The sequence below is a fragment of the Mesoplodon densirostris genome, chromosome 19 (genome assembly GCF_025265405.1).
Source record: "Mesoplodon densirostris isolate mMesDen1 chromosome 19, mMesDen1 primary haplotype, whole genome shotgun sequence".
In the NCBI taxonomy this organism is placed as follows: domain Eukaryota; kingdom Metazoa; phylum Chordata; class Mammalia; order Artiodactyla; family Ziphiidae; genus Mesoplodon; species Mesoplodon densirostris.
The window spans coordinates 11321767-11450353 of NC_082679.1; the positions used below are offsets into that span (position 1 = coordinate 11321767).

General features: G+C 48.0%; 5 protein-coding genes, 1 long non-coding RNA gene and 2 pseudogenes across 8 annotated transcripts; 4 read left to right on the top strand and 4 right to left on the bottom strand.

Annotated features, from left to right (window-relative positions):
* Positions 1 to 4462: 4462 nt before the first annotated feature.
* ZNF283 (zinc finger protein 283) lies at positions 4463 to 24781 on the bottom strand. The gene is made up of 5 exons (XM_060083983.1): positions 24655 to 24781; positions 21516 to 21582; positions 21119 to 21206; positions 18770 to 18896; positions 4463 to 8027 (listed from the first exon to the last, which is right to left on the bottom strand). Exons 2-5 carry the CDS (start codon positions 21527 to 21529, stop codon positions 6325 to 6327), a joined length of 1932 nt encoding a protein of 643 aa, XP_059939966.1. The 5' UTR covers positions 21530 to 21582; positions 24655 to 24781; the 3' UTR covers positions 4463 to 6324.
* A 2285-nt stretch (positions 24782 to 27066) lies between these two features.
* On the top strand, positions 27067 to 27947 carry LOC132480732 (proteasome maturation protein-like). Its single transcript, XM_060085117.1, has 3 exons — positions 27067 to 27139; positions 27368 to 27652; positions 27868 to 27947. Exons 1-3 carry the CDS (start codon positions 27076 to 27078, stop codon positions 27945 to 27947), a joined length of 429 nt encoding a protein of 142 aa, XP_059941100.1. The 5' UTR covers positions 27067 to 27075.
* Positions 27948 to 46775: 18828 nt separating this feature from the next.
* LYPD5 (LY6/PLAUR domain containing 5) lies at positions 46776 to 49006 on the top strand. Its single transcript, XM_060084545.1, has 4 exons — positions 46776 to 46854; positions 47399 to 47575; positions 47805 to 47951; positions 48203 to 49006. The coding sequence occupies exons 1-4, from the start codon at positions 46791 to 46793 to the stop codon at positions 48391 to 48393; spliced, it is 579 nt and encodes a 192-aa protein (XP_059940528.1). The 5' UTR covers positions 46776 to 46790; the 3' UTR covers positions 48394 to 49006.
* An 11777-nt stretch (positions 49007 to 60783) lies between these two features.
* KCNN4 (potassium calcium-activated channel subfamily N member 4) lies at positions 60784 to 73763 on the top strand. 2 transcript variants are annotated; one of them, XM_060083652.1, is made up of 9 exons: positions 60784 to 61090; positions 63986 to 64081; positions 65328 to 65758; positions 67758 to 67893; positions 70502 to 70612; positions 71059 to 71177; positions 71485 to 71554; positions 72774 to 72941; positions 73253 to 73335. In XM_060083652.1, the coding sequence occupies exons 1-8, from the start codon at positions 60932 to 60934 to the stop codon at positions 72936 to 72938; spliced, it is 1287 nt and encodes a 428-aa protein (XP_059939635.1). In that variant the 5' UTR covers positions 60784 to 60931; the 3' UTR covers positions 72939 to 72941; positions 73253 to 73335. The 2 variants fall into 2 exon arrangements, with proteins under 2 accessions (XP_059939635.1, XP_059939636.1); XM_060083653.1 differs by lacking the exon at positions 72774 to 72941 and having other exon boundaries at positions 73253 to 73763.
* On the bottom strand, positions 71800 to 90731 carry LOC132479927 (uncharacterized). Of its 2 annotated transcripts, none has more exons than XR_009530586.1 (4): positions 90451 to 90731; positions 88559 to 88701; positions 87752 to 87803; positions 71800 to 72376 (listed from the first exon to the last, which is right to left on the bottom strand). It is a non-coding gene; the product is annotated as an uncharacterized LOC132479927 (long non-coding RNA). The 2 variants fall into 2 exon arrangements; XR_009530587.1 differs by lacking the exon at positions 90451 to 90731 and adding an exon at positions 89656 to 90227.
* On the top strand, positions 90453 to 110041 carry SMG9 (SMG9 nonsense mediated mRNA decay factor). Its single transcript, XM_060083651.1, has 14 exons — positions 90453 to 90792; positions 93453 to 93608; positions 95844 to 95918; positions 96007 to 96271; positions 96349 to 96446; positions 97958 to 98070; positions 100303 to 100414; positions 102993 to 103088; positions 103492 to 103577; positions 106235 to 106341; positions 107076 to 107183; positions 107355 to 107483; positions 107793 to 107937; positions 108936 to 110041. Exons 2-14 carry the CDS (start codon positions 93459 to 93461, stop codon positions 109012 to 109014), a joined length of 1563 nt encoding a protein of 520 aa, XP_059939634.1. The 5' UTR covers positions 90453 to 90792; positions 93453 to 93458; the 3' UTR covers positions 109015 to 110041.
* Positions 110042 to 111475: 1434 nt separating this feature from the next.
* Positions 111476 to 116690, bottom strand: LOC132479568 (interferon-inducible GTPase 5-like; annotated as a pseudogene).
* Positions 116691 to 117336: 646 nt separating this feature from the next.
* On the bottom strand, positions 117337 to 118704 carry LOC132480437 (interferon-inducible GTPase 5-like; annotated as a pseudogene).
* Between the last annotated feature and the right edge of the window lie 9883 nt (positions 118705 to 128587).

Consider the following 128587-nt stretch of genomic DNA (forward strand, 5'->3'; position numbering starts at 1 on the left):
GCTAGATTTCTTATTTAAATAAAACATTCAAGAATCTGTGACCAATTTAAACTAACATTAGTGATTATGTCAGAAACTACCCATGACCCATTTTAGCAATTAAGAGCAGACGTACATTGTTGGCTACTGGGAAATGTTTCCTTGCTCCTAAGAGAGAGAATGGAAAATGATCTCTCCTATTTTTACCTCTGGATGTTGTCATGGCTGTGTAGAATGTCCAAAAACCTGTCAGCCATCATGGTAGCAGCCAACACTGGGGAATACAGAGTGGAAAACGAAAAAGAATCTGAGTCTCTGAATATTTCATTTTGCTAATGAATCAAAAATCTCTGGAGCTGGTTCTCCCTTTTAAAGCCTGTTATATGACTCAACATACTTCCTCATTGCTTCAGCCAGGCTGGTATTTTAATTTCTGATGAGTATATCCTAACTGTAAAAAACAAGTAAAGGACATGGTTCATACTGGGAGCTGGAGATGCAGAGACAAAGCTGATTCCATCACAGCCATCAACCAGCTCACTGTCTGGTGGGGGATGAACACACACACAGAATGGCCTAGGTGTTAAATGCTGTCCTACAAATTGTACAGATACTTTGTGAAACTAGACAAACCTATTGCATCCAATGATGTATGAGCAAGGAGGAAGAGATTGCAAAAATATTCAAATAGCCAATAAACAATCAGAAAATTGGAAATGTGAACCACAATCATCACAATCAGATGCCACTATATACCTACCAGAGTAGCAGAAAAAAAATATATATCTTAAACTGACGATGCCAAGTATTGTCAAGGATACAAACACACTGCTGGTGGGAGTGCCAGTTGGTATATCTGTTTGGAAATCTATTTAGGAGAACTAAACTTACTAAAGCTGAACACAGGCATACTCATAACCAAACCCAATCAATTTCACTTCCAGTATATAGAGAAAGAAATGTGTACATGTATGCTCTGAAAGACATGGACAAGTCTGGTCATAACAGTCCTATAAGGAGCTCTGACTTCCCAACACAGCATACCCAAGAACATATAATGAAGGATTTTCAATGAGAGGCAGTGTTGGAATGCTTTTATGTGGATCTCGGCTATGAAGGTTCCTTAGAGGAACTGTGCTGGGCACTCAGAGAAATTGTTGTGTCCTAAGTAGAAATTTGAAAACAAGCAAATAAACAGATGAAATAGAAGAGCGATTAAGGGTCTCCAATTCAAAACAAAACAACCCAATACAGTCCTGCAATTTTAAGGAACAGGTAATCACAATACAAAACATACAAAAATACATTTTAAAAGACAATTATCAGTCTCACTCATGAGATGTAAAAATTCTAAATAAAATAGTAGCAAATGAAATCAAGCAGTGCATATAAAACAGACACGTGTGCGCACGCACACACACACATCAGTGGCTAACCTGGGTATATCCAGGGATGGGAAGAAGTCAAAGGGTCTGCCAGTATAAATTATAACATTAACAAATTAAATACTACACCACTGCAGAAAGGGATACTGAAATGGCATTTGATAAAACTCAGGAGCCATGCCTACTTAGATACAAAAATATTTTTACTCACAAATGAGAGAAAACGTTAGAAGGCAACTGTTTGAGAGCATGATGCTAACTGTCATCCTGTCAGCTAACAATCAGACTTGGTGACTGAAATTTCCAACTTTACAGACTCTCTTTTAGTTATGGCAGCATTTCCCAATGCAGCTTCACATCCCTAAGATGTTAATAAGTCATGAGAAATGGTATTTCCATAGTACAGTTTGAGATATACCAATTTAAACAAAGTTGAACAATTTTCACTACTCTTTTGTCTTTTGATAAGCTGATAAGGTGCTTTTGGTCATTCCCTAAGGGGGATTTAGAAGATGCTGCTTCATAAGCTTCTTTCACCAGAGAATTCCCCTTGTTTTTCAAGTATTTTTAAGTACTGGTGATCTTTTTTTTTTTTTTTTTTTTTTTTGCAGTACGCGGGCCTCTCACTGTTGTGGCCTCTCCCGTTGCGGAGCACAGGCTCCGGACGCGCAGGCTCAGCGGCCATGGCTCACGGGCCCAGCCGCTCCACGGCATGTGGGATCTTCCCGGACCGGGGCACGAACCCGTGTCCCCTGCATCGGCAGGCGGACTCTCAACCACTGCGCCACCAGGGAAACCCAGTACTGGTGATCTTTGAGACAATTTCAGAAATGCTTGGTGGGACGAGGCACGATCTCCACATCTCCTAGTTAACATGCAACTATGGCACCCAGGAGGAGTAAAATACTGACTGGTAATGCTTTACTCTATTATAAACACTCAAAAGTATTCTGCTTTGTGTTACACTGGATGATTAAAATTGCAATTATGTGGAATAATGCTGTCAACCACTAGCCGGTAAACGACTGTACAGTGATATCACGGATGGCCTACCTGCACAAAATGGACATAGAGGTAGGGTGCAGATTAAAACAATGACCAAGATGAACCACAGACATTTGCCAATGCAGTTTTGATGTAACTGATATTTGGAAATAAGTAATTTTTAAAGGGTTGAATTCTGTGAGTATATAAACACACTTCTATTTCATCATAACTAATATGCTTTGATGCTAGCACTAAATCATGACAGCCACCCAGATGAAAGTGAATGTGAGAAGCCACCAACTTTGAGATGCATTCTGATTTCCAAATATTAAAATTCATCTTAGAATTAAGTCGCTGTGTGTGATTTCCTACTCTAAAAGTCATACAGGTCTAAGATAAACTATCAGAATGAATTACACTTGTGCTGATTCAATTTTTTGTCAGTTAGCTTATATTTCCATTTAAACCAGAAAATTTTGGGTCTGGATATCCCATATATTTTCTATTGCACAATCTTACATCTTACATTTGGATTCTGCTTGCTGATATTTTAATTAGAATTTTTACATTTACCTAAGTTCAGTTAATCTAGCTTTTGCTTTTTAGAGGGTATCTCCATTTAGTTTTGTTACTAGATTTATGTTATCCAGGTAAGATGAGTTAGTAAAATTTTTAGCTATTTTCATCTTGAAATTTTTACCTAAGGAGATGACAATTTCCAAGTGTTGTTTCTAAAAGGGAGATCCTGGACCAATTTTTTCAGCCTTTTCCTTTGTTTATTGGTCCACATAGGTTTAAATACATTGTATTGCCTTAAAAAAAAAACTCCATATCTATAATTATATCTCCTTTATTCATGATTCTACAATGTTGCCAATTTTCTTGATTTTTCCTTGTTCAGATTTATCAAAGTCTAGTTGAGGTTAGTGGACTTTTCACAGAGGAATAATGATCGAAGACTACTGCTTTAATTCCTAATCATTAATCTCAAATTTTAGCTATATTGATTGCTTCTGTATTTTGGTTTAGGATTTGTTTTTTTTCTGGCTTCTTAGTTCAGTGTGACAGGAATCATGTAGATACTGGGGGAAACAAGGTATAGTTCTGGCCCTCCATCTGGGCCAGATGCATCTTGGTTCCTCCAAGACATATTAACAGTGGTATTACTTTTCCACTGAGTAGAGCTTCAGGGACATCCTACAAGCTCCAATATACAATCATTTCATTATCATTGTTTTCTGCAAAATCTCTAATTGTTTCAATTTGCTCTTTGATTCAGAACTTATACATACATATGATTATACATTCCCAAAAGTAGCTGACCAAGGTTCACTAATCCTACTAGATGTATAATGGATCTTTATAATGGAGAACTCTAGCAGTCACCATCTTTTTTAAAAATTATTATTTATTTTATTTTTGGCTGCGTTGGGTCTTTGTTGCTTTGCGCGGGCTTTCTTTAGTTGCAGTGAACAAGGGCTACTCTTCATTGCAGTGTGCAGGCTTCTCATTGCGGTGGCTTCTCTTGTTGCAAAGCACGGGCTCTAGAGCGCAGGCTCAGTAGTTGTGGCGCATGGGCTTAGTTGCTTTGTGGCATGTGGGATCTTCCTGGACCAGGGATTGAACCCATGTCCCCTGCATTGGCAAGCAGATTCTTAACCACTGCGCCACTAGGGAAGTCCAGCGATCACCATCTTAATGATCAAACATAGCACTGGTGATAGTGGGGAAAATGGATATTAATTGCTTATGATGTCTTTCAATAAAAAGTACATGTCACCTCCTATGAATTTTTCTGGTGGAAAATGTTTAATCCTCTAACTTGATTTTATGAGAGATATGAAGGATAGAGACACAAATTAAATTTCACTATGAGAGAACAAAATCTAGAATGTATGGCATTCTATAAAACAGCTTTCCTGAAATCTTCAAAAAGTCTGTTCAAGACTAAAATCTAGAGACATGACAACCAAATGCCATGCGTGAATATATATTCAAAAAGCAAAAATGGCCAGATGTTTAGAATTCTTGATTCCGTATAGAGAGTAGATGGATGTTCATTATATTGTCCTTTAAATTTTTCTGAATGTCTAAAAAATGATCATAATAAACTTTTGGTAAAGAATTCCAAAATGGACAGTTTTCTTTTTGTTCTCTTTAATTTCTAATATACCTTGAAAAGTGAGTGGAGAATTTTACTTACCACTTGTCTCTTGGGATTCATTACAGCAAATTGCTTCACATTTCTCTCTGATTCTTCTCCAGGTATAATCCCAACATCTTAACACTTACTAAATCCAAAATGTTTCTTTTTAGTCTTAATTTTTGATGCAGCTTAAGGGATAAATTATTAATAAAAATCCTCTCAAATTCTTTACATTTTACTAGATCTTTTATCCAGAATGCACTATCTGAAATTCAAATGGATGAGTGGTTATGGGTACTTTTCTAAATTCATTATACAAAACGGGCATTCCTCTCCTAAGACCTCACCAGTAGTAATATTTATGATGATAATAATAAGAATAGTATGTATTGAGCACAGGCTACATACTACTCTTCCAATGATTTGACCCATACTACATCCATCCAATCTCTACAACAGCACTATTACAGAGCTACCATCACCAGCATTTTAAACATGATACCCAGAGGGCATAAGCAGTTTGCCCAACATCCCATGAGTAATAAGGAGGTAGAATGGTGATAAAAATAAGTATGGTTGGGCTTCCCTCGTGGCACAGTGGTTGAGTCCGCCTGCCGATGCAGGGGACACGGGTTCGTGCCCCAGTCCAGGAAGATCCCACATGCCGCGGAGCGGCTAGGCCCGTGAGCCACGGCCGCTGAGCCTGCGCGTCCGGAGCCTGTGCTCCGCGACGGGGGGCCACGACAGTGAGAGGCCTGTGTACCGAAAAAATAAAAAAAATAAGTATGGTTTCTGCCATGGATAAGGTGTTTCCTACATTTGTGATATTAACAGGGTTATTCTCTAGGAAGAGTTTGCTGAAGTTTAACAAAGATTGAATAGTGTTGGAAAGCTTCTATACATTCACTAAATTAACATATCTGGTATAAATTCTCTATGCTCTTATGGGCAGAAGGAAATTGTGATTCCCCCATTAGCCAAACCTTCCCATGGAATGAATATTCTGCTACTTTAATCAGGGAGGTAACAAGGGACAGATTTCTTGTTCTAATTCACATTGTGACCTGTATCATGTTTTAAAAAGTGTGAATGCTGTCTCTCAAATTATCTATGAAAGGACAAACTTTTTGTTTTTAATTTCCAATCATTCATCGACTGATACTTTTGTAAAATATAATGTTATGGCAATATCAAATTGCTATAAAAGTTTCCAGACACTTACTCTCACTTTCTGCATTTATCTCATGTTTGACAGGTAACAATTCTGTGGACTGACAAAAAGTCTCTGGCCAATAGTTTGAGTAGCACTTGTCTAAAATCCTTCCTACAATTCTAATTCAAAGGATTTCTCATTTGCATTAATTCCCTGATGTATTCTAAGATGTTTACCATGTCTACAAGTCTTCCCACATTCCTTAAATTCACAGGATTTCACAGCAGTATGAATTCTCTGATATGCAGGGCAAGAACCAAATTAAATTTAGATCCTTCCCTTAAAGAGTAATGAGCATAATTTTTCCAATGTTTATGAGACTTTGTACCATGAATTAAATATAGATCTTTACACATTCCCTACATTTAAATGGCTTCACATCAGTACAGATGTTCAATAAGATCATACAGAAGTCAAAAGGCCTTTTCATATTCCTCATTTTCAAAATATTTCTCACTAGTATGAATTTTCTGGTATCAAGTGAATTGTCCATACACAGGTGAGGCTTTTGCACATTCCCTACATTCATAACGTTTCTCAAGAGTAAGACTTCTCCTCCTGTTAAGTAAGTTGTCTGTACACATACAAAAACATGTTCTTTCACATCTCTTCAATCATAAAGTTTCACAAGCATCAACTGTCTTATTTGAGTAAGCTGTCCATATAAAGGCTTCCCCACATTCTTTATATTTGTAGGGTTTATCATTATTATTAGTTCTTTCATGTTGAACATGGCTTGAGCCACAAGTAAATGTCTTTCCAAATTCCTTACACTGATAAGGTTTCTTGCCAGTATGAAATCTCTGATGAACACGAAGTTGACAGCCACTACCAAAGGCCTTCCCACAGTCTTTACAGTCATAGGATTTCTCACCAGTATGAACCCTCTCATGTTTAACAAGGCTTGAACCCCAACTAAAGGCCTTCCCACATTCCTTACATTTAAAAGGTTTCTCACCAGTATGGATTTTCTGATGTTGAGTAAGGTGATAGCCACGACTAAAGGCCTTTCCACATTCTTTACATTCATAGGGTTTCTCACCAGTATGGATTCTCTCATGTTGAACCAGACTTGAGCCACAATTAAAAGTCTTCCCACATTCCTTACATTCATAGGGTTTCTTGCCAGTATGAAATATCTGATGTCGAGTAAGTTGATAGCCACTACCAAAGGCTTTTCCACATTCTTTACATTCATAGGATTTCTCACCAGTATGGATTCTCTCATGTTTAACAAGGCTTGAACCCCAACTAAAGGCCTTCCCACATTCTTTACATTCAAAGGGTTTCTCACCAGTATGGATTTTCTGATGTTGAGTAAGGTGATAGCCACGACTAAAGGCCTTTCCACATTCTTTACATTCATAGGGTTTCTCACCAGTATGGATTCTCTCATGTTGAACCAGACTTGAGCCACAATTAAAAGTCTTCCCACATTCTTTACATTCATAGGGTTTCTTGCCAGTATGAAATAACTGATGTCGAGTAAGTTGATAGCCCCAACAAAAAGCCTTTCCACATATTTTACATACATAAGGTTTCTTCCCAGTGTGGATTTTATGATGCTGAGTAAGTTGATAGCCACGACTGAAGGCCTTCCCACATTCTTTACATTTATAAGGTTTCTCACCTGTATGAATTATCTCATGTTTAGCAAGGCTTGAGCCCCAAAAAAAGGCCTTTCCACATTCTTTACATTCATAAGATTTCACACCAATATGAATTTTCTGATGTTGAGTAAGGTGATAGCCACGACTGAAGGCCTTCCCACATTCTTTACATTCATAGGGCTTCTCGCCAGTGTGAATTCTCTCATGTTTAACAAGGCTTGATCCCCAACAAAAGGTCTTCCCACATTCCTTACATTCATAAGGTTTCTCACCAGTATGAAATCTCTGATGCACAGTGAGTTGATAGGCACTTAAAAAGTCTTTCCCACATTCTTTACATTCAAAATGTTTTTCAGCCATATGAATTCTCTCATGTTGAACAAGTTTTGAGCCATGACTACAAGCCTTCCCACATTCCTTACAAACGTAGGGTTTCTCTTGATTATGAATTTTTTGATGTGCAGTAAGAGATTTACGTTTTCTGTAAGTGGGCACTTTTTCATAGCTGATTATCATTTGACTGAAGTATCCCTCTTGTTGTCCCTGGAGGCCCTCAAATCTTCTCTTACACTTCCAATTATTTTTGAAAAGGAATGCCTCAAAGCCAGGGGTTTTACTTCTTTCCTTTATCTCCTGTTGGGGAAAATTTATTTCAAAAATGTCCTTTTTTGCAAATGTATTTTTGGTCTCATATGTTGACTCCAAGTCTGAAAGAAAACAAGAAAACCACACATTTTATTGCCTTTACCAGAAAAAAAGCCCTTCATAGTAGAAATAAAGACAAATTGAAAAGAATATCCATAAGTGAACTCAATCAGGAGACTTACTGAATTCCTAAGCACAAGCCTCTCCCCTGTCCAACAACAAACTCAGCTTTGATTTTTCAGTTCTTGTGATATTAATGTTCTGATATGACAGTTTACTGGAGGATTCCACAAAGATCACTTTAACAAGTCCCTCATCTTCCTGTGTAAATGATCTCTTAAACCAAAATGTGCCCTTCCACTAGTCAAGTCACTGGGCAAAGGATATTAGGATCTGAGTTCAGGGCTGCTAAGGTGACTGGAATTTGTGGTTCAAGATTTATCAGAGAAAGAAGTCATGCAAAGAAGTTCCAGGAATCTATACAGGGATTCTCCCTTGGATCTGTAACTGAATGTCATTATGCATCCACAAGGTGCCTCCCCACGATGTGACTGGGGTACTCTCAGAGATTCTAGAGGTTGTACACTGGAGTGCCAACCCAACCTGAATGGGAAGACCTCAGTGAACATCCCCAAGCATTTATTTGAAGCCTCTCAAAGACCATATACTGAAAGTAAGAACCATACCCTGGAGCAGCAGGGTATGGTTTGGTCAAGTTTTTTGGTCTCAGTATTTCTTATACTCTTAAATATTGGTAAATCCCTTGCTTGCACATGCATAAGTATATTTGAAATACAAAATATACAAATCTAGTATTTTTGCCTATTGGTGATTGTATAATATTTTGGTTGAGCTATTTAATGGTGGATGAGTACTGTGGATGTGATTGTGGGAAGTAATTTTAACCATGAATTAAACTGCATTATTGCTATTTTAATTAACAATGTCTTATTGCTTTGTATACATTTACATTTGGGTGTAAAGACTGTGTGTATATCCAAAAGGAAGCCACAGTATTTAAATTGACTAACCTAATAGTACAACTACTTTGAGATGACCAAATGTCAACTAAAAGGAGTACAGTTTTGTACAACTTAGCATCAACAAACAGTTCAATAAATTTGAATTGGGCTTGTATTATAGTTACTTGGACTTCAATGTTTCTGTGTAATGCTTAACAGTATTAGTAAATGAATACAGGTTTAACTTCTTTTTAGATGTTTAAAAAAAAAAGCACTGAGGACCCAAAAGAGGTTTTGTTTATGTGGGTTATATCTTTTGATATTTACCATATTAGAAATTAAAATAGAAATTTAAAGATTAATTCATTTTAAAGTGACAATAAATCATTAAATGTTAACAAATAACATTAAATAATTAAATTTTCCCAAACAAAAAAATTAATGAATTATAGTTTTAATCTTCTGAAAATATCTGGTTTAACAGAAGACAACTGGATTCTCACATCTGCTTTTGCATTCAATTTGTAGCAATGCTATTTTGGTTGAAGGATATGAAGAAAATTCAGCCTCCCACAGATGTGTAATTGTAAAATGGCAGAATAGTCTATGAACCTGTTCAGGTAATTGTGGGTGTTATTCTTTGATACTACAGTAAAAATTGAGACGCGGTGGTTTCTTAAAAGATTAGTTCCAATGTGGAATATGCAACCATACTGGTGAACTTTTCATACTATGTTACATTAAAATCCATTGCACTTTGGATGATTTTTTATCCATGCATAATTTTGTACTATGTACTGGTTATCTGAAAAACAGTGGTTCACTGAGTTATGCAGATCTTTGAAATGTTGACATATTTCATTACATGATTTCAAAAAATCACATTAATAATATCACCTCACCAGAAATTTTTTTATTTATTGGGAAGCTGTAAAGCTCAAAATAATAGATATAAGCTTCACACAATTCTAATTTTTACTTAAAAGTTTGAATTTTATCATTGGCAACAAATACTTTTAGTTGTTCTTAAAGTGACAGGCTCATTTACAAGAAAATGTTTTCCAAATACCCAAGACTAAAGAACCATAGTTTGCCTCATTCTTCCAAGGGAAAAACAAAAACAAAAAACAAAAACAAAACTGTGTTCCATGAAAAAAGCAGCTAGTTTAACTCACAATTCAAACATCGGCACAGGTGGTTTCCCTCAAGGCAACCACTGCACCTTAGTATACGGCAAAAGAGCTTAATGGAGACTTCCCATTTCATCACACAGAATATTCTAAAAATGCATCCTCACAGGTCAAGATTTAACAAAATGAAGCCCCAGAGCGGGGTACTAAAGGTCAACCAGCATGAGGAGGGTTTCAGTATAAAAGGGTTGTCCTACGTCAGGAGTCAGAATGCAAGCAGGGTAAGGACAAGTGTCTGTGTGTGAGTGACCTGGCATGGGTTGTCACAGCCCAAGTGGGATGAGACAGGCAATCACATAATCAAGGTGGTGGTGGTGGTGGTGATAATAGAAGACTGGTTACACATAGAGAGTTTGATCAAATAAGTATAGTTGTCCCTTGGGATCCTTGGGGGATTGGTTCCAGAACCCACCTCAGAACCCATACCTGAGGATGCTAAGTCCCATAATCGACCCTCCTTTTCCACAGATGCAGAACACATGGAAATGAAGGGTCAACTGTATATTTATTGAAAAATAATCTGCATATAAGTGGACCTGCATAGTTCAAACCCATGTTGTTCAAGGCTTGACAATAAATACATTAAGGATAATGGAACCCAGGTTTTTCACTGTCAGAAAAGGGAGTTAGAAATATGGAAAGTGAATAAGCTGAAATGAAACCTGTAGTGTTGAAATGGAGATATCTGTATGAACTCATGGTTTCAATCTATAGATGTAAACATGTGTGCATGTATACATATGTATGCATATAAACATATTCCCTACTCTGTCCACTGAGAGGGCCTAGGGACAGCCATCCCCCAGCAGCAATGAGCAAATCTAGTACCCAGATTCTGGCTTCTAAATAGCATTCTCAACTAAAAGGAACCAGGGCACCTTGAAGAAATGGCTGACTTGAGGGCTGGAGCAGGGAAAGTGCAAGATGAGCCTGGAACATGATGTTGGGAAGAAAATAAGGAGGTGCTCTAAGTGTGATGGAGACATGCCAAAGGACACAGAAACCACTGTTGAGAGAATTCCCACTGGTCAAATCCAGGACCAGCTTCAAAATAAATAATGGGAAGAACAGATTACAACCCACTGACTAGAAATCCAACATATGAATAAGTTGAAAGTTTGAAGCGTAATACAATACTTAATAGTTTCAAAGTTCCTCCTCACAAAAGGCTCATTAAAGGAAAAAAGATTAACTTTACAGGGAGGAGGCCGGTGGACACTACCATAATCACCTGCTCAAAGTAAACATCATCGGTAATGACAAATCATTTGCTCCACCTGACAGAATGCAAGGAGAACACACCATCAGTTCTGTGATACTCCTGCCAAAGATGCATAATCCAAATCTAATCATGCGGAAAGAGCAGACAAACCCAAACTGAAGAACACTGTACAAAATAACAGGGCTGGGGGCTTCCCTGGTGGCGCAGTGGTTGAGAGTCCGCCTGCCGATGCAGGGGACATGGGTTTGTGCCCCAGTCCGGGAAGATCCCACATGCTGCAGAGCAGCTGGGCCTGTGAGCCATAGTTGCTGAGCCTGCGTGTCCGGAGCCTGTGCTCCGCAACAGGAGAGGCCACAGCAGTGCAAGGCCCACGTACTGCAAATAAATAAATAAATAAATAAATAAATAAAAATAACAGGCCTGGAATCTTCAGAAGTAACAAGAAATGGGTATTTTGATAGGGAATGCATTAAATCTGTAGATTGCTTTGGGTAGTATGGTCATGTTAACAATATTAATTCTTATAATCCAAGAGCATGGGATATCTTTCCATTTCTTTGAATCATTTTTAATTTCCTTTATCAATGTTTTATAGTTTTCAGCATATAGGTCTTTCACCTCCTTGGTTAAGTTATTCCTAGGTACTTTTTTTTGGACATGATTTTAAATGGAATTTTTTTTTTTTTTTTTTTTTTACTTTCTGGTATTTCACTGTTAGTACAAAGAAACGCAACAGATTTCTGTACACTAATCTTGCATCCTGCTACCTTGCTGAATTTATTTTTTAGTTCTGATAGTTTTTGTGTGAAGTCTTTATGATTCTTTATATGGAGTATCATGTCATTTGCAAATAGTGACTATTTTACCTCTTCCCTGCCAATTTGGATACCTTTTATTTCTTTTTCTTGTCTGAATTCTGTGGCTAGGACCTCCAATACTTTGTTGAATAGAAGTGGTGGGAGTGGGCATCCTTGTCTTGTTCCTGAAGTTAGTGAGAAGGCTTTCAGCTTTTCACCACTGAATACTATTGATACGTTGGCTGTGGGTCTGTTGTAAATGGCTTTTATTATGTTAAGATATGTTCCCTCTATACCCACTTTAGTGAGAGTTTTTATCACGAATGGATGTTGAATTTTATGAAATGCTTTTTCTGTGTCTATTGAGATGATCATGGAGTTTTTCTCTTTTCTTTTGTTAATGTGGTGTATGTATCACAGTGATTGATTTGCATATGTTGAACCAGGCTTGTGACCCTGGAACGAATCCAACTGACCATGGAGTATGATTCTTTTTATGTATTGTTGGATTCGGTTTGCTAATATTTTGTTGAGAATTTTTGCATCTATATTCATCAATGATATTGGCCTGTAATCTTCTTTTTTTGTAGTGTCTTTGTCTGGTTTTGGTATCAGGGTGATGATGGCTTTATAGAATGAATTTGGAAGCGTTCCCTCTTCAATCTTTTGGAGTAGTTTGAGAAGGATAGGTAGAAGTTCTTCTTTGTATGTTTGGTATAATCTCCCAGAGAAGCCATCCAGTCCTGGAATTTTTGTTTGCATGGAGTTTTTTTTTTGTGGTATGCGGGCCTCTCACTGTTGTGGCCTCTCCCATTGTGGAGCACAGGCTCCAGACGCGCAGGCTCAGCGGCCATGGGTCACGGGCCCAGCCGCTCCGTGGCATGTGGGATCTTCCCGGACCGGGGCACGAACCCGTGTCCCCTGCATCGGCAGGCAGACTCTCAACCACTGCGCCACCAGGGAAGCCCTGCATGGAGTTTTTTAAAATTACAGATCCTATTTCATTTCTAGTGATCAGTCTCTTCAAATTATCTGTTTCTTCTTCTTTTTTTTTTTTTTACATCTTTATTGGAGTATAATTGCTTTATATCTGTTTCTTCTTGATTCAGTTTTGGCAGGCTGTATGTTTCTAGAAATTTGTCCATTTCTTCTAGGTTGTCCAATTTGTCAGCATATAACTGTTCGTAGTATTCCCTTATTATTTTTTGTATTTTCATGGTATTGGTTGTTATTTCTCCTCTTTCATTTCTTATTTCATTTATTTGGGTTGTATCTCTTTTCTTCTTGGTGAGCCTGGCTAGAGGTTTGTCGATTTTGTTTATCTTTTCAAAAAACCAGCTCCTGGTTTTATTGACCTTTTCTATTGTTGTTTTGATCTCTTTTTTATTTATTTCCTCTCTGATCTTTATTGTGTCCTTTCTCCTGCTGACTTTGGGTTTTGTTTGTTCTTCTTTTTGTAATTCTTTTAGGTGGTGGGTTAGGTTGTTTATTTGAAATTTTTCTTATATCTTGAGGAAGGCCTGTATCACTGTGAACTTCTTAGAACTGCTTTGGTGCATCCCATTCATTTGTAAGTTGTGTTTTCATTGTTGTTTGTCTCATTTTTCACAGAACTAGAACAAATAATCCTAAAATTTATACAGAACCACAAAAGACCCAGAATTGAAAAAGTAAGCCTGAGAGGAAAAAAAGCTGGAGGCATAACTCTTCCAGACTTCAGACAATATTACAAAGCTACAATAATCAAAACAGCATGGTATTAGCACAAAAACAGACATATTGATCAATGCAACAGAATAGAGAGCCCAGAAATAAACCCATACATCTATGGTCAATTAATCTACAACAAAGGAGACAAGACATACAATGAAAAAAAGACAGTCTCTTCAACAAGTGGTGTTGGGAAAGCTGAACAGCTACATGTAAATCAATGAAATCAGAACACTCCCTCACACCATATACAAAATGGTTTAAAGACGTAAATATTAAGACATGACACCATAAAACTCCTAGAAGAGAAACAGGCAAAACATTCTTGGACATAAATCGTAGAAATATTTTCTTAGACCAGTCTCCCAAGGCAAGAGAAATAAAAGCAAAAATAAACAAATGGGACCTAATCAAACTTAAAAGCTTTTGCATAACAAAAGAAATCATCAACAAAATGAAAAGACAACATACAGAGTGGGAGAAAATATTTGCAAATGATGCGACCAACAGGGGTTAATTTCCAAAATTAACAAACAGCTCATACAGATCAGTATCAAAAAAACAAACAACCCAATCAAAAAATAGGCAGAATACCTAAACAGACATTTTTCCAAAGAAGACATACAGATGGCCAACAGGCACTTGAAAGGATGGTCAACATCAGTAAGTACTAGAGAAATGCAAATCAAAAAACTGCAATGAGGTATCACCTCACACCGGTCAAAATGGCCACCATCAAAAAGTCTACAAATAATAAATGCTGGAGACGGTGTGGAGAAAAGGGAACCCTCATACAGTGTTGGTAGGAATATAAATTGGTGCACTCACTATGGAAAACAGTATGGAGGTTTCTTAAAAAACTAAGAATAGAGCTACCATATGATCCAGCAATCCCATTCCTGGGCATATATTCCAAAAAGATGAAAACTCCAATTCAGAAAGATACATGCACCCCAATGTTTATAGTGGCACTATTTACAATAGCCAAGGCATGGAAACAACCCAAGTGCCCATCAATAGACAATTCGTTTTAAAAGATATGGTATATATACACAATGGAATATTACTCAGCCATAAAAAAGAAAGAAATATTGCCATTTGCAGCAACATGGATGGACCTAGAGAGTATCATACTAAGTCAAGTAAGTCAGAGGAAGACAAATATTATATGATATCACTTATATGTGGAATCTAAGAAATAGTACAAATGCATCTATATGCAAAACAGAAGCAGACTCACAGACATAGAAAACAAACTTATGGTTACCAAAGGGGAAAGTTGGGGGGGGGGGATAAATTAGGAATATAGGATTAACAGATACAAACTACTATACATAGAATAAACAATAAGGATTTACTGTACAGCATAAGGAACAATATTCAATATCTTGTAATAACCTATAATGGAATATAATCTAAAAATATATATATTCTTAAGACAAAAACCCCAAAACTGTATACTGTCTAGCCCTTGCTTATCTCCGTGACCCAAATTCTTAGTACATGCTCCTTTACTAACTCTACCCTGGCCTTCTTAGAGTTCCTCCAATAAAGTTCCTTACCAACCTTAGGGCCTTTGCTGTCCACTGTGATTGATATATTCTTCCCCCAGGTATTCATATAACTTGATCCCAGGCTTCATGTCTCTGTTCAAGAAAGCTTTCCCTGACCATCTTATCTGAATTGGCCCTATCAATTCTCATCATTTTCTATTCTCTTATGCTGTTTGCCTCTTCTGAACAACATGTTTCATTACATGATACTATTTATCTACTTGTTTACTTATTTTATGTTTCTCCTCAACCACATAAAGTGCATGAGAATGAGCAAGTTATCAATCTTGTTCCTGATTGTATTAATAGTGCCCAGTACAATGCCTGGCTAGGAGCAGGCACTCCAAATGTTTGACTAATTTATGAATGAATATGTACATTCATTCACATACACACACAAATGCAAAAGAGCTGGAAAGCAGCTGCATACAACATGTAAGTAAAATGGTTCCATTGGGAACAACAAAGAACATTTTCCTCACTGAAATGGGAGGGAATAATAAGAAGAAAAACAAGGAGCCTGGGAAATGAGATGAAGATGAAGTTCCTTTTGTAGCTCAAACTGAGATCTCTTATCTCCTCCCAGGCCTTGGTCCTTCATAAGGAGTTTCCAAACACCATCCCAGCTGTTCCCCCTTCTCCTCCTCCACGACCTGTGAGGTTGTTCCTGCACTGATGGTTCCCTCCTGCCTTTGCCTTCCTGGGATCCGACTTCTTGTACCCCATCCACCCCTCAACTACCCAGGGCTCTTCTCCTTGCTCCAATAATGTCATCATATCTGGCTTAGAAATGGAGTGTCTGCTTGCAAGAAAAGTAATGCCAAATGGTGTAAGGGTTCTGTTGTTGTTGTTGTTTTTAATTATAAGGGCAAAACATTTGGTTAAATTTGCAATAAAGTAAAGGTAAAAATAGTATTGATGAAGACTTCAGAGAAGAGAAGGATGGTGGGAATGAAGAACATGAGATCATATAAGTAGGAAAATGATCTTGTTTTAGACTCATTCAGGTTCTATCTCTTTAGAGCAAACAGAACACAGTGGTTAAGAACACAGATTCTGGAGCCAGACTTCCTAGGTTCAGTTGTTGCCACTGCATCCCCACCAGCTCTGTGACCTTGGGAAGGCACTTAAACTGTATGTGCCTCAGTAATCTCATCTATAAAATGGGTTAAAAATAGTACCTACCTCATGGGGATGCTGTAAAAGTTAAATAAGTTCATGTATTTGCTCTGCTTAGAACAGGGCCTGGTTTATAGTAAGCACAATGTTAACTATTAGCATTATTATTATTACTGTTGTTATTTTGCTTAAGTGGAAACAAGTTTTGTGAGACATTTCTAGGATTTAACTTAGTGTAGGATTTAACTTTGTAAAGTGCAAAGTTCACAGACTGTAACTTTCAACTTCAAATATGTTGGAAGTAAAGGAACATATTCACTTAGTATGAATTTCTGTTCATTCAATCCACTGCTACATAAAGTGGAGAGGCTCTTTTGAAAGCCAGAGTATGTCAGGATCCTATTTCTAGCTGTACTCCCCATACATGGGTCAGAATATAACAAAGGGCAGCAATTCTTTAGTATGCATAAAAATCACCTGGGGATCTTGTGTAAATGTAGATTCTGTTCTGCAGCTCTGGGGTAGGACTCAACGAGCTGCATTTCTAACAAGCCCCGGGGACTTCCCTGCTGGTGCGGTGGTTAAGAATCCACCTGCCGAATAAAGACGCAGACTTAGAGAACAGACTTGAGGACACGGGTCCAGGGTGGGAATAGGGGGCTGGGGGCTGGGACGAAGTGATAGAGGAGCACTGACATATATACACTACCAAATGTAAAATGGATGGCTAGTGGGAAGCTGCTGCATAGCACAGGGAGATCAGCTCCATGCTTTGTGATGACCTAGAGGGGTGGGACAGGGAGGATGGGAGGGAGGCTCAAGAGGGAGGGGATATGTATACTTATAGCTGATTCACTTTGTTGTACAACAGAAACTAATGCAACATTGTAAGGCAATCATACTCCAATAAAGATATGAAAAAAAAAAAAGAATCCGCCTGCCAGTGCAGGGGCATGGGTTCGATCTCTGGTCCAGGAAGATCCCACATGCTGCAGAGCAACTAAGCCCATGCGCCACAACTACTGAGCCTGTGCTCTAGAGCCCGCAAGCCACAACTACCGAGTCCGCATGCCACAACTACTGAAACCCACACGCCTAGAGCCCGTGCTCCACAACAAGAGAAGCCACTGCAAGGAGAAGCCCACGCACCGCAACAAAGAGTAGCCCCCTCTTGACGCAACTAGAGAAAGCCCATGCACAGCAACGAAGACCCAATGCAGCCAAAAATAAATAAATAAATAAATAAATTTAAAAAAAAAGTTCCTCTAACAAGCCCCGGAAGAAGCTGATGATAAGTATTTGTGTAATACTTAACAATAAAAAAATTATAACCCCACATAAAGCAAATCATGGCTTCTAACCACTAAGAGAACAATCCACATTCTTCCCCAAAACCAACAATGCTGCCTGTCACCTGGGCCCTGCCTGTCTCCCTGACTCACTTCTTGGTACCCTCTCCTTCACTAACTCTGCTCTGGCCTTTCTATGGTTCCTAATACAAAAGAACCACACTTCCGGGACTTCCCTGGTGGCGCAGTGGCTAAGAATCTGCCTGCCAACGCAGGGGACATGGGTTCGATCCGTGGTCCAGGAAGATCCCACATGCTGCAGAGCGACTAAGCCCATGCGCCACAACTACTGAGCCTGTGCTCTAGAGCCTGCGAGCCACAACTACTGAGCCCCTGTGCCACAACTACTGAAGCCCACGTGCCTAGAGCCCCTGCTCCACAACAAGAGAAGCCACCGCAATGAGAAGCCCCTGCACCACAATGAAGAGTAACCCTCTCTGGCCGCAGCTAGAGGAAGCCCACGTGCAGCAATGAAGACCCAAAGCAGCCAAAAAATAAGTAAATAGAAAATAAATAAATTTATAAAAAAAAAAAAAACCACACTTTGAGTAGCAAAGACACAGAGCATCTATAGAAATGTTGAAGCTAAACACAGTATGAAATCTGGTTTCTTTGACAGTGGTTATGAAATAAACACCCCATAATGCAAATCCAGCTCCATGGACATTAAAGAAGAGAGGCCATTACAGGAAGGGCCAGAGGAAGGTTGAAGCTCACTGAGGGATGGGACGATCGAGGTGCTCAATGAACCCATTTCTAAGCCAACAAATACCAAAACATTCATTTGAGAACACGGAGGAGAAATTCACCTGGTTTCTTCAAAGACAGCCCTGTAATGCCTAGTGCAGAAAGCTGATGTTCCAGAGAGGAGATTCTAAACTATGTCAGGCAGATGAACTTACCCAGTGAGACCAAGTTGCTATAGTTCTCCAACATCACATCCACGTACAAGTCCCTCTGAGCAGGGTCCAGGAATTCCCACTCCTCCTGAGAGAAGTCGATGGCCACATCCCTGAATGTCACCAAGCCCTAAAACCAAAAACCCACACATTACTTGTGAAATTAAAGAAATTTAGAAACTATTTCCAAGAGGAAAAAAGAGGAGTATGAAGCATAAACTATAAGAAGGGGAAAATATAACAATCAAGTCGGCTGGAAGCCTGTGAGACGTATGGGTAGGGAAAAGTAAAGAAATTAGTGTGACTAAAGCAGAGTGTCTACATGTTCTAGAAGAAACCTATTACAGCAGAAAGAACTTCCTGGATACTGTGAGGTAACTCAGCTATCCAGACCTGTCTGATAATGCATAAAATAATGTTTCTCTTCTATTAAATAAAAATAGTGTTGGGGGAAGGGGATGGGGGCGTTTACGGGTGTGTATACATACAAACAACCTGCTAAGTGCCTGCTTCACAAATTCTTATTTATTTATTTTATTTATCTATTTATTTATTTATTTATGGCTGCATCTTCGTTGCTGCGTGGGCTTTCTCTAGTTGCGGCGAGCGGGGGCTACTCTTCATTGTGGTGCATGGGCTTCTCATTGCGGTGACTTCTCCTGTTGCGAAGCATGGGCTCTAGGCGTGCGGGCTTCAGCAGTTGTGGCTCACGGGCTCTAGAGTGCAGGCTCAGTAGTTGTGGCGCACAGTCTTAGTTGCTTCGCGGCACGTGGGATCTTCCTGGACCAGGGCTCGAACCCATGTCCCCTGCATTGGCAGGCAGGTTCTTAACCAGTGCGTCACCAGGGAAGTCTCATAAATTCTTTATAAATGTGAACTGCTACACCATCTTTTCCCTTTAAGAAATACCAAAAAAACATGAAAACTTTTTTCCAAATGTCCTACAAAATCTCGTTTTAGAAAAATGATTTCAATTAAGGATTATCATTAAGCCTCAAGTGAACCATGTTGTGAGATTAGATCATCAGCATTTTTTCTTATTATGATGAATCGAATATGTAAAATGTTTCTATTCACTGCAATTCAGTTCATCATATGGATATATGAGATTAATAACTATTATACATTTAGGCTGAACAAAACTTCCAAGATTTTCTTAATTCCAGGAGTCTATTATCAGCCAGTACTTAAGAATCTGGATTATCTTAAGAATCTGGATTATCTTTTTAGATAGTAACATCAACCACCTGTTGCTTAACACATTCCTTGTTCCTGAGTTGGAGGATATTGATAGAGGATATCAGACACAACACAGATGTCACATCCTGGTCAATAACTAAACAAACTTTGACACTGGTGTTTACTGATAAGGGAGTCCCTGGAAAGAACCACTCACTCCCTGCTCTAATCCTAAAAGATTGCAAAGCATGTGATCTCATACAAACTGAGGCTAAGATGACGAAATCCCAAATTCCATCTTGTCTTTCTGGAAAACTCAAGTCTGTGAAGAAGTTCCATGTTTTCCTGTGTGATCCAAAGGGACCCTCATCACTAACTCATCACACCGCAGACCTGTCTTGGGATGAGAAATTCTGATAAGGGAAATGGGGCAGCCCTGGCTGAACAAAGATGGAAGTGATAACAAAAGGCAAGACCCAAGACAGCCTGCCATGGATATGTCCTAGTTAAACACCAAAGCTCTTCCAGATAATACACAGACTACTGAAACTGTTCTCGTGGGTGGCCATCCAGCTGGCTAAGGGCAGAGTATCCTGACTGACTTCTTTGCTAGCTGTATCTTAGCCTGAAAAAGAAAAACAATTGGGGGAACTTCAGCCATTTTTTTCTAGATAGGACATGAACTAATCAGCATCTTAGCTTGCAAAAGGGAAACTGTTGCTTTCCAAATGTCTGCAGTCTTTCATTCTCTCCTCTTTCCTTCTTCTATGAATCCTCTTTGTGCCTTTGAAAGATGAACTCAATCTACTGTTGGTTTTCCTTGTATACAAATAAAAGCGAGCTGATTGTTCTCTATATTTCTTTACATTATTCTCTGACAGACACTCAAATATTTCCCTTCAAGGACTCCATTCCTTCACTGCTCTTGATGGAAGACTGAACCGCAGGAAGATGTTGAGTAATGTGCTCAATGAATATGATGGCATTGATTGGAAAAGGCACAGAGGGAGGATGCTGGGCTATTTGGCATCATCCTTTACTGGAACAGAAGGAACCGAGAAGCAGGTTCAGGGATGGGGTTCTGTTAAGTAGAAAGCTTTAGGGTTAATTCAGGAAAAGATTCACATGACCTAAAAATTACAACACTTCAAGGAGACAGAAATACTAACGTACGTCAGTCATGGTTCTAGAATTGCAGGAACTAATTAATGCTCCATAGGGTTCCTCTACTGGTGAAGCACAGAGTCCAGAAAAGCCAGAGCTGCAGAAGGAAAAAGAAGCTTTAGATCAGGTGTGCTTAAGTGATCCTGTCCTGCCTTAAGCAACTGAGTAAAAATACATCAAAATATTAGAGATGATTAACTCTACAGGATATAATTTTAACTTCCTTCTCTATACATTCCCTGGATTGTTAAATTTATTGCAACAAACCTGCATTAACTCCATAATCAGAAAAATAAAGATATTTCCAAATGTAAAAAACTGAGTGACAGGGAATTCAGTCATTAGGAAAACTGAATAAATAGGCCCAACACTGAAAATCGGTGGGTCTGAAACAAATGACACCTACCAGCTCTTCAACATCTTGTAGCTGTAGCTCGTCACTACAGTGAGACACTTTCACTGTCAAGATTCTCCTGTGAATGAACACAAATTACGTAAGTCCCCTTCAAAGTCACAGCAAGGAAATATATGCATATAAACAGAACAATATTTGGTACAGAGTAGATACCTAACAGGTGTGGCTACACCTCTCTAATTCTTCACTGAATGGTCAATTTAAAACATTTGGATACAATCCTTGAAAAATGTCTCTCAAAACTCTCTCTCATTGGATGGGATCCATATATAACTCATAATATTCTTAAGTACTTTTGTTCATAACTATAACTATTGCTTGATACTTTATCATTTACATTTTCCCTTCTTTTGATTCTTTATAAACATAATGTTTATTAGGTGCATATTATTTCATCAAATGGTATACTGCATTTACTTAACTGTTTCCATGTCATTGGATGCTAAATTTGTAAAAGCTCCTTCCAAGCTATTATAATTTTATTCCAGACAAATGGAGCTAGATCTTTTTGGGGTCACGCGTACTCGGTAATCTCATGAAATTAGAGACACTCTGCCCACTTGGAAAATTAATTTACAAATATGTACAAAAATTCTGTCTCTATTTCAAGGGATCTGTGATCACCTGGATGCTTATAAATGGAATAAGAAGACCTCAGGTTAAGATTTCCTGTTCTAGACCATTTGAGCCCCTGGTAACTTTTTCAAACTTGCAAGCACCCACCACAATCATTTTATTTCTCTTCATATTTTGATCTATAAAAAGTTGATGTGGCATGATCCAGAATCACCACATAACAGCAAATCTTAATATTTACTAAGCCTGTATCATGGGGCAGGCACTGTTCTATGGAGCTTTACACATATGAACTCAACTTACATCATTATAACTCCATTAGGTAGGTATTACTTTGTTCCAATTTTGTAGACATGGCACAGAGAGCCTGAGTCGTTTATCTACACTCACACAGCAAGTAACAGGTAGAGCTGGATCCAGATGCTCTAGATCCAGAGCCTTACTCTTAACCACAGCACAGTACTACCTCTCACAATCCACACAGAATTGGACCTGAAATAACTCATGTTTAGCAATGCTACAGATTTCTACCTAAAAACTATCTGAAGGTCTCTGCCCTTGTGGGTACAAACTGCAAACCACTACTGTAAAAGGGAAGAACCTTTATGTTCTATTACAAGTTAATCACTAAAGAGATGTTGCCTATAAGTTTAATTATACATAATGGCCCATCTCTGGGAACACTGCCTAAACCCCCCAGGTAATGAGCATTAAGCTAAAATACCTTTGTTTAGCTCACAGGAAACATCCTGACCAGATCCACCTATGATTACCTACAGGGAGGAAAAAATTAACACATCCCCTCCAGAGGCTGACAGGAACCAGGAAATGTTTGACTTCACTCCCTCACCTTTCAGTATAAAAGAAGCCTGAATTCTAATTCAGGCCAGATGCTTCTCTGGGACATGAACCCACCGTCTTCTCGGTCTGCTGGCTTTCTGCATAAAGTCGCTATTCCTTGCCCCAACAACTCATCTCTCGATTTATCGGCCTGTCCTGGGGCAAGTAGTTTGAGCTTGGACTCGGCAACACCATGCTCAAAGCTCAATCACATTCCCACCCCTGAAAGCCTCACAACATTGTAATTTACTACCTGAAATAACCAATCCCCTCCTACCTTGCCTTGCTTTGAAAACCATGACTGTGGAGCAGATAAAAACTAATTTGTATTCGATACCACCTAAATGCTAATCTCCTCAAGTAATCATAGTCTAAAATAAAGCCCTAACATCCCACCTCCAGCCCACCTCCTGGAGGAGGTGTGCTTCTATACCATCAGAATGCTTAGGGACTTCCCTGGAGGTCCAGAGTTAAGACTCCGCCCTTCCACTGCACGGGGGAGGGGCGGGTTCCATCCCTAGACGGCAAACTAGGATCCTGCGTGCCACGCGGTAGGGCCAAAAAAAAAAAAAAAAAAATTGCTTAGAAAGGGAAAATGTACTGGAGGATTTGAACAATTTGCCATATGAACGGATGGCTACTGACTGAGGAAAAGGACAATAGGGGGCCTCTGGGAAGGGGGAGGCGCCAGCATGATGGGTCATTCACCAGAAGGAAGACCCAAGATAGACACTACTAGTCAAGTGTCTTGACAAACAGTCAAGATATTTCTGGTCAAGGAAAGCAAATAGCATCATGATCTAAAAACAAAAGTAACTATGATTAAAAAAGAAACACAAATTCACCTGAACCTTGATTTCTAAATATGCAACAATTCTGTCCTTCTCAGGGTCCTTCTTAGAAACCCAGTAGCAACTAGGGTTGGGGGGCGGTGGGCGTTAGGGGCAGCAGGAGGGGGTGGGGAGATATCACGAGACACCAGTATTTCTTGGAACACAGACAAACCTAACTAAAAGCAAAACAAAACAAAACACCCTCCAGGGCCACATCTGCCTTCATCCACACATACACAAACGGAATTTAAAGGGAAACTGGAGTTGAGTTGACAGCAATTCTTGGGGACAGAGGTCTGTTTGTAGTGGAGCTGAAACAGGTAGCTGGTCCCCCAAGGAGGTGACTTTTCTAGGAATCCTACCTGTGGGACGTCCCCAATCATGTCTTTCCAGGAGCCTGTCACGAGGACACGTCCAGATGTCAAATTTTCATCCCAAGACTAGATCTGTACCTTCTTACTGGAAACGTACATTCTAGGGCTTGGTCCTGGAATTCTTTTCTTGCGGTCACTTAACTCTGGCAGCCCCTAAGAGAGTCTAGAAGGAACCTAGAGCATCCCTCCCAAGCAAACTACACCTACAAACAAGGTCACGCACTTCACGACCCCGTCACATTCCCAATCGCACACACCGTCAGGGAGACACACCCCGGCCCTGTCACGCCGTCTGTCACACACCATCCTTCTCAGCCTCTCGTTCACACACAGGCTTGAGGCTCCGGACATGACTCGCCCTGTCCGCTGCCCGGGCCTTCTCACCTCGAGCACCTCCCAGTGTCACCCCCACACGCACTGCTGGTTCCGACAAGGCTCTGGCGAAGTCCGCTGAGCCCTCCCACCCTCACCCGGCGCTGATCACTTCCTCGGACGCGACCAACTCACCGCGCAAAGTCCAAAAATCTCGAAGACACCGGAGAGGGACCCAGAAACGGAGGTTAGTTTGGGCCCAGTGGCTCATGGGAAGTAAGAGCCGGAACATCCTCTGAAGCTCGGAGCCCGGCGCTTCCAGGCGCTCTCCGCAGGCAATCTCGCCCTGCCCCGAGAGGTCCTGTGCCCTGAGACTTCTGGGAAATGTAGTCCGCGGCAGACGAAGCCCCAGAAGCTGGGAACCTGGACCTTCAGAATGCTTCCAGCATGCAACTCGGCTCCGCCTATCAGAGGCGCCTTTTCCAAAGCCCACCCGAATCTCCGGTCTTAGCTGGAAGGAGTAGTTCGAGTCTTGGTCGAGCCTAGTGGCCCAGTAGTCTTTAGCATGGCTGTGGGCGAATTAAGAGGATCTCAGCGAAGGCTGAGGAACGCATTCTGGAGTCCAGGGTTGGGGGAGAGGGAGGGGGCGCGTGACCAGGGCACTGCCCTCTGTGAGCGAGGGCATCCTGGGTAAAGTCCGTGAGAATGATCCTGAGCGGGGTCACGAGCTTACCTGGGCACGAGAGACTGGAGCAGGGTCTGGCAGTCGAAAAGATGAATGTATCTTGCTTTGGGTGCGCTTGTGGGTCCGATTTGGTGTCTGGAACCCTATGTAGACTTTTTTTATTTTCATGGGATAGTTTCTGCAAATGTGAATCTGTTTCCTTAGGTGTAAGGCGGTTTGTATCAGAGGTTATATGCTACTGTTGGAAAGCAACATAAGTGGTCGTGAATGGATATTGTGACCCTGGAGACTTGTGAGAAGGTCTCTGTAGGACTGAGAGACTTGAGGAGGTCTGTGTCTTTGTGTATTTCTGTTAATGTCAGAAACCGAAGGTGACAATATTTGTAAGATGTTTTTTCTGATAGGCTTTTCTTTTGTGTGCATACCATGGTAATTGTGAAAGTGGAACACTGTCCAGCTGGGATTGAAAAACAGTACAGTGTTATCTAGCTTTGCATGTTAGTTTGATTATCTGACTACCAACCTCTATATGTGCCTGGAAATTGTGACTGTGTGTTTTGATAGTGAGTGACAATAAACCAGTTTCGTTACCTATGACATAGAATAGTGTTATTACATCTTCGTGGAGAATCAAATTTAATATGCAGAAAAAGACTTGCAATTTATCTGCCAAAAGATTTGGATGTTTCATGATGAATCAAAGATGTTTTCTGGGAAAGACTGCAAATAGCATAACTTTGAAAAAGAAAGAAGAAATCAAAGTAACAGCCAGTCTTGGAGTGGCTGAGGTAGGCTTCCAATCTTCATGACGTTAAGAGAACTTGAGCAAATAACTTTGAAAACCCTGGATTAAAGAAATAACTTCCCACGGGTAGAGGCAGATAGATTAGAGCAGAGCCCAGAATTAGGTAATCAGACATCCTAGCTTAGGTCAGACAAGGCAAGGAACCTGTTTGAGACTACATAATTATAGTCAATCAGAAAACTACTTGTTTTATTTTTAAGAGTGATAATTGCGTTTTAAAATATTCTAAATATACAAAACCAGGTTTCCATTTTCTAGGCAGGGCCTGTTGCAGTTGGCAGTTTTGAACCAAAATATCTGTAGTTTCTTCTGACAGACTTTTTTACTGATCTGAAATGGTAGGTAAAAATAGATGAACAGTTAATGGATATAGTATTAGGGAAGAAGATAAAATTCCTTTCCTATTACAAGTTCAGAATAAAGTCCCAAGTGTTCCTGAAAAAAGAGCATTTTTTTAATATCTTTATTGGAGTATAATTACTTTACAATGTTGTGTTAGTTTCTGTTGTACAACAAAGTGAATCAGCTATAAGGATACATATATCCCCATATCCCCTCCCTCTCGAGCCTCCCTCCCATCCTCCTTATCCCACCCCTCTAGGTGGTCACAAAGCACCGAGCTGATCTCCCTGTGCTATGCAGCAGCTTCCCACTAGCCATCCATTTTACATTTGGTAGTGTATATATGTCAGTGCTACTCTCTCATTTCATCCCAGCTTCCCCTTCCCCCTACTGTGTCCTCAAGTCTATTCTCTACGTCTGTGTCTTTATCCCTGCCCTGCCACTAGGTTCATCAGTACTGCTTTTTTAGATTCCATATATGTGCATTAGCATATGGTATTTGTTTTTCTCTTTTTGACTTACTTCACTCTGTATGACAGACTCTAGGTCCATCCACCTAACTACAAATAACTCAATCTCGTTTCTTTTTATGGCTGAGTAATATTCCACTGTATATATGTGCCAAAAAAGGATTTTCTTTTCTAACCTTTTTTCCAAAAGTCTCTCTTTTGCTTCACCCTAATTGGCTTCATCACAGCTAAAAATCCTTAAAACAATTTCTCTGTCGTCAAAATCAATAGCATTGGGTAACATGCTGAGAGGCTGTTTGCAGAGCTAGTTGAAGATGAATGTCAGAGGACTTGGATCTCAGGTAAAGGACAGTATCCCATTTACTGAACTTTCAGCAAGTGGACCTTTTTTTTTTTTTTTTTTTTTTTTTTGTGGTATGTGGGCCTCTCACTGTTGTGGCCTCTCCCGTTGCGGAGCACAGCCTCCAGACGCGCAGGCCCAGCGGCCATGGCTCACGGGCCCAGCCGCTCCGCGGCATGCGGGACCCTCCCAGACCGGGATACGAACCTGTGTCCCCTGCATCGGCAGGCGGACTCTCAACCACTGCGCCACCAGGAAAGCCCCAGCAAGTGGACCTTTTGAAAGTCACGATCGTCTTCAAAAAGTTTTTTCTTGTGTGAAAAATGAACTTTTGCCCAGTCATCCTCTTGAATTATCAGGCAAAAAATTCCAGCTCGACCAAGATAAAATGAACTTTTCCACACTGAGAAACATCCAGGGTCTATTTGCTCCACTAAAACTACAAATGGAATTCAAGGCAGTGCAGCAGGTTCAGCATCTTCCATTTCTTCCCAGCTCAAACCTTTCATTGGATATTTTGAGGGTTAATGATGAAACTACTGGATTTGAAGGTATTCTTTTTGTGTGTGTGGTACGCGGGCCTCTCACTGTTGTCGCCTCTCCTGTTGCGGAGCACAGGCTCCGGACGCGCAGGCTCAGCGGCCATGGCTCACGGGCCTAGCTGCTCCGCGGCATGTGGGATCTTCCTGGACCGGGGCATGAACCCGTGTCCCCTGCATCGGCAGGTGGACTCTCAACCACTGTGCCACCAGGGAAGCCCCTGAAGGTATTCTTAATGACCCATCACAAAATGAATTAATGGGAGAACCACATTTGATGGTTGAATATAAACTCGGTTTACTGTAATACAGTGTGCTGTTCATGGAAATAGATGGGTTGCATCTTGTTTAGAGTTGTCTTTTTACTATAATTTGACGTGCACAACATTAGAAGTACTGACACATGAGAAAAATCAATAGCATTGCTTTCACTAATATCACTGCAGTAACAAATCTGGAAATGAAACATGCCCATCAGAAGTAGGATGTTTAATTAGGTGTGGAGTACCTATACAGTGGGATAGTGCACAGCAGTGAAAATGACTGAATTTAACAAATATGATAAACAAAGATATAGATATATACATACAGTATAATTCCATTCATAAAACTTTAAAAAGAGGCAAAACAAATGATATTTTGTGTGTAAGTGGTACATAATAAAAAACAAGGGGACTTCCTTGGTGGCTCAGTGGTTAAGCATCCACCTGCCAATGCAGGGGACACAGGTTCGAGCCCTGGTCCAGGAAGATCCTACATGCTGCGGAGCAACTAAGCCTGTGCACCACAACTACTGAGCCTGCACTCTAGAGCCCACGAGCCACAACTACTGAAGCCTGTGTGCCTAGAGCCCATGCTCTGCAACAAGAGAAGCCACCACTGCCTGCGCACTACAACAAAGAGTAGCCCCCGCTTGCCGCAACTAGAGAAAGCCCATGTGCAGCAACGAAGACCCAATGCAGCCAAAAATTAATTAATTAATTTTTAAAAAAGGATATGATAAAATTCAGGAATGTGGTAGCTACAGGAAGGCAGGAAGATGAAGAGATAAGTTGGCAAAAGGATTCAAGGTTATTTTGTGTTTGTTTCTTAAGCTGGATTGTATTTACACAATTGTATACTTTTAAAATATATTTATTATAAAGAATTTATCTGTGATGAAATTTTAAAGTTTTTTATATAGAAATTGAAGGCAACTGTGTGTATTTGTGTATGTATGACTATGAACATGAAGAAAGTTATGGGATATGTATGCCATATTTTAAACAATGCTCTACACAAGGGGAGTGTGGGAGCTTGTGAAGGTATGTGCAGAGGAGAAACAGGTAAGTGATGTGAAAAAAAATGCCTGTTAAAAGTGTAAAATACATACATACATCTCTGTTATTTACATGTATATGTGTTAGAAGATACTAAGAAATACTAAGAATCATTATAACAAGGTAGTAAACTTTCAGGTGTTTTCACTTGGTATTTTTATGCCTTGCTTGAACTTTTGACAAAGTCTATTTTGTATAATATAAGTATGGCCACCCTTGTTTTCATTTACAGTTTGCATGGTATGTCTTTTTCCACACTTTCACTTTCAGCCTCTGTGTGTCTTTAAATCTGAAGTGAGTCTCTTGTAGACAAAATATAGCTGGATCTTGTTTTTTTTTCATTCATTCAGCCATTCTGTCTTTTGATGGAGAAGTTTAATCCATTTACATCTAAAGTAATAATTAACAGGGAAGGACTTACTATTTTCATTTGTTAATTGTTTTCTGTTTGTCTTATAGCTTTTTTGTCACTCTTTTCCCTTCTTGCTGTCTTCCTTTCTGTTTCATTGATTTTTTTTTCTGTGTGTGTGTGTGGAGATGTGCTTTGATTCCTTTCCATTTTCTTTTGTGTACCTTCTATAGGCATTTTCTTTGTGGTTAACATGGGACTTAAACAAAACATCTTAAAACAAGCTATATTAACTGATAACAACTTCAATCATATACAATTGCTCAACACTTTTATTTCTCCCCTCACACATATTTTATGTTATTGATGTCACAAATTATGTCTTCATATTGTGTATCTACTAACATATTTTTGTAGTTATAATTATTTTACTTCTGTATTTTAATCTGTATTCCAGAATTAAACATGATTTATGCACCACCATTATGATATCACAGAATTCTGTATTTGTCTATACATTTACCTTTTCCAGTGAGCTTTTTCCATTCATATTCTTTCATGTTGCTGTTTAGCATCATTTCCACTTGAAGAACTTCCTTTAGCATTTCTTGTAAGGCAGGTCTAGTGGTGATGAACTCCCTCAGCATATTATCTCACTCCCTCTGGCCTGCAAGACATCTGCTGAGAAATCTGCTGAGAGTCTTATAGGGGTCCCCTTGTACATGACGAATTGCTTTTCTCTTGTTGCTTTCAAAATTCTCTGTCTTTGACTTTTGACAATTTGATTACAATGTGTCTCACTGTGGATTACTTTGGATTCATCCTATTTTGATCTATACGGCTTCCTTTTTTAATATAAATTTATTTATTTATTTTTGACTGTGTTGGGTCTTCATTGCAGTGTGCAGACTTCTCATTGCAGTGGTTTCTCTTGTTGTGGAGCAGGGCTCTAGGCATGCGGGCTTCAGTAGTTGTGGCGCAGGGGCTTAGTTGCTCTGCAGCATGTGGGATCCTCCCGGACCAGGGCTCAAACCCATGTCCCCTGCATTGGCAGGCAGATTCTTAACGACTGCCCCACCAGGGAAGCCCCTATATGGCTTCTTGAATCTGGATGTCATACATTTTCCCAGATTTGGGAAGTTTGGGGCCATTATTTCCTTTCTTTCTTTCTTTCTTTCTTTCTTTCTTTTATAAATCGAGGTAACATTGGTTTATAACATTATATGTTTCATGTGTACAGCATTATATTTCTACTTCTGTATACACTAAGGCATGCCTACCACCAAAAATTTAGCTTCCATCCATGACTCTACAGTTGACCCCCTGTTGGGAAGCCAAGATATCGAGTAATATTCTCTGAACTGAGAAGGAACTTTGAGACTGAAATATGAAGGAGGCCACTCCATAAAGTGCAATTATGAAGTTTATTATGGGTAACTTACATACAGGCGGGAAAGATCTGCTGGATGGATGATCCAGAAGCATTCGCAGCTGCACTCCATGTCATCGAAAAGGGTACAGGGGAGTTTAAAGGGGCCAAAGCTAAAAATAGAATCTGACTACCAAGTAAGAAGCATACCCACACTGACAAGAACTGGGGATTTTTCCTCTCTCTGGGGGTCTCATGACCATTGACCATCTGCACCAGCAAAGGCATTCTTCCAGTTTTCGTATCAGATGAAGGCAAGGATAAAAATTGATAGGGAACTTATCTGGCTTGGGTGCATTGCTTGTGAGTAGGCTAAAGTTCAGTCACTCAGAAAAGGGAGAAGGTAGGACTGTGGGCCTGAGATGGAGTTGATAAAATGGAGTCAGTGTGGTGAAGCCACACACTCCCTTTAACCATTTCACCTTCCCGCACCCACCCCCTATTCCTTCCCCTCTGGCAACCACCACTCTATTCTCTATACCTACACATTTGGTTTGATTTGGTTTGTTCATTTATTTTGTTTTTTGTTTCTTTTTCTATATCCCCCATATGAGCAAAACCATATATTATTTGTTTTTCTCTGATTTATTTCATTTAGCATAATACCCTCAAGTTCCATCCATGTTGTTGCAAATGGCAGGATTTCACCTTTTATGGCTGAATAATATTCCTGTGTGTTTGTGTGTGTATCTCCCACATGTTCTTTATCCATTCATCTGTTGATGGGCACTTAGGTTGTTTCCATATCCTGGCTATTAATAATAATACTAAGATGAACATAGGGGTGCATATATCATCTACAATTAGTGTTTTTATGTTCTTTGGATAAATACCCAGAAGTGGAATAGCTAGATCATAGAGCTGGTAGCTCTATTCTTAATTTTTTGAGGAATCTCCCAGCCTTTTTTCCAAAGTGGCTGTACCAATTTACATTCCCACCAACAGTGTAGGAGGGTTCCCTTTTCTCCAACACTTGTTATTTCTTGTCTTTTTGATAATAGCCTTTCTAACAGGTGTGAGATGATGTCTCATTGTGGTTTTCATTTGCATTTCCCTAATAATTAGTGATGTTGAACATCTTTTCATGTGCCTATTGGCCATCTGTATGTCTTCTTTGGAAAAATGTCTATTCAGCTCCTCTGCCCATTTTTAAATTGGATTGTTTAGGGGTTTTTTTGTTGTTGTTGAGTTGTATTAGCTTTAATTATTGGCCATGTGATTGAACTTGATCTGTAGCCTCCCCACCCCCGCCAAGGTAGAACCAATATCGCATGGTTCAAATCCCCAACCCTGTAATCACACAGTTGGTCTTTCCAGCATGACCAGCCCCTATTCCGAAGCTATTGAGGGGTTCCCTGTGAATCACCTTATTAGCATAAACTCCAGTGTGATCTAAGGGGCTTATGAATAACAAAGACATTCTTATTACTCAGGAAATTCCAAGGATTTGGAGTCTCCCTCCCAGGAACCAGGCACAAAGGCCAGTCTACTTCTTTATCATTCAACACTGCTGCAAAGAAGACACTAATAGGTTGAAATTAAGAGGACAGAAAAAGGTATACCATACAAAAGGCAACCAAAATAGAGCTGAAGAGTTTAACAAATTAATAGATCTATCAAAGGATCAAAATAAATCATTAAGTGAAAGGCCCAAATATAATGGAAAACTAATATCTGGGAAGTACATTATTTAATATAGTAGGAGAAAGATGGTTTATTCAATAAACAGAGTTAAGTAAATGGACTAACAGTATGTGTGTGGGAGTAATTATATACCAATTTTATCATATATATATATATACACACACATGTACACACACATTTACAACACATGGAATAATTAAATGACTCAGTGAAAATCAGGTAAATATATACTCAAATTCTGATATAGGCATGGATTTTTCTAAGCATAACACCAAAGATAAAAACACTAAAATACTGAGAGGTTTGACTTGATAATAATTTGTAAATATCCAAAAAAAATTCCTGAATGGCAATAGTTACATTTTTAAAAATTGAATTGGGACAGAAAGTTTAATGTATACGATTGACAAACAGATGATAATTTTAACACAATGTGCCTGCTTCACTCAGTATTGTTTTTTGTGTTTTTTTGTGTTTTTTGTTGTTGTTTTGTTTTGTTTTTAATAAATTTATTGAGCTTCCCTGGTGGCGCAGTGGTTGAGAGTCCGCCTGCTGATGCAGGGGACACGGGTTCGTGCCCCAGTCCGGGAAGATCCCACATGCCGCAGAGCGGCTAGGCCCATGAGCCATGGCCGCTGAGCCTGCGCGTCCGGAGCCTGTGCTCCGCAACAGGAGAGGCCACAACAGTGAGGGGCCTGCGTACCGCAAAATAAATAAATAATTTATTTATTTATTCTTGGCTGTGTTGGGTCTTCATTGCTGCGCACAGGCTTTCTCTAGTTGCGGCGAGCAGGGGCTGCTCTTCATTGCAGTGCGCGGGCTTCTCATTGCGGTGGATTCTCTTGTTGTGGAGCAGAGGCTCTAGGCGCACAGACTTCAGTAGTTGTGGTACACGGGCTCAGTAGTTGTGGCTCGTGGGCTCTAGAGTGCAGGCTCAGTAGTTGTGGCGCACGTGCTTAGTTGCTCCACGGCATGTGGGATCTTCCCAGACCAGGGCTTGAACCCGTGTCCCCTGTATTGGCAGGCGGATTCTTAACCACTGTGACACCAGGGAAGCCCCAAGATCATCTATTTTGTAAAGAAATGGGATCATGCTATACATATTGTTCTGCTATTTCCCCTTTTCACTTGAACACAATTCCTCTACTTCATTTTATGTCAGCTATAGAGATTTAACTCCTTCTTTTTAATGTTGAATTATTATCTAACTGTTCACTAGTCACACTGGCTAACAAGCATTTGAAATGTGACTAGTTTGACTAAGGAACTACATATTAAAATTTTATTTAATTGTAATGATTTTAAATAGCCACAAATAGCTACCATGTTGTTCAGCATAGACTAACAATTCCTCAAAGGATAAACATTGAGGTTAATTTCAGTTCTTCAGTATTATAGACATGGCTTCAGTAAGCATTACTGTATCCACATCTTTTTCTTTCAAGTCAGCATCTTTGAAAGCTAGCATCTTAATACGTAAAAATGTTGGTTGATTAAGGGTTTGCTTTCAGACATTGTGATAGATACTACCCAACTCAACTGTAAAAAGACTGTAGTCATTACCAACAGCTACCTATGAGTGTTCTCATCTCCCCACATTCTCAACAATACTGTATACTATCAACATTTGTTCTTGATATTTGTTAAGTGAAAACATGGTAAGTCATAAGTTTCCATTATCAATTAATTGCCTCAGCTCACAATGATAAGCTTAACCAAAAGATGGTGCTGGAGGGACATTGCAGGAGGAGGAGGTAGGATTTTGGGAAGCTTCCATTATCAATTAATTGCCTCAGCTCACAATGATAAGCTTAACCAAAAGATGATGCTGGAGGGACATTGCAGGAGGAGGAGGTAGGACTTTGGGAAGCTTCCCCATCCCCAGATCAACAAAACAATAAATCAGGCCCTCATTTGTAGTAACTGCCAATTCCCATGGTATAAACAATCCTGTCACCACCAGTTTCTAGCTGCCAATGTGGTCTCACTGAAGGTAGAGTTGGGAAGAGATGTACAGTGATACACCATGATATAATTATTTCTGCCCTACACACACAATTGACATAATCTCAATAGCATAGATAATAGTTAGGAAGTGATGTCTTGGGTATTTATTACCTTAGTTTTCTAAATGCATTTATCATAAGTCTACATAACTTTTAAATACAATCAACCCTCCATATCATGGGTTCAGCATCCATGGATTCAACCATTAATCAAAAATATTTTTTAAAAAATCCCAAAAAGTTCCAAAAAGCAAAACTTGAATTTGCTGCATGACAGCAACTATTTACATAGTATTAGGTACGTAATACCTAATACAAGTAATCTACAGATGACTTAATATATAGAGAAGGATATGCACAGGTCACATGCAAATACTATGGCATTTTATAAAAGGGACTCCGGCATCCTCAGCACTATCCACAGTGAGTCCTGGAAGCAAACACCAGCAGATACTGGGGGACTACTGTAATGGTTGTGTCAACACGTCTCAATTTTTCTGAGAATCTAACCGTAGGGACCGGCTCCGGAACACTGCTACATCCATCTACAGCCATTCAGTCTGTCCCACGACTGTCACAGTAACACAGAGTCACACACACACTCACACAGACCGCACCTGCTGTGTCCCCAGTGCGGCTCCAGGAGCTGGCGCACCTCAGGGACCATCAACCTATACTGGGCCTTCCGGAGCGCAAAGGTGTTCAGGTACAAATGTGGTCAGGCACGTGCTACCGCTGGGGACTCATCCTAGAATCCCACGCCCAAGATATCACTCACACACGGCAGGCGCGAACCGGCGCCTGCGCACTGCGAGTACCGACTACAACTCCCAGAAACCTCCGAGGCGGAGACGCCCCCAGGCCCTTGGGTTTCCGATGTCTCCTGCTTTTCCGGCTCTGGACTACATTTCCCACAGGCCACTGGGCCCCAATGACCGTGGGTCTCGGAAGTCCACCTGGTACTTGGGCTCCGCGTGTGAGCAGGTTCGGTGTAAAGAGAAATCATTGCGGGGCGTGGAGGGGAGGGCTTTGAGAAGTCCGACCCCAGCCGGCGGTGGGGATGGACAGAGGGAAACTCTCCAGGTAAACGCGAGCTGTGACGTAGGTGATGGTGTGACAGACAAGAGGGGAGGGGTCGTCAAAACAGGTGAGGATGTCTCCAGGCTGCGCGTGATGGAGAGTCAAGTATGCGACAGCGCTGGAGTGTGCTTCAGTGACGGTGAGGGACAGACGTGGTGTAGGGGTTGTGTGTGAACACTGTGCGAGTGGTAGAGCCAAGGATACGTCATGCTGTGTAAAAGGTGATATTGCATTTGCATGACTGCACATGACGGGGCTGAGATATCCTGACAGATGGAATGGTGTGTGTGGGGGGGGCATCTGTGCACACGAAATGGCCAGTGTATGTCTCTGTGACTGCATGTAAAATACGTTGTATGCGTTTATCTGGTGACCATGACGGAGCTGGAGTGTTTCTTCGCGGCCGTGTGACAGACTATACGTGTGTGTGCACCAGAGAGAAGCGAGATTGCAGTTTGTGTATGACAGGATCAGGATGAATCTGTGACTGTGGTGGAAGTGTGTTTTTGTGTGTATCATGACAGGGCGAGGGTGTGAATGTGTTGTGTGGTTGTGACAGGTCTGGGGTGTATCAGTGATTGTGTGATACGTGCGTAGGTATGACCATCTAAGCGTGTGACACGTCAGCATATATTTCTGTCACTATGTGTGACAGGCATTGTGTATGTTTGTTGGGTGGGTTGTTTTTTGAGTGGGTTCTTTAGTAACACGTTTGCTCTTTCTTTTTAAAAAAAACACACACTCTTAATCCAAAGAAATAAGTTCAATTATTAGTTTGCTATGAGTTTTCATTATTATTATGAATTTCTGTTGATTGTTTATAAAATGTCTTTTCTGTATCTACAAATATGACCATAAATTTTTTCCTCTTTATTTTGATAACATGGTAGAATACATCTTTTTGGTACATGGTAGAATACATAGATTTTTTAAAATGTTAAACCAACCTTACATTTTTGGAAGAAACCAACTAGGGCATGACATAAGATCTTTTTTGTAAGTTGCTGTCTACCTCTTTTAATATTTTGTTAGTACCTTGATTTATACTGCCAGCATGTTCTGGGAAACTCAGGCTGAGAAATGAGTATAAAATTGATCCTGGGCTTGGAGTACCAGGGTGCTTGGAGAAATCATCAAGGAAATTCTCTGGAGGATCATAATTTCCATTCATGCCTTGAAGAGTTTTTACAGATAAACCCAAAGTTAACATAAGGAAACAAACCACCATGTATTACAGTAGCAAAAACAACAAACAACATAAATAGAACACCAAGAAATTAAGGTATGAAATTTATTGGGCACAGATAAAGGTATGAACTCTATTGGGTACTTACGACATAAGTTCAAAGGAAGAGGAAACTAAAAAGGATGAAAATTATAGGCTTTGTCTGTCTTGGGAAGTTAGAAAACAAAGAACAACAGCATGAATAATAGAAAATGGGTCAAAGCAAATTATAAGCATAAATTAATGAAGTAGAAAACACTGATGCAACAGAGAGGCTAAACACCAATCACTGTTTATTTAAAGTGAGTATTTGAAGTGATGCACTTCTGAGATGATTAATTAATAAAACAGAGAAAAGGCACAAATAAATAATATTAAGAAGGGAAATGACTACACAAAAATAGAAGACTTTTTAATTAGAATAAATTTGAAAACAGATGGGAATTCCCTGGTGGTCCAGTGGTTAGGACTCAGCACTCTCACTGCTAGGAGTCAGGGTTCCATCCCTGATTGGGAACTAAGATCCCTCAAGCTGCACAGCATGGCCAACAACAACAACAACAACAAAACAGATGACATAACCAATTTCCTAGAAAGATACAACTTAAAGAATTGACAAGAAGAAATAGAGGGATTTCCCTGGTGGTCCAGTGGCTAAGACTCTGCGCTCCCAATGCAGGGGGCCAGGTTCAATCCCTGATCAAGGAACTAGATCCCGCATGCATGCTGCAACTAAGACCTGGTGCAGCCAAATAAATAAATATTTTAAAAAAGAAGAAGAAGAAGAAATAGAAACTTTTAATAGGCAATTAACCATTAATGATATAGTTTCAGTAGTTTAGGCTCTAAACTCTAATCATAACTAGGCTCAGATAATTGTGTAGAAGAATTTAATTAGGGAAGGGTTCAGACACATCTTATGTGCTATCTCATTCATATCCTCACAGCCTCACCTGTGCCTGGGGCCTTGGGAAAATTGTTTCTCTTGATTCACTGGTGCGGCAACCATCCCTGCATGAACTCTGGCCAATTCCACATGGGCACAACCCAGTGCCTGACCTCATGCCTGACCTCATGCCGGCACTGGGCACCTCTTGCCTCAAGCCACCTAGGCCCATCTGGTTGTGCTTTTGTCTTGATCACACAAATAAAATAGATTCTCCAAAGGGTTTTAATAGATGTTGTGGCTCAAACCTGTAACTTCTTTGTGGGTAAAAGTTCATGTTTGTAAATATTTCTCTTAGTTGGCCCTGTGGGTCTTCCCATGTTCTTCATTATTGTTGCAGTTATTGTGTGAATGGGAGATGAATGACCACGTTTCAAATCATTTAGCCCTTTAAAAATAGCCTGCAGAACCTAAGTGTCCATCAACAGATGAAGATGGATAAAGAAGATGTGGTATATATACAAGGGAATATTAGTCATAAAAAAAGAATGAAATAATGCCATTTGTAGCAATGTGGATGGACCTAGAGATTATCATACTAAATGAAATGTCAGAGGAAGACAAATATCATATGACATCACTTATATGTGGAATCTAAAAAAATGATGCAAATGAACTTATTTACAAAACAGAAATAGACTCACATAGAACACAAACTTATGGTTACCAAGGGGAAAAGGCAGGGGGAGGGAGGGGTAAATTAGGAGATTGGGATTAACAGATATACACTACTATGCATAAAATAGATAGACAGCAAGGACTTACTGTATAGCATGGGGAACTATATTCAGTATCTTGTAATAACCTATAATGGAAAAGAATCCGTAAAAGAATATATATATTTGAGTCACTTTAATGTATACCTGAAACTAACACAACATTGTAAATCAACTCTACTTCTATTTTTTTTAAAATAGCCTGCCGAGAGGGAAGAGGAGAGTCACATTAGGGAAAGATCCTTTGCTTACTACATGATTTATATTTATAAGTGAATCAAAATGATATCTTCCACTTGCTTTTATTGGTTCAGCAGTGATAGTTAAATAGAACAAAAGTAACCACAAATTATTCCCCTCCTTCTATCCACACAGTTAATGCCCTTCCACACTGATTCTGGGAAAGCCTTGTGACTTGCTGGCCAGTGACATTAGCAAACATAACTTGAGCAGAGGCATGAAAAGCACTTCCTTATTGGAGGTTGCCTTTTCTCTCTGCCCTTTGGAAACATGTCATTTCCATGTGAAAAATGTCCAGTCTAGCCTGCTGGAAGATGAGAGGCCATATGGAGGAGAACTGAGGCCTGACGGATAGCAGGCCGACTACCAGTCTTGTGAGTGAGACCATCCTAGATCATCCAGCCCATCAGCTGACCATAGAAACATAAGAGAGCCCAACAGATTGGTCAAGTCAGCCCATACCAGAAGAACAACCCAGGAGACACAGAGAATCAGGAGATAAATAAAGGGCTTGTTGTTAACCCTTTTTGTTTGTTGTTTGTTACACAGCAGAAGCTAACTGATGCAGAAACATAGATAGAGTAAGCAAATGTTAATATAGTTGACCCTTGAACGATGCAGGGGTTGGGATGCCAACCCCACACACAGTCGAAAATCCATGTATAACTTTTGACTCCCCCCCAAACTTAACTACTAATAACCTACTGTTGACCAGATGCCTTACCAATAACAAACATTCAATTAACAGGTATTTTGTATGTTATATGTATTATACTGTATTCTTACAATAAAGTACACTGGAGAAAAGAAAATGTTATTAAGAAAATCATAAGGAAGAGAAAATACATTACAGTATTGTACTATATTTATTGGTACCATAAGTTTACTTGTCAGTTTACAAGATGAATGGTCTGTCAGTACCTACATCAATATCATCTTATATGATACAAAGCACTGTAGATGTTATATGTATTACTAACACTAGACATCAAAAATTAAAAGGTAATGTGAAAAAGCAATTCATATTTATTTACAGGTATAACATCATGCATTGATCACAAAGAAGCAGCAACATTATTGCTTTATGGTAGCCTAGAGTAATTGATACAATTGCTTTATGGTAGCCTAGCCTATATACTAATGAATGAATCATTATAAAATTTTTATGGCATACAGTATTACAGTCATATTCATAACACAGTATTGAGAACATTGTTACTTAAAAAAAAAACACTTACCTATGATGATAGGCTGATACACAATTTCCCCAGTTGTAAGAGAGACAGGCATACTGTACAATACTATAATTCTTTGAAAGCAAAGTTATAAAACAGTGAGAAAACTAACACATTATTGATTTTATAATATCACTCACCTTATGCCTATGTAAGGATAGACTAGTATCTACATATATTTGTGCATCCATGACACACCTAACTTTAAATTTTTTTTCAATATTTCTAGGCTACATGGTTCATCTGTGAGTTTTTTCAAACTGTTGCAAATCTCCAAAATTTTTTCCAATAAATTTTGAAAAAAATCCAAGTATAAGTGGACCTGCACAGTTCAAATCCATGTTGTTCAAGGGTCAACTGTACTTTTGATCTAGATGATAGGTATATGCATCATCTTTGAACTAATTTTCAACACTTTTGCACCTGAAATTTCTCACAATAAAATTTAAGAAAATACTCTTTATTTTCATGATATTATGATTTTCTACCATTTCATATCATCTTTTATTTCAAAGCTAATCAACTAAGCATTGCTTATATTAAGTTGATTCAAAATATTTACCTCTTGCCTCTAACTTAGAGCTTTGTTCCTCAAAAAAGAGAATATTTAATAGTTTGTTATGAACGTATTTTAGAAACTACACAGGGACTTCCCTGGTGGTGCAGTGGTTTAAAATCCACCTGCCAATGCAGGGGACACAGGTTCTATCCCTGGTCCGGGAGGATCCCACATGCCGCAAAGCAACTAAGCCTGTGTGCCACAACTACTGAGCCTGCACTCTAGAGCCCACAAGCCACAACTACTGAGCCCACATGCCACAACTACTGAAGCTTGCATGCCTAGAGCCTGCGCTCCGCAACAAGAGAAGCCACCGTGGTGAGAAGCCCACGCACCATGATGAATAGCCCCATTCACCGCAACTAGAGAAAGCCCACATGCAGCAACAAAGACCCAACGCAACCAAAAATAAATAAAATTTAATTAATTAATTAAAAAGAAAACAATTATTGCTGGATGGACAGAGTCCCAGACGGCACTGATTCTTACATGTGAGCACTTTGGAGAATTTTGTCCAGTAGATGATATATACTAAGATAGGTGATGCACACATTTAGTAAACTGCTTAAACAAACCAAATCAGGGGGAAAAATTATTTAAGAGGCCAGGTATTTGTAAATGTGCATGGAAATGGAAAAGTGCATGGGAGCTTACAGAATACAACAAAAGATCCTTGAAAAACTTCCAAGACATTCTGTAATAGGGAAGAACATATCTGACTCCATATTGGATGTGTTTCTTTTCCTTTAACCTTTGTATTCTATTGCTTTTGCTTCAAAGTAATCACTGAAGGGATGTAGCCTGTAGCTTAAAGTATACATAATGGCCCATCTCCTGGAACCCTGCCTCCCACGTCTGAGTGTTAAGCTAAAATACCTTTGTTTAAGCTCACAGGAAACATCCTGACCAGGCCCTGACCTGTGAATGGCTGCAGGAAAGAAGAACCAGGAACTGTTTGCAACACCTTATCACCTTTTTTACTTTACCTCCTCACCTCCCGCTCTTTGTTCTATAAAAGAAACTAGCATCCAAACCTGGGCAAGATGGTTCTTTAGGACGCTAGTCCACCACCTACTCAGTCTGCTGGCTTTCTGAAAAAAGTCGCTATTCCTGGCCCCAGCAACTTGTCTCTCCATTTATTGGTCTGTCCTGCGGCAAGCGTTACGAGCTTGGACTTGGTAACAATTGGACTGACCCATGTAGATGCTCAAACACTGGGCAGTTGAGGACATCCACACGGATGCTCCTGTAGGTGGATGGGGCTGGTCAGAGACTCTAGGTAACACCCCCGATCTGCCTCCTTTCTCTCTTCTTGCAGGAGCAAATCCTTGTGCTGCCCATCCTTTAAACTGGATAGTGAATAATGCGGCAAAAATTTCTATACCACTGAATTTTAAAATATCATTCAAGCACTCTACAGCTACTCTTCAGCTTCTAATAAATGTTGGAATATATTGAAAATACATGTATCGCAAATAAATTTGAAACTATTCAATATGCAAAGAGAAAGTTGATTTGGTGACATCATAGGACTAAGAATTCAACTCGAGGTAGTGGGCAAACACCCTTTTAGAAATTGTACGTTACATTCCTAAAGATTTCATCTTAGAACATAAGCCAAAGTTACACTTTGAAAATCACCCACTTTTAAATGGTGTTTTAAGGAAAATTAATATTTTGAGAAAATAATGAAGGCATCCAATTCAATGCCCTTAAGAGCACCAAAGGGGGTAAGAATAACATAGGATTAGTAGATATGCTAAAAATTGTTGAGTCTGGGTGGTGGGTATGCTATTCTCTGTACACTTGTGTGTGTTTGAAAATTTCTACAGTAAAAAGTTTTAAAAATAGCTCTTTAATGGTTACCACAGAGCATCCTCCATTTTCTCCAATCTCTCAAATAATTAATCACTTAATTACTAAAACGTGATTACAAAAAAAAAAGAATTTCTGGGTTCATAGGGAGCTTGGAGCTCATGCTCTGTGGATGCAAGAGCCCTGCCAGAATCTCTAGACCTAGATCACTGGGTCTCCATTGGATTACCTGGATGAAATAAAATTTATATTTTATGGCAAGACAAGAAAAATTTAAACATAAAATTATTTTCTACCAGTTTGGGCCTCTGCCTTTCCCTTTAGTGTGTATTGTACATCTGCACTGACCAGACTTCCTTAGGAGATAATGTTTCTTCTTAATCTTGTAAGGGATCACAATAACCCACTACTTGCTTTGTACATACAGATCTGGATTGTGTAAACTGTCAATACATCATTTGTTGGATAACTCTTTGCCTCAAAAGCTTATATAACTGTGCTTTGACCTCTAATGGGCAGAACAGTCCTCAGAGCTTTCTGAAAGACTGTCTCCCAGATTATAATCCTCAGGTTGGCTCGAATAAAATTTTCCATTTCTTTCTTAGATCGACCATTGATTTTTTTTTCATCGACAGCCTCCTGCAGTGGGAGCTTCCCACCTGATACCTCACAGCCTCCAAAGGTACCTGAAGGCTACCAGAGTTAAAGTCACACGGGCACAGCCGCACGCTCACAGTCACTTACACTCACACACACACACACACACACACACATGCTCACACACTAAATGGGCTGGTCAGCCAACTCTTCAAGCCTCAGTCTCTGAAACTGAACCACTGTGGATACCTCCAATGCCCCCACCTTCCACAGGGGCCTCAGAAAACCCAGCCTCCTTTCCTGGCCAGTCTCTACTCTTAGCTCCACCCTCTCCCTGAAGGGCCAGCCCCTGACAGAGAGGCAGAAACAGGAGAAACAGGAAGAATAATTTGGATAAAAACAGGTTCAGGGAAGTGAGGCCTGTTGGGAGGAGCAGGCCTTTGGCAAAACGAGGGTGAGTCCAGAACCCTAGTGAGTGTCCGCAGTTCCTGGGTGTTTGCTGTCAAAGAAAAATTGCACCGAACAAAGTTAAAGAGGCACAGGAGACTTTATTCAAGACTATGGCAATAAGAGAGAGAGACTGAACTCAACTCCACTGAAACAAAAGGTGGGAGGGGTTTTCACCTGGATGAGCTAGTGGGAAAATGCCAGAGACAGAGGGGAGGTTGGTGCATGGGATGGTCCAGCACTCTGACTTACTCCTGAGTTTACAAGTGTTTTTCTCTGTGACTAGGCATCTGTGTTTGCTAACTGCCACTTATTCAAGTTCGGCTCCTACCCTCCCACAGAGCCTGAGGGTCAGGGGTGCTATCTTCCTTGATGATGACATTTTGGAGGGGTGGCTCCCAGGTCCCCTGAGAAAGACATTCCTGGGCTGTAAAACTAGCAAGAGGCTGGGAGAAAATTTACCTACATTTCAAAGGGACAGAGAAAGAATCGGCAATGACAAGTTTTCTAAAGTAAATGCTCTAAGGAAAGGGAGATTGGGGGCCTGAAGTCAGGAGGAAGTCCGTGTCAAGTTTAGTCAAGCTCAGGAGACCACTAAGGCTGTCCTGGTCACCGCTATTGTGTCCCCTCTTCCCATTCATCTGTGGGTTCGTGACCCTAGGTCTCTGCACATGCCTGGTACCCACCCTGCATGGCACGGTGAATAGGTGTGATCCCAGCAGGCAGTGCCTCCAAGCGCAAGAAGCAAGGCAGATCAGGAGATGCCAACTTGGCATCAGCTCCCACCACCCTTGGGAGCATCCATCTGGAAGTCCCCATCTGCCTGGTGTCTGAGTGTCCACATGGGTTTGTCTGAATCCTCAGGGGAGAGTGTATCCCTCCAGTTGTCTGCCTGTGTCTCTAGCTCCTCTGATGTTTTAAAATTCATTCATTTAAAAGTCTAATTTAAAAAACGTATTAAACACCTTCTGTGGGCATGTCCTGTTCATCAAGTCTGCGTTTGTCCGTGTGTCTACATTTGCATCTGTCCACACCGGATGTGTCTGTCTTTTTGCATCCCATGTGTAACTGCCTCTCTGGGAGTCTCTATCTCCCTGTCAGTTTGTTTATAAGTTCCTTGATTCACTCATTCCTACAACATCACAAACATCCCCTGAGGCCTCTGAGGAGTTCACAGCCTGATGCGGTGACACACACCAGCCCAACCCAGGGTGACCAAGGCTGGGAGACGGAGGTATTTGAGGCTGAAGGTGGGTGGATGATTGTAGGGGGGCGTGGCAGGTCAGAGAAGTCTTCAAGGAGGAGGTGATGTTTGTCTCTGGGTCTGGAGACGTGGGCCCATATAGGTGGTATGTGTTGGGATAGAGGAAGAGAAGAGAAATCAAGAGGCCATGTGTGCCAACCTCAGACTAGAACACAGTGTTGGGGAACAGGGTAGAAAGAGAGCCTGCAAAGCACAAATTCCCCCAAAGTTAAGGGTCACAGGCCCCTAGCTCCCTCCTCCCTCAGATCCAGGAGTCCAGGCCCCATCATGATTATCTAGGAGGAAACCAGCCCAAGCAAGGGAGGGCAGGGGGTGGAGGAATCCCTGCCGGGCTGGGTATAGCCAGGATGCCTGGGTCTTTGCTGGGAGAACCAGCCAGTCAGAAATCAGAGCAGGAGCTGTCCTCGGTGTCTCCACTCAGGTCCACAACCTGCCAATGGGAGGCCCCAGAGCCGTCCTGCTGTGCCTCTTTGGGGCTGTCCTCTGCCTCACAGGTATTCAGACTTTTGAGTCCAGTGGTAAGAGGGCAGTTGGGTGGGAGATAGCTGGACTCTCCTGGGCCTGAGGGAGCAGAGAGTGGGGGCCGGATTCCAGGGACTCAGGGAGGAGCAAACTAGGGGCCCTGATTCCTGGGTCTGAGGGAGGAGGGGCTGGGGGCCCGGACTCCTGGGTCTTGGTTGGGAGAGGCCTGTGTCCTCTCCAGTTCTCTTCCCCTGCTCTGTTCTTCCCATATCACTCATTTCCTCCAGTGTCTCTGTGCCACTACTCCAGCCTTTCTCATCCTCTTTGCCCATGTCCTCATTCAAAGGTACCTCTGGGGAGCCATGGGGGCTCTTTCCAGAGCTGGCAGGAAACCTTGGCCTCATCCTCAGGCAACCCCTTCCCCTAGTTTGGGTAAGGACAGGGACATAGTCATATCAGGACTGAAGTGGCTACAAAGGCAGGGAATTTGAGAGGTGGGAAGGAGGTTATGCCTGCATATAACAACTTTGTGTGTGTGTGTGTGTGTGCGTGTGCATGTGCACACATTCATCCACGGAAGAGAGTTCGATTTCTCTGTGTGTCCATGTGTCAGGGTGTCCTGTGGGTCTCTGTGCTTGTGTGTGTTTATCTGTACCAGGTTTTGATGTCTGGATGTTTGAACAAATGCTTTTATGGGTCTGTTTATCTCTGAGCCTCACTTTCTTTTTAAAAGAGATGTGTGTATAATTTTGCACCTCTGTTTCTCTTTGTGTTTGTGCATCTCTATGACTGGTGGGCCTGTATTTCTCTCTGTGTATGTGTATTTGGGTATTTTGATGTGTATCTGTCTCTCTGTGTATCTGTTGTGTGTCTCTATGTATCTTGCATCTGAATATGATTTTAAATTGTTTGTTTTTGTAGGCCTCTTTTTTGTGTATCTCTAACTTTGCCTAATTTCAGGGTCCCATTTTATTTGTATGTCTGTGATTCTTGGGTCTGTATTTGTCTCTCTCTGGGTATGGCTTCCTGTGTTCCTGGGTCTGTGTGTTGTGATTATTTCCGTATCCACACAGTTTTCTGTCTGTGAGTGTGATTTTGCATGTGTGAGATCCTGTGCCTTGCTTTGGGGGGTTTCTATTGGCGGGTCTGGGTGCTACTCATTTTGCTTGTAAATGTAGAACTCAATGTGAACGCATTCAGGATACTCTGTGTATATTTGTGAGATTTGCATGAGCCTGTGTCAATTTTGTTATTTTGTGTTTACGTCAGTGTTTAAGTGTTCTGTGCGTGTGTGTATCTGTATTGCTGGGGGCTGGCTGTGTGTGCATTTGTAGCATGAGATTGTACATCCCAGTGCCTGTACTGGAGTGTTTGTTTTCCATCAGTGACCTTTTAGTGCTACTGGATATCATGAGTATAGTTGGGAAAGGGATAGGCAGAACAGAAGTGAATCACTTCCTCCTTTATCAAAATCTTGGAGGGCTTCCTGGAAGAGGATGGAGATTTGGAAGAGCCTGGGGGGAAAAAAACCTGGACTGGCAGGTGCAGATGTCATTGCTGTGCCAAGAGGTAGACACAGTCATGAGCAGCCACAGCAGCAGCCCCTGCTTCTTTCAAGGCAACAAGGCCTGTCTCCCCTCAGAGCAGAAGAGCCTGGCCCATGTGGCTGTCATCTGCAGGGTGGAGCCTGATTCCTTGCACAGGCTCATCCTTGGCCTGTTCCTCTCACCCCACCCCTGCTCCTCTCCCCAGGGTCCCAAGCCCTGCAATGCTACAGCTTTCAACACATCTACTTCGGGCCCTTTGACCTCAGTGGCATGAAATTCCTCAATGTCTCCTGTCTCCTCGGATGCTCTGAGGCTGTCTTATCCCTGAACACTGGTGAGGGGCAGGAAACACACACAAAAAGGGGCGGGAGCGGGAGACAAGGACAAGGATGAAAGATTAGATGGGGTGCGGGGGGGTGGAGGTGGAGGAGGAGACAAGGGGTTGGGAAGGAACTGGGTAGAAGAGGGGAGGGAAGGTCAGGATAGAGATGCGGAGGTGGAGGTTAGAGGAGAAGGGAGAGAAAGGAGGGGATGCGGGGGCAGGAGGTGGGAGGAGGAGACAGTGGGGGGCCAGGAAGAGGAGGTGGGAGGGGGCAGAAAAGAGGAAGAGGGGAAGGAGAGAAAAGGAGGAGGAGGAAAGGGTTGGTGACGAGAGGAGAGGGGGAGGCGGTGTAGAGGGAAGCAGAGTTTGACAGGCAGCGAGGGACGAAAGCGAAGGGCAGGGCTGGAGGGAGAAGCCAGGTTGAGTGAGAAGCGAGAAAACAGAGGAGCAAGAGGCTTGAGACTAGAGGGAGAGAGGTGGAGAGGAGGGGGCGTGGGAGAGGAGGAGGAGGGTTGCGGGGGAGGCAGAGCGCCAGACCCCATCCCCTCGCTCCCAGGGTACCGCGCCTCAGTGACCATGGTACAGAAGGGCTGCTGGACAGGCCCGGCTGAGAGCCAGATGCCGTGGAAGGACAAGGCGCTGCCGCCTGACTACTCTGTGGTGCGCGGCTGCGGGACCGACCTTTGCAACGCGAACTTCCAGACCCACGACTCCCTCGCCAATCTGAGCCGAGGTATGCGAGGGGGCGGGGCTGGGTGTGGGGCGGGACTGTACGGGGCTGGGAGGGGCCCCGGCCCGCGCGCGCGCCCGGGGAGGGGTGTGGTCTGCGCTGGGCTCCTCCTCCCGGCGTGCTGGGATTCCAGCGTCCAGGTCAGGCCAGACGGGAGCCCTGGCGCAATGCACATCCCGCACGACCGTACCGAGGACCGTTACCTGAGTGTGCGTCCACGCTCTCTTGCCAGCGCCCAACCCGCCGACGCTCAGCGGCGCCAAGTGCTACTCCTGCGTGGGGATCCACCCGGAGGACGGCACCCCGGAGAAGTCCCAGCAGGTCCAGTGTCACCAGGACCAAAGCATCTGCTTCCAGGGCAATGGCAGCATGACCTTTGGTGAGAGGCTGGGAGGGTGAGAGGGCCTGGGCAAGGGGTGTGGAGGCAGGGCAGGGCTGACAGGGAGACAGACACGGCCCTGGTCTAAAGAAGGAGGCGTGGTCCTGGACTGAGGGAGGAGGCATGGCTCTGGTCCAAGGAGGGGACTGGAAGTAAGTCTGAGGACCCAGTCATGGCTGTGGTCTCTGAGGTGGAGGTTCAGGTGCCGCTGCCTCCCTCGGTTCTGACCCTCCTCACTACCCCCGTCCCAGGCAATTTCTCAGTCCCTGTGTACATCAGAACCTGCCCCCGGCCCTCCTGCACCATCCAGGGCACCACCAGCCCGGGGACAAACATCGACCTCCAGGGCTCCTGCTGTGAGGGGCACCAGTGCAACAAGGACTCCATCAGCCTTCACCAGCGCCTCGGGCACCGCCCCTCCTGGGGCGCCCCCCCATCATAGTCCTTCTCATGGCTCCCCTGCTGGCTAGCACTCTGGGAGGACCCCTCAGGCTCTCCTCATAGCCCCTCCAGCCCCTTCCTGAGCAGGATGCTGGGGGCAGGGCACACGCGCCCCCTTCTCACTGCTTCAGTTCCTGGAATGTGGAAAATGAGAGCTGCACTCCTGTCTGTCTGTCTCTCTCTCTCTCTCTCTCTCTCTCTCTCTCTCTCTCTCTCTCCCCCTCCCTCCCGCTTCCCTACTGACGCCCAGCCCTTACCTGGTCAGCAGGCCTGGGAGAAATTGGGCAAGGTCCCCAGCATCCCAGGGTGGGGAGAAACAGCCACATCCCACCCCGCATGCAGAACAAACCTGATCATAGATCCTGCTTGCTGAGCACCAACCAGGCCCAGGCTCCCCACAACCCCATTTCCTGGTTGTGGGTTTCCTGGTCCTAGGTTCTCCCTCCAGAGCCTGGAGCCAGGCTGCACGGGTTTGAATTCCAGCTTCAGCATTTTGCCTGTGGGTGACCTTGGGCAAGTTACTTAATCTCACTGAGACTATGTTTCCTCACTTGTCAGGCAGAGATGAAAATAAAACCTACAATAATGACAAGGTCCTACTTCACAGTGGTTGTGGGCGGGATTTAATGAATTCCCTCTCTCTGTCATCTTGATCTGTGATCATCTGTTTGAATATTTAGTCATTTAAAAAGACTCATTCAACACCTACTTATTGCTGTCTGCTAACTGCAGTGCATGAGAAATATCTGGTTTTGGTAAGAGGGAAAAGGCAGTGAAAAAGTAGAATGGATGCTACTGATAAAATTTTAATTTATGAAGGAACCCTCCTACACTGTTGGTGGGAATGTAAAATGGTGCAGCCACTATGGAGAACAAAAACTAAAAACAGAACTACCATATGGCCCAACAATCCCACTCCTGGGCATATACCCAGAGAAAACCATAATTCAAAAAGATACATGCACCCCAATGTTCACTGCAGCACTATTTGCAGTAGCCAAGACATGGAATAGACCTAAATGTCCATCAACAGATGAATGAATAAAGAAGATGTGGTATATACATACAATGGAATACTACTCAGCCATAAAAAAGAATGAAATAATGCCATTTGCAGCAACATGGGGTGACCTAGAGATTATCATACTAAGTAAAATAAGCCAAACAGAGAAAGACAAATATCATATAATATGGCTTATATGTGGAATCTAAAAAAAAAATGATACAAATGAACTTATATACAAAACAGAAATAGACCCACAGACGTAGAAAACAAACTTATGGTTACCAAAGGGGAAAGGTGGGGGAAGGGATAAATTCTAATTTAACATATACACACTACTATATATAAAATAGATAACCAACAAGGTCCTACTGTAGAGCACAGGGAAGTATATTCAATATCTTGTAATAAACTATCATGGAAAAGAATGTGAAGAAGAATATATAAATATTCTATATATATATAATGATGTGTATATATATATAATGATGTGTATATATATATATATATACACACATCATTTTGCCATACACCTGAAGCTAACTCAACATTGTAAATCAACCATACTTCAATTAAAAAATTTTAATTTATGAACATCGGGACCACCACCCACAATCCTTATATAAAATAATAAAGGGAAAGAACAGGCAGGATTAAAAGATATGGATAGGGCCTCCCTGGTGGCGCAAGTGGTTGAGAGTCCGCCTGCCGATGCAGGGGATACGGGTTCGTGCCCCGGTCTGGGAGGATCCCATATGCCGCGGAGCGGCTGGGCCCGTGAGCCATGGCCGCTGAGCCTGCGCGTCCGGAGCCTGCGCGTCCGGAGCCTGTGCTCCGCAACGGGGGAGGCCACAACAGTGAGAGGCCCGCATACCGCAAAAAAAAAAAAAAAAAAAAAAAAGATATGGATAGACAAATATATGAAAAGATAAAAGTAAAGGAAGGAAGGAAGCAAAAAAAGGAAGAAAGAAAAAAGCAAAGAAGAAAGTATGCATATCTAATACAGTTTGCATTTCTGTATCTGGTCACAAGGCCATAGCTGATATGTTTACTTTCCTTCCTCCATTACTCATTCCAAGTCTCCTTTGCCCTCAGCTGGCTGGTGTTATTTATCAAATTAGGCAACCCAAACCTTCATTCCTGAAAGGTCTAAATCCTTAGTGGTCCTGCATTTTTTTGAGGGGGTTACTTATACTATGGGACATGAAATCTCTAAGAAGTGCTCCAGAGAATGCCTTGGGTTCCAGACACGGCCTTCCTTGGATCCACTCTGCAGGAGGAACCCAATTTCCCCTTAGTAATTGAGATCAGTCATCCCAGCAAATAAAGTAATCTTCTTCTTTGCCCATTGGTCCAGTGGAGTGAGGAGCCCCAAAAGGCCAGGTGACCGTCTCACTTTCCCACTCAGTGGAAGGAAGCATTGCTGTGTCCTCTAGTGGAAGCAGGAAGCATTCTTTCCTTGGGAACCAAAACCTCCAAACCAGCAGAGCTCAAAGTCATGGGGATGGGAGGCAGAAGCTCTGCAAGGGGCTTCCCTGGTGGCGCAGTGGTTGAGAGTCCGCCTGCCGATGCAGGGGACACATGTTCGTGCCCCGGTCCGGGAAGATCCCACATGCCGCGGAGCGGCTGGGCCCGTGAGCCATGGCCGCTGAGCCTGCGCGTCTGGAGCCTGTGCTCCGCAACGGGAGAGGCCACAACGGTGAGAGGAGAGGCCCGCGTACCGCAAAAAAAAAAAAAAAAAAAAAACAGAAGGGAAGTGCTTAGGCTGGAAGGGCTGGCAGGTAGAGAAAACAACCTCTGACTGGGGGTTGGGGCATCAGGAGTGATTTCATAGAGAACGGAGCCTGTGCTGGGTCGTGAATGATGAGGGAGGTCACCAGGTGGACAGAATGAGGAAGGGCATTCCAGACAGAAGGGCCAGCCCACACGAGCTCGTGAAAGGAAACACTTGGTTTGTTTGCTTTTTATTATTATTATTATTATTGAAGTACAGTTGATTTCCAATGTTATGTTAATTGCTGCTGTACAGCAAAGCGATTCAGTTATACACATATACACATTCTTTTTTAAACATTTTTTTCCATTATGGTTTATCATAGGATATTGAATGTAGTCCTCTGTGCTGAACAGTTGGACTTGTTTATCCATCCTATATATAAAAGCTTACATCCGCTAACCCCAACCTCCCAATCCATCCCTCCCCCAACCCCCTCCCCCTTGGCAACCACCAGTCTGTTCTCCATGTCCTGGATTCTAGGAGACACTTGTTAAATGGCAGAGGGACAGCAGGACAGAAGCGGGAACAAGTAAGAGACAGAGGGAGCTGCAGGGAGGGACAGTCAGCAAACATTTATAACCTATTCTTCTGAGCCGGTGATGCCAGGGACCCTGCAGTGAGTCAGACCCAACCCTGTCCTCCTGGTCTGGAAAGAGTCAGTCACAAATCCGGAGGCTGATGGTTGGTAAATTATAAAATATGGAGGTCTAGGGGAGCTCCAAAGAGGAAGACCAGGGACAGCTTCTGATAAGAACAAATCTCTGAGATTCGTTCCTTGTCACTTAAGTGACAAGTAGGAATTGGCAAAGGAGAAGGGGGAAGGGCGGAGTGCATAAAGGCTTGGCCTGTGTACAAAATGTGAGAAAAGAAGATGAGGATGAAGGGATGGCAGTGCTCCTGAGGGGCTTAAAATGTCAGATGAAGCTAAAGTTTCCTGAACTTATTCTGCAGCCAATGGGGATCTATGGAAGGGCTTCGAGCAGGGGAGAGGTAGGGTCGAAGCCAGGGGATGGGAAGCTCTCCCTGTGACCACGCAGGGGACAGACTGGGGGAGTGAGACTGAAGGCAGGGACACCAAGGAGAGGCTGGTGATGGGGTCTCTCATTCATGGTCTCCAGGGTCAGGGGCCACTTAGTGTTGAGAGGCTTGGAGGGAGAAGGAAGGAGTGAGAAAACAGTGTGTCAGGGCTGAGGAGTAAAGTCCCTTATGCATGAGGATAGTGGCTTCCTCTGGAGACTGGGAAGAAGGCGGTGGTCATAAAGAAGCACACAGGAAGATTCTGGGGAGTGGCAGTATTCTCTCTGGGTGTGTGGTAATTTCATGGGGATACACAAATGTAATCATTTGTCCAGTATAAATCTCTATATGGTATGCACTTTCTGCACATATGGTATATTGCATACAAAAAAATACTAATGTCAACAGCAAAGTCAAGGCAAGAGCCTAGGTTTTTGGACTCCCATATTGTGGCTTTCTAATCTTTGGTGACAGAGGTCAGGATGCTGACTACCTCTGGTGTATCAGTTGGGAGACAGTTCAGGAGAACCTCTTGTGGCAATGGAGATGCTCTATGACTTGCCTGAGGTGATGGTCACACGTGTCTAGACACAGGTAGAAATGCATCAGTTTGTACACTTAAGATTTGTGGGGGACTTTCCTGGTGGTGCAGTGGTTAAGAATCCGCCTGCCAATGCAGAGAACACGGGTTCAAGCCCTGGTCAGGGAACTAGATCCCACATGCCGTGGAGCAACTAAGCCCATGCACCACAACTACTGAGCCTGGGCTCTAGAGCCCGCGAGCCACAACTCCTGAGCCCACATGCTACAACTACTGAAGCCTGTGTGCCTAGAGCCCATGCTCTGCAACAGGAGAAGCCACCGCAATGAGAAGCCCGTGCATCACAACGAAGAGTAGCCCCTGCTCACCGCAACTAGAGAAATCCCGCACGCAGCAACGAAGACCCAACACAGCCAAAAATAAATAAACTAATTAATTTTAAAAAATTTGTGACCTTTCCAATGTGTAAGCCATAACTCCACAGAGAGAAACAAAATTAAAATACAACATACAATTAAATGATATCATGTCTGGGATTTGCATGAAAATAATATAGGAAGTGAGCAAGCAGGTGGAGGCACAGATGAAATGCAATTAACCATGAGTTGGTATTTGTTAGATGGGTACGTGAGGTTTATTATACTCTTCTGTTCACTTCTGCTTGTTTGAAGTTTTGCATAATAATAATATATATCCGTATGTGTATACATGGATAGATAGATAGATAGGCGATAGATAAAACAAATACCTGTTGAACCCAGTGACCCAGGCACTTCCTCCCTTCAGAACTCAGAGGCCTGCTCCTCTCAGTGATCCAGGTGGTCCAGTGCTTGGATCATGCTCACATCGCCCCTCTCCTAAGATTCTGTTGCCCTCCCCAGGTTAATGCCTGTGGGAGCCTAGGTCAGCACCAAGGACAGATCCACAGCATTGGGTCTCAGAACCACAGACAGCAACTCAACTAATAGGTGAGACAAAGGACAGGGAAATGAGGAAATGACATCCTTCCGATTTCCAGAACAGTGTGGAACAGGGCAGGAGGGGGGAGTCGAGGAAGAGCCAATCAGTACTACTGAATAAGAGCACTCCTTCAACAAATAGCCACTGAGCATCTCCTCTGTGCCAGGCACAGTTCTAAACACTGGGGATGGCAAAATCCCTGTCCTGAACAAGTAGAAAAATAAGAAAACAGGATCATTTAGATAAATGCCATGATAAAGACATAGCAATGAAATATGATACAGAGTTATTTATGGGGTGGGAGAGGAGCATTTCTGAAGAGATGGTCAAGGAAGAGACCATATTGAAAAGAGAACTGGATGAAGTAAGGAAATGATCCAAGAGGAGACTGGAGGTAAAAGCATTCAGGCAGAGGAAGAAGCAAGCACCAAGATGCTGAGGCAGGAAAGAGCATGGCATGTTTGAGGATCAGCAAGAAGGCCAATGTGGTGGAGCAAAGTAAGTGGACGGGAGAGTGGCAGGAGGGGTTTTGGTAAGATAGGAGTAGACACACAGAGAGAAAGAGATAGAGAAAGAGAGACAGGAAAATATGAAAGACAAGCAGAGACTGGAAGAGTCAAGAAAGACCCAGAGGCAGAAAGAGAGAAGCAAAATAACACTAGCTGTAATTTATAAAGTGCAATTTCCATGATCTATTCTATTACTTATTCATATATACATACTCATATATATTCATATATACATACTTTTTATTATGGAAAACTTCAAACAGAAAAGTGAACAGAAAAGTGTAACATTTATTGTTATTATTATATAACAAACCACTCCAAAATTTAGTGTCTTAAAACAAAAAGTGTATTATTTCTTATGATTCTGAGGGTTGACAGGGCACTTCTGCTGGTCTCATGCAGCTGCATTCAGATGGGGCTGGACTGGGGCTTTTGGCCAGGGTGCTTTGATTCTCCTCTGCATGGCCTCTCCATGTGACTAGCTTGGGCTTCCTCACAACATGGCAGTCTTAGAGTTCTAAGAACAAAAGCAAAAGCTTCTAGTTCTCTTAAGAACTGGACCTGGAACTGGCCCAGCATCATTTCTGCCACATTCTATTAGTCAACGCAAGTCACAAGCCAGCCAGACTGAAGGAGAAGAGACACAGAGTCTACCTGTTGGTGGGAGAAACCACATACCAGGACAGAGAAGGAGGAATTCCTGGAGCCAGCCTGGGAAACAATGTACCATGAGGGCTTAATGTATGCCAGGTCCCATGCTGAGGGCCCCAGATATTCCACCTCACCTAATCCTCAAGCAACCCTGTGACACAGGGTATAATCATCCCCCCATTTTACAGGTCTCATAGGACACACAGCTAGGGATAGCAGAGCTAGATATGAACTCAGGTCTGTCTCTAAACCAGGCTGTATGTGTGTTATGTTATTATGTTCCACCCAAAAATAAAGTCAGTGACCATGGCCATGTCAAGGCTTAACCCAGGGCTTCCCTGCTGGCTCAGCGGTTAAGAATCCGCCTGCCAATGCAGGGGACACGGGTTCGAGCCCTGGTCCGGGAAGATCCCACATGCTGCGGAGCAACTAAGCCCATGTGCCACAACTACTGAAGTCCGCACTCCTAGAGCCCGTGCTCCACAACAAGAGAAGCCACCACAGTGAGAAACCCACGCACCGCAACGAAGAGTAGCCCCCGCTCATCGCAACTAGAGAAAGCCTGCGCACAGCAACAAAGACCCAACGCAGCCAAAAATAAATAAATAAAATTAATAAATAAATTTTAAATTTAAAAAAGGCTTAACCCAATTGACCCAGAGTCTCTAGATACCCAGATTGCGAGATATATATCTAGATAGATAGATAGATAGATAGATAGATAAATAGCTTAACATAATATAATACATAATTTTTAATTGGTTGGGAACACAGAGGTACAAAGGATAAACTAAAAGCAGAGGGCTTCCCTGGTGGCACAGTGGTTGGGAGTCCGCCTGCCAGTGCAGGGGATGCGGGTTTGAGCCCTGGTCCAGGAAGATCCTACATGCTGCGGAGCAACTAAGCCCGTGAGCCACAACTACTGAGCCTGCGTGCCACAACAACTGAAACCTGCATGCCTAGAGCCCGTGCTCCACAACAAGAGAAGCCACTGCAATGAGAAGCCCACACACCGCAACAAAGAGTAGCCCCTGCTCGCTGCAACTAGAGAAAGCCCGTGCACAGCAACAAAGACCCAATGCAGCCAAAAATAAATAAATAAATTTATTTTAAAAATAAAATCAAATAAAAATTAAAAAAATAAAAGCAGGGCTTCCCTGGTGGCGCAGTGGTTGAGAGTCCACCTGCCAATGCAGGGGACACGGGTTCGTGCCCCAGTCCAGGAAGATCCCACATGCCGCAGAGCGGCTGGGCCCGTGAGCCATGGCTGCTGAGCCTGCACGTCCGGGGCCTGTGCTGTGCTCCGCAACGGGAGAGTCCGCAGCAGTGAGAGGCCTGCGTACCAGAAAAAAATAAAATAAAAGCAGAGAGGCATGCACTTGGGGACAAAGACCAGGAGACAGAAACTCAGAAGCAAGGCCAGTGAGATAGAGAGGAGCAGACTCACAGAGACAAAGCAAAAGCAAGAGAGAGATTGACAGAACCACAGGGTCTCCCTCCTTTAGCCAGGAAGCTCCATGGGGGCAGGGATTTTTCTGTTTTGTGTAGAACAGTACCTGACTCTCAGTAGGTGCGCAATAGATGGATACTAGGCTGGAAAAGCAGAGAGCCTGCAGTTCCCTCAAACAGCACCAGGTGGCAGTATCCCAATGCCCCGAAGCCTCCATATGCCTAAATCCGAAAGACAGCAGTTGGAGGATTTGCCGCCACAGGCCTCAGACTTTCTGGACGTCTTCCCCTGGGCTGAGCCCCGCCTTTCCCTGCACAAGCCCTGGGTGATGAGTGACCTTTCCATATGAGACTACCTCTTCACCCACTCCGCCACCCTACCGAGTTAAACAACTCTTTCTTTGTCCTTGGCCCCTTCCGGCTGGGCTCCAAGGCATCTGGGTCCTTTCCAGGCCCGGAGATGGTGCTGGGATGAAGGTGGGGCAGCTGGGACGAGGCCAAGGAAAAGTCCTAAGGACTTTGGAATCAGTTCTTCTAGTCTTCCTGGACAAGGAGTATGGGTCCAGGCCCCTCCTCCCTCAGACCCAGGATCCAGGCCCCCGGCCCCTCCTCCCTCAGACCCAGGATCCTGGTCCCCGCCCCTCCTCCCTCAGACCCAGGATCCAGGCCCCCAGCCCCTCCTCCCTCAGACCCAGGATCCTGGTCCCCGGCCCCTCCTCCCTCAGACCCAGGATCCAGACCCCCGGCCCCTCCTCCCTCATACCCAGGATCCCGGCCCCCGGCCCCTCCTCCCTCAGACCCAGGATCCAGACCCCCCGCCCCTCCTCCCTCAGACCCAGGATCCCGGCCCCTCCTCCCCTCCAAGTCCCTTGAAGCTGCCCTGCTCCCTCCTGTCGGCAGAGAGGTCCTCTGGTGCTCCCCCTCCCTGTCTTTTACAGAGACCCCTCTCCCCCTCTACGCCCCCCTTCCAGGGTTGAGGCCAAAGCTGAGTCACAGGAAGCGCTGGGGCCCTGAGTCACCAACCCCCTCTCTGGGCCCCAGCGAGCTGGCTCTTGACCCCCATGGCCCAGAACTTCCGTTTGGCGGCAGGTGCCCTTCCCACTGTGACCCATCGCCGCCCACCCTGGCACCTCCCACAGCCTGCCTACTCTCCGCTTTTCTCTTTTAGTCATGGTGTCTTTGGAGGCAAAATTTCCCTCTGCTCCAACTTCCCTGGCTTGATTCTGACTTCTGCTTTCTCTTCACCACTAGGTCTCTTCTGTCTCCAGCTCTTGGGTTTGTAAAAACTTCTCCCCACAACCTCCTCCCTCCCCTCTCTCCCCTCCTTCTCTGTCTGTCTCTGTCCCTCCCTCTCCTCTGGCTCCAACGTTCAGGGTCTCTCTGGTTGTCTCTCTCCCCTCAGTTTTTCACAGTTGCCTGAACTGGAGCACAGAGGCTGTGGAAGGCCCGGGGCTGGAGGTCTCTGTTCCGTGGCCACTGACCCTCTCAGGCAGCCGCAGTCTCTGAATCCCTGGCCTCTGGCCCCTGAGCGAGGCTGCAGTGGAACTGGGAGGCGCAAAGCTGTTCCCAGCTGTGCCCCTGACCAGGAGAGAGAAACTGCGGCAGAGATGAGCTTAGAGAGGCCCAGAGACACAGAGCACTAGAGGCAGAGAGAGGATGAGACAGAAACGAGAGCACAGGCAGAGATGGAGACAGTCAGAGAGCACCAGACAGAGACACAGACAGCGACGAACACAGAGAGGGACAGGGACAGGCAGCGAGAGTGAAACAGAAAAGCAGTGGGATCATAGGATCTCATGTCTACGTGGAATCTAAAAAAAAGGGTCCAAATGAACTTATTTACAAAACAGAAAGAGACTCAGAGCCACAGAAAACAAACTTATGGTTATCAAAGGGGAAAGGGTGGGAGGCATAAATTGGGAATTGGGGATTAACGGATACACACTATTGTATATAAAATAAACAACAAGGACCTACTGTATAGCACAGGGGACTACACTTAATATCTTGTACTAACCATAATGGAAAAGAATCTGAAAGAGAATATATATTATATAGACATATATACAACTGAGTTACTTTGCTGTACATCCGAATTATTGTAAATCAACTAGACTTCAATAAAAAAATTTTAAAAGCAGTGGGATGCAGGGATAGACACAGAGACAGAGATGCTGAGAGACATAGGGACACAAAGAGAGGCAGAGCCAGAGAGAGAACTGGACAGAGAGACACAGAGCCAGAAGATACGTAGAACGGAGACAAAGGCGTAAAGGAGAGGAAAACAGGGACAGAGACAGACAGATGGGGAAAGAGATAAAGGTGAACCGAAAGGCTTCCAGAGTGGGAGAGACCGAGAAGGCAGTCTGAGGCAAGGCCTGGGGGAGCCAAGAGGGAGGGGAGGTGGCGGGGTTGCTGGTCAGACTGCAGCCTGGCGATCCCCTGGCTGCAGCATCTCCTCCAAGCAGACAGGCATGTGTCTCCATCACTCCCCCCGCCACGTCTCATCCCGAGTGGGAATCACATGCGCACCATGGGGCCGGGCTCCAGCATAGGTTGCGTTTTTGTCACCGGGTGTGTCTGTGTGTGCGGTCTGGTGTCTCTGGGTGTGTCCGTGTGGGTTGTGTTGGGGTGACGCCAAGCATGTCTGTGTGTGTCTCATTGCCCTGTGGCTGGAGGGACCATGTTCCTACATGGCATACAACTCAGGAGGGGAGAGGGGTCATGTCTGTGTATTTCCCCCCAGAGTGCTGTCCACATGGCCACCCACCACACGGCGAGAGGGGTTTTGTGTCACCTCACCAGTGAGTCCCCGTGTGTCGCTGGTGGAGGGTTTTGATCTGTGTCTAGGTGTACGGTGTACAGACCCGTGCGTAACTTCTGTGCTGCTGCATGTGGTCACATGCCGCATGGTTGTCACTCGGGGGGTCACCATGCATCAGTCTGCATTGCATTTGCTGTTCTGTGCGTCAGCGCATGTTGTGTCTCTTCTTTATGGGTGTTGTGTGTGTAAAGTTGTGTATCACTCCGTGATGTGACCCTGTGTCTCCTTCCAGGTGTGTGTCTATGTTGGGGCCTCTCTTTTCCCTGCCAAGAACACAGACTGGGAACCCACACGCAGAGTGTTGTGTTTGCATGGCTGTGTATTACATTGTACCAGACGGCGTTCCCTGGTGCTGTGTGTGGTGTCATTGCAGGCCTAAGTGATGGCTGTGTCAGTGGGTTCATGAGACACAGTGTTTGTGCTGGGAAATAGTGTAGCACGTGTTTTGTGTCATTGTGTCTTTGTGTATTCCACTGTATATGTTGTGTTTGTGTGGCCACCTGTGTTGGAGTGTATCATGTGCCAGGCTGTGTGTGGGTGTGGTTTATGGTGTCAGTCCCAGGCGACGGTGCATGTTTTACTCTGCTCACGTTGCTCTTGGGCATCAGGGTCCCTGTAGCCTGTGGCCAGTCCCCCTCCCCCGGGGGCACCATTCTTGGTTGTGTCCTGTGTGATGCACCAAAATAGACCAAAATGTCTTACATGGGGCATGTGCCGCTTGGGTTTCTGTGTGTGTCACTGTGCCTATAGGTCCGTTCCTACACGCATCCCTTCATGTTGTTCTCTGACTGCATATATGAATGGCACTGTGCACCGCGGTATACTGTCTGTCAGGGTGAATCCATGAGTGTTGTGAATCATTCTATGAGCATATGTGCTTGAGTCACCACGTGCCGTGATGTACGTCAGTGTGCATTCCTCTACGTGCTGGGTGATTGGAGACTGCCATGGGTGTGTCCCTAAATGCTGTGTGTCTGCACATGTCATGTTTTGTTCCACAGGTGTGTGATGGCTGAGTGCTTTGCTCACACAGATATGTTGTGTGTGGCATTTGGGGATTGCGAGGTCAATACAGATTGTGTGTTTGTGGAACACCCATATATGTTGTGTTTGTGTAGCTATGAATGGGCATCATCCTGCGTGAGGTGTCTGGGTGTGGCTGTTTGTGTCAGAAGATGTCGTGCCAACTTTGATTGCAGTGTTTGTGCCTGTGTGTGGACAATATTTAGGTGGCCGTGTGTGCCACGGGGCGCTGCCTGCCTCACTAAGTGCCACTGTGTGTCACATCATGTGTGTGGTGTCCGGCTTGTCGGGAGTTGTGAGTCACTCGGTGTAGGTTGTGTTGTATGCCCATGGGTGTTATAGGTTCTGTCTCCGGCCATGCCGTGTTTAAGGGTGTTATCACCCTGTGTCGCATGGTGTCCGGGTGTGGCTGAGTGTAGGTGTGTATTACACGCTGCAGACCGTTGTGTATGACAAAGCCCATTGTGTGTTGGTGTGTGTCTTAATCCATGTGGACACACGCCTCTTCCTTGCTCTGCCCCAAGACACACCCAGCCCCTCCTTAGCCTGAGAAGGGGGGTTGGGGAGCCTCCCCTCTGCCCAGGGGCCTCCCCAGCACCTCCCCGCCCTGCCCAGCAGTCACCACCCCCCAGAGGGCACAGGCTCTGCTGTGCCTCAAAGCAAGAGCCCAGAGCGAGGGAGCACAGCAGGCCGGGGACCTGCAAGCCATAGTGGCTGCTCTTTGTGTGCTGCGAGGTGGGGGACTCTGGGCAGGAAGCTGGCTGAGCCCCAAGACCCCGGGGGCCATGGGCGGGGAGCTGGTGCCGGGCCTGGGGGCCCTGCGGCGGAGAAAGCATCTGCTGGAGCAGGAGAAGAGTCTGGCAGTCTGGGCACTGACGCTGGCAGGAATCGGCATCGGACTCATGGTCCTGCACGCGGAGATGCTATGGTTCGGGGGGTGCCTGGTGAGTGGAGGCTGGAGGCTGGGACTCCCGAGTCTTGAGGGAGGAGGGGCTGGGGGCTGAAACTGCTGGGTCTGAGGGAGGAGGGGGCTGGGGGCCAGGACTCTCGGGTCCTGAGTGAGTAGAGGCTGGAGACCCCTGGGTCTGAGAGTGGAGGGGGCTGAGGGCTGGACTCCTGGGACCTAGGGAGGTAAATGCTGGGGGCCCTCTCTGCCAAAGGAAGGGAAGAGGGGTCACAGAGTGTCAGTTTGAAGGTATTGCAATTAGACAGTTGGAGGTCCAGAAGCCCTGGAGGTCAGAAGGTGGCTGGTCAGATATTTGAGCAGATTAGGGGAGAGGTAACCCCAGGTTCAGTGAAGGGAGGGTGGGGAGAAAGGCTGACTTCTTCCAGTAGGCGGCAGCTCCTTGGTCCTTATCTAAACTCTAATGTGCGCGCAGTATCTCAGAGGCAAAGGGCAGAGACCAAAAGAACAGGCGCGGGGTGGGGGGGGGGGAGGGAAAAGAAAACAAGCACCGCCCCCCTCCCCCCTCCATCTCCATCATTAAGAAGCTCAGCTTCCCCAGAATCTATGGGCTATTTAGTCTGGGAAATAAGGGAGAGGTAGGTTTATGGTAGCCTGGACTCCTGGGTCCCAGGAGAGGAGAGGCTGGGGCCAGGGTTCCTTAGAGGTGACTTAGAGCATTTTTTAGGGGAAGAGGGGCTGACTCTGAGGGTAGTGTGAGTGCGGAAGGAAAGAACAAGTGGGGCTAGGACAGGTCTGAGCAGGCTCCCAGCACGTTCCAGCCCTGGTCCGGGCAGTGATGGGGGCAGATGAAGGACACGGGTCAGAACTGGCGGCTTGAGGACGGGACAGAATTGCTCAACAGGAAAGGAGGGGTTGGAGATCTGTCTAGGGTAAGGGACATGGAATTGGGCTGGTTGGAGGGCACTGATTTGAGGATTGAGTTGGGGGGATTTCTGGGGGACAACACTCAGGCTTGGATTTGGGGGTGGAAGAGGAAGACAGCTTTGAAGTGACCAGGAGCCACACGGACTGTCAGGGCAGGCTGGCTTCCTCTGACCGGGTGGCCAGGCGAGGGCAGCGGGCACTGAGGGGGTGGGGCCGCCGAAGCCCATGCCAACAGGAAGCATGGCTGGGCCGACCCGCCGCTCCCACACGTCAGCACCCCGCCCAACAGGCGAGGTGAGGACAAGGGAGCCCTGGCAGATGGGGAGGGACAGGGTGTCTTTCCTACGCCACCCCATCCCCCTGCTGCTTCACCTCCCATTGCTTCCCTCCACCACCTGCCAGGCTGCTGCCTCCAGCATGGGGACTCTGGAATCTGCTGCAGCTCGCTGAGCCTCAGTTTCCCCAACTGGAAACCGGGGGTGAGGGTGGAAATACATGATCCGACGGGTCCTCCTTGGCCGCCTTTCTATGACTGCCTTGACAACACCCGTGTCCCCTCCCCACCTCCATCGTCATCTAATAAACTCATTTTGCAGGGATCCAGACACCTGCTCACCAGGGGGGAAGGGCTGGAGGAGAGGCAGGTGCCAGAGCCCACCGATGCAGGGGAACGTGACAGAGAGAGTGGGGCGGGAGAGGGAGGATGGTGAGAGGTACCGAGAGGCAGAGATACACAGAGTGACCAAGACAGAGAGAGACCAAGACAAAGATGCAGTAAGAGACGGAGTGGTACAGACAGAGAAGGGGGTCGGGGATTCGGGGCAAGAGGAATTGGAAAGGAGAGAGGACCACCAGAGAAGTGGATTGCAGAGTGTGGAGGAGGTTGGGTCTAGTGGGGTGTTCTTTGGGACAAACTAAAGAACGGGACAGGGAACTGGGGAGCCACAGAAGGGGTGGGGTGGGGAGGGCTAGGGACAACAGCACCATTGTTCGGGGAAGGGGGGCAGGCCCCATGGGGCAGGAAACTGGCCCTCTTCCCCTGCACAGAGGGGGGCCCTGGCCGGGTCAGGGGAGCTGGCACTGTTTTAGGAGAAACAGGTGCTGAGCTCAGAGTGGGAGCCCAGGTGGCCCCTTCCCCCTGACACCACGTCCCAGGCAGGGATCTCCCCCAACACACCCTCCTCGGGAATCCAGCAGTCCCAGTCCCCTCTAAATCCCTTCCTCAAGAAGTCTAGATTCCTCCAAGGTATTGCCACACAAAGACAGGGGAAAAAACTTCCTGTGGTTTCTGGAGGCCATGTGCTTCTGGCCAGATCTGCCCTGGGCTTAGAGCCAGGAGAGAGTGCAGGAGGTGGGGAGGGGGGCAGAGGAGACACACGGGGCAGCAGGACCGGGGGGCCTTTCTCAGAGCTGGGGCTGGGGTCTTAGGAACCCAGCCCCCTGGATGAGGGCAGGGGAGGCTGTCATTCATTCCTTGGGGCCTGAGTGATAGTTTCTAGGCTCCTCAGGAACTGCGGAGGGAGGGCGGGGGGGACCTGAAGTTGTTTTCTAGGGCAGAGACCAGCTGGGTGGGAAGGGAAGGGGAGGGACCACTCTTTAGAGGCTAAATGTCTGTTTCTAGACACCCCCCATACACATACACACACACACACACACACAACTGAGGAACTACTATTGATGGGGACCAGTGCGGGGGAATTAGGAAGGAATGTGAGTTTCAAGGTCTTCCCTCAGGGGTGTGGTCCTAGGAGAAGAGCTGAGGAGGAAGGTGAACACTGGCACCTGGGCCAGGGCTGTCCCATTGGGAAGGAAGAGGGCACTCTCCCTGGGGGCCAGGTGATGGTTTTGAGACTTCCCCAGACTGGAGGCATCAGGAGAAACTGGGCTGGGCGCTGGGGGTTAGGAGGCTAGGAAATTGGGAATGGAGAAGGGATGGTGGTTTGGGAAGAGCGCAGCGGGGACTGAGGGAGACCTGGGATCTCACCCCTTTCTCTCTCCCTCCCAACAGTGGGCAATCCACCTGTTCCTGGTTAAATGCATGATCAGCATCTCCACATTCTTGCTCCTTTCCCTTATTGTGGCCTTTCACGCCAAAGAGGTCCAGGTAAGCCCCCATCCCCTTCCTAGCTCCCCTCAGCCCACCCCCACGCCCTGTCGGCTCACACTTCCCACCTCCTGGGCTCAGTAATGAGCTTCCTCCACCCTGAGATACAACCACACCTTCATCCACCCGGAGGGGATGAACCACGGACAGACAGACAGGCCCCCGGAGCAGCCCTGACCTTCCTCCACCTGCTGCCCTCTGTCTCACCTTGCACACCTGTAGATGCTGAGAGTTCCCGCCCCCAGGCCTCTGTCCACTCTGTCCCCAGGTTGCCTCACACAAGACACAGCCTCCCAGATCTCACTTCTCCATTCCCGAGTCCCTACCTGTTCCTGTCCCAACAACCCAAGATCCTAGCCATGTGCCCGCAGGTCCTTCCCCACTGCTGAGCTCCCCACCTCTGTGCCCACGACCCCACAGACCCAGGAGCCCTTCCCACGCATATCCCCCCCTCCCATCTCATGTCTCAACCCACACTGGACTCTCCACCCCTTCCCCTCTCATCCCATCCCCCACATCCCCAGATCCTCTTCCCTTCCCCCCACACCTCTGCAGTATAAAATGAGGGTTATTGGTGGAGTGTGGTGATGCCCCTTGCAGTGCCTGGCACACAAGATGTGCTCAGTAAGAAGTACACATTATCATTAAAGCAGTCATTCGAGTAGTTAAGTGGCCTGAGGGCCCTGGGCCTCAGTTTCTGCATCTATAAAATGGGGGTAAGAATATTTTCAATCTCACTGTCTTGTGAGCATTCACTGAGTCACAACACATAAAGAGGATAGTGCAATAACTGGCACCTCCAAAGTGCCCTGTAAATGTTGGCTATTATCATTGCTAATGGGATGACGGCAATTACTACTGCGTCCCCAGAAACTGGAGTAGGACACAGCTCTATGGATGTGGAATGTAAGTTCTTGGGGAGGCAGGGGTTTTGTTTTGTTTGTTTTGTCCACCCATATCCTCAATACATAGAACAATGTCGGGCATACAATAGGCACTCAATAAGTGTTCCTGGGCTGGAAGTTCTGGAAGTGGGCTGAAACTAGGAGGGGGAGCAGGTGGAGAGATGTCTTCCTCGGGTCCTGCCCTGCCCCTTCCCACCCTCCCGGGCCCCATGCCCTGCGCTATCTGCCTCCCTCTCCGGCCCCGCGGGCGCGCCCCCCTTATCTCCCCGCGCAGGCTGGGGAGCGGGCGCCTGACCTTCGTGTGACCCCCCCTCCTTCTCCATCCGTTTCCCTCCCTGCAGCTGTTCATGACGGACAACGGGCTCCGAGACTGGCGCGTGGCGCTGACCGGGCGGCAGGCGGCGCAGATCGTGCTGGAGCTGGCTGTGTGCGGGCTGCACCCGGCGCCGGTGTGGGGCCCGCCGTGCGCGCCGGTCTCGGGGTCCTCGCAGACGGCGGTCACGCAGTCCCGGCCGAGTTTCCTGGGCCAGGCGGAGGCGCTGCTGTCTCTGGCCATGCTGCTGCGCCTGTACCTGGTGCCCCGCGCCCTGCTCCTGCGCAGCGGCGTCCTGCTCAACGCCTCCTACCGCAGCATCGGCGCGCTCAACCAGGTCCGCTTCCGCCACTGGTTCGTGGCCAAGCTGTACATGAACACGCACCCCGGCCGCCTGCTGCTCAGCCTCACGCTTGGCCTCTGGCTCACCACCGCCTGGGTGCTGTCGGTGGCCGAGAGGTGAGGGTGCCGGGGGAGGGGAGGGCGGGAAGGGACGGTACCTGGAGCCTCTGGAGGAGCCGCTTACAACCACCATCGCCCTGTACCGTGGTGCAGGTTGGGACTCCGTGGGACCGAGAAGGGGAGAAAGCCTTTCCTCCACCTGCAGCCTCCAGTCTCCCCAGACACACACACGCACACCATAGGAAGCCCTGCCCTTCCTGCTTCCAATCTCTCCTGCCTCAGGTTTCCAGGCATCTGTTCAGTCTCCACACGCAGGCCCTGGGCCCTGGCCAAGGGTTGCACCTGCTTTGGAGGAAGGGGACATCTTTTCCAAATTAGCACAGATGCGCTGTAGGTGCTCCCGGTGACCCCCAGGCTGCGCCAGAAGGGAATTCCGTGCAGAGAATTGATACGGGAATTCGAGGCCCCCTGCTGGACTTTAACCTGATGCTGGAACTGTACCCCTCAGGGCCTCCACTTACCTTACAGATAAACAAATTGGGGGTAATCTTAGCCAGTGGTTCTCAAAGTGTGGTTCTGGGACCATCTCCTGGGAACTGGCTGCAAATCCAAATTTGCAGGCCCCACCCGGATCTACGGAATCCCAGACTCTGGTGGGTTGGGCCCAGCAATCTTTTTTAACAGTTCACGCTGATGCTGGCTGAAATCTGAGAACCTCTGGTTTAGTGCATCTGGCAACGGATTCTTGAGGGGAGATGGAGGATGGGAAGAACTGGCCTTAGATCTCTCCTCTCTGAGCCTCTGTTTCCGCATCTATAAAATGGGTATCAAAATCCACCATCTTTAAAGTCTCCCTGGCAATTCTAATCTTTCATGATTTTAAACTCATTCATCTCACAGGATCTCAGTTTTCTCAGTTGGGAAATTGGTCAGGATCAGTAAATGATCCTCCCACCAATTTTCTCACCTGAAAAATGGGAGGATGGGTAGGGAGCCAAATTTCTAAATCTGTTTGAGGCAGAAGTCCTCAAACTTGAATGTATTTTGGGATGAAGGGGTTGGAGCTTAACAGGGCAGATTCAATCCCCACCTCCAGACACTAATTTAGTGGGTATGAGGTGTCTGGGGCCCTGGTGAATGATGCTTTCCCTGCTTTGGCCTAACTGTGGGTCAAAGTTAGACAAATCCTGATTATCAATCCTTTCCATGGCTGGACCTAAATGTCCCCTCCTACGAAGTGAGGGGAAAAGAGGCAGAGTCCGCCAAGCCTTTTTATTTATTTTTTTAAAGTGCATTTATTTACTTATTTTAAAGATTTATTATTTATTTTATTTTATTTATTTTTGGCTGTGTCGGGTCTTGGTTGTGGCATGCAGGATCTTTTGTTGCGGCGCGTGGGTTTCTCTCTAGTTGTGGCACACAGGCTCCAGGGTGCGTGGGCTCTGTGGTTTGCGGCACGCTGGCTCTGGTTGAGGTGCGCAAGCTCAGTAGTTGTGGTGTGCAGGCTTAGTTGCCCTGCGGCCTGTGGGATCTTAGCTCCCTGACCAGGGATCGAACCCGTGTCCCCTACATTGTAAGGTGGGTTCTTTACCACTGGACCACCAGGGAAGTCCCCCGCCAAGCCTTTTTAGAGTCCCACCGTTTTAGTCCTGATAGGGCCACCTCTAGGCCATAGAGCATCTTTGTGGAAATTAGAAAAAGGTGCCCCTTCCTTTGAGTGGATGCAGCCCCCTGCCGGGTCTGACAAGTGGACTTCAGGCTGGGTTTCTGCCCCCCTCTCAACCCCTCAACCACACGCTCTGAAAGTAGCAGCCCTGGTAGCCTAGCTGAAACCAAAAAGTCTTTGGAATTGGTCGGATCCAGGTTCAAATCCCACAGCCCAGGGTGGTTGAGCATCTTGCCCAGGTCACACAGCAAAGAGGAGGCTAGGCAGGCTCTCCAAAGCCCAGAACTTAACTGGCTTTTTCTGAGTGCTTCTTGGAACTGTGGGTGTACGTTAAGAAAGAGGGTATCAAACATCACAGGAACCCCAGAATTAACCCACTCTTCCCCACAGACAGAACGTTAATGCCACCGGGCACCTTTCAGACACACTGTGGCTGATCCCCATCACATTCCTGACCATCGGCTACGGGGACGTGGTGCCGGGTACCACGTGGGGCAAGATTGTCTGCCTCTGCACTGGGGTCATGGTGAGTACACCCACTCAGGGACCCTGCCTTTATCCCACACTGCTCATCCCCTGGGCCCCAGGAAACCACGGAGCCAACTAAGGCACTCAGGGACACCCCCAAGAAACTCAGGTGTCTGGACCCCCACAGCCCCATTCCCTGTCCAGGACACAAACACTAGCCTCATTTCCTTTGAAAATCCAGGAATCCATCCCCTGAGTCCTTGCTCTCTCCAGAACCTAGGACCCAGCCCTCATCCTCCTCAGGAACACAGGCCCCTGACCTCCCAGCCCCATTTCCTCCCAGATTCCAGGAGTCCAGTCCCAAGCCCCGCCAAGACTCAGGTATCTTGCCCTCTCCCCCCTTTACCCTCTCAATCATCCAGGACTCAGGTACTTGGTTTCCCAGCTCTAGGCTCTTCCAGAACCCAGGAATCCAGTCTCCCAGCCTCCATTAAAGCTATTTATTGTGTCTAGACATCAAGAGCATGCCTGTGGGCTCAGGATGCCTGGGTTCAAATCCTGCTTCTGCCCACTTCCTAGCTGGGAGTCAGCCACACAATCTTTCTGGGCCTCAGTTTCCTCATCTATAAAATGGGGATGCTGATACCAGTGTACTCCTCATGGAGTTCCTGAGAAGACGAAATGAATTAAACCATATAAAGGGTCTCAAACACAGAAAATGCTCAATAAACGGGTCAGGGGGTGGCGATGCGGAAGCTGTTATTGTAACTGGTTCCAGGCGTCCGGCTGCCCCTACCCCAGCTCTTGTGCCCTCAAGGATGAGGCAGAGGCTCCCCAAGCGCCAGACTCCAGCCTCCTCCCCAGAGTCGGCCTCCTCCTAAATCTAGACATCTGCCCCCTTCCCCTCATAGACTCAGCACCCAATGCCTTGGCCTTCACCTCCCTGTGAGATCTGGCTCCCTTCACCCGCAGGGATTCAAGCCTCCAGCCCCAGCCCTAATTTGTCCCAGGGAGGACATGGTGAATCCCCCAGTCCTGGGTCCACAGGTGATGCATGGGGGGAAATGTGGCAGCCCCCTTCCCTCCAACAGTGAGTCTTTGTGACTAGGAAAGAGGGGCAGAGACTCAGCCAATGACACACTCCCAAAGGGTCAGGGACCCTCAGGGCTGCCTGGGACCTCCTCCCCCATTTGACAAAAGGAGGAACTGAGAGATAAGGCGATTTGCACTCGAGCTCACAGCCCACTCCTAGCTGAGAGGTTCCAAGGTACAATGAAATTATAATGGCTAACTGTTATTCGGCACATACTCTGTGCCAGTCTCTGCTCTAAAGGTGTCAACTTATGGAATCCTCGGAGTAATACTGTGAGGGTGTGCACGTTTTACAGATAAGAAACTCAAGACACTGAGAGATTAGATAACTTGCTCTGAAGCTGGCCTTGAAACCCAAGCAGTCCCAGAGCCAAGGTTTACAGCTAGTAATTATTCTGAGGGTCAAGAGTTGAAACATATGGGGTGGGGGAAGACTTCAGGAGATTCATTCTAACTCCAGGGAGAGGGAGCAGGTGCTACAGAGCAGTTGGGATTTGCTGGGGCCTTGAAGGATCAGAGGCCTCAAGAAGGAAGGGAGAAGAGTGAGACCAAGGTGCTCAGGCAGGTGAGGGCTGAGTTGCCTGGGACGGAAGCTGGGCAGAGGAGGAAGAGCGGCCTGGACCTTGCAAGGCCTTGAGAGCTGGGCTAAGAAGTCTGGGGCAGTGGGAGCCTAGAAGGAGATTAGGGTGAGGGCGTCAGGGTCATAACTGGGTGTTAGATCTCCCTGGGGTCAGGTGGAGTGAGGGAAAGGCCGGAGACTGTCCAGAAGGGAGAGGATGTGGCCAGAGCTGGGCAGAGGCTGTAGGGGTGGGGAGGAGGGGGAGAGATGCCCTCGCTGACCTGATGGCCCACTGGACCGTGGGGAGGAAAGGGTTCCACAGGAGCCTGAGGTCTGCTCCTTGCCCAAAACCAGCCCTTCTCCCCAATCTCCAATCACACACTTAACAAAAGAGAACATGGGCTTCCCTGGTGGCGCAGTGGTTAAGAATCCGCCTGCCAATGCAGGGGACACGGGTTCGAGCCCTGGTCCGGGAAGATCCCACATGCTGCAGAGCAGCTAAGCCCGTGAGCCACAACTACTGAGCCTGCGCTCTAGAGCCCGCGAGCCACAACTACTGAGCCCATGCGCCACAACTACTGAAGCCCGCGCACCTAGAGCCCGTGCTCTGCAACAAGAGAAGCCACTGCAATGAGAAGCCCGTGCACCGCGACAGAGAGTAGTCCCCACTTGCCGCAACTAGAGAAAGCCCGCGTGCAGCGACGAAGACCCAATGCAGCCTAAAATAAAATAAATAAATTTATTTTTTTTTAAAAAAGAGAGAGAACATTGTGATGGTGTAAATACCACACCCAGGAGTTGGACTCGGACGCATGATTTTATGATCCCAGCTCCACCACTGGGAGCTGTGGGACCCTGGTTCTCTCTGGGCCGGTTTGCTTGTCTGTCAACTAGCAGTGGTGGTGCCTGCTGTCTGTGGCTGTTGGGAGGGCTCAAGGAGAGAGAGAGCTGGTGGCACGCGGCTGGTACTCAGCTCCCCATGGGCCTTGTGTCATAGTGCCTGCTGTGCCCACAGGGGGTCTGCTGCACAGCCCTGCTGGTGGCCGTGGTGGCCCGGAAGCTGGAGTTTAATAAGGCAGAGAAGCACGTGCACAACTTCATGATGGATATTCAGTATGCCAAAGAGGTGAGGGGGGCCTCTGGCACCCAGAGCACACCCCTTCCTCAGCCCCAGGATCCAGGCCCCCGGCCCCTTCCCACTCAGCCCCAGGATCCAGACCCCCGGCCCCTCCCCCTTCAGCCCTAGGATCCAGGCCCCCGGCCCCTCCCCCCTCAGACCCAGGATCCAGGCCCCCAACCCCTCCTCCCTCAGACCCAGGATCCAACCCCCAGCCCCTCCTCCCTGAGACCCAGGATCCAGACCCCCGTCCCCTCCTCCCTCAGACCAAGGATCCAGACCCCCGGCCCCTCCTCCCTCAGACCCAGGATCCAGACCCCCGGCCCCTCCTCCCTCAGACTCAGGATCAAAGCCCCCGGCCCCTCCTCCCTCAGACCCAGGATCCAGACCCCGGTCCCCTCCTCCCAGAACCCTAGGAGCACTATCTCCTTTGACACTGTGAAACCCACCCCCAGATGAGGGAGTCGGCCGCCCGAGTGCTGCAAGAGTCCTGGATGTTCTACAAACATACACGCAGGAAGGACTCTGGAGCCGCCCGCAGGCACCAGCGCAGGCTGCTGGCCGCCATCAACAGGTGAGGACCTCTGTGCATGCACACGCCATGTCCAAGTCTCTTCCTCTCTGCAGGGTGCACGCGCATGAGTGTGTGTGTGTGACCGAGCATGAACGCGTGCCCAGGTCAGGATGCCCATGTGTGGTCTCACTGAACAGATGCCCACCTGGACCTCACAGTGACTCTGCGTGATGGTTTTGTTTACGTGTCTCGGGCCTGGATACCCGGGTCTCTATGTGGGAGGCGGGCTCATGGGTGCAGCCACCCCCTCTCATCCCACCTCTGAGCTAGGGCCACTCTAACCCCCCCATTTTTTTTTAACCCCCAGGTTCCGCCAGGTGCGGCTGAAACACAGAAAGCTCCGGGAAAAAGTGAACTCCATGGTGGACATCTCCAAGGTACTGGGACCCCATGAGAGGGGGTCTGGGAGAAGAGGGAGGTTGGGGGCAGCTGGTAAGGAGATCTGGCCCTGGAATAGGGAACGCTGGCACACACAGGCACTCAATAAAGGTTTGTGGCTGAACGAACGAATGAATGAATAAGTGAATGATGCAATAGCGTTTCTCATGTAAGGTGCAGTTTCCTTTGAAACTTAAATAACTTGTACAAAGAACTCCAGTGTTCGATGTGAAATTATCTCCATTATCAAGTTACTTACATGTGGACGGATATAAAATTCCTTTCAACTGTGACTCTTATACAACAATAAAACCAAAGCAAATTGACCAAGTTCAAACCAAGTTCAAACACAAAGGGCAAAGCAATAAAATGCGAATTAACAGCACTGACACACGGACAGGTGACAATGTTTCGGGAAAACTCAATCTGTGTTGCTATTGTGAAGAGGGGGCCCAGGAGCGCTGGGCAGCCTTGCCTGGCCAAGGGGTGACTCAGCTTACCCTCCTTCTGCTGGGTCCCCTTGATTCTGAAGTGCTCGGGTAGGTGACATCACGCCCCCTGGCTTGGCTCACAGCACCTCTTGCTTATCCGGTAGCCTTTGCTTTTTTCTCATTAGTCCACGACAATTCAAACAGTGGCCCTTGGTCCCAATACCATGGTAAACACAGCCACAGATGCCGGCCCCTAAACTGCACGGTGGTGGCCTAAATCTGCCGGAATTGGCAGGTCGTGATTTCCAAGATCATCCACCAGGTCCAAAACACGGAAGTCAAGAGTTCTCACAGAAAGCTCACACACTCTCAAGGACGAAGCTGTGAATCCTAGTTTGAGAAGGCAGAGAAAGGGCTCTGTGGATTGTGAAGTCAGGCAGTCATCAATTACACAAAGATTTAAGTGAGCACCTACTACATTCTAGGGCCTCCCTGATCCAGGTGCTGCCTTGGGCATGTCATAACTGCTCCAGGCCTGTTTCCTCAGCTCTTAAAAATGGAAACAGGATTCCCACTGCCCACACTTTTAGGAGGATTTTAAACTATAAAGAGCACCAGGGCCAAGTTGCTGGGCGGTGGCAGGTGGTTGATAAGGTAACTGATATTATTGAGGATAATCCTCCAAGGCCTGTAAGGACTAAGTAAATGCTGGTTCTACTGCCTTACTACACGGGGCAGGGAGAGAGTCTCCCCCAGCCCCCGATCCCTCTGACCTCTCTCTGCCCAGATGCACATGATCCTCTGTGACCTGCAGCTGGGTCTGAGCACCTCACACCAGGCCCTGGAGAAGCAGATTGATGCGCTGGCAGGGAGGCTAGACACCCTGACCGAGCTGCTTAGCGCTGCCCTGGGTCCACGGCAGCTTCCAGAACCAAGCCAGGAGGCCACGTAGCTGGTAAGGGAGCTGGGACTTGGGCAGGAGAACATCCTGGAGGAAGGGTGCCTGTGGCCAGCACTCCATGTGGCTACGGGGGTGGGGGATGGGTGGCCTGGAGGTGAGGCCACCCTTTCTCTTCCACTCTGGCTCTGTCTGGAGGGAGGGACTCCAAGTTCGGGGCTGGACCAGCAGCGAAGGAAACAGACGTTCCATCCCCCCTTCACAGACTCTCAGTACCCGCTCCCTCTTTCTTTGCTTGGTCTCTGTCTCTGTCTCTTCCTCTGGTGTCTGGCCTGCCTGTCTATCCATCTCTCTGTTTGTCTCCCCAGGACCCAGCCAGGAAGAACCAGGCTACTTTCCCCAGGATTGAGGTCAAGGACATTCTCTCTGCTACTCCTAACCCAGCCCCATGCATAAAGCCAGTTAAGCGTAGGGACCAAGGGGGGCCACACCTTGGGGTGGGTTGACTGGCTGATGGCTGCTGGCGGGGACACTGGCTGAAGGAGGGAGGCCGTGGCCCATCCCCACCGAGGCCCCAAACGGGAAAATGGTCACCCCTGTCCCACATACCCTGTGCCTGGGGACTGGGACTCCTGAGTCCCAGAGGAGGAGGAGGGGAGCGGGGGCCCAGAGTCCAAGATCCTGGGCTGCATCAGTTACCCGCCGACCAGCACAGATGAAGGAACGAGGCCCGAGGCAGAAGGCAGAGCCCCCTGGCGGCAGATCGAGGAGGACCCCAACTCTCTAGAGCTGCAGAGAATTATCTGGTGGGGGAGAAGGTGGGACCTGGGGGGAAGGGTGAAGCTCACCAGTCTCTGCTCTTATACTTCGTAATAAATGTTAAACAAAGTCAGAAGAAGTTGCTGTTTCTTTCAAAACATACCCACACTCCAAACAGGCAGGTCAGCCAGTGGAACGCCCTTGCCCTGTCTGAACCTGTTTCCCCATCTATAAAACAGAGGCCTCCAAGAAGTATCCTCCCAGGTCTGTAGGCTGGAGAGTCCTCAACTCCCGCCTGGCCCCAGCCCAGATCTGCGGCGAAGAGCAAGGGCTCTAAATTCAGGCCCAGGAGCCCAGCCCCCCAGCCCCTCCTCCCTCAGACCCAGGAGTCCAGGCCCCCAGCCCTCCTCCCTCAGATTTGGATCGGGGTCCAAATCCTGGCTCTGCCATCCACTGGCTGTGTGACTTTGGGCAAGTGGCTTCACCTCTGAACATTTCACTTCACCTGTAAGATGGGGCCACCTTCCCATGGGTCAGCTGTGAAGATTAAAACTGGGAGGGTACAGAGGGTCAGGCATTTAGTAAGAACAAACACATGAGAGAACTTAATCATTTTTATTAGTGCTACTGATTTTCAGACACAATGAATACGTGGCACCCTTTTTCTTTTTTCTACTGCCCTTTAACCCTCTCTACTCATATCCCACCAGAACCTAGACGAAAACTCACCTATCAGGAGACTAACAGGAATTCCAAACCATCCTACGTACTTGTTTCGTACCTGCTAGGACTAAGACAGAAAAAGGAAAGGGGGCTGGCACTTACAGAGGTCCTCCTGTACGCCCAGCTCTGCGCTCCTGTTTTGTTAAGTCACCACCACCACTGCCCGCCCCACTCCACCCCACTGTACAGATACAGAAACTGAGGTTTCAAGAGGAGCAGGGCCTAGAGGGCCTGAATTCACACCCAGCTCATCCCACTGCAGAGCCCTCCCTCTCTGCCCTGCTTGAGGTGAGTCAAAGACAGAGCAGCCTTGGACCCTGAACCTAGGTCTCACTTCACACAGCCGCTTCCTTCCACTTGGAGAGGCTGATTCATCCTCACTTCCCTTGATTTGAGGGGAAGCCCAGGCTGCGAGTCATCCTTCTCTGCTGAGCTATCTTTGGATTTCCCTGCAAGTCCACAGCCAGCCTCCCCCTCAGCCCCAAGAGCTAAACTGGGGTTGCACCACCCACTGCCGCAGACAGCCCTTCCTCTGGACGCCAGCCCATCTGGGGGGAAGAGGAAACAGGAACATTTCCAACACCCTACCCCTGCAGTAAGCCCTCCTCAGTGATGCCAGATACCCTGCCAAACTCATTCCTCCAGGACCACCCTTTCCTAGTTGTACTTGGCTTCAGCAGGAAAACTCCTTCCTACGCCTCCTTTGGGACCCTGCTTAGATGCCCCCTCCTCCAGGAAGCCCTCTCTGAAGCTCCCATAGCCCCACAAACCTGCCTCTATTACAACAATAATATTTATTGGGCAAAGCCCCACGTTAAGTCCTTCATATAAATGATCTCACAAAATCTCTACAAAAGGAGACAAAGTGGTATTACTGGTCCAATTTTACAGATGAGGAAACTGAGGCACAGAGATTAAGAACCCTGCCCAGGGCTTCCCTGGTGGTGCAGTGGTTGAGAGTCCGCCTGCTGATGCAGGGGACACGGGTTCGTGCCCCGGTCTGGGAAGATCCCACATGCCGCGGAGCGGCTGGGCCCGTGAGCCATGGCTGCTGAGCCTGCGCGTCCGGAGCCTGTGCTTCGCAACGGGAGAGGCCACAACAATGAGAGGCCCACATACCGCAAAAAAAAAAAAAAAAAAAAGAACCCTGCCCAAAGCCACAGCAAAGAGATGGGGGAGCTGGGATTTGACCCAGGTGGCCGGGCTCTGGAGCCCCAGCACTTAGCCAACCAGCCCATTCGTTCGCTCAGAGATCCCTACACCCTATTTTCATTTTTGCTCTGTTGCGTCTTCAACGTCAAGGGCCTGGCATATACCAGGCCTCAGAGAATATCACTGAATGAACACACTTACTACCTGGGGTGGCTGGAAGCTTCTCACCCTCTACCACATGTTGGTTTCTTCTGGGACAAGGGACGAACTGGTTATAAGGGGCTTTTGACTAAGAAACTAAGAGCACATGTGACAGCGCTCCTGTTCTGAGTTATCTCAGATCTGCCCCCGCCGCCCTGCCCCCACTCTCCACTGTGGAGCTCAGGTCCCGACCTCTCCCTCCAGCAGTCTCTGCTCTCCCTCTTACACAATCAGCACTTCCTGAAGGCCCTGCACCAGGGGCAGGGCTGCAGGCATAAGTCAGAGGGCTCTGCCCCCAGGGGCTCAGTCTCATAGTGATTTTGGCAACTTCCCCCTCCTACTTCTGTTTTGCCTCCATGCCCACAAGAGGACTGGGTGGGGAAAGTGGGTCCAGAGAGGGCTGGAGGTCTTACCAGGGTTAGAGAGCCAGTCAGGAGCTGGGGTCACCCCACCCCCCACCCCAACCATGCCCCAGACATTACCGGGCCCTTCCTCTGCTAAAAAACCTTTCCGTGGTTCCCACCTGCCCTTCTCTCAAAGTCTGGCTCCTAGTCCTAGCTCATTTTTTCTCTTCTTGCAGGATCTTAGCTCCCTGACCAGGGATTGAACCCACACCCCCTGCAATGGAAGCACAGAGTCTTAACCACTGGACTGCCAAGGAAGTGCCCACTCATTTTTTCTTTCATTGAGATTTATTTTACATAAACAACACAAATTTTAAATGTGGCCTCAATAGATTTTTTACAAAAGCATTTACCTGAGCAACTACCACTCAGCTCAAGTTTGAAGTTTCTGGGCCCCTAAAAACTCTCACGCCCCTCCCATCTTGATTCCTTTTGCCCAATTTTGAACTCTGAAAGGAACCCTGCTGCACACCCTGGTGTGTACCTGCTTCTTGGTACCAGCCAGGTGCACATTCGTTTTTACTACAGAATGGTGTTACTACGCGCACAGGCCTCACCTGGGGGGGCTCTTCAGGCTCTGCGCCCCCCTGCCCCTGCCTCCAGCCTCCCCATCCCCTCCCTGTCATGGCTGCTAATGATTCTGCACCCAATTCCAGTGTGTGAGGGTTTTTTTCCCCCATACCAAGCAATTCTCAGACACCACAGTCGACTCAATTCTGACATTGTCTACCTGGAGACAGCGTCAGATTCCACAGGTTAAGGGTTCGGTCCTACAAGACTGCCCCCTACCCTCACCCCTTCAGGTGCCAATTTCAAGTCCAGGTTGTCACCCGTGCTTCTGACCAACTGGCTACAGATCCAACAACCCCCTTCCTTGGGTTCGATGAGTGGCTCACAGAACTCAGAGACACGCTTGATTTACTAGATTACTGGTTCCTTACAATAAAAGGATGTAACTCAGGAACAGCCACATGGAAGAGATGCATAGGGCAAGGTATGGGGAAGGGGCAGGGAGCTTCCATGACCTCTCTGGGCACCACTCTCCCCAAATCTCCATGTCTTCACCAACCTGGAAGCTCTCCAAACCCTGTCCTTTGAGGTTTTCTATGGAAGCTTCATTACACAGTCATGACTGATTAAATCATTGAACTTCTGTGACTCATTCAACCTCCAACCCCTCTCCCCTCCCTGGAGACCTGGAAGTTCTGACCCTCTAATCATCCAGTTGGGTCCCTTGGCACCCAGCCCCTATCCTTAGGTTACCCAGGTGCTTTCCAAAGCCACCTCATTCACATAAGAAAAGACACCCTTATTACTCCATTCCAAAGGTTTTAGGAGCTCTGTTCCAGACTCAGGGGACAAAGACCAAATAGATATTTATTATAAATCACAGTATCACAGCTGCTCCAGCCACTGGGCTCTTCCCGCCCAAAGATTTTCTGTCGTAACTGCCCACCACTCTCCTGGCCCTTTTGCCCCATCCATGTAGAACAAACATCGCCAGTATTTGTCCACTTCTTTACGATGGTTGGTAAAGGAAGCTGTATCATCTACATCAACACCAGACTGCAGTCCAAAGACCTGTATTGAGCTTTTCTGCTGTGTGGGATTACTGCTAACATATAAAAACTAGGAGAGTGCTTCTTACAATTTGGAGGCAATGTCAAATGGTAACACTTTCCTTTCTTCTACCAGGATGAGCTGGCCCTTCTTCAAGTCCAAGCCCTGTCTCCACTTGTAACCAGGCTGCACCCTCTCTCGCCTCCTTGAGGGCCTGGGTCCTAAGTCTCCTGCCTCATCCATTTTCCCTGCTATTGAAACAGGAGGGAAGGGGCAGGGCACAACCTTCAAAAGAATGACACAGACTCAGGACATGACAAAAACTGGTTAGAACCAGCTAAGTCCAAGATGGCGGAAGATTCAACTTCCAGTGGAACGTGAGCCTCATTACATGCTCATTGTAATACATTAGTTAAATGACACACCCACCAGCGCCATGACAGTTCTGAGGTCAAGCATAAAAGGTCAAAAAGTGGGCTGTGGTGCAATCCCTGGAAATCCACGCCCATTCCCCTGAAATAGATGGGATAATCCTTCCACTCATTAGCCTATGAAATTACCCAGTCCATAAAAACTAACCACCCCATATTTCAGGGCCTCTCGCCTTCTGAGATGGCCCACACTCTGTCTGTGGAGTGTATTTCTCTCTAAATATATCCACTTCTTACATATCACTTTGTCTCTCACTGAATTCTTTCTGCAAGGAGACATCAAGAACCTGAGCTTCATTAAGTCTTGAGACCAGGTGTGTGATCTCAATTAAAAGGCCATGGGGAAGATGGCGGAGTAGAAGGATGTGAGTTCACTCCCTGTTGTGAGAGCACCGGAATCACAACTAACTGCTGAACAATCATCGACAGGAAGACACTGGAACTCACCAGAAAAGATACCCCACATCCAAAGACAAAGGAGAAGCCGCAATGAGACGGTACGAGGGGCGCAATCACAATAAAATCAAATCCCATAACCGCTGGGAGGGTGACTCACAAACTGGAGAAGACTTATACCACAGAAGTACACTCACTGGAGTGAAGGTTCTGAGCCCCGCGTCAGACTTCCCAACCTGGGGGTCCGGCAACGGGAGGAGGAATTCCTAGAGAATCAGACTTTGAAGCCTAGTGGGATTTGACTGCAGGACTTCGATAGGACTGGGGGAAACAGAGACTCCACTTTTGGAGGGCACACACAAAGTAGTGTGTGCATCAGGATCCAGGGGAAGGAGCAGTGACCCTGTAGGAGACTGAACCAAACCTACCTGCTGGTGTTGGAGGGTCTCCTGCAGAGGTGGGGGGTGGCTGTGGCTCACCATGGGGACAAGGACACTGGCAGCAGAAGTTCTCAGAAGTACTCCTTGGCGTGAGCCCTCCCAGAGTCCGCCATTATCCCCACCAAAGAGCTGGGTAGGCTCCAGTGCTGGGTCACCTCAGGCCAAACAACCAACAGGGAGGGAACCCACTCCCACCCATCATCAGACAAGCCAATTAAAGTTTTACTGAGCTAGGCCCACCAGAGCAACACCCAGCTCTACCCACCACCAGTCGCTCCCATCAAGAAGCTTTCACAAGCCTCTTTGAGAGCCTCATCTACCAGAGGGCAGACAGCAGAAGCAAGAAGAACTACAATTCTGCAGCCTGTGGAAGGAAAACCACATTCACAGAAAGACAGACAAGATGAAAAGGCAGAGGCCTTTGTACCAGATGAAGGAACAAGATAAAACCCCAGAAAAACAACTAAATGAAGTGGAGATAGGCAACCTTCCAGAAAAAGAATTCAGAATAATGATAGTGAAGATGATCCAGGACCTGGGAAAAAGAATGGAGGCAAAGATCGAGAAGATGCAAGAAATGTTTAACAAAGACCTAGAAGAATGAAAGAACAAACAAACAGAGATGAACAATAAAATAACTGAAGTGAAAAATACACTAGAAGGCATCAAAAGCAGAATAACTGAGGCAGAAGAACGGATAAGTGACCTGGAAGACAGAATGGTGGAATTCACTGCCACAGAACAGAATAAAGAAAAAAGAATGAAAAGAAATGAAGACAGCCTAAGAGACCTCTGGGACAACATTAAACATACCAACATTCGCATTATAGCAGTCCCAGAAGGAGAAGAGAGAGAGGAAGGACCCGAGAAAATATTTGAAGAGATTATAGTCAAAAACTTCCTTAACATGGGAAAGGAAATAGCTACCCAAGTCCAGGAAGCACAGAGTCCCAGGCAGGATAAACCCAATGAGAAATACGCCAAGACACATAGTAATCAAACTGACAAAAATTAAAGACAAAGAAAAATTATAGAAAGCAGCAAAGGAAAAACAACAAATAACATACAAGGGAACTCCCATAAGGTTAACATCTGATTTCCCAGCAGAAACCCTACTAGCCAGAAGGGAGTGGCACAATATATTTAAAGTGATGAAAGGGAAGAACTTACAACCAAGATCACTCTACCCGGCAAGGATCTCATTCAGACTTGATGGAGAAATCAAAAGCTTTACAGACAAGCAAAAGCTAAGAGAATTCAGCACCACCAAACCAGCTCTACCACAAACGCTAAAGGAACTTCTCTAAGTGGGAAACACAAGAGAAGAAAGGGATGTACAAAAACAAACCCATAAGAATTAAGAAAACGGTAACAGGAACATACATATCAATAATTACCTTAAACATCAATGGATTAAATGCTCCAACCAAAAGACACAGGCTCACTGAATGTATACAAAAACAAGACCCGGGGCTTCACTGGTGGCGCAGTGGTTGAGAGTCTGCCTGCCAATGCAGGGGACACGGGTTCGTGCCCTGGTCCGGGAAGATCCAACATGCCGCAGAGCAGCTAGGCCCGTGAGCCATGGCCGCTGAGCCTGCGCATCCGGAGCCTGTGCTCCGCAATGGGAGAGGCCACAACAGTGAGAGGACCGCGTACTGCAAAAAAAACCCCAAAAAAACCCAAAAAACAAAAACAAGACCCATATATATGCTGTCTACAAGAGACCCACTCTGAAGATCCACCTAGGGACACATACAGACTAAAAGTGAGGTGATGGAAAAAGATATTCCATACAAATGGAAATCAAAAGAAAGCTGGAGTAGCAATACTCATATCAGATAAAATAGACTTTAAAATAAAGGATGTTACCAGAGACAAGGAAGGACACTAAATAATGATCAAGGGGTCAATCCAAGAAGAAGATATGACAATTATAAGTATATATGCACCCAACATAGGAGCACTCAATACATAAGGCAACTGCTAACAGCTATAAATGAGGAAATTGACAGTAACACAATAATAGTGGGGGACTTTAACATCTCACTTACACCAATGGACAGATCATCCAGACAGAAAATTAATAAGGAAACACAAGCTGTAAATGACACAATAGACCAGATAGATTTAATTGATATTTATAGGACATTCCATCCAAAAACAGCAGATTACACTTTCTTCGCAAGTGCATATGGAACATTCTCCAGGATAGATCACATCTTGGGTAGCAAATAAAGCCTCGGTAAATTTAAGAAAATTGAAATCATATCAAGCATCTTTTCCGACCACAACACTATGAAATTAGAAATCAATTACAGGGAAAAAAAAAACATTAAAAACATAAACAGGGCCTCCCTGGTGGCGCAGTGGTTGAGAGTCCGCCTGCTGATGCAGGGGATACGGGTTCGTGCCCCGATCTGGGAGGATCCCATATGCCGCGGAGCGGCTGGGCCCGTGAGCCATGGCCGCTGGGCCTGCGCATCCGGAGCCTGTGCTCCGCAACGGGAGAGGCCACGACAGTGAGAGGCCCGCATACCGCAAAAAGAAAAAAAAAAAACAAAAAACAAAAAAAAACATAAACACATGGAGGCTAAACAATACGTTACTAAATAACCAAGAGATCACTGAAGAAATCAAAGAGGAAATCAAAAAATACCTAGAGACAAATTACAATGAAAACATGACGATCCAAAACCTATGGGATGCAGCAAAAGCATTTCTAAGAGGGAAGTTTATAGCAACACAAGCCTACCTCAAGAAACAAGAAAAATCTCAAATAAACAATCTAACCTTACACCTAAAGGAACTAGAGAAAGAAGAACAAGCAAAACCCAAAGTTAGTAGAAGGAAAGATATCATAAAGATCAGAGCACAGGGCCTCCCTGGTGGCGCAGTGGTTGAGAGTCCGCCTGCCGATGCAGGGGATACGGGTTCGTGCCCCGATCTGGGAGGATCCCATATGCCGCGGAGCGGCTGGGCTCGTGAGCCATGGCCGCTGGGCCTGCGCATCCGGAGCCTGTGCTCCGCAACGGGAGAGGCCACAACAGTGAGAGGCCCGCATACCGCAAAAAAAAAAAAAGGAAGAAAAAAAAAAAAAAAAGATCAGAGCATAAATAAATGAAAAGTAGAAACAAAGAAAACAATAGCAAAGATCAATAAAACTAAAAGCTGGTTCTTTGAGAAGATAAACAAAACTGATAAACCTTTAGCCAGACGCATCAAGAAAAAGAGGGAGAGGACTCAAATCAATAAAATGAGAAATGAAAAAAAGGAGAAGTTACAACAGACACCACAGAAATACAAAGCATCATAAGAGACTACTACAAGCAACTCTATGCCAAAAAAATGGACAACCTGGAAGAAATGGACAAATTCTTAGAAAGGTATAACCTTCCAAGACTGAACCAGGAAGAACTAAAAAATATGAATAGACCAATCACAAGTAATGAAATTGAAACTGTGATTAAAAATCGTCCAACAAACAAAAAGTCCAAGACCACATGGCTTCACAGGTGAATTCCATCAACCATTTAGAGAAGAGCTAACACCCATTCTTCTCAAACTCTTCCAAAACACTGCAGAGGAAGGAACACTCCCAAATTCATACCATGAGGCCACCATCACCCTGTTACCAAAACCAGACAAAGATACTACAAAAAAAGAAAATTACAGACCAATATCACTGATGAATATAGATGCAAAAATCCTCAACAAAATACTAGCAAACAGAATCCAGCAACACATTAAAAGGATTATACACCATGACCAAGTAGGATTTATCCCAGGGATGCAAGGATTCTTAAATATACACAAATCAATCAATGCGATACACCATATTAACAAATTGAAGAATAAAAACCATATAATCATCTCAATAGATGCAGAAAAAGCTTTACACAAAATTCATCACCCATTTATGATAAAAAGTCTCCAGAAAGTGGGCACAGAGGGAACCTACCTCAACATAATAAAGGCCATATATGACAAACCCCCAGCAAACATTCTCAATGGTGAAAAACTGAAAGCATTTCCTCTAAGATCAGGAACAAGACAAGGATGTCCACTCTCGCCACTATTATTCAACATAGTTTTGGAAGTCCTAGCCATGGCAATCAGAGAAGAAAAAGAAATAAAAGGAATACAAATTGGAAAACAAGAAGTAAAACTGTCACTGTTTGCAGATGACATGATACTATACATAGAGAATCCTAAATATGCCACCAGAAAACTACTAGAGCTAATCAATGAATTTGGTAAAGTTGCAGGATACAAAATTAACGCACAGAAATCTCTTGCATTCCTATACACTAACAACAAAAGATCAGAAAGAGAAATCAAGGAAACAATCCCATTCACCATTGCAATAAAAAGAATAAAATACCTAGGAATAAACCTACCTAAGGAGGTGAAAGATCTATACTCAGAAAACTAAGACACTGATGAAAGAAATCAAAGATGATACAAACAGAGGGAGAGATATACCATGTTCTTGGATTGGAAGAATCAATACTGTGAAAATGACTATACTACCCAAAGCAATCTATAGATTTAATGCAATCCCTATCAAATTACCAGTGGCATTTTTTACAGAACTAGAACAAAAAATCTTAAAATTTGTATGGAGACACAAAAGACCCCAAATAGCCAAAGCAGTCCTGAGGGAAAAAAACGGAGCTGGAGGAATCAGGCTCCCGGACTTCAGACTATATTACAAAGCTACAGGAATCAAGACGATATGGTACTGGCACAAAAACAGAAATATAGATCAATGGGACAGGATAGAAAGCCCAGAGATAAATTCACGCACCCATGGTCAACTAATCTATGACAAAGGAGGCAAGGATACACAATGGAGAAAAGACAGTCTCTTCAATAAGTGGTGCTGGGAAAACTGGACAGCTACATGTAAAAGAATGAAATAGAATACTCCCTAACACCATACACAAAAATAAACTCAAAATGCATTAGAGTCCTAAATGTAAGACTGGACACTATAAAACTCTTAAAGGAAAACATAGGAAGAACACTTTTTTACATAAATCACAGCAAGATCTTTTTTGATCCACCTCCTAGAGTAATGGAAATAAAAACAAAAGTAAACAAATGGGACCTAATGAAACTTAAAAGCTTTTGCAAAGCAAAGGAAACTACAATCAAGATGAAAAGAGAACCCTCAGAACGGAGAAAATATTTTCAAACAAATCAACAAAGGAGTAATCTCCAAAATACATAAACAGCTCATGCAGCTCAACATTAAAAAAACAAACAACCCAATCCAAAAATGAGCAGAAGACCTAAATAGACATTTCTCCAAAGAAGACATACAGATGGCCAAGAAGCACATGAAAAGCTGCTCAACGTTACTAATTATTAGAGAAATGCAAATCAAAACTACAATGAGGTGTCACACCAGTTAGAATGGGCATCATCAGAAAATCTACAAACAAATGTTGGAGAGGGTGTGGAGAAAAGGGAACCCTCTTGCACTGTTGGTGGGAATGTAAGTTGATACAGCCACTATGGAGAACAGTATGGAGGTTCCTTAAAAAACTAAAAATAGAATTACCATATGACCCAGCAATCCCACTACTGGGCATATACCCAGAGAAAACCACAATTCAAAAAGACACATGCACCCCACTGTTCATTGCAACACTATTTACAATAGCCAGGACATGGAAGCAACCTAAATGCCCATTGACAGATGAATGGATAAAGAAGATGTGGTACATATATACAATGGAATATTACTCAGCCATAAAAAGGAACAAAATTGGGTCATTTGTAGAGACGGGCATGGACCTAGAGACTGTTACACAGAGTGAAGTAAGTTAGAAAAAGAAAAACAAATATTGTATATTAACGCATATATGTGGAAACTAGAAAAATGGTACACATGAACCGGTTTGCAGGGCAGAAATAGAGACACAGATGTAGAGAACAAACGTATGGACGCCAACGGGGTTGGTGGTGGTGGGATGAATTGGGAGATTGGGATTGCCATATATACACTAATATGTATTAAATAGATTACTAATAAGAACCTGCTGTATAAAAAATAAAGAAAATAAAATTCAAAAATATAAAAAATAAATAAAAGGACATGGGTTCAATTCCCAGTCTGGGTTTGGCCAGGTTCAAGTCCTGGCACGTGGGTTCAAGTTCCAATTTGAGTTGCATGGTTTCCCTATCACTCCCAGCAGCATACAAACATGCTGTCATTGCTCCCATCTCAAAAACGGCCCACAGGATCTTTAAGCACTTTACATCCTCCACTATGTGTTCACCAAATTGCAAAACATCCGGAATTCAAATTCAGTCTTTATTTTACATATTGTAAAATAACCTGTATGTGGAAATCCTTTAAAAGTAAGTTCTTATAGAACAAACTCCTGATACATTCAACAGAGCAAAGACTCTCACAGACCAAAGAGCTAAAGAAGGAAGACAACACAGAAGACCTGCTGTAAGATTTCATTTATATCAAGTTCAAGAGCAGACACAACTCACGTAGAGTAACCAGAATTAGATCAGTGGCTGCTTCTGGAGTGGGGGAGCTGACAGGGAAAGGGTCCAAGAGAAATTTCTGGGGTGTTGGCAATGTTCTCTACCTTGACCTGGTTAGTGGTTACACGAGTATATATATTTGTAAAAATTCATTGACCAATACTCTTAAGATCTGTGTCTTTTCTGCACTTCGACACGTTTAAGTTACACCTCAACAACAAAAAAGATAAAGAAAAGTAAGTACCTGTAAACTTTTCCTTATAGGTTCTACATTACGATATTGAGAAGTTTCCATGACATAGGGAGACTGAGACAGGAGGGAAGGGGGCAGGACACAACCTTTAAAAGAATGACACAGGACTTCCCTGGTGGTCCAGTGGTTAAGACTCCGTGCTCCCAATGCACGGGTCCTGGGTTTGATCCCTGGTCAGGGAACTAGATCCTGAATGCATGCCACAACTAAAGACCCAGTGCAGCCAAATAAATAAATAAATATTTTTTAAAAAACAAACAAAAAAAGAATGACACAGCCCCTCGAGGATACGACTAAAACTGTTTAGAACCTACTAGGCCCAAGATGGCAGAAGATTTGACTTCCCTAGACCTTGAGCCTCATTATACATGTGCTGCAATACATCAGCATATGCTAAGCGACACACCCACAGGCACCTTAACAGTTCTGAGGCTGACGGTAAAAGACCAAAGAGTGGGTGGTGGCCCAATTCCTGGAAATCCCCGCCTCCTCCCCAAAATATTTGGAATAACCTTCTCACTTGTTAGCCTACGAAATTATCCAGCCCATAAAAACTAACCACGCCCGCACCCCAGTGCCGCTCTTGCCTTCCGAGATGGTCTGCATTCTGCCTATGGAATGTGTATCTCTCTAAATAAACTTACTTTCACTTTACTATGGCTCGCTGTTGAATTTTCCTGAGTGAAACCAAGGACCCTCACTTGGTGGCCCGTCCCTGGGACTCGCCTGGGACATGACCATCCTCTTGCACCCCATTCTCCTGCAACAAGACTGGGGGATAAGACAGCCATGTTTTCTTCACGGTGGACCCCACGTCCACCTCCAGCTACTGTTCTGTATCCCTGCTCCCTAGTCGATCACCATCTTTTTGGAACTCTTTGTTTCCTTGGCTCCAGTTGATCACCTCTCCTGATGTTCCTGCTCCATCTGTAGGATGCTGGTCCTTTCCCCGATTCCTAAATGTGGGAGGCCCAGGGCCGAGTCTCTGCTCAACCTACTCCCTCAGGCTGGATGGTTTCAGCAAACTCCGGGGCTTTAAATGTCATCTATATATTAACAGCTCCAAAATTTAGCACACTTGTATAGTTATTGATAAAATGACAGAACATCTGAGGTTTGCTTAAAAGCTTAAAAAATAATACAGAAACTCCAGGAAAAAGTGTGCTTATATGTGGGAGAAGAAAATAGAAGAAATAAAATAAGTAAAATGTGATGACTCTCCACACTGGGTGGTGGGTATGTGGGAGTTCTTTTTTTTTTTTTTTTTTCTTTTCTTTTTGTGGTATGTGGGCCTCTCACTGTTGTGGCCTCTCCCGTTGCGGAGCACAGGCTCCGGATGCGCAGGCCCAGCGGCCATGGCTCACGGGCCCAGCCGCTCCGCGGCATATGGGATCCTCCCAGACCGGGGCACGAACCCGTATCCCCTGCATCGGCAGGCGGACTCTTAACCACTTGCGCCACCAGGGAGGCCCTGTGGGAGTTCTTTATACCAGAAAACTTTTGTGCGTGTTTTTAAAATTTCATAATGAAAAGTCAGTAAAAATTCTGTATCTACAAACCCTGGCTTCGCCCTAGTGCGACCACTTACTTGGACCACTTAAGACGTCCAATGTGCATCAATGTTAAGCAGTTCAAAGCTTGTCGACTTCCCGTCAAGTCTACTCCTCCCCATCTTGGTAAAAAGCATCACTCTTCACCCAGTGGGTCAGGCCCAAACCTTCAGGATAACTTTTAAGTCATTCCTGATTCATGCTTCCTCTCACATAACCCTCTCCCTGAGTCATCATCATCTCTTGCCCAGGGAAGAGACCGCAGCTTCCTCATCTCCTGCTTCCACTGCTGCCCAGCTACAGCCCATTCTCCTCATGGCGGCCAGCGCTGCTTTAACTTTTTTGTGCATAGATAAGAGTCACATCGTTCAAAAACATGAAAGTCTTAAGATGTTTTCCTCCACATCTACCTATAACCTTCACCCCCACAGGGAACCACTGTTACTACTTTTTGAGAACAACACTAGAGAAATCTTTATAAAACATACCTCACAACATGCTGGTCCTTGCTCACGGCCCTCCAAAGGCTTCCTGTTACACCTGAAAGTAAATTCAAAAGCTCTTACCATGGCCCACAAGACCCCATGTAACCTGGAACTCTCTACAGCTATATCCCTAAATAATTCTACCCCTTTTCCACTCTGCTCTGGTCACTCTGGTCATCTCGATAATCCTTGAACACCCAGGTCCATTCTCACTTCGGGGTCTTTCCACTTACTGTTTTTCAGCATCTTCCTATGGTTCATTCCCTTACCATCTTTCAGGCTTCTGCTCAAATGTCACCTCATTGCAGCCTTCCCTGACCACCTGTCACTCTCTGTGACCTCTGTCACTCCCAATTCCCTTATCCTGATTTTTCCAAGCATCTTTTACCTGACATCAGCTGCCCCTACTAGAAGATCCAATCCTGGAGGGCAGGTGTTCTGTCCTGGCGGATGACTAGAGTTCCATAATTCGTTCAATAGGTACAAACGAATGAATGAAATGAACAGAGAAGTGACTTGAGAAATGAATAGATCGTTTGGCAAAGGGCTCTTAAAATTCCCGGTGCATGTATGCTTTGACCCAGCAATTCTACTTCAAACAAGATATTCTATTGATAATACTATCATCTACATGCAGTCAGACGTACAGGATATTCATTTTGGCAAATATTTGTAAGAGCAGAAGTTCAGAAACAACCTAAATGTTTATCAATAGGGTAATGGTTAAGTATGATACATCCACACAACAGCACGCCATCCCACTTATATAAAAGGCAGCTCTCTGGGTGCCTGATTGCACCACTGACTCACCGCTAGGCAGGCTGCCCAATGCCAGGAAAAAATGTGGGCTCGCCCTAGAGCGAGACAGGGTTGGGTTTGAATCCAGGCCCTGATGCCTCCTGGCCCTGGGTACTTCAGTAAGGCCCTTCTTCTCTCTGACTCATTTTCTGCATCTGTTAGATGAGGAGGGGAGAAGGTTACAGTGATGTACATAAAGCAGAACCCGGTATACAGTGGGCCCATGGTCCAGTGCCAAGCCCCTTCTTTTCCCTTAAGTCAAATCTCCACCTCTGAGGGTTGCCCAGAGGTGAAACTGGCATTTGTGAGGCTGCTCTGGGGTTGAGAAATTCAGGTAAGAAAAACAGCTTCGACCTAACAGATGAAGATGCTAAAGGGGATAATGTCAGACATAACACAAAGATGGCCTGTCATGTGTATCTCTGCCAGACACCCACAATCTTCTGGAGAATCCATCAACAACAGGACTCTCAACTCAGTCTGTGTGATGGTTGTTTTCACCCAGCCTGTGACAGCCTGGAGAAATGGTTCCACCTGCCACCTGTACTGAGAAAACGGCAGCAGGGATGAGGCCTGGACGGGAGGGGGGCAGTTCAGACTCAGTCACTATCACTGTCATCGTAAACCACAAAATAATGACAACACAGTGCTACTATGCACCAGGCACTATTCTAGGCACTGTCACCCATTTAACTCTGCCAGTATCATCATTCAGTGCCCTCATCTCCATTGTAGAAACAGGACACAGACGCAGAGAGGTTAAGGAACTTGGCCAGGCTCAAGCTCTCAACCCCAATGCTTTGCTGTAACAGTAGCTCCAGAAGGAAACTGAGAAGCGGTGCTCTAGTAATGGAATATGGGAACCAGAGAGGAGATGGACTTTTCTTGTCTACCCCATGGACTGCTCGACTTTTGTCAGAATGTACATGTATTCCCTGTCCAAATATAATTTTGTTGTTTGGCCGCGCCACCGGCATGTGGGAGCTTAGTTCCCCGACCAGGGACCACCTGTGTCCCCAAGCAATGGAAGCCCAGAGTCTTAATCACTGGACCTCCGGGGAGGTACTCAAATATAATTTTAAATGAAAAATGGTAAATTCCCCACTCACCTACATATCTATGAATATATGTATATGTATATACACCCTTCTCTCTTCTCTTGAAGCATCTATCGTTCCCATTGGTAACCACCCGCTTCAGCTAAGTCGCGGAGCCCTTTGGGCTAACTGCGCATGCGACCTCCGCGGGCCTCACTCTCCGCCTGGTATTCCTCTTGGGCGCGCACAGGGTTCCCACCGCAGGCGTTTGAATCGTCGACTCTTAGCACTGTATCCCTCCTCCACCGCAGCCCCCGAAGGGTTTATTCGTGCTCTTATTTCCACCAGTCCATGTCTCACATCTCTTCATGATCTGACCTGCCCATGTCTGCTGCTTCACCTCCCACCCCAGTGGAACTCCATGAGTCCAAGCCAGTCTGGACCTTTCTCCCAGGGTTCCCTCGCCTGGAGTGTCCTTGCCTGCCCTTCAAGGTCCAATCGTACCCGCACCCTTTCCTAAGTGATTTGATTCCCTAGCCGTTTCCCTCCACAGACCGGGATCCCTTCCAGGGCCTACGCCAGTTCTGATTCATGCCTGTGTTCTCAGCACTCACTCAGCACTCACTCAGCCCGGGACACTTAAATTCTTTCCTGCCGTCCCACCCCACCGCGTCCTGCCAACACCACAGCTGAAGCGGTACTCGAACCCAAAGCCTCCGGCGTCCCCGCCCCACCCCACCCCACTTCCCCAGCTTCTCTGAAAGCCCAAGTACGCCCCGTGCGATGCGCACGCGCACTGAAGCGGAGTCGCCGCGCACTCCCAGCTGCCCTCTGCAACCCGCCGGCTTGCTGAAGCCAACCACCTACATCAACGCATGCTCAGCCCGGCGCTCACGCTCGATTCTCGCGCGCCCAGCCTGCGGCGCATGCGCAGGACCGGCAGCCCGCGAGACCTGATCTCGGTTCGGCCCCGCGAGATCTTCTCGACTTCTTCCTCCCTCGGACCGGCCTTCCTTCGGTGCCGCTTCCGGGATGCCCCCACCGGTTCTGGGTTGAGCGGTACCCGTTCTCTCCCGCCACGCTCCCGGGTCCCCAGACTCCATTTTCAGGCCGGTGGCTTGCGGTGGAACCTCCCCGTCCCCACCCTAGCCCCATCTCGGAGAGCGCGCGCCCCCTTAAGCCCCAGGAACCAATCAGCAGCCGCCTTAGGTAAGGGGCCCGCGTGCCTGCGCGAGGCTGGCGCCTCGGCGTGGGGCGGGGCACGGGGCGTGTTTCGGGGCCCAGCTCCTCCTTGACCGCTAACTGGTCGCTCGGACTCCTGGCGGTTGTGCGTAACTGAGTTCGGAGTCAAAGCAACCCGTTAAAAAGCGCGTTGGCGGGAGTGGGGTGGGCAGGAGACAGATAATGTGTATATAGGAAATTTTTCAGTTCTGGGAGGCCATTTATAGTGAGGGCCTGTAAACTGGCGGTAAAGTACTGCGAAATCCCTCCAACAACGTGCAGAGCCCTGGGGACACTCGTAGAGGGCCTGCAAACGGATTTTTAAACAGTGGGGAGGTCCTCCAAATTCCTCTAAATACAGTGTAAATAGAAACTTAAGTTCTGGCGTTCCCTATGGGAGGCCTGTAAACAGGTGCCTAATTATGCTGAAGTCCCCTGAATAAAACACAGACTCAAGTTCCAGGGGAGACCCCATATAAGAGGCTGTACATATACATGTAATTGCTGGAGAGTCTTGTAGAAAAATAGTGTGAATAGACTCAAGTTCTGCGGTGGGAGTGCTTCATTAGACCATAAATACGGAGTTAGGAATTGGGAGTCTCCCCAAATAACTTGCAAATAGATTCTGGGTGATCCCCCAAAAGGAGCGTGTTAAGGGATGCTTAAGTACTGAGGAAGCCCCCCAAATAATTTGTAATAGGGGAATTTGTAATTTGTAGTTCTGGGAGGTCACCTTAAGAGTCCTGTAAATAAACACAAATACACTGGTTTTATACTTTTGTTGGGGGGGGGAATCCCCAGAGGAGCCTGGAAACAATATTGAGAGTCCCCAAAATGCTTGTAGGTGCACTCTTAAATTCTGGGGAGCTTGCCATGGGGGCTGTAGAGTAAACTCAGATACTGTGGAAGTTCCCAGAATAACATGCATGGGAAGAAGGTCCTCATGGGTTATGTAAACAGACACTTCGGTGCTGGAGCAGAATCCCTATTGAGGCAAGAAAACAGACAATTAAGTTCAGGGGAGGCCTCCAGGATAAAGTGTAAATAGAACCTTAATTGCAAGGGGGGGAAGAGTCTCAATTTCTGAGGAGACTGTCCTTCCGGAGACTGTAAACAGTCATTTAAGTGCTGAATCAGTTTGCATAAGCATCTGTAAACTGGCCTTGCCCTCCTTTGTCTCAGAAGGCGGTCTTCCACCTAGTTTGTGGCTAGGGGAGAGGTCACGTAGAGCAGTGGCAGAGGAGCTAGACAAGCCCCTACCTGGCTAGCAAAATTACTCCTGCATCCTGTAAACAGATGCTTCCGTTCTGGGGAAAGAGTCTTACACAAGGACCTCTTAATGTCACTGTACTGGGGTGGGAGGTGGAGGGATTCATAGAATGATTTGAAGGCATTTCAGAGCTAAGCAAAGGTCAGCAAACTTTCTGTAAAGGTCCAGAGAATAATTTCTTTAGACTCTGCAGCCCATAGTATCTCTGTCTCAGCTACTCACCTCTGCCATTGAATCAAGAAGGCAGCCATAGACAACTTGTAAATTGATGGATGTGGCTGTATTCCAATAAAACTTTATTTCCAAAAACAGAAGGCAGACCAGATATGGACCCGTGAGCTATAGCAGTTGGCCTCGGAGTCCTGCAAACAGACATACTCAAGAGACTTCCCTGGAATGAAGTGTAAACAGCTGGGGAAACTCCCTAGGGGCCTATGAGCAGCTAGTTAAATGATAGAGAGTGGGTTATATAGGCAACCATACATTTTATAATGTCTTCGATGTGAGACATATAATGACATATAATGACCCTGGTGAGGGACGTATAATGTCCCTGGTGAGACCTTGGAGTGTGAGGGATGGCAGACCATCAGTTATGGAAGGTGAACACACTGAAAGTAGAGGGACACCCGGTGAAAATAGGTCCTTGAATACACGTGCCTGACCCCCACATGTGCCAGTATTGGGTAATCAAAAGGGTAGTTGTCGGACTGGGGGTCATGTTACAGATTTGTATGGAAATGCTTTGCTGCACTTTGGGAAAGAGTATGTCCCATTTTTATGTGACTTTCCCCCATGTGTTAGCATTTATGTTGAGCAAAGTGATTAACAGTTGGGAATAGTCTTGGCTACAAGAGATAGAAGGGGATTTGTTTGTCACTGCATCCAGAGATAGGCAATTTAAGGTTAATAGGGAGTCCCCGAACCTTGTGTTTTGTCTCTTATGCCTTCCTTCCGTTAAGCTGCCTCACAGACCTCGATGGCTGCTTAAGCTCCAGCCTCCACACCCGCATTCCTTTCAGCTAGTAGGAGGAAGGGACAAAAGGCAGGTGCCAGTGTCTGTGAAGAAAAGTTTTTGAACGCTGCCAAAACACACTTCTGGTGTCATACCGTTGGCCAGAAAGAGCTTAGTCATATGGCCACAGCTAACTGCAGACTAGGCTGAGGAGTGTATTCTGGATAGCCATGTATCCAGCTCAGAACTGAGGGTTTTATTTCTTTGGAAGAAGTGAAGAATGGCTATTGAGATCCTGCTGGCAGTTACTGCCACAGCCACAGAGCTCTCTTGAAAGGAAGTGCCTTCTTATAGTCCAGGGTAAGCCAGATAGAGTGGGAAGAGACTTTCTTCATCCTGGAATCAATCTCTTTCTACCCATAGGTGACCATGTCTGAGTCTGGGCACAGTCAGCCTGGGCTCTATGGGATAGACAGGCGGCGGCGGTGGAAGGAGCCAGGCCCTGGCGGCCCCCAGAATCTCTCCGGGCCTGGCGGTCGGGAGAGGGACTACACTGCACCTTGGGACAGAGAGAGACGGGTGAGTGTCTGGGCCCAAGGGCAGCATTCATGTGTCCACTCATTCCACCAATGTTTATTGAGCACCTGCTAGGCACCGGGCCCTCATCTAGATGCTGGGGATATATCTGTGGACAAAACGGACTGCCCTCAGAGTGATAAAGGGGCTGTCTTAGATGAAGCAGTCAGGAAGGCTTCTCTGAAGAGCTGACTTTTGAGCAGAGACCTGAAGGAGGCAAGGGGACAAGTCCTGACAGAATCTGAGTGAAGAGCATTCAAAACAGAAAGAACAGCAAGTGCGAAGGCCCTGAGGTCTTTATCTGGTGTGTTCAAGGAGTAGCCAGGAGGCCAGTGTGGCTGCAGTGGATGAAGAAGGGGAAGTGATAGAAGATGAGATCAGAGAGGAAACGGGGGCCAGATCATGTGGGACCTGATAGGCCTCGGAAAGGACTTTGGATTTCACTGACTGGAGTTGGCATTGGAGTTTGAGCTGAGAGGTGCCAGAAGCTCCTGTTTCCCAGAGCTGTGGAATGATAGCCTCTTCTGTTTACCAAGCAGTGTGCAGTGTGCTGGTGCTCTGCAGAGTGCTTTCCGTCCTTTGGGTCTTCCTGAGCTCCTGCAGCTGTCCCATGAAGTAGAGCCTATGATAGACCCAGTTCTCACCAATGAGGAAATGAGTCTTAGAGGGGAAGGGACTTACCCAAAGTCACAAGTCAATAAGCTTTGAGGCCAGGACTTGAACCCGAATCCACGTGAGCCTCAGGCGCAGCACCACTGTGTCTGCTGTAGAGTGTCCTGGACCGGGAATCGGGAGCTTCATTGTGGGCCCAGTCCTGCCTTCCACCTCTCCTGTGTGTAGGTGACTCACTGCCAGAGCCTGCCCCCCGGGTTCTTTCTCCAGGGCCCTGCCCACCTCTAAGGGCTGTTTATTTGCGGGGGGTGGGGGAAGATAATGGTTGGGACAGTTTCTGAGCCATAAAACTGCAAAAAACATGAAGGAAATTGATTCACAGTGAGTTTGGCTCTTACTCCTTCCCTTGGGTCACAGCATAAGTGACAACACACGGTCTCTCCTCCTTCCACACACATCTTTCTGGAGAATGTTACCATCTTCCTGCACCTTCAGCTTCAGTCCCTGAACAAACAACTCCCAGATCTCTTGTCTTTGACTCCGACTTTGCTACTGAGCCCTGGCAGCCTTCTAACTGGCCAGTGGACTCCTCACATCCTCCATGTCTCCTGCTGACCTCAGCGTCTTCCTGCCAATTCTCTTCCTCCCGCTACTAGTGACGGCCCATCAGGTCTCATCCTGGTCACCCCCCCCACGCCCGTCGGGCACCAGTGCTGTACATGGTGCCTCCTGACTGTATCTCCTACCCATCATCATCTCTTCACCCTCACCTGTTCTTTGCAAAGCACGTTCATATCCTTTGGTTTGTCCTTTGTCATAGGCCAGTGAGTGACAGGATTTAAATAAGTATCCTCAATATGTGGGTGAAGAAACAGACCTAGTGAAGGGTCAAGACTCTCCCAGGGTTACTCAGGGTACCACAGAAGGAACAGGATTCAAACTCAGGTCTCTCCCCTTTCTTAGGCAGATGGGGGTGAGACAGAGGAGGCGTGAAGAGGGTAAGGCATGGGAATCAGTCCGCTGACTTGGCTAGCCTGGGTGGGGCTGGGCAGCAGAGGCTGGGACGGCAGGGCTGTCAGGATAGCAGCTCTAGATATTGCACACCTGCCATGTGCCCAGTGCTACGCACACGGTTTGTGAGTCCTGTCTACTTTCATCCTCTTAGCAGTCCTGTGAGGAAGGAATTCCTATCCCCATTCGCCAGATGAGCAAACAGGCCTAAGTGTAACGGTGGTTCCTTATCCGTGTTCACACAACCAACAAAAGCCAAGGCCAAGTTCGAATGCAGATGTCTCTCGCTCCAGAGCCCCAGCGCCTTCTGCCTGGGCTTGTCTAGCAAAGGCAGCTGAGGGGAGCGGCTGGCAGCATGGTTCTGGAACCCGGCTGTCTGGCTTCAAGGCCTGGCTCCACTGCTTAATTGGCTGTGTGGCCTTGGGCAAGCCAGTTAACCTCTCTGGATCTCAGTTTCTTCATTTGAGAAATGGGGATAAAGGTATCTCTCACAGGGCTGTTGGTAGGATTGGAAGAGCTTATGTCTGAAGGCGTTTAGAATGGTACTTGCCACTTCGAGGGGTGTCCGGGGAGCTAGGGGAGCCCCTCCTGAATAACTGCCCTCCCTCGCCACAGGAAGGCAGCGAAGAGACGAGCGCGGCGGTCATGCAGAAAACCCCCATCATCCTCTCAAAACCTCCAGCAGAGCGGGTGAGCGGGGAAGACGCTTTGGAAGGGGAGGCTGGGAGCGGTTAGGGCAAGGATCTCTCCACTGACCGGAACCTTCTCACGCCCGCAGTCAAAGCAGCCGCCGACTCCAACGGCCCCTGCCGCCCCGCCTGCCCCAGCCCCTCTTGAGAAGCCCATTGTCCTCATGAAGCCACGGGAGGAGGGGAAAGGGCCTGCGGCCACAGCGAGTGCCTCCACCCCCGAGGGCACTGCCCCACCACCCCCTGCAGCCCCTGCGCCACCCAAGGGGGAGAAGGAGGGGCAGAGACCCACACAGCCTGTGTACCAGATCCAGAACCGGGGCATGGGGACTGCCGCGCCGGCAGCCATGGACCGTGAGTTGGGGCCGGGCGGGATCTGGTTGGGAGCCGGAACCCCCTCGCACAGACCCTCAGCACGTCCTTGTCTGCAGCTGTCGTGGGCCAGGCCAAACTGCTGCCCCCAGAGCGCATGAAGCACAGCATCAAGTTGGTGGATGACCAGATGAATTGGTGCGACAGTGCCATTGAGGTACTGGGGGGTCAGGGCTCTCTCCCTGCTCGACCTTCTCCGGGTCCCACACCCTCACCTCCTCCCCGCCCCCCACCTTCTTGGCAGGCAACACACCAGACTAGACAGCTTGCAGGCAATGGCAGCAGTGAGAGAATGGATCAGAAAGTTCTCACCTTAGCTGGGCCGAATTTCAGTGGCTTACACTAGCTCAGCTGTGCTGGTTGTTAAAATGCTGAAATACTTTGATACTGGTTGGCAAAAAGGGACCCATTACCACCGCAGAGGCCCTGGGATCTCCTGCCCCCTCTCGCACGCAGCAGGGCAGCCTCCTGGGCCTGCTCCAGTCCTCCTCCTAATTGCTCGAGACCCATGCAGTACCAGTGTGAACTGGTTTGAATGTTAGCCCCCGGAGGTTCCGCCTCCATCCCAACAGCCCTCACTGTAGTCCACCCCTCACACTCCTGGACCATCATTTCTACTTCCAGTGTTCCAGTCTTCCTTTCCCCCCATCCTGTTTTTTCCTCCCAGGCTTGTCACATTACTCAGATTCTCTCAGGTATGCTCCCTCTCCTTCTCCAACAGCTTGGATTTACTAACAACATACCAGGCCCATCTGTTACCACTCTCATGTTGATATCAACTGGGGAGCTTTAAAAAAAAAAAAGAGCCGCTGTCCAGGCCCTGCTATAGAGCGCTTACCCACAAATCCCCCAACGTGGCTCGTATAACTGAGGAACTGATTTGTAGTTTTGTTTAATTTTAATTAATTTAAATTTAAGTAGCCACATGTGGTCAGTGTCTACCATATTGAACTGGGCTAGCCCTCGATATTCTGCTTTAGTGGGTCTAGGGTTCAGCCCAGGATTAGAGGGGGTTTTTTTAGAGCTCTCCAGATGATTCTAAGGTGCAGCAGCCGCCTTGAGGACATGACTGTTTTCCTTGAGGAGTGTCTCTTATGCCCCCTGGTGGTGAAAATCAGCAGAGCTGGCAGCCCAGAGGTGAAGGTCTCAGGATTCTGTAGGACTCTTAAATCCCACAGACAGAGCCAGGACGGGCTGGGCTCCCCTTCCTGCTTACTGCTGCCTTTCTCATGCTTTCCCATGTTTTCCCAGCCTGCCTGAAGCCCAGAGCCTCCCAGGAGTCTGATCCAGTGGCCCTCAGTTACCCAGTCCTGGCTTCTTCCACCCATCCTTTTGTTCCTATGCCTCTCCCCTTCTCCCCAAAGTCAGGCGCCCCTTTTCCTCTGTGTTCCAGCCACGCTGACTTCCTAGTACCTTCTTGACCAGCGAGGCTCTTTTCTGCTTTGGAGCTCTCACAAATGCTGTTCTTTGTGCCCAGAACATTCCATATACCCCCCTTCCCCCGCCCTTTGCCCAGTTGAGGGGGTTTGGAGCACAAACGTTTTTCTGTTTTTTCTTTATATCTGAGAGGTAGGTGGGCGAGCCATGGAAGTCTCTAGGGCCCCTTCCTCACTCCCATTCCATCAACCGACAGATTTGTGAGGGTCTCATTCCTGCATCTTCCTGCAGTACCTGTTGGATCAGACTGATGTCTTGGTGGTTGGTGTCCTGGGCCTCCAGGGGACAGGCAAGTCCATGGTTATGTCGTTGTTGTCAGCCAACACTCCTGAGGAGGACCAGAGGTGAGGGGGCCGTTGGGTCTGCAGGGGAGGTGGCACCCACCTAGGTCAGGGGAGGGTGGGCCTGGATATTGCAAGTGGTGTTTGGGAAGTTGTTTCCCCTACCTTGACCTCAATGTCTCTGTCACACGAGGATGATGACCCGTCTGGACCAAACTTTCGTGTAGCTCCAAGGACACCAATCCTGTACCTCCCTCCCTCCCTCCCTTCCTTGTTCCCGCAAATAGTACAGGGCCAGCCAGGAACTGGCATGGTGTATTCATTAAGTCTTTGGATTTAGGTTCACCTCAGTCTCAGCCCTGCCGCTCACCAGCTGGCTGATCTTGGGCAGGTCCCTTCGCCTCCTGGTATCTCACTTTCTTATCTGTAAAGTGGGTTTTTGGAGGATGAGACAAGATCAGGAAGGCAAAAGTTAACAAGAACTTGGCACAGAGCGAGTGCTCACAGGATGTGGCTGATGTGGCCTGGGAAACACTGGGACGAGAGACCTGGGTGAAGGGCGTGGGTTCTAGACCAGCCACAGTCCTGCCTTGCTGAGTAAGGACGGGGTATGATTGTGAAGGTAAAGGATGGAGTCCTTTGGGGGAGGAGGGAGCTTGAGAACTAGAGCCCCAAACTGAGGGCAGGGAAGGAAAGAGGGAAAGGCAGGGATTAGGGAGTAAGGTAGGGAACACAGACAGTCTAATTAGGGAAGAATCAAGATGGGGGGTGAGCAGGGGTTGTGGCCACTTAGGGTTATCTAAAAGTGTAGGAGTTTGGTTTTTATAAAGTCGGTGATGTCACCCTGGACACCATGGATGGGCCTCAGGGGTCCAAGAACCCCCGAACGGTATATGCAGGATTCTACACACATGTACAGTCAGGCTTCTCTTCTAGGGAAGGTGTCCATAGTTCCCACCAGCTCTCAGAGGGGCCTGAGGGAAACCCGGAACAGGTTAAGGACCCCTGTGGTGAGAACATACATCACCAGACCCAGAGCTGCGGGTGCCCCGCCTCCCAGGTCGGCCCCCACTCTTCTCCGCTCACTCACGACTTCAGCTCAACTGGGCTCCGCTCTAGCACAGCTGCAGCTCTCTTGGCTGGCATCCTTTCCATCTCAGCTTCCACCCCCAACTAGCAAAACTTCCCTGTGGCTGTTGGCTCGGATACTTGAGCTAGAATCCTGTCGGCCTAACGTGTCCTTCTGACGCAGCTCCGCCTGTGACAGGGCAGACACCGGTACCACCTCTTGTCATCAGGTCTCATAAGTTTTACCTCCTAATTATCTTGAGAATTCATCTGCTCCGCTCCTCCACGCCCATCTCCTGGTCGAGGCCACGGCCAGCTCCCCTGGAGGAGGCCAGGAGCCTCCTAACTGGTCTCCCTGCTTCAGTTCAACAAATATCTATTGGGTGTTGACCATGGGCCAGGCCCTGTCCTGGGTGCTGGGCTACAACAGTAAACAAAAGTGGCAAAAATCTCTGTCCCCGTGGGGCTTGCCTTTTAATGGGGAGCGAGTAAACAAGCACATTAGAAGATGATAATCAAACGGGAAGGGGTTATAGGGAGGTGGCATTGGGGCCAGGTTACTGTTTTAGATCAGCTGGTCAGGGGGCCATTTGAGAACAAGCAGACGCTGAGGAGGGGGAGCAGGGAAAGCGCTCCAGTCAGCGTACTGGGAGGAACTGGGAAGAACTCCAGTCAGGAACTGGGAGCCAGGATGCCCCGCACCCTCTCACTGTGGGGTGGAGAGTATTCAGTGCTGTGTGTCCCGTGCCTGGCACATGGCAGGTACACTTGATAATTAATAGCTAGCAATTTTATATCGCCGTGTGTCAGGCACTCTTTTAAGGGCTTTATGTATATTAACCTCACAGTCTCTCTGAGAGATTGAGACTATTGTTGTCCCCGTTTTACAGATGAGGAAACCGAGGAGAAAGAGATTAAGGAACTTACTCAAAGCCACACAGCCAGGAAGAAGCAGAGCTGGGGTCTGAGTCCCAGCAGTGCAGCAAAGTCCTTGCTCTTAAACACCTCGGTCTCCTGATTTTGTTAAGACTAAACAGGTCTACCTATGGGTAGGGATGAAGTCATGTGATATAAAACCTAGCCCCCTAGGCAGCAGGGGCCACGAATGGAAGGCTTTGCGGGCAGGCGCGGAATCACATCTCATGGGCTCACTCACAGGGCCACACTCTGGAGGCGGCAAAGGCCAAGAACCTGACCTCTAATGCCCCCACCTGCTCCTTTCCACAGGGCCTATGTCTTCCGGGCCCAGAGCGCCGAAATGAAGGAACGAGGGGGCAACCAGACCAGTGGCATTGACTTCTTTATTACCCAGGAGCGGATCGTTTTCCTGGACACGCAGGTGCTGACCCCCACTCACCCCACCCTGCTGCGTGCAGCACTCAGCTTCATCCCCAAATGTGTTTAAGCCAGAACCTTGCTTGGATTCCATGGGGCTCCGGCCAAGCCACGGACATGCTAGTGCCTTCCAGCAAGTTGTGTCTCTTTTTGGCCCTTAGTCTCTTCTTGTCAGATTTCACCCCCTCTCCCTTCCCATCCATCGTGTACACAGGAGCCTAAAGAATCTTATAGCATAGCAGTTGGAAGTGTGGGCCCTGGAGTCAGTCTACAGCCAGAGCTGGCCTTGAAGTAAGTTTTAACCCCCCCACCTCCATTTTTTCATCTGTAAATGCGGGTGATAGTTTTCTCAGCTTCATAGGAGGGTTGCAGGGAGTCAGTGGAACAGTCCAGGCAGAGTGCTGGGCACGGGATGGTGCATGGTGAACCTTCAGGCGCCTCACTGTCACAAGAGCTGGCCTGTCCTGCGTTACTTGGCAGCCTTCCTCAGCTTCTCCAAGATCCCTGTTCCTTAGCTAGACAGCCGGGGCCTGTGCGGCTCACCTCCGTCAGACTCCCTGGACTCCCCTCTCTGATGTAGACACCAGCCCCAACACACACACCTCCAGGCCTCGCCATAGTCTCGCTCCTGAGCTCTGCGACCTTGGCCAAGTTGTTTAACGTTTCCACTCCTCGGTTTTCTTAAGTGGGAAAAACAACATTACCTCCCTCGTGGGGTTTCTGTGAGGTGTCAGTGAATTAACACAGGTAAAGTCCTGGCATGAAGTGGGTTCTCAGTACTCTTGGCTGTCAGCTTCGTCACCATTAGAACATTCTCTCTCCCCTTGCTTTGTTGCTTGGCTATTGTCTTCTCCTCCCTGAAGACTCCGCAGGGGCGTTGCCTCCTCCTGGAAGCCTCCCCCTCCTCTGAGCGCCCACCGGTGCCCATGTGCACCCATGTGCACCTCCCAGCGCAGCACGTTGACTTACCACAATCTGGTTCTTGCATTGTGTGCCCGCTCCTATCTGGTCTGCAGCTCCTCAGGGAGAGGCCTGGCCCGCAGCTGATGCTCAATGAATGTTAGTGGAACAAAGTTCTGGCCACCATACACATTGATGAGTGGAAAACCTTCTACAACTGTGGTGTGAGACCTGTGTGCCAGGCCCTGTGACAGGACCACCGAGACCTCGTGCCGAGCTGAACCAGCTGTGGGCTGGTCCGGGGCCCCCATGGGGCAGAGCAGAAGTTAGAACAAGACAGAATGGAAGGGACTTTCCTGGTGGCACAGTGGTTAAGAATCCGCCTGCCAGTGCAGGAGACACAGGTTCGAGCCCCAGTCCAGGAAGATCCCACGTGCAGCGGAGCAACTAAGCCCGTGCGCCACAACTACTGAGCCTGCGCTCTATAGCCCGCGAGCCACAACTACTGAGCCCACGTGCCACAACTACTGAACCTGTGCTCTAGAGCCCGCGAGCCACAACTACTGAAGCCCGTGCACCTGGAGCCCGTGCTTCACAACAAGGAAGCCACCACAACGAGAAACCCGTGCACTGCAAGGAAGAGTAGCCCCCGCTCGCCGCAACTAGAGCAAGCCCGCGAGCAGCAATGAAGACCCAATGCAGCAAGCAAGCAATAAATGAATGAATGAATGAATGAAGGAATGAATGAAAAAAGACAGAATGGAACACTGCAGTGTTTGGGGTTTTAGAAAGTGAGCCCTTGGGAAAACTTCTTTCTTAAAGTGAATCCCACCCAGGGCAGGAAGAAGTGGATAGATCATCCACTAATTTAGCCTCTTGTATTTTTAGTGGGATGCTCCTTTAAGAAAAGGTGATGAGCTCACCGATGACTCTTTTACACCCACTGATGCAGTTCTTCGTTTGTTTGTTTGTTTTGGCTGTGTTGGGTCTTAGTTGCTTCCTGCTGGGTTTCTCTAGTTGCAGAGAGCGGGGGCTACTCTTCGTTGCGGTGCGCGGGCTTCTCATTGCGGTGGCTTCTCGTTGTGGAGCACGGGCTCTAGGCGTGCAGGCTTCAGTAGTTACAGCACTTGGGCTCAGTAGTTGTGACTCACGGGCTTAGTTGCTCCGCCACATGTGGGATCTTCCCGGACCAGGGCTCGAACCCATGTCCCCTGCACTGGCAGGCGGATTCTTAACCACTGTGCCACCAGGGAAGCCCTGATGCAGCCTTTTAAATCCTCACTAGTCTTCACATTAATCATTGTTATTTGACCTGAGTGGTTATCCTCGTGAAGTTTTGAAAGTGTTTGAAACAACAAAATAAGGGTGTTGCAGGGACATGACTCATTCAAGTGGATGTTAGATTTACCGGCAGTAGGAGTGCTCTTCTGGGGCGCGCAGGACTTGGGAGCGGTGGGGACTTGGAGGAGGGCTGGGGAAAGTGTGGCGGCTTTGAAACTCTTTTTCTGTCACCTCCTCTCACTGACTAGTTCTTCCCTAATTAGAAACTGCCCGTGTATCTGACATTATTTTGTCCTGAGAGGTGATGTATCTGCTGTCATCGGGTGGAACTTGGGTGGCCGTGTCCCCTGGGATCCTGACCCGCAGCCCTTCCCTGACACCTTGCTGTCTTCCTGCTCCAGCCCATCCTGAGCCCCTCCATCTTGGACCACCTCATCAACAACGACCGCAAGCTGCCTCCGGAGTACAGCCTGCCCCACACCTACGTGGAGATGCAGGTGAGGGGGCCGAGCCAGGCCTGGTGGTCCAGGATGGAGCGGTAGTGGATACGGGTTAGACTAGTTTCTGCTTCATAAGAGCCCTGGGTACCCCAGAGCTGGAGGGGGAGGACAGCACCAAGAGTCAGACCTGGCTCAGCCCCTGGCTCTGCCTCTCGGCAAAATCATCCCCCCTTCAAGCCTCCGTATCCGCCTGTGTAAAAAGGGGCTGATCGTTGCCACCTGGCCCATTTTAGGGATGGCCTGGAAGGGAAGTGCCAGTGCAATCTGGGCGCGCAGTAGGTGCTTATAGGCTCAGAGGCGCTTTTGCCCTGTGGCCCCCTCAGCTGAGTCCTGAGATCAGGGACCTCAGTCTGGGCTGAGGGGACCTTCAACTCTGTTGTCCCTTCCTGCCCTCGCTCAGTCACTCCAGATCGCTGCCTTCCTCTTCACGGTCTGCCACGTGGTGATTGTCGTCCAGGACTGGTTCACGGACCTCAGTCTGTACAGGTGAGGCGCTGTCGGGAGCGGAGCTAGGCCGGGGACGGGGGCCCCGAGACTCAGCCACTTGCCCACCTCTCACCACTTCCACACGGCAGCCACGGGGATCCTTTGAAAACGTGAGTTGGAGAGGATCACTGCCACCTAATCCTCTCTCAGCACACACACACACTTACAACCCTCCACGGACCGTGCACATCACTCAGAGTAAAATTCAAAGTCCTCCCCACGCATGGCTAACAAGATCCTACGTGATGTGGTCCCAGTCACCGCCCTGACCTCTCCCAGCACTCCCCTCACTCCTTCATCGGAGGTGTGGTGGCCCCACGCTGTCCCTCGTGGTGCTCAGGACCTCTGCACGCCTCATCTCTCGGCTGGAAACACTCCCTGCGGCTGCCAGGCCCCCTCCCTCATGTCCTTCACGTCCCCCTGAGGCCTCCCCGACCTGCTAACACCGCCTCTCCTGTGACTCTCCCGCTTTTACCCTGCTGTGCTCTCCTTCGTTGCACGTATCACTCCCTGACAGGATGGTCTCCCTTTCTGTGGTCTTGTCTCCCCCATTAGAATGTCAGCCCCAGTGGCTCACACAGTGCCTGGCACCAGGTGGATATTTAACACAAGTTTATTGAATGAATAGCATACTGAGGAACTGGTCCTTAGAGCCTCGCGGTCCACCTCCTCCAGGCATAGGTGCCGTTCCCGCGGGACCCTGGTGGGCAGGGGAGGGAGGGAGTCAGGATCTGGCAGGAGTCCTGCCTGAAGCAGCCGGAGGTTCCAGAAATGCCCCCAGATAGGACTGGCTCTGATCCTCTTGGCCTCAGGCCCCAGGAGGTAGCTGTGGGGAGGCCAGCAGCCCTGGGCACGGGGCCCAGACAGACAGATGGAAGGAACGGGAGCTCATGGGGAGGGGAGAGCCGAGCTGAAGGAAGCAGATGTCTCCGGAGTCAGGCAGCCCTGGGTTTGAATCCCAGTCCTTGTTAGGCGAGTGGTTGCGTTTTCCACACTTCCTCATAGGCAGACGGTGTCCTGCAGATGAAGTGAGTTAAAGAATGTAAAGCATTCAGCACAGTACCTGGTGCGTAGGAAGCAGTAGGTTAAGTGGGAGCCTAAGGTTTGTGTTCGGAACTCTGGGGTGGGCGGGAGCGGAGGGTCTGGCCAGCAGTAAAAAAAACAACCTGCTGGGGGAGCCGGCTGTCGTGACCAGGGCTAAGTGACTTAGTTCTCAAACACCCCCTCCTCCCACCATCGTCCGTTGGAATTCACTCAAAGGACAGATATATTGGACATTTACATAGGCTGGTCTCTGTCTTGGGCTCTGGGGATACAGGTATGAACAAACAGGTGACACAGGCTGCCATGTGGAGTTCACATTGTGGTGGGGTGTGGCCTCAGGCTGGCCCGCGCAGAGCCTCGGTTTTAAGCCAGAGTCTACAGGTGGGCTCCCCAGAGCAGGTGAATCCCTGGAGATTGTGGATACTGTATTTGTGGCCCGATTTAGGGACGGCCTGGAAGGGAGGTGCCAGCGCAATCTTGGCACATAGTAGGTGCTTATAGGCTCAGAGGCCCTTTTGCCCTGTGGCCCCCTCAGCTGAGTCCTGAGATCAGGGACCCCAGTCGGGTCTGAGGGACCCTTCAACTCTGTTGTCCCTTCCTGCCCCCCTCAGTCACTCCAGATTGCTTTGTGTGCATGTCCGTAAGAGGAGAAGGGCCATAGTTTATCAGATCCCATTAGCCCTTACTTCAGGTTTTTTTAATTTACTTTTATATATACTTTTATATATTTGGAAGAATTACTTTAAAATAGCATAAACTGAAAACTTATATGCATACAAAAACCTGCACAGCTTTATTCATAATTGCCAAAACCGGGGGCAGCCAAGATGTCCTTTGGTAGATAAACGGATAAATAAGTTGTGGTACATCCACACGATGGAATATTCAGTGTTAAAAAGAGATGCACTGTCATGCCATGGAAGACAATGGAGGAGCCTCAAATGGATATTATTAAGTGAAGCCAATTTGAAAAGGCCTCATACTGTATGATTCCAACTCTGTGATGTTCTGGAAAAGGCAAAACTATGGAGACCAGTAAAAATATCAGTGGCTGCCAGGGTTGGGGGAGGGAGGGAGGGGTGAACAGGTGGAGCAGAGAGGATTTTTAGGGCCCTGAAACTACTCGTGTGATACAAGTGGTGGATTTATGTGGTTTTTGTCAAAACCCATAGAACATACACCACCAGGAGAGAACCCTAATGTAAACCGTGGACTTCGGGTGGTAGCGATGTGTCAGTGGAGGATCATCAGGATGTTGCCAAGTGGGAAGGCTGTGTGTTTGGGGCGGGTGGGCGGTCCATGGGAATTCCCTTTGCTTTCCACTCAGTTTTGCTATGAACTTAAAACTCCTCTAAAAAACCAAGTATTTTTCTTGATGGCATAAACTCGTTAAAAAATACATACGTGTTGACATGCGTCCATGGATCAGTGTCTGAGAGGGTTGTCTCTGGGTTCCCTAAAACTGTGTGAGAAATATGGTGTGTATGTGGCATTTTTCTGAGTGTGGCTGTAGCTTTAATCAGATCCGTGAAGGGAGCCCCCTCCTTCCCCAGGCTGTGGGATATGGGGGGGGGCCGGCGGCAGAGCAGCAACCTGTCACCCCAAACCCCAAGGTTCCTCCAGACAGCAGAGATGGTGAAGCCCTCCACCCCGTCCCCCAGCCACGAGTCCAGCAGCTCGTCAGGCTCCGATGAAGGCACTGAGTACTACCCCCACCTGGGTGAGAGGCGTTCCGGGGGCTGCAGTGGTGGGCAGGGGCAAGTGGGGGGCGGAAACCGGTACTCTGGGGAGGGGGCGCTGGGAGGAGCACCTGTGGGGGTTGTGAGGAGAGTCAAAAAGGATTAGCTGCCACTTCCTCTGAGGGTCCCCCTGGCCATCAGGGCGTGACCCCTGAGTCCAGCTCTGGCCCCTCGATCAGAATGGGAGCCCCTTGGGGGCAGGACTCTAGCCTGCCTGTTTCTGGGTCCATGGCACGGGGCTCAGGGAGTGAGTGTGGCGTCAGCCCCAGTGGCGCCATGCACCCTGGTCACCCTGCTTGGGCCCCTACACGCGCATCCTTGGTCCTCTCTGTCCTTGCCCTGCTCTCTGACGCACTGCTCTTCTGCAAAGCTCTGGCTCATTTATGACACCCCAGGCAGGGTCTTCCCTGCTTCCTCCACCTGGCCCAGCCCCTGGTCTTTCTGCCAGGCTCCTGATCACGTGGCCATCTTCCTCTTCTGCCTTTTCCATCAGACTGGGGGCTTCCTGAGGGCAGAAACCAGCTCTGACTCACTTCTCTGGGTCCCCAGTGCTGCCCAGCACAGGGCCTGGTACTAAAGGGAAGTTACTTATCATGTAAATACAAGTGATCTGAACTCAGGGGCAGGGCCGGTCTTTGGTGTGAGAAGGGGAGTCTGAGCGGCAGTGGCGAGCGTGAGCACCACACGAGCTCGGACTGTCTCCTCCCACCCGCAGTCTTCCTGCAGAACAAAGCTCGCCGGGAGGACTTCTGCCCTCAGAAGCTGCGGCAGATGCACCTGATGATCGACCAGCTCATGGCCCACTCCCACCTGCGGTACAAAGGTGAGGGTCCCTCAGCCACCCCCCAAGCTGGCCAGTGGCCTCCTGGCTCCCAATCCAGTCCCATAGCCCCGGCCCCCAGACCGGTCCCCTGACCGCAGCTTGACCGCCCTGCGCACACCTCCCCCGGCCCTGCAGCACTGGGCCTGCAGCTTCACGGGTTCCCTCCGCCAGGTACGCTGTCCATGTTACAGTGCAACGTCTTCCCTGGGCTCCCACCCGACTTCCTGGACTCCGAGGTCAATCTGTTCCTGGTGCCCTTCATGGACAGCGAGGCAGAGAGTGAAACCCCCCCAAGAGCAGGTGCGGTTCCGCCTCAAGGGGATCTGGTCCGTAGGGAGACACGGCCCACCTGGTTAGAGGGAGACACAGGCTGCCCCGGTCTGGGGGCGACAGGGACCCGCCCTGGTCTGAGGGGAGACTCAAGCCTGTCCCTAAGGCGCTCAGACCCTTCCGTAGGAGCATGTTTCCGAGTCATGGAAGGACGGGGGGACCTGGGCCGGGTCTGAACTCAGAGGCGCTCCCGGCAGGCCAGGATGCTGTCGACGGGGAGGAAGGGCCTCTCGGCGGGCTGTGCCCCTTCCCCTCCCCTCCGAACTTCTGACTTTGCAGGACCCAGTTCCAGCCCGCTCTTCTCCCTGCTCCCTGGGTACCGAGGCCACCCCAGCTTCCAGTCCTTGGTGAGCAAGCTCCGGAGCCAAGTGATGTCCATGGCCCGGCCGCAGCTGTCACACACGATCCTCACCGAGAAGAACTGGTAAGAGCGCTCGGCAGAGGAGGTCAGCGTGAGGGCCCCACCTCGACCGGGCTGAGGGTCTCGGAGGTCTCTCCACACCTCAGCTTCCCTTCCTGGAGCACTGCTGAGTGCTACCATCTTGTTGCCGTTACACGTGATTTTGAACCGCACTCAGCCAGAAGGGTGTAGATCTTGTCACCGGTTTTACTAGTGGGGAGGTTCGGGCTCAGAGAAGGACGTGTCACGTAGCAGGTCGTGCACCGTGGTTGGCTGTCTCTTGACTGCAAGGAGGAGGGCCAGCGAGCCCAGTCAAGTTTAAAGATTTATTCTGAGGCCCGGAGTGCAGAGAGCATAGCTGCCCCGGAGAGGAAGGCGGAAAGCCGTCGGGAGCTACAGGAGCCGCGGTCTCCAGGCCCCGCCGCCCCCCACTAGCCCCGTCCACTGGGAGCCTCTGCCCCTGGCGCTCCCTGCCTTCCTTCACAAAGCCCTGCGCTTCCTCCCCAGCCCCGACTCTACGTGGCTCCTCTCTGCCCAGAGCCCACGGACCCGGGGCTGCCTCATCTCACTTTCCAGAGAAACAGAAACTGGAGAAGTAGCTGCAGCTTGGCGCCCCTGGGTCTGTCTGCAGTCGGCGGTGGGCAGAAGGGGCAGGGAGTGCAGACACAGCAGGAAGCCACTCGGGAGCTCTGCTGCTCTCTTTGGTCTAAACCAGGGCCCAGCGGGGAGGGGAGAATTTGGGAGGTGGGAGGCTTGTGCAGCTGCTAGACATTTCAGATCATCACAAGACTCTGGAGGGATGTAGAGATAGACCCCTACCCACAAAGGCCAGCACTGAGTGGAGCGGGAAGCAGTTTGGGCCCAGAGGTGGGCGCTTGAGGACTTCAGCTTCCCTTCCCCTGGGGGAGGTGAGGAGATCAGGCCACCTAGCATTGGCGTTGGCATCTTCCCTGGATCCCAGGCGTTGCGGTCATGCGGGGGCCACAGCCAGGGCAGCTCTGACTGTTGACCTCCCCTCACAGGTTCCACTACGCCGCCCGGATCTGGGACGGGGTGAAAAAGTCCTCCGCCCTGGCGGAGTACAGCCGCCTGCTGGCCTGAGGCCAAGGGGAGGAATGTCTCGCAGAGAACCCCCTTCCGGGCCCCCAGTGGATGGCGAGGGGCACCCACGTCCTCTCCCCGCGGGGCGGAGAGTGGCAGCAGGCCTGATGGACAAGGGACCGTGACTTCCTCACCCGGAGACACGAGGTGTCCAGGGCCAGTCCCCCATCCTCAAGGGGGTGTCGTGCAGGGGGTGACTTTGACATCCCGCCCCCAGCCTGGACGAGGTAGCCCATCATCAGCCCCCACAGGGACAGGCGGCGGGAGGAGCCGGAGTGGTCACCAGGAAGCCCAGGCTCCGCGTCGGCCTCCCTCTGCAGGGACAGGAGCAGCAGGTCCCTCTGCCCTGACTCCGGGCCCCTGCCTGGAAGGTGAGGCAGGGTCTGGGAGCTCCTTATTGGGGCAGATCTGGTGGCTGGAATAAAAACAGTCATGCAGGCCTGTTCTGGCGCTCATCTTCTTCCCCCTCCCAGCGTGCTGTCCTGGGAATCCCCCCGTTTTGGGTCCCAGCCCTTGGGGGCAGGTTGGCCATGGCCTCCCATTGGAGCCTGAATGAACTTCCCGTGGGCACATCCACGGTAGGTCAGAGAGTTGTCAGGGGTGGTTAAAGACCAGTCTTTGCTACGGAGGAAGCCTCTAGAAAGGGGTATTCTATTCCTGGGGTGATATCAAGCCTCCCATCTCTGTGTGCCATGGAGAGGAAGGTACAGGGCCCTCGTTTTCTGCTCACTTGAAGACGGTGCCTTCCCTTTGGTGAAATGCCTAGTTAAATGCAATGCCTAACTCAATTCGTTAAAAAATAGAACACGTCCCTAGTTAAATACAATTAGTCAATACAGTATACTGTCACTTGGTGTCCACAAGGGATTGGTTCCAGGACCCCCCATAGATACCAAAATCCTTAGATGCTCAAGTCCCGTATATTAAACAGCATAGTATTTGCATGTAACCTATGCACATCCTTCCATCTACTGTAAGTCATCTTCTAGACTAGTTATAAAACCTAATCCATGGGCTTCCCTGGTGGCGCAGTGGTTGAGAGTCCGCCTGCCGATGCAGGGGACACGGGTTCGTGTCCCGGTCCGGGAAGATCCCACATGCTGCGGAGAGGCTGGGCCCGTGAGCCATGGCCGCTGAGCCTGCGCGTCCGGAGCCTGTGCTCCGCAACGGGAGAGGCCACAACAGTGAGAGGCCTGCGTACCGCAAAAAAAAAAAAAAAACCTAATCCACCAGTTAGTGCTATGTAAATAGTTGTAAATACAATGTAAATGGTATGTAAATAGTTGCCAGCACTTGGAAAAGTCAAGTTTTACTTTTTGGAACTTTCTGGAATTTTTTTTTCAAATATTTTCAATCCAAGGTTGGTTGAATCCACGGATGTGGAACCCTCGGATACAGAGGGCCAGCTGTACTTCCCCTTAGTCAAAACAGGTTCTACCCTTGTTCAAGTACTCATGTTACCCTTACACGTGATGTTACCCTTACACGTGATGTTACCCTTACACACGGTGGCTTCCTTCCTCTAAACCTCAACTGCTCTTGCTGAGAAATGGCCCCTCCCTTTAATCCAGAACCTACCCTCAATTAAATACACCATACAGTTCAATCTAGTACCTATCCTCACCTGCTCAGGGAAATAGGGTACATCATCCTAGTTTGGTGTTTCCCAAAGTATGTCTCCAGATTGGTCTGTTCACCACACCCTAATCCCAAACTAGTCCTGACCCTCAAATCGTACCACTCCACCCTTCAGTAAAGCAGTTGGTTCCAGTCCAACCAGCTGATCTGGTCTGTCCACCACCCCCCATGCCACTTTGGTCTCCCTGGCTTCCCCCTGCCCTCTGACATACCCTGTGTACAGTCCTGGTGTCCAGGTCACGGGAATCCCGAGGTCTTTTGAGAAAAAAAGCACAGCTGAAAAGGGCAGAGTAGAGGTCAGTAAAGAAAGCAGTCAGGCCAGAGAAGGTCCGGCCAGAAGTGGGGAGTCTGCAAACCCCAGGTCTGGGAGGCACGAGGCCCAGGGCATGCTCTGGCCCTGCCACCACTGGCTGAGACCTTAGGCAGGAACCTCCCTTCATGACCCCCCAGGCCCTTGAGAGCTGTTCACTGCCCTCTTACAGAAATGCTTCTGCATCCTGTGCGCCGTGCCCCCATCTGCGCGGACCCCTTTCTGGCAGCTGGCTCTTCTCTGCCTTATCAGAACTTAGCACTCCCATGTGCCGTTCCCTCCCCCGGCTTCCCAGGGGAATGCTGGTTGGTGTGTGGGTTCACCAGAGTAGGGAAGGTGGGGGCAATGTCAGCGAGAGCGTGAGACCCAGGGCACAGAAGCACGAGAGCACACGGGTGCAGTCCAGGAGAGTTGCCGCTGAGTTTCTTCCCGTCCCCCAGTGCCACCCAGCCTGGGCACAGGTGGAGCCTGTGTGCTCCCAGCCCCTCACTGCCACCTCCAGCTGGCCCAGGCTCAGGGCTGGGATCCTTGACTGGACTTATCTGGGAGCTTGTGTTCGGGGTTGTCGAGGGAGGCCTCAGCCAGCACGCTCTAGGTGTCCACGTCCAGGGAGGTGCGGAGCATCCGGTAAACAGTGGCGACGAGAGGCCGCAGGCGGCCAGGGAGCCCAGGATGGGCTCGTTGAGGGGCTCCTGGCTGAACGCCGAGGCATCCCCGGAGGCCTGGCCCAGCAGTTCCACCACCAGCGCCTCGGTGATTGTGGTCTTCGGGCCCAGTAGCGCCTCCAGGATCTTGTGCAGGGGCCGGCCCGTCTGCTCCGCCAGCCTGACAAGGGAGCCCTCGTCCAAGCCGAAGCTGCAGCGGTAGCCCTCCAGGGAGCGGGTGAGCGTGTGTGTGCAGGTCGCAGGCCACTTCCGGCATGCCCGGCACGGGACTCGGGTTGGCCCCGCAGGCCACCATGGCCACCAGCCAGATGTGCTGCCGTAGCGAGGCCACCTTCCGCTCCAGCATGGGCTTGGAGACGTTGGGCAGGGCCACCAGGAACCATGCCACTTGTGGCTCTCTAGGCCCCTCACCATCGACTCCTCCAGCGGGCGGAAGGCGTACTTGCCCAACTCAAACATGGACAGCAGGAAGACCTTGGGGTCCTTGAGGCCCTCCGCTGCAGGAGACAAAAGCACTTTCACGGGGTTTCCGCGCCAAGCAGACCCAGCTGTCCTGAGAGCTGCCCAGGTGCAAGCTGGGTCTACACAGCATGTGGCTTAAGACTGTCAGCCCTGGAGCTAGGCTGCCTGAGTTCAGATCCCAGCCTCGCCCCCTACGCCCTGTGTGGCATCAGGCTAGTTACCAGACCTCTCTGGGCTTTCCTGTACTTATCTGTAAAACCAAGGGATGATTGTAACCTACCTCCTAGGGATGGCATGGTGGTGAACTGAGCTGGTGAAAGTGGTTCGTGGCCTCTGGTGAGCCCTCAAGAAACGTTAGCTGCTGGCCGCGACGCGTTGCCAGCATCTGCGTGGGCATGGGCGGATAGCATTTGCACTGCTCTAACTTGGCCAATACGTAAGCCAGTACCTACCCTTTTTTTTCCTTAATGCAAGTGACTGGTCTCCATCACAGGTGACTGAAATGGCAGCTGTAAGCAGCATTTCACCATGCGGGCCGTGTGACCCTGGGCAATCCCTCACCCCACCGTGGGCCTCCGTGGGAAGATGCTGGGGAAGGGGGAGGCAAGCCCTCAAGAATCCATCCCCCCCAATAAATAAAAACTAAAAATTAAAAAAATAAGTAAGGGGCTTCCCTGGTGGCGCAGTGGTTGGGAGTCCGCCTGCCGATGCAGGGGACACGGGTTCGTGCCCCGGTCCGGGAAGATCCCACGTGCCGCGGAGCGGCTGGGCCCGTGAGCCATGGCCGCTGAGCCTGCACGTCCGGAGCCTGTGCTCCACAACGGGAGAGGCCACAACAGTGAGAGGCCCGCGTACCGCAAAAAAAAATAATAATAAAAATAATAAATAAATAAGGAAATAGATAGAAATTTGCTGGCAGTCCTGCAGTTAGGACTCTGTGCTTTCACTGCCAAGGGCCCGGGTTCAATCCCTGGTTGGGGAATTAAGATCCCACAAGATGCTCGGCCAAAAAAAAAAAAGAGAGAATTCAGCCCTCCAGAGCCCGCCCCTCACCCTCCAGCCTCTGCACACAGTCGTCCCAGATCTGGATGAGCACCCTCTCCTCCGAGAAGGAGCTGGGGTGGTGGCTGCACGAGGCGGCGATGCCCACATCCACCTTGGAGTGGATGTAGTAGAAGCGCTTGTCCCGCCGCCCCGGATCTCAAGGGCCAGCTGGGCAAGGTTGGCAGCGAAGCTCTCCAACGTAATGATGAGGAAGAAGTCGTACCGGCCCGGCAGCACCTGCTGGAGGTATTTGTCAGCCCAGAAGGCGTGTGCGCCTATGCCCGGCAGGTCCCAGATGACGATGTTGGGGTACTTGGGGTGCGGGTATAGCGTGGGGCCCATGGTCATTTCCACCACACCCGTGAAGGCCGAGGTGGGGTCCTCGCCCCCCCAGCCCCTGGATGGCGTTGACAAAGGTCGACTTGCCTGAGTCCGTTTCCCCCCGGTAACACCAATGTCCAGCCCGACGTTCTCCAGAGGATGAAGCGTAGATTGTAACTTGGCGGCTACTGCTGGCAGGTCCCCCACCTCAAAGGCCTCCTTCAGAGCCCTGGTGTCCTTCGAGAGCTCCAGTATCTTGGACTGGCTGAGGCATGATTGGAAGACTTTGCTTGCCATGGGCTGCCTGACCCCCAGCTCCCCATCTTCAGGACTTGATGACAGGACAGGTAAGGGAGTATTTTCACTCTGAGTTGCCCTCTCTTCTCTACATCCCTCAGCTTGCCTGAAGTATTTGCGGCATCACCAGTAATAGCACTGAGAGTGTTACAGGATGCCAGGCCCGGTGCTAAGTGCTTTATTTAAGTTCGCATTTATTCATCACCACCAGCTTCTCCTCCTGGAGTATCTCATGAAATCCTCAAAACAGCCAGAAAAGATTCCTTCCCTTCCTATCCATATTTGGCATTGAGACGATAGATCACTTGCCCAAGGCCTCCAGCTAATTCCTGGGTATATTGGGAATGGGGCTGAGGTCTTTTGGTCCTGGAATTCAAAGTCTTGAAGTTGGGGGGGGCATTTACCATGCACCAGGCACTGGGATCAACCATAAAGGGCAGTGATTAAGATCTGGAATCTTTATCATTGCTGGTAATCATAGATCAGGTTTATTTGATGTTTACTCTGGGCCAGCCACTGTTCTAACCATATACATGATTTCATCAAGTGCCCATTCTACAGAGCAGAAAACTGAGGCTCAGGGAGATAAAGGTCCCTTGCTAAATGTCTTACAGCCTGCACCAGAACCAGGATATGGGCCAGCTCCCTCTGATCCTTTTGCCATACAACCCCCCCCCAAATCTTTGCACAGCTAAGCCCCCACTACGTGCCAAGACCTCTTTGGGTGCTGCATTTCCAGCACTAGCAAGAGAGACGGGTCTAGTGCATTTGTGGAAACATTACTCATCCTCTCTGCCTGGCTCCTGAGTACGTGCATGTGCTCGGGAACCACAGGGCACACCTAGGCAAGCCCCGTCCTGCCTCTAGGCCTCTGAGGCCTCACCAGTGTGATGGACGGGCAGCCACGTTTACATCCTGGGATTGCGTGCCGGCATCTAATCCCAGCCGTGCCAGGGACTTGCGGGGTGACATGGGGCAAGCTATATCCCCTCTGGAGCCTTTATTTTCCCCTCTGTGAGGGGGTGGTGGTGTCAGTTTCCTCACCTGTGGAGTGGAGAGATGACTCCTCCGAGCCCTCCCAGCTCTGCTGTTTTAGGAAGACTCCGGGTCTTACTGCTGGCGAGGTTCAGGAAGAGACGGGCTTGGAACATCGGGCTGAGCTGGATCTTTATTTGTGGATAGCCATGGAAGGGTTCTGAGCAGGGAAGGGAGGGGTCCGAGGTGGACATTAGAAAGTGCCCTCCTGGGAACACCCTGACGGTCCAGTGGTTAGGACTCTGCGCTTTCACTGCCGAGGGCCTGGGTTCGATCCCTGGTTGGGAAACTAAGATCCTGCAAGCCATGTGGCGTGGCCCATAAATAAATAAATAATAAAAATAATTTTAAAACGAGCCCTCGTGGCCTTACGGTGCATGAGACTGGGGCCTGGGAGACAAGGTGAGGGGCTGGGGCAGGACCTAGGTGGGGAGGGGGAGGCCTCAGCTGGAACAGGGGCTGGGGATTGAGATGGGAGGTGGGAAAGGGAGAGATGGAGGCAGAAGGGACAGGACGAGGCCACCAGTTGGAAGCAGGAGACAAAAGTCACCCAGGCGGGCTTCCCTGGTGGCGCAGAAGTTGAGAGTCCGCCTGCCGATGCAGGGGACGGGGGTTCGTGCCCCGGTCCGGGAAGATCCCACATGCCGCGGAGCGGCTGGGCCCGTGAGCCATGGCCGCTGAGCCTGCGCGTCCGGAGCCTGTGCTCCGCAATGGGAGAGGCCACAACAGTGAGAGGCCCGTGTACCGCAAAAAAAAAAAAAAAAGAAAGAAAAGTCACCCCGGCTGTGTCTCTCTTAACCTTAGGCCCAGTGTGGTGAGAGCAGGCCTGAACTTTCCATCTCAGCCACTTGGGGTCGGCGAGTCCTGGGCTTAGGATGATGTCTGAGGGTCCACAGGTATAGGGATGTGGGCTGTGTTTTTGAGAATGGATTTGGAAGGGATCTTCTTTCTTGTGCATCTAGGGGGTCTGGGATATCCCTACCATGGTCCCTCGCACCTCCTTTGGTGCCAAAAGGTCCACATGAACCCCAAGTAGTCCTTGCAGAGCCAATGGGAGGCCTTCTGGGAAGAGGGGAATCTTTTGCAAAGCACAGAGCCCTTCAGCAAAGAAAATTGGCACTGCCATTAATCCTCCAGGTAAAAGTGGACCCTGTTAGTCTGTCTCCCAGAGTCAGGGGTAATGTGAGGCCCCCAGATGAGGCTAGAACCATCACCACGTCCTGGAGCACCCTCGGGGCGTATCAGTGAGGCCACCTTCACAGCACCAGAGCTGCCTTCTGAATCCCTGGAAACTCGCCCTTCTCTGCACCTAAATCCCACCTTTCCCTGACCCTCATCCAAGGCCACAGATGCTCTTGGGGCAATCCCTGTCCTGTCTAATCCCCCCAGTCTGGTGGTTCGTTTTTAAACATGCATGACCGTTGACTCAGCATGTGAGTTTGGGCTTGAGCAGATAAGGGTGTCAGATTCACTTCTTCATGCAGCCAAAGAGCCAAGCACAGAGCCAGAGGATGTGCCAACCAGTTGGGTTCCCAGGGTCTCCTGGGCCAGGCTAATACCATCACTCAGTGTGTTACACACCCTCTGTCATTCAAAGCCTCGCACAGAAATCCCCAACAGGCGCCCTCACTGTCAGACCTGTGGCCTTTCAGCACCATCCCCAACATCTGCACCCAGCCACGCAGCCACACACACACAGACCCGGAACCCCAGTCTCAGCCAACTATTCACGGTCTTAGACCACAGCATCCAAATCACAGAGACGTACCAAGATTCCTCCCAATCACAGATACACCAGCAAGCTCGCCGCCACACACATCCACACGCGGACCCACTCACCATCTTTCTGAAATGAGACTCGTTCTAGGTGGCCGGTTGCGCTCCTGCCTCTTCCCTCCTTGCATGCTCACAGAATTGCCCACCTGCCCTCTCACCACCTCCTCTCTCATTCTGTTCCCCCAGTTTCCCCACGGTTTCCCGTGGCCACCTGGCCTCCCCTCTCCCTGCCACCCACCCCCACCATCACTCACAGGCAGCAGGGCTTGCCCAGGATGTCCCGTCTCCCCCTCCTCTGTTTAACCCAGTTGCTAGGCACCATCGTGCCGAGCCCGGGCACGCGTTGGCCGCCCCTCTCCCACCAGAGCAGGCCTTTGGGACTCGGGGGTTCTCAGAAAGGGACATGATTGCAGGCCCCAGTGCCCACTCAGCCACCCACCCAAGTTGACAGTGGGCTCCTGTCTTGGATCCAGGCCGGGCTGTCCTGTCGCCCCCAAATCCCTCATGGTCACTTGGGGACCAGGGAGAGAGAGACTGTTAAAGAGCCCTGACCCTCCCCCCCACCGTCCATACCTTGAACGTCTCCCTCCCAAGATCAATTCCTATCCCAGGTTCAGGACTTGGACTTGGGCCCACCTGCCACCCTCAGCCCTCCACACCCCGCCCCTCAGCAACTGCAGCTCTCATTTTCACCACATCAGCCTTTTTTGTCTGTTTGGTTGGTTTCGATAAGGCTTGGTTTGTGGGTGAGGCAGGAGGTTGGGGGCTGCACTTTCATTTGTCTTCCAACAAATCTCGCTTCTTCCAGCTGTCGAGAACGTACTTGAGGAGGAGGCCGAGCTTCTGGCAGGTCGAGAGCGGGTCTTCCTCGCCACTCCCCTCCCCGGATGCCCGCTTTTCCACGCCGTTGTCACCAGCCACCTGCAGGCTGACCTCAGGCTGGGACCCCTCCTCCTCCAAGGCCTTGATGCGGACCTGCTGGGCATCCTCGGCCATCTCGTTGAGGCAGCCCTGGAGCGTGGCGTAGACGGTGCTGAAGCTGATGCCCCCCGGCCGCCAGCGTTCCGAACAGGGGGATGCCCTTCTCAAAGGCCCGGGCCACCCGCATGGCACCGTCGGACGACTGGGAGTAGAGCCGCGGGACAGTCTCGGGCGAGACCTCGTTGGCCGGCGGGGAGAGGATGACCGAGCGCAGGTCGCCTGCCTGTTTGCCCACCCGCTCGGCCGGCTTGGCTACCGAGTCGTCGTCCAGGCCGAAGCTGCGGTGGTAGCCGCGCCGCGAGCGGAGGAGCAGCGCATCGTCGTAGGCGGCCGCCGGCCGGGCCCGGGCAGAGCCTGGATGACGCCCAACACGAGGGCCGTCTTGAGCACCTGCTCCTGGAGCATGTCCTCCTTCTTCCGCAGGGCCTCCAGCGAGATGTCGGGCAGCGACAGCAGGCCGGCCTGCCGACGGCGCGCGGGCAGATCGTGCTCCCGGGTGGACACGAGCAGCGGAAGTCGTAGCGCGCGGGCGAGAGGTTGGACACGAGGAAGACGTGCGGGTCGTCATGCCGGCCCCACGCAGCCGCTCGGCGCGGTGCTCGCGGAGCTCCTGCAGGGCCGCCGCCTCGCTGAAGCCCGAGGGTCGCTGGGTGCGCGTGGCCGCCAGGTCCTCGTCTACCTTGGTGCACACGAAGTAGAACTGTTTGCCCTGGCGCAGGATCTCGGAGGCCAGGCGGGTCTCCACGGCGCCGCAGCGGCGGGGGGAGACCAGCAGGAAGACATCATAGCGGCCAAAGTCCACCTGCTTCAGGTACTTGTCAGCCGGGCAGCCTGGAGAGCCGGCCTCTGGCAGGTCCCGCAGGGTCACGTCTGGAAACTCGCGTAGGGCGAGGGCTGCCTCGTGGTCTCTACGACGCCAGTGAGGGCCGCGCCGGGGTCCTCGGCGCCCAGGCCGCGGAGGGCGTTAATGAGGGACGACTTGCCTCCCCGGACTCGCCTGTGACGCCCACCTCCAGCCGGGTGCAACTCCCGGAGGCAGGAGGCGGCCTGGGGGATGTCGCCCGACTCGAAGGCGGTGCGCAGGGCCTCCAGCCCTTCCTTGGCCGTGAGGATGGTGTTCTCCTCCTCCCCGGGCACCTCTGGCAACTTCGAAGTAGCCATGGTGACCGGCGGTTCAGAGGGCGCGGGGGCTGGGGGAGAGCCTCGGACGGACACGTGATCCTCAGCGTCTGCGGGGGAGCGGGGAGAAGGGAGCCGTTCACGCCTCCCGGGCCTTGGCGTGGGGCAGGGAGACAGACAAGCCGAGGATATAAGGGGAGTCCCTCTGGAGCCCCACAACCCTCTCCTTCTCAAAAACCCGGGGTACGTTTTGGACACGAGGTAGGGGGCTTTGGAGTTTGGTAGGCCCAGGTTCCCATCCCATCTCTGACACTAACTTGCTGTGTGGCCTGGGGCAAAACTAACTTGCTGTGTGGCCTGGGGCACATCTCTGAGCCTGTTTGCTTCTCCGCTTCATGGGTGTAATGACTGACCTGCCTACTGAGGGGCTGAAGAGTCTTTGGAATAACCTAGGAACTCGGACCGTTTTATGGGCAGCTTGATACCCATGCAGTCACACGGGTCCCCACACTTAAAAGGCCCAGCTCTTTGCTTAATACTCTGATGACACTGATGAAAATTGTAACTATTTGAAGCAGGGGCCCTGCATTTTCATTTTGCACTGGGCCCCGAAATTTACTTAGCCAGACCTGCAACGGAAGGGGCTTCAGCCCAGCTCCTGCCAACCAGGCAGAGAGCCCTGCTCTTCTGCTGCTTCTGCTGTGATCGGAAGCAGTGTGAAGTGATGACCAAGGGGACCCAGACCCTGGAGCCACACTGCCTGGGATCCAATCTGGGCCCTACCACATACTGGCTGAGAGATCTGGGGCAAGTTCCTTAGCTGTGCCTCACGTTCCTCATCTTACACATGAGGATCATGACGATCATAATAGCGAACCACCTCCTAGGGCTGTTGAAAATGAAATGAGTTCATACATATAAAGCACTTAAAATAGTGCCCGGGGAATCCCCTGGTGGTCCAGTGGTTAGGACTACGAGCGTCCACTGCAGGGGGCCAGGATTCGATCCCTGGTCGGGGAACTGAGATTCCAAAAGCCTTGAGGTGTGGCCAAAAATAAAATAAAATAATAATCAAATAAGATAGTACCTGACCCAAAGCAGGTGGTCTGCGTTATCAGCATCATCGTCATTGTTCTGATCATTATTAATATTCTGAGCTGTGTGACGTCCCTGCCCTCTCTGAGCCTCGCCTGCACCATCTGCACCATGGAAGATAACCTTGGCCACGTCACAGGGCTGCTGTGACCATCGTGAGCCCCATCATCTATCTTCCTCTAGGCCATCTTTGAAGACATTCTTGGGTGCAGCCAGGCATGGGGGGTGGCGCCCCCCACACCGGGCGTCTCATTAAACACCCAGCCCTGTTTGGCAGGCCTTGCTAGGCCAAGTCCCCTCCCACCTCCCAGAGCCCGTCATGATGGTCTCTCCTGTGATCCCATCCTCCTCACCTTGGAGCTTCCCTGGCCTCCCTCTTCCCAGTCACACACTCTTCTTGTCCATCGCCTCTAAAATACACTTCCTCATTGACTAAGACTCTTCAGAGAACCCTGGGAGAGACGCTCAGGTCAGGGATCACTGTCCCCATCGGACGGAGACGGACTGAGGCTCAGACTAGACAAGGGATGTCCCCGCTCAGAGGCACAGCCGGGACTCAAACCCAGGTCCCTCTGAAGAGCTTCTCTTCCTTCAACCACACGTCTTTGCCTCCCCCTTCTCTCCTCGGCTGCCCCCGTCCCCAGCCGCACCCAACCTCCTACAGAAGACCATCCTTATTCCACTGTTCCCTCCGGGTCTGATCCCCCAACCCAGGTCGGGGCATTTCCCCCAGGCTATACCCAGTCCCTCCTGTGCCCTGTCCCCTTAACCCATCCCAGGGCATGGCCTGGGTAGAGGAGAGGGGGATCCTGGGACAGGTCCCAATGCAAGGGGCGGACAGGCCAGTGGCCCCTGGGGTGGGCTTAGGGTTGAGGGAACTGGGACTGGGATTGGACAGGGCCCAGCTGGAGAGCCCTGCCCTTGGGGCACTCACCTGCCCTGTAGGCTCTCTCTCCCCTCTCACTCTCCCCGCTGGTGGGGCTTTCCCCCACCGCGGTTAGCACAAGGTCAGGGCCCATTGCTAGGACCCATTATAAAAGCAAACCGCAGCTTAGTGGTCAGCCAGCCCTGGTACAATAATGTGAGGGTGATGTCAGAGGGTGGGGTCCCATGGTGGGCCCAGGACCCCACCCCCCAGCTGCTCATGGGGCCACCACTCCACCACACAAACCCAGAGACCAAGAGATGAAAAAATATTCTCAGAAATTCCCAGACAGCAAACACACAGACTAAGTTTCCTCCCCAGAATCCACAGCCACGCAACCCTGGCCCGAAAGGGAAAGGAAAGACACAGACCCTCAAATACAGAGTCATTACAGAAAAGCCAAACGCAGGCAAACGTACAGATATAACAGCCACGCAAGCAACACACATTCAGGCACACGCAAACTTGCCGACTGGAAGAGACACAGTTACACACACAGACAATGTACACAGATGAAATCCCCTGAAACCCACCACATCCATTCATTCTGCTCCAGCTCCTAATCCGTGTGGCCAGCCGTGATCCGAGGCCCCAGAAGTACATGAGGCTAGGCTTGGCCCTTGGAGGCTCCAGGTTGGAGGAAAGGGGGATGGTAGCAGCCCCGGGTGACTGTGGGCCAAGACAGCTGCCAGGCACCTGCACAAGTGCATCCAATGCAGGCTGGCACGCTGCCAGGGGCGCTTCTCCAAGCTCCTGAGAGCGCCAGCCAGAGAGAGGCTGAACCCATGCCTGTCTGCCAAGTCTCCTCTTCTCTCTTCATTCATCAAACATTCAGCACCTCTCCAGGCCCCGTCCTGGGCTAGGTGCTGGGAACGCAGCAATGATCAAGACAGCCCCAGGCTCTGTCCCCACAGGACTCATAGTCCAGTGGCGGAGTCAGATCCATCCCCAGAGAGTGATGGCCCACATGGGGCCAGACTGGGATGGGGGACCCCAGAGGACTGTGGGAGTACCAAGGGGCCACCTGACCCAGCTCAGGATTCAAGGAGGGCTTCCTGGAGGAACAGGCATCTGAGCTGAGACCTGAAGGATGAGTAGGAGGGAGCCAGATCGTCTGCTAGGGAGGTGCATCCAGGCTAAGGAACCAACATATGCAAAGACGCTAAGCTGAGAGGGAGCTCTCATTTGCCCAGTAATTCACTCAGTTACTTGGCCATTCCACAAACATTTGTTTAGACCTGAACAGTCCCTGTGCTGGTCCAGAGATGTGACTCACACTCACCCCTGCTCCTACACACCCCCCGGGCTGGTAGGTGTGCTGACTTGCTCACACACTAAGGCTGAGTGTTCACTTACTGGCATTTATGATGTGCCAGGTGTGTGTGAAGCCTGTCAGATGGAGTAACTCATTTAACCTGGTCTAGAATTCTGTTCTCCCACCTGAAAAAAAAAGAATATATACATATATGTATAACTGAGCCACTTTGCTGTACAGCAGAAATTAATGCAACATTGTAAATCAACTATACTTCAATTAAAAATTTTTTTTAAAAAAACAAAAATGAACAAAAAAACTTTACTGCTAAAAACTGCTAACCATCAAAAACGAAAAAGAGAAAAGGCAGCTCCATGATCACACCCAGGCAGTGCCACCTACATCACAATGGCTGCCTGGCTGTAAAGCGCCATCGACTGTGACTCTTCCTGATTTCAAAATTGCTAAAATGCAGGGGGGATGAAAGGGGTGCATCTTAGAATCGATGAAGGTGTTTCCTGAGTGTTCATGCTGCATCTGCCAGTCCGGGAATGCAGCAATGACGCAGACGGTATTTCCCACAGGGAGGAAGTTTGTGCGATATACGCTTACTATGGACCAAGGCCCATTGGTTGATGTTCGGGACCCGGCAGTGGCCAAGACAGCCCCAGTCCTGTCCCCACAGGACTCAGAGTCCCGTGGGGAACACAGACCCACGCCCTGACCGTGACAACCCACAGTGGGCGAGGTGGGGATGGAATGGCCCAGAGGGCTGCGAGAGCCAGGGGATGCCTGACCCAGCAGTGTGTTGAGGTGCCAAGTCAGCGAAGGGTTTTTGGAGAAAGTTACTCACTCAGCACATGTTTTCTGAACACCTGCTCTGTGCCAGGCCCTGTGCTGGTCAAGGCTGGAGATACAGCCAGGACTAAGACGGTCCCTGGTGCTTCCTTCCGGAAGCTCCCGGTCCTCTGCCTCCTCTTCCTCCTCCCATTTCTCCTTCCCGCTTCTCATCCTCCTTTCCTCTTTGTCCTTCCTCTGTGTGTCTCTGAAAAATCCTAAAGCACCGCCTTAGAAATATCTACACATTATGACCTTCACCTTCCTGCCATTTGCCATCATCCTGGGGAAACCTGAAGCGTGTCCCCAGGGATTCATTCATTCATTCATTCAAATACGTATTGGCTGCCTTCTGGATCTGGACACAGTTCTGGGCACTGACACACTGGTGGACAAGACACAGATGGCCTTTGCCCTCATGGACCTTATATTTTTGGAAAGATATAGGTAATAAACAAAAATAAGGTAGTGTCCGATAGTGATAAGAAAAAAGAAGAACAAGATAGAAAGGGTACAGGGTGGGGTGGAGGGCTGGTAGATCACCTGTAACTATGGCTGCCAACAATTTCTCCCATCTCCTTGGACACATGCCACTCTTCCCACCAAGAGGGGGAGTCTCTGTCCTTTCCAGGATCTGAGCTGGCCTTATGACTTGCTTTGATCAACAGAATGTAGAAGAAATGACATTCTGGGATTTCTAGGCCCAGGCTTTAAGAGGGAAGCTTCTGCTTTCTCCTTCTCAGAGCCCTGAGCTACCATATAGAGGTCCTGCTACCCTGCTGTAGAGACCCCATGGAGAAACAGAGACCCCATGGAGATGAGCCTGAAGCCATCTAGGATGTTCCAGCCCCAGCTGAGCTCCAGCTGAATGCACAGGAGTGACCCACAGGAGTGACCCTAAGCCGATACCATGTGGAAGTAAAAGAACCATCCAGCTGAGCCCAGCCAACCCTCAGACTTGTGAGAAATATTAAATCATTGTTTTACGCCACTAAATAGCCAAATGATTTGGGAGAGGGAGTGTGCTATTTTTGATAGAGTGGTCTGGGAAGTCCCGTCTAAAAAGGCAACATTCTTCTATCTTAATAAAGTAAGGAAACAAGCCATGTGGACATTAGGAGGAAGAGCATTCCAGGCAAAGGGCATGGACGTGCAAAGGTCCTGAGGCAGAAGTGAGCCTGATGTGTCTGGGGAGAATCATGGTGGCTGGTGTGGCTGGAGCAGAGTGACAAGGGAGGGAGTTCTAGGACATGAGGTCTGAGAGGTGATCAGGGCCCAGATCTCATGCTAGGCAGTGAGGATTTATATACCTTTTACCTGTGGGGGAATCCAAGGCTTTTGGGGGGATGTCAAGAGGGAGCCAGAAATGAGGTGGGGGATCCTTCTGCACTCAGTGATGCAGTTTGGTCAGAACTAGTCAGCACTAGGGTCAATAAGCTGGCATTGGGTGCAAAATTTAAGGGGGTGCCAAAAACTCAGTTATCAAGATAAATGATATTTTTACTGCAATATTTTTTTAATTTATTAATTTTTCATAAATTTATTTATTTTTGGCTGTGTTGGGTCTTCATTGCTGTGCACAGGCTTTCTCTCATTGCAGCAAGCAGGGGCTACTCTTCATTGCGGTGCACGGGCTCCTCATTGCGGTGGTTTCTCTTGTTGCAGAGCACGGGTTCTAGGCGCACAGGCTTCAGTAGTTGTGGCATGTGGCTTGCAAGCTCTAGAGTGCAGGCTCAGTAGTTGTGGTGCATGGGCTTAGTTGCTCCGTGGCATATGGGATCTTCCCAGACCAGGGCTCGAACTCATGTCCCCTGCATTGGCAGGCAGATTCTTAACCACTGTGCCACCAGGGAATCCCTCTTCACAGCTTCTTGACTCCAATTTTGAGTTAGGTTTCCTTAACACATTTTCACATTTCCTCCTTTTGACCAAGATCTTTCTCTGAAAGCACAGCTGATCAAAAGTTGGGTCTTCTGTTCCTTATTAGAATAATTTTTGTCCTTCGGTACCAGGAAGGTACCGAATTCACTGCAAAGCACTGAGCCAACATTATTCTATTTAGTGCATTGTTTCTGCAGAGGTTTGACAGGCAAGAGATGTAAAGTTTTAAAATAATTATGCAAAGCAGAATTTAAAGTAGTATGACAAATCCAGTTTGTATAATCATCCTGAACCATGAACCCAGACCTGAGGGTAGTCAACTGAACAAGTTAAAGGACCATGGACAGTCAGATGAAATTTGTTGTAACCAATGCGCTTGTTCCCTGATCTTGTGTAATTGAGTTTCTACTTCTCCAGAGACATTTATCCATGTGAAAAAGGTACTTGCTATTGCATAGATGCCTCTTTCTTCAGCAGGTAGGTAATCAAGGACTATGTGATTGTCCAAAACTATTTTAGTTAACAAGTCAAGTAATGGTTGTTGGGCTGCTATTGCTTTGGCTGTGGAATTGGCCAGTTTTCCTAATGTTAGGGAGAGATTTCTGATCATACGTTTATTGGCACTAAGTCCAACTCAAGGGAGAAAGGCTCTCCCTATGGAGGCAACCCCAGAGACATGTATGTCTCCAAGTTGTTCACGCCTGAATCTGTGGCTCAGGACTGGAGAGGTGACAGCCACGGAGGCCAGTAAAATTTTAATGGTCTCTAGACCAAACAGGGAGTTTTATTCTTGTTATTCTTTCCTTATGTCCATTTCTTTTTTTTTTTTTTTTTTTTTTTTTTTTTTTTTTTTTTGCGTTACGCGGGCCTCTCACTGTTGTGGCCTCTCCCGTTGCGGGGCACAGGCTCCGGACGCGCAGGCTCAGCGGCCATGGCTCACGGGCCCAGCCGCTCCACGGCAGGCGGGATCCTCCCGGACCGGGGCACGAACCCACGTCCGCTGCATCGGCAGGCGGACTCTCAACCACTGCGCCACCAGGGAAGCCCATGTCCATTTCTTTACACAGAGCCTGGACAAAAATTTACCCATGTTTGGGTTTAACAAGAGAAAGGGAAATGGACCAGGGCGGTCTCTAGAATCACGGACAGATCAGAGTTTTTGATGACAAATCCAGCAGTCTGAAAAGTTATCTCCCTTAACAATGGCCTGAGAGAAATGGATAATGGCATTATCTTTCCAGACCAATGCCAGAGTAAAGGAAAGAAAGGGAAGAAGAATGGAAGTGTTTTATATTTAGCTAAAGTAAGAAGTCTTTATCTGGCATCTTGGGAGGAAGCAGTCTACCTCAATGTCAGCTACATCTCTTCCTAGTCAATTTGATATGGAGGTCTCTGGCATTTGTACAGGATTGGATGCCAGGCAGAGCCTTTTTCAGCTGTGAGATGTATATCCAAGTTTCAAGTCCCTGAAGTTTGGCTGCCATCCAGGTAATGAGGAAGATATGGTTAGTCTCTTCCAAGGAGACCCAAGGGCAGTCTTTGTTCTTACTGACTGAAACATTAGTTTGGAGATTCATAGCCAGATATTTGAGGATACTAGACGAATTCAGGATCCAGTCTGGTTTACATAACAAAATCTCAGAGACTGTTAGCAGGATTGAAATATAGACAGATTTCTCTCTCTACAACTGCCGCCATTTTAATCAAAGATACACAGTAAAACTAAATTTATTTGCATTAAATTTGCCCTGATTATAAATGCAGCAAGAACAGTGATTGACCATATAATCTCTTTTTAAGACTACTTTGTTGGAACTTTTTATAAGGAATCTCAGATTAAATGCTAAAAATCCCTCGAGTCCAGGAAGTCAAGCCAAAGTTAAGGCAGTTCCTTAAAGCTGTTTGGTCATATTTGACTCTATGCATATCTCTCTTGAATATAATATTCCAGTCAACACCTTGGTAATAGAGCCAGTGTTTCTAATTGTCCTGTTACAAGGAGAACAGATTTTTATTGAACTTATGTAAATAAGTAACTATATTGCAATGAAAATAATATGCAAGAATTTCCAAATTTTGGAGGGATCAGGTAGGAAGAGAAAGTACATGTTTCATTTTTGTTTACAAGGGTATACTTTGCCAAATTGCTATAAGTCATAGATAACTTAAGACAAAAGGTTTCAGACTTCCCTGGTGGTTCAGTGGCTAAGTCTCTGTGCTCCCAATGCAGGGAGCCCAGATTCGATCCCTGGTTAGGGAATAAGGTCCCACATGCTGCAAATAAGAGTTCGCATGGCAACTAAAAGATCCCACGTGCCGCAATTAAGACCCGGCGCACTCCCCTGGTGGTGCAGTTGTTAAGAATCAGACTGCTAATGCAGGGGATATGAGTTTGATCCCTGGTCCGGGTGGATCCCACATGGCACGGAGCAACTAAGCCCGTGCACCACAACTACTGAGCCTGCGCTCTAGAGCCCGCGAGCCACAACTACTGAGCCTGTGTGCCACAACTATTGAAGCCCACGTGCTTAGAGCCCATGCTCTGCAACAAGAGGAGCCACCGCAATGAGAAGCCCGCACACCACAACAAAGAGTAGCCCCTGCTCTCCATAACTAGAGAAAAGCCCATGCGCAGCAACAAAGACCCAACACAGCCAAAAAAATACAATTAAAAAAAAAAAAGACCCAGTGCAGACAAATAAATAAATAAATAAAAATAAATATTTAAAAAAAGACAAAAGGTTTCCTTAAATATGAAAAAACAGGGACTTCCCTGGTGATCCAGTGATTAAGACTATGCTCCCAGTGCAAGGGCCTGGGTTTTATCCCTGGTCAGGGAACTAGATCCCACGTGCCACAACTAAGACCTGATGCAGCCAAATTAATTACTTAATTAATTAACAAAAACACACAAAATCTTTCCTTTCTAGGCATATTGCTTAAAAAGTAAGGAAAAACCTTTTACAAGCTCCTCTCAGAAGCAGACCAATAGTAGAAGCAAACTTTGTCATTTTAGCAGATGAAAGAAAGTTAAGTTCCAGTTTTATTCATAAGTACACTATTGATATTAAAGCTTATTTTTTTAAAAAAAACCTTTATAGCAAATTTTTTCAATCTTATCCAGCTTGATCACACCATAAAATTCCTTTCCCAAGATTCCTTTTCCATGAATCTTCTACAAATATCTATGTTCATTTCAGTTTCTTTCCCTTTCCAAAATAACCAGCTTTACTTTAGGATAAAATCACTTTCATCTTCCTCAACAAAAATGCATCTCCATACCTCACACCCTTTCTAAAACAATAACAACAATAAAAAAAACCCATATCCTAGTTTTCTTGCATACTGAGTTATTTCTCTTATTATTTCCAGTAGCTTTAATTGCATATATTAATTAGAATTCTTAACCCTTAGAAACCTTAATTTTTAGTGAAAATAAAAGAGTAAACAATTATGAACTGTTTCTTCTAATCAGCATTCTGTGGCTTGGCAAATTTACAAATACTTTTTATAATTTCTAGAAACAAACTTTCTCATAGAAAATTTTCTCAGTGTGGCATAAAACATGTTTACTAATAAACCCAAATGTCTAAAGGAAGCCCAAAATGGATAAACCTATGTTCAATATTTAATGTTTCACAGACTTCCCTGGTGGTACAGTGGTAAAGAATCGCCTTACAAGGCAGGGGACGCGGGTTCGATCCCCGGTCAGGGAACTAGGATCCCACATGCTGCGGGGCAACTAAGCCCGTGCACCACAACTACTGAGCTCACGCGCCTCAACTAGAGAGACCCTGTGCTGCAAACTACAGAGCCCACGCGCTCTGGAGCCTGAGCGCCACAACTAGAGAGAAGCCTGCACGCCACAACGAAAGATCCCGCATGCCTCAACAAAGATCCTGCGTGCCGCAACTAAGACCTGACGGAGCCCA

Bases quoted from the DNA above. Each gene is read 5' to 3' on its own strand.
- ZNF283 (XM_060083983.1), bottom strand. The intron at 18,897-21,118 runs GTACGTTAGTAT...TTTTGGTTTTAG, and splicing joins ATTCTAGAACCATGACTGAC to GGCTTGGTGACATTCAGGGA. The intron at 8,028-18,769 runs GTAAGTTCATCT...GTTTTCTTTCAG, and splicing joins TAGCAACTTGGTCTCACTGG to ACTTGGAGTCAACATATGAG.
- LOC132480732 (XM_060085117.1), top strand. From the start codon at position 27,076: ATGAATGTCAGAGGACTTGGATCTCAGGTAAAGGACAGTATCCCATTT. The intron at 27,140-27,367 runs GTGGACCTTTTT...GGAAAGCCCCAG, and splicing joins ATTTACTGAACTTTCAGCAA to CAAGTGGACCTTTTGAAAGT. The intron at 27,653-27,867 runs GTATTCTTTTTG...AAGCCCCTGAAG, and splicing joins TGAAACTACTGGATTTGAAG to GTATTCTTAATGACCCATCA.
- LYPD5 (XM_060084545.1), top strand. From the start codon at position 46,791: ATGAAATTCCTCAATGTCTCCTGTCTCCTCGGATGCTCTGAGGCTGTC. The intron at 47,576-47,804 runs GTATGCGAGGGG...CTCTCTTGCCAG, and splicing joins CCTCGCCAATCTGAGCCGAG to CGCCCAACCCGCCGACGCTC. The intron at 47,952-48,202 runs GTGAGAGGCTGG...CCCCCGTCCCAG, and splicing joins CAATGGCAGCATGACCTTTG to GCAATTTCTCAGTCCCTGTG.
- KCNN4 (XM_060083652.1), top strand. From the start codon at position 60,932: ATGGGCGGGGAGCTGGTGCCGGGCCTGGGGGCCCTGCGGCGGAGAAAG. The intron at 61,091-63,985 runs GTGAGTGGAGGC...CCCTCCCAACAG, and splicing joins TATGGTTCGGGGGGTGCCTG to TGGGCAATCCACCTGTTCCT. The intron at 70,613-71,058 runs GTGAGGGGGGCC...ACCCACCCCCAG, and splicing joins ATATTCAGTATGCCAAAGAG to ATGAGGGAGTCGGCCGCCCG.
- SMG9 (XM_060083651.1), top strand. From the start codon at position 93,459: ATGTCTGAGTCTGGGCACAGTCAGCCTGGGCTCTATGGGATAGACAGG. The intron at 96,447-97,957 runs GTACTGGGGGGT...ATCTTCCTGCAG, and splicing joins GGTGCGACAGTGCCATTGAG to TACCTGTTGGATCAGACTGA. The intron at 107,184-107,354 runs GTGAGGGTCCCT...TCCCTCCGCCAG, and splicing joins CTCCCACCTGCGGTACAAAG to GTACGCTGTCCATGTTACAG.